Below are 142,603 nucleotides of genomic sequence, written 5' to 3'. Positions count from 1 at the left end.
CCCTCTACAGGACCCTTCCCAGCCTACTTCAGACCCCAAGATCCCACCTTACTGGCAGGAGCAGCCCCTTCGGCCTCCCATGGGGCAGGGAGGGGCCACAGGCCTGGGCTGGTCCCGGCATCAGCCCCTTCCCTGCAGTTCATTCACCTCATATATGAATTGTCATCAGACACATCAGTGCCACCAATAACTCAAGAAACACAGCCCCTTTTGCGAGTCATTGTGTCGGCATTCACAAATAATCCGCCCCTGCTTCTTACTGACAAAACGGAATCGCAGGCATGATAATTAGGGTCACCACACGTTCGTCACATCGTTACGATCCCCCCATTCCAGCCGCGCTTGCTACAGCCCATGATTTATTTTGTTTATGCACAGAAACGTGTTTCTGTGGAGAATTGCGACCTCTGTTTTGAGTAGAACTACACAACATTTTAAACACACATATCAATTACTTATAGAAAATACTGACTTTTTCAAAAGACTCCCCAGGAGAAAAGAAGGGGTGCAGCCAGGGGGAAGCTCAAGGAGAGTCTGCATTATTAGCGTTATTTATCATTATTCTTCTCCTTAGCAAGCCATAAAGTCCTGAAAAGAGGCAGGCAGAGTCTGAGCAGGCCGAATTTTTCCCGGTGCCTGGCCTGCTATGGGGCTGGGTCCTGAACAGGTGAATAAACGGCGCTACTCCATCCAGGTTTGTACCCACGTCCGCCGTGTGGCCAGCGGGGCCTGCTGGCCCCTCAGTTCTAGGTACACCCTATAGATAGGGCCATGAACTGTGCGGGGCCTGAATGACCAGAGGACATCCCAGGAATTACAGTTGCTGGGTGAGAAAGTGGCCGCAGTACCCGGGTGCAAGGCAGGGAAGGGTGCAGACTGACCGGCAGGCCAAGCTGTGAGGGTCCAGCGTGTGGGGTGAGGGCTGAGACAGCTTCCCCTGTGGCCTCTGGGCAGCCAGGACACTTGCCAACCGCCCTGCCCACCTCCTCCCGCCAGACCGGGGTTCACACAGAGAAAGACGCAGCTCCAGGCAGAAGCGGCCCGCAGCCCCCGGCTTCCAGAAAAGCTCATTTGTCTTGATTATCTCCGCTGCTGCCCCCAGCCCAGCCTCATTTCCGGTAGGTTCTGGAGGCCAGAGAAGGGTTTCCAGGAAAATAATCAGCAAGAACAGCTGCTCCCAGCCCAGCCGGGCCTCAGCACCTCAGCCCCACTCAGGGCTCCCCACTCCTGGGAGGGACTGTGTCCACTCCCCCCGCCAGCCCCAGGGGCCTGCTTTGGGGCCACTCCCGGCCCTGGGAGAGGGAGGTGCCTGCTGGGGAGACAGCAGGCCAAGGGACCCCGGCCCCTGAGAGGCCCACAGCAGGAAGCAGCACAGAGGCGGGGGGCGGGGGGCAACAGGCAGGGTGGGTCTGTCGGGGCTGGTCTGGGGTGGATCTGGGCAGAGCTCCTACCTGCGGGGCCCACGTAGACTCCAGTGAAAAGGAAGGTTCCGTGAGTGCGTCCTCAATACAGCTCCAGGCCTGAGACACCCTTGCGCCATCGCCTTCCAGCCCTTCTAGCTCAGGTGCCTTGCACGCTCCATCCATGCTGCACAGGTGGCCGAGGGGCTCCTTGTCCTGCGGACTCCCCTTCCAGCTCAGGCGCCAGCCAGGTGCTGGGTTCACTAAGCGGGATGGAGGAGGCATTCCTCATCTTCCCTTTGGGGTGCAGGGCAGGCCCCAGCTCCAGCTGTGGCAGCTACCCGGGGAAGGGGTTTCTCTGCCCAGAGCCCCCAGTAGAACCACGAGGAGGACAGGAGTGTGGGGGGCAAGGGACCCCCCAGCCCAGGCACAGGAGAGAGGCCGAGAGGGCGGAGCGGAGTGAGAAGGGGCCGCTTCCTTCTCCTAATGAGAAAACTGGCTCAGCCCAGGCACCTGGGGGCAATCAGCAATCAGTGCTCACTCACCCAGGGCTTATCTGGATTACGGTGGTTTCTGTTCCCTTCTGAGATTTTGCATCCCTTTAGATTTCTTTTTTCTCTTTTGCCTACTTGGGTGTATTTTCTGAACTGTTTAAGTAGTTTGCTGATGAACACCACTGCCTTAATTTCAAGCAACAAGCAGAATCCAACCTGCTAACGGACAAGGAGACCACGCAGGGAACCAGTCCTGGATGTGCAGGACAGAAGGGATGCTCTGCCCCAGGGGAGGGACCAGCACCCCTCCTGTCTCTTCCTGCACCTGCATGGGAGGGGCCGCCTCAGAGCTGGGTGCAGGCACTAGCGCCGGCATAGTAGCTCGGCCTCAAGCTCCCCACACCCTCCACTCAGGGCACTCGCTGACTCACAGCCCAGGAGATCTAAAAACTCAGGGAGAAAATGGGGGAAACAGAAGACAGACAAGCATGGAACCTTGCAGGGGAAAGATTTTGCTCAGCTGAGAAACAGCAACAAAAAGGCCGAGGCTAAGATGGAGAAAGGGGAAACCATCAGGCCAGCGTGAGGCGAGAGCCGCACATACGCACCAGGCGCAGGTGAGGCGTGTTACCTCCAGGTGCGCAGCTCCCAGGCTGTCCCAGAAGAGCAGGTGGGGAGCATTCGGTACCGTTCCTAGAAACATTGGAGGCTCTGAATCCCATGTGTGTGGGTGCCCATTAACCCACCGTTTAAAATAATCCAAATCATAAGAATCCTCAAAGGTATTTGTTGCAGTCTCATTCATGAGATAAAAATTCAGAAACAACTTCAATGTCCATCAATAAGGAAACAGGAAAATTACTATATATGCATCTGCTCAATGACATAGGCACAGATGGGATCTCAGAGTGGATAAAAGAGCATGGACACTGCTATTCTCACTATTTACATAGTGTATATGTAAATACAGTTTATTTACAATAAAGTGTAAATTTAAAATGACAATGTCTTTAAAACATGAGCATGTCTCCGTGTGTGTGTGTGTGTGTGTGTGTGTGTGTATGTGTGTGTTTTAAAGCCCATAGAGGAAAAAAAAGACTCATTCAATTGAAAGAGACCAAACTATAGCAGAAGTCATCTTTGGTCAATGAATCTAAAGACAATTTTTTTAATTTTTTTCTAAGTTCAAATATTTTACAAATTATTTTAAATAAGCACACATTACCTTTATAATATGGTAATGTACATATTTTCAATGTAGGCAGACAGAGTTGGGATGATAAGTATTCTGAGATCCAGGATTTTTATTCTTTTGATGCATTTGAAAAGTGCAAGGGAGAAACCTGTTTCCCTTCCTCCTCAGGCAGAGGCCTCCTGGGCTGTGCGAGGCTCTGCAGGAGGGGAGCCCTGCCCCTGTCCCGGATGTGGCCCCTGAAATTTGGTGGCTCCGGGAAACAGGAGCTGAATAAATGAATGCGTTATTGAGTGCCTGCTGGAGCCAGGCCTTGTTAGATTAAGAAATACGATTAACTAGGTGGGTGGATCACTTGAGGTCAGGAGTTTGAGACCAGCCTAACCAACATGGTGAAACCCTGTCTCTACTAAAAGTACAAAATTTGCTGGGCATGGTGGCGCATGCCTGTAATCCCAGCTACTCGGGAGGCTGAGGCAGGAGAATCAGTTGAACCCGGGAGGCAGAGGTTGCAGTGAGCCGATATTGAGTCATTGCACTCCAGCCTGGGCAACAGAGCGAGACTCTGTCTCAAAAAAAAAGAAATACTATTAAGAAGGCAGAGCCCAGACCGGAGCAGCCCCTGGATATCTGCAATCTGGCTTAACAAATCCATCAGGTAAGTCTGCAGGTGCAAGCCTCCCTAGGGTAGATGACAGCAAAAGAATAAATCCAATGGATCACGTATGAAATATTATAAGTTCAAGACAAATCATTTGAACTACCAAAATAAGTCAGAAGTACTCTACAAAAGCAGCTAAAAAGTTCTTAGATGGCGCTGCTGAGCCAGCCTCTCCAGGCCTCTGATGGTTCTGGGGCCACCTAAGTCCACGTTGCCTCAACCATCTGGAGGTGCCTGGACCAAGCCGGGGCCGAGCCTGGCAGAGGAAGCAGCTCCTGTTTTCGTCTCAGAGTCAGAATGTCCTTCTCCATGCGACACTCACACCCTGTCCCGGCTAATTTTTGTATTTTTAGTAGAGACGAGGTTTCTCCATGTTGGTCAGGCTGGTCTCGAACTCCTGACCTCAGGTGATCTGCCCACCTCAGCCTCCCAAAGTGCTGGGATTACAGGCCTGAGCCACTGCGCCCAGCCAACACACTCTTAATTTTATTTTAGCTGATATGTATAACAATAACCAAGGGACTGACTGTTGTGCTTTATTTTTTATTATTTTGCATTTCCTTGTGTATCCAGCAAACCAGCTGCCCCGGAGTTGGGTCCATCTTTAAATTCCACTGGTAGCTTTCACCTTTGGTAGCTGAGCCCAGACCACCTGCAGCTCCATACCAGGGGTGACCATATGGCTACCCAGAAATCAAAGTTCCGCATCCCCCCACCCTTTTATCCTTTCTCTTCCCAAACCCACAAGTTTCTATAAGCCAGGCCCTTCTAGCAAATCCCACTTCTGACACCAATTCTGTAGAAAAAACAAAACTTTTTCCTCTGCTGTCACCCCACCAATACAGAAGACTTCTGTGACCTCTGGAGTCACAGAGGTCAGGGGTGGGTTGTCCCTGCCTACAACCATCAGTCGCCGCTGTAGTGGACAGTAGCTGAGTGTCCCCTAATTCAATACAGTTCTTTTTTTTTTTGAGATGGAGTCTTGCTCTGTCACCCAGGCTGGAGTGCAGGGGTGTGATCTCGGCTCACTGCAAGCTCCACCTCCTGGGTTCACGCCATTCTCCTGCCTCAGCCTCCCAAGTAGCTGGGACTACAGGCGCCCATCACCATGACCGGCTACCTTTTTTGTATTTCTTTTAGTAGAGAAGGGGTTTCACCATGTTACCCAGGATATTCTCGATCTCCTGACCTCGTGATCCACCCGCCTTGGCCTCCCAGAGTGCTGGGATTACAGGCGCAAGCCACCATGCCCAGCCTTCAATTCAGTTCTGATACTGTCTACCTGGAGATAGCATCAGAGCCACAGGTTGAGGGCTCAGTCCCACAAGAGTCTCCCCACTTTCAATGCCAGTTACAAGCCCTGGGTTGTTTTGCTTGCGCTTCTGACTGAAAGGCTATAAATCAGGGTTCTCAAATCCCTTCCTTGGGTTAAGAAAATTAATAAAATTTGCTAGAGGGCTCACAGAACTCAGGGAAACAGTTAGTTACATTTCCTGGTTTATTATAAAGGATATCACAAAGGACACAGATGAAGAGCTGCATAGGGCGAGTTGTGGGGGAAAGGGTGTGGAGCTTCTGTATGCTCCTCGGCCACATCACCTTCCAGGAACCTCCATGTGTTCAGCTGTCCAGAAGCTCCCAGAACCCGTCCTTTTGGGTTTTTATGAAGGCTTCATTATTTAGGCATGATTGGTTAAATCATTGACCATTGGTGATTAGCTCAACTTCAGCCCCTCCCCTTCCCGCAGATTGGAGGTGTGCTGATATTCCCAAACTCTCATCCTGCTTTGGTCTTTCCAGTCACCAGCACCCATCCTGAAGCTACCTAGGGGATGCCAGACATCCGTCAACTCATTAACGTACAAAAACACACTCATCGCTTTGGAGAGTCCACGGATTTTAGGACTTGTATGCCAGGAAACTAGATAGAGATCAAATATATACTTCATGGTGTCACAGCCTGGGATAAGGGAATGTTTTCCTGGAGGAAGCATCAGATAATTTGAACTTGGAGGTACCATGAGGCAAAAATCCCCCTGGTAGCTGCCCATCTAGCCTTCAGTAGGGTCAGCACCACCACCCACAGCCCACTGTCCTTCCCAGGCCCAGGCCCTGAGCCCATGCTTTCCCAGAGGAATAAAGGTGTTCCCCCTAGGACTCAGACCCCAGTCCAAACCTCAATGCTCCCTTTTCTTTTCTAGGATTTGCAAAAAAAAGAAGAGCTTACCCTTACCAGCTGCCACTGAAATAAGAGGTGCCAGGTTGTCCCTAGTGGGAGGAGGGACACCTGTCCCCAGAAGATCCCACATGCCCAGTAAGAATGGCCATCTCAGTAGACATCAGCCCCGGAGCTGTCCTTGCTGCTACCTCCTTCCAAGGGCAGCCAGGAAGGGGCTGGGCTGACCCCACATTTGCACAGTTTTCCAGTCACATGGTACAATTATTCTTTCACTCAGGGAAATTAGTCAGAGGCCTGAAATCAGGCATTGACTAGACCTCAGGAAGCTGCCATTAAGGATAATCAGGTAAAGAACTAAGGTTGTAGACTCTTAGGAAGGAATAGAAGAAACTGAGAGTGATGACATATCGCCAACAACTCACTTTGGACTAAGAACAGGGTCATTTCTCTGGTTACAAACCTATTATTTAAAATGTCATGCCAATTAATTTGAAAATTTACATGCAATGGAAAGTGTCTTATGTCACCAAAACTGACATAAGAAAAAGAAAATGTAAGTAGCCCTATATCTATCTATTAAATATATTGTATCTTATTTAAAACCTTTCCACAAAGAAAACTGTAGCCCCAAGGGACTTCAATGAATTCTGCCAAATATTTAAGGAAGAAAATGCTGATTATATCCAAACTCTTACAGAGAATTTTAGAAGCATGAAAATGCCGCAAGTCATTTTTGAAGCTATCATGTCATTGATACTTAAGTAAGACTAAGAAATTACAAGAAAATTGAAATAAAGACCAGTCTTCCTCATAAACTTGGATGAAAACTCCATAGCAAAATATTAGCAAACCAGACCTACTAATATAGACAAACAGGAATGTATCACAAATACATCTGGGAGTGTGTTCATCTAGGAATGCAAGGATGGGCCGGGCGCGGTGGCTCAAGCCTGTAATCCCAGCACTTTGGGAGGCCGAGACGGGCGGATCACGAGGTCAGGAGATTGAGACCATCCTGGCTAACACGGTGAAACCCCGTCTCTACTAAAAAAATACAAAAAATTAGCCGGGCGAGATGGCGGGCGCCTGTAGTCCCAGCTACTCGGGAGGCTGAGGCGAGAGAATGGCGTAAACCCGGGAGGCGGAGCTTGCAGTGAGCTGAGATCCGGCCACTGCACTCCAGCCTGGGCGACAGAGCGAGACTCCGTCTCAAAAAAAAAAAAAAAAAAAAAGGAATGCAAGGATGGTTTAACATTTAAAAATCGATCCGTGGGATTTGTCACATTAACACCGAGCTGAGGGGTTCACCACGTGAAAAGATTCCTGGAAGGTGAAAACACTCCTTGCCTCCCACTCTGTTGACAGATGTTGATGGCAGTCAACCAGCCAACGACCTGTGGAGAAGCAAGGTGGAAACTGGTGGGCTTGGCTGATTGGGAAAAAAGTGGCCAGAGGAAGAAGAAGGGAGACAAGGAGGAGGCATTCTCTAAATCTCAGGAAAGCTCCCAAATGCTTCCCAAGCCAGGAACCCAAGACCCACACCTCCCACCACGGGCACTGGTCCCCAAGCCCCCCGTCTCCTCAGCAGCAACGTTACCCTTAAAGCCCAAATGTAATCAGGTTACTTCCCAATTGAGTGAAACTTTCATTGCAGAGGATGAACCCAAAATCCTACTGGGCCTCCAAGACCCTTGGCAAAATGGCACTACACTGCCCTCCAGAGTTACCCACATGTCTACCTGTGGACCCTCAGCCCCCTGAACACTCATGTCCTTGGGAACTTTGATCACACACAGCCACCTCTCACACTCCTGCCTCACCTGACACCCACATATTTCTCTTCTGAGCCAAGCCCAATCCTGCCTTCCCTGGGTGCCCCCTGTATGTCCACCCTCCTGTGTTAGGCCCCACTGTGTCCCAGCACCTGTTCTCAGGCAAGCTCTTCCTCCAGTCCTGGCACCACACCTCGGTTTTGCATCCCCAGTGCTGGGCACATATGTGATGTCCTCGTCTGTTTGGGCTGCAGCAGCAAACTACCATAACTTATAAACAGCAGACATTCATTGCTCACAGCTCTGGAGGCTGGGAGTCCAAGAACAGGTGGCTGGCAGGCTCTGTGGGGTGGGGACCCACTTCCTGGCTCATAGATGACATCTCCTTGCTGTGTCTTCCCATGGTGGAAGGGATGAGGCTCCTTGGAGAAATGGTTGATTGCAGGCCTGGGGTACGATACAGACCTGGCACCTTGAACATCTTGTTATAGCAGAGAGAAAAGAAGCCTTCAGTGACAGTTGCATCACATCAAAAGGATTCAAAAGTCAATCTTGTAAAATCTGCTAGTTCAAAATGATAAGAAAGAAACCCCACTGTTCCTAGTTTTTTGAAAACCAGTAAATAAAAAGGAAGAATCAAGCCCTAACCTGACTTTCCCACACAAATGATATCTTGAAGCAGTCAAGTGGTCAAGGAGGAAAAGTGTCTCCTAAGAGAAGAATTGCAGCCCTGCATGGGAAAGGAGCAGTGGAATCATTGCTCATCCCTTTGCAAACTCCAGCAGCAATGGTGGGTCTGGACACTGACCATCAACAGCAGTCATGTGGCCAAGGGCCTGCCGGGCACTGAGTGTACCCTGATGAAGAGCACAGGAACACCGTGGGCCATGCTGCTCCCCAAAAAAGCCATCCTGAAGCCCACCAGGCCCACAATCTGACTGTAACCTCACAGGGAATTCAGGGCAGAAGAATGCATCTGAAATCAGCACCACAGAATGCAACCAGCAAAATCCTCAATGTAGAGAAATCAGCAGGCCCAGCGACGCGGCCTCCTCAACATGTTCCAGAGAAAAAGGAAGGAAGACAGCCATTTCCGCAGAACTCTGAGACACACCCAAGACCTGCCTGCCAAGGCAGCCCCAGGCCAGGCTTGGGCCCCGACCAAACAAACCATCACATGAGATGGGAGACGCCTGGGGAAATGTGGACACTGACCAGATATTTGTTGATAGGAAGAAATTGTGGGCAACTTTTAGAGGTGGGAGTGATACTGCAGTTGCTTTTAAAAAGGAGTTTTTGTCTTTTAGAGATACAAACTGGAATGCCCCATCCATGAAATGCTGAGATCTGATGCTTCCCTGACGTTCCAACAAGAGGAGCTCTGAAATGAGAGCGTCCGAAGGCCCTGCCAGAGGGAGATGGGTATAGCGGGTGATGGTCTAATGCTTTTTCTAAATATGTTCAAATTTTTTTATTTAAAAAGGCTCTTTTTATACAAAGCTCCAGGAGGGGCTCAAACTAGCCCAGCTGGGATGCGGGGCCCTCTTGGCCCACGCTCTGTGGCCGGGCAGAACACAGGTCAGCCCTGCCCGCAGACAGGCCGACCCCACAGCCCTGCCAGGCTGGGCCTGAAGTCAGCACCACGGACAGCTCTGGCCGGGCAGCGGGCAGGAGCCCCTTCGGTGTGGAGGCCACAGCTCCCAGGCCAGCTCCAGCCTTCCCAAGCCAGAGTTTTCTCAAGCTCGGATTCCAAAAGAATTGATGGGGAGACACAGCCCCCTATTCGAATAACATGGTCAGAAGGGCTTTTCCCAGAGAGCGGTTGAGCGGGGCACGGCTCAGAACAGCAACGTGGCAGCCACTGTGGCAAGACCCAGTGGGCTCTAAGCTATGGCTGGGGCCAGAGCTTTGCCTAGGCTGCCCTGAGGGAGGAATTTAGAAAGCTCACTTCCTAACTGCAAACGTCTTTTTGCTGAACTCATTTCTAATCCTCACGGATACCAAGAGCTGCTTCCACTAAACCCCCTCTTCCTCCCCGGGTCACCTGGCACCTCCTCCCAGAGGCCTCGGACACCAGGACAGGGCTTCTGAAACCAGGACGGAGGCAGCTGCCAGCTCCCAGGCTGGGGCTCTGGGTCTGGTCTGCGGCAGGAGGCTGAGGAGGCCGAGGATGTCTGAGTTAAGGACCGGAGCCTCGAGGCAATATTGATTATGCATCTTTATCACACGAAATCAAATTCCCTCCACAGAGAGCTTGAATTGCCGGGAAGAGCAGCAGAGTCAACACGACAATCACACACCCCGTCCTCAGCGCAGAATTGGAGATTGTATATATTTATTTGGAAAAGGCCAGGGCTACTTGTGGCATCCTGCCAAGACAATTGGAAAGGTATCAACAGTTTAAATGACATTTTCACCTTCAGCAAATACATCTCTGCCTGCTCAGAATGCGACGCTATCCTGCCCGGGCAATCTATGATACAGTCACGTCAGAAATAGGTGTCAGCTCTCATTACATTCCCGAGGATAAATCCCACTTATCAGGGCCTGCAGAGTCCCAGGCCTCCCGACATCCCATTTCAGACAGCAGCCTCCCAGCCCCGCCCCTCCTTTCCCTAAGAGATGCCTTCGGAGTTTTCAATCACTGAGCTCCTGCTGGATGGGAGGAGACGGGCAGGCAGCCTGAGATTTTCGGGGCATGGTGGATAGGGTGCCCTGTGTTATCAAAGACACCTTGGGTGATCGAGCCCCCCGGGCCTATCTGCTCCCTTGCTGGAAAGTTTTCTATTGTCAAAGAGAAAGACTCTGTTGCTCAGAGGCATGAGTCTCCAGGTCATAGTCTCAGCTACCCAGAAGGGCATCTTCCCTAATCCCAGGGGCAATGAACTAAGAAGCACAGGGAGCCGTGGAGTTATGGAGCCCCCAGGGAACAAGAGGAGCAGGAGAGCACAGCCGGCAGAATCCTGAGAGTCAGACTTTGCAGGCGGAGGGAAGTTTGAAGGGGTAGAAGAGGGTGTGTGTTTGTAAAGCATCAGACACCTGCTGACTCCACCAACCCTCCCTTCCCCAAGGGCCCTGCACTCTCAGATGCTTCCTCCCTCAGCCACTGACCACACAGCCACACGGATGCTTTCCCTGGTGACTCATCCCAAGGCATAGACCAGCACCCACCACTACCCAGGGGCACTGGAGGAAAGAAATCCCCAAATCCCACCCACAGCCCGTCACCACTAGCTGGGCGCAGAGAAGGAGAGTGCGGAGGGGTCCCCGGGGCCTTCCTCCTCCTGGTGGGTGCTCAGGCCAGACACCCTGGCCAGGTCCTGGAAGCGTCATGCTCCAGTCCACCTGCCCCAAGGGCCTCCCTGGAGGCCACTGTCCTGAATTCGGTGTGAGGCGCATGTGCCTTTCTGCAAGGCTCACTTTGCCGTGGGATGTGGTCTGGTTGGTGAGGCTGGAATCTTGGCTTGTGGAGCCCAGGGCATCCAGGAGGCAGTTGAGGTTGGCACAGCCAGAGCTCCTCAGCACAAGTTCAGCCTGCACCAAGGTAGGGAGGGCTCGGGGCAAGGGGTGCAGGCTGCCAGGATTCAGGCAGGCAACCCTTGGCTTGAGCACCTCAGAGAGGCCTGTCCTCCCTGAGAAAGCCCTAGTCGAAGCCTGGCAGTAGCCCGAATGCAGGAGAAGCCTCTGGAGAGGCCCAGGAGGATGCCAGAGGTGCAGGCAGGGCCAGGGTGGGGCCTAAGCCAGGGCCACACCCAGCACTTGTTTCTGCTGAGACCATCAGGACCAGCCTCACCTGAGGCCGTCAAAGCCTGTCGTGGAGTGAGAGACACCTGCTCCCATGCAGGTGCTGGGCTGGCGTGAGTCTCCGAGGCCTGGACGTGGCGGCTTCCTTCCGGGACAGGCTCTGTCTCTAGCTCCTGAGTGACTGTGAGTGTGGGCAAGTCTCACCTCTCTGAATTTTAGGTTTCTCATCTAGAAAATGGGAACAATAGCTAACGAAGGCTCAAAAGGGTCGTTTCCGAGCAATCAAAAGGCCAGCTCTTAAAGAGGCTGTCACAATGCTATACCTCACACACTTCGTAACAGGACCTCAAACACCTGACACAGGAACTGATCTAATTTCCAGCATAAACAGACGAATCCACGGTTATGGTAGATTTCAACATGCTGTCAACATGCCCTCATGATTACTGAGAGAACAAGTAGACCAAAAAAGTCAGTGAAGATAAAGAACACTTGAACAGCACTATCAAACAATGTAACTGAAATAACAGTTCTAGAACATTCCATAACAAGTGTAGAATTATGTTCTTTCCAGGAACCATGGAACACTCACCCAGGTGGGCTATGTTCCAGGCCATAGAATAAGTCCCAACATGTTTAAAAGGATGCAAATCATTCTAAGTCTCTCCTGTGACCATACTGAAATTAAATTAGAAATCAATAACAGAAAGATATCTGGAAAACCTTCAAGTAAGTGGAAATTGAGTAACACCCACTTTGGAATAACCCATGAATTGAAGAGGAATATTTTTTACTGAATGAAAATGAAAATACAACATATTAAAATGTGTAGGATGCAGCTAAAGCTACTCAGAGAAAAGTTCATAGCACTAAATGTATTCGAAAATATAAAAGTCCTCAAATCAATGGCCTGAGGTTTTACCTTAAGAAACCAGGGGCAGGAGGCTGGCAGTAAACTAACATATGAATTAAAAGTATTCAGTATAAAAGAAAAAGATCAGAGAGAAAATCAATGAGATAGAAAAAAGAAAAAACAATAGAGAAACTCAGTAAAACCAAAAGCAAGGTCTCAGAGATCGATAAAATTTTAAATCTCTATCCAATTAATAATGAGAAAAGAGAGAGGCAACAAATAACCAGCCCTGTGGGAGGCCAAGGTGGGAGAATCGCTTGAGCCCAGGAGTTTGAGACCAGCCTGGGCAACATACTGAGATCCTGTCTCTAAAAAAAAAATAAAAATAAATTCATAAAAATTTTACAGACATTTTTAAGCATTGAAAAGACAATCCACAGCCTGGAAGAAAATATTTGTAAATTACAAATCTGATAAAGGAACAGTAAGAAAAAATAAACACACAAAAGGTTTGAACTCATACGTCACCAGATATACAAACGGCCAACAAGCACATGGAAAGATGCTCAACATTATGAGTCATCAGAGAAATACAAACTATGAGGTATCTCTAGACCACAGCTTTTCGAATGCCCAGAACTCCGACACGGGCTGTATCAAGGGCTGGTGGGAGCTGGGGGCACCAAGGGGCAGATATCCTGCTTGCCACTCCAGCACTTTGGAGAGGAGTTTGGTGGTTTCTGCAGAACTGAGGGGGACGCACCCATAGGACCGGGCCATCCCGTGGCCAGTGATCTCCCGAGAGGAGTAAACGCATGCGTCCAACTGAAGATACACACATGTTCATAGCAGCTCCCCTTGTAATAGCCAAAACCCAGAAACAGCCCAATGTTCCCAATGGGAAAATCATAAACAATATTTACTATAGCCAGGCAGTGGAATACCACTCAGAGATAGAAATTAAAAACTTATGACTGATACACAAGATGACATCGATGAATTTCAAAATGATTAGGCTGAGCGAAAGAAGTCAGATGGAAAAACTAAAACGCTGCAAGGCACACGACCCTATTTGCATAAAGCCCTGAAAAGGCTCCTACATGGCCTGGCACGGTGGCTCACACCTGTCACCCCAGCACTTTGGGAGGCCGAGTCAGGCGGATCACAAGGTCAGAAGTTTGAGACCAGCCTGGCCAACATAGTGAAACCCTGTCTCTACTAAAACTACAAAAAATTACCTGGGCGTGGCGGCCAGTCCTGTAATCCCAGCTACTTGGGAGGCTGAGGCTGGAGAATTGCTTGAACCCGGGAGGCGGAGTTTGCAGTAAGCTGAGATTGCATCACCGCACTCCAGCCTGGGCAACAGTGCAAAACTCTCTCTCCAAAAAAAAAATGGTGGGGGGGGCCCTACACCCTGCACTCAGGGCAGTGCTTGCCTGGGGAGGGGTGTGGGGAGGCGGGTGGGCGAGGAAGGGGGTCTGCAGAGAGGCACAGAGAAGCTTCAGGGGGCAATCTGTTCGTTCTTCTGATGGTGGACATGGTTTCACGTCCAACCTTGTCAAAGTGCACCCTGCTCAGTCCTGAGCAGCTCCTGTGTGTCCGCTACACATGGATAAAGCCAGACTCCACTCCTCACCGGGCACAGGGCACCAGCAGCATCCCAGATGCTTTGGGGATCCATGAAAATGTTTTCATTTCTTTTAAAATGTGGGGGAGTGTGACCCTGGAGACTCCAAGCAAGTGTTTTAAAATGTGGGGGAGTGTGACCTTGGAGATTCAAAGCAAGTGTTTTAGTTTTTTCTCACATTGGAAAACAAAATGAACACTTCAGGGCCCATGAAAATCTGTTGAATTCTGCCTATAATGAGGAAAAAACAAGATGTCAAAAGATTTAGCTATGTCCAAAGTAACTTTTAACGTTGATACTATTCTGAGGCAAGGAGCCCACAGTGGCCAAAGCACCGTGGGTGGTGAAAGTCACGCTGCGGGCCTAGGAAAGGCTGTTCTGTGTTCTGTGTTTTCAGGATTCCAGCACAGAGTGTGTGGTTTCGGGAGCAGGGTCGGCCCCGCAGCAGAGGCCAGTGCACCCCCACGCTGGCAATGAAGGGTGGCCTGTGTCATCGGGGTCCTCAGGCTCCCACCAGCACCCACAGCCTGGCCTCACCTGAAGGTGGCCCCAGACCCCTTGCAGCTCTTGTCCCCAAGGCTTGGAGAGGAGAGGCCAGCACATCTCAGAGCCGGCTGGGGAGGAAGGCCCTTGGAATCCGACGTTTTATTTTCCCAAGTGTTTGGGTAGTCCTCGGTCTCTGCTTGCTTGCTTTTAATTTGTTGTTGTTGTTGTTGTTGTTGTTGTTGTTGTTTAGAGACAGGTTTCGTTCTGTTGCCCAGGCTGCAGTGCAGTGGCTCAGTCATGGCTTCCTGCAGCCTCCAACTCCTGGGCTTAATCGACTCTCCCACCTCAGCCCTGTGAGTAGCTGGGACCACAGGCACACACCACCATGCCTGGCCATCAGCTTTTTGATTTTATCAGAGAACTGATCTGTAAAGGGAAGGAAGCGGTGCCTGTGGTTTATGAGAAGACACCACCACGTAGGTCACCAGATGCCGTCTGCGCCATCTGCCCAGAGGGCCCCCAGCAGAGGGTGGATCCCACTGTGACCCGGTTAAACGGTTGAACGTCCGCATGAAATACATCAGGCCCTGTCAGGCCCTGGCCCTCTCTGCGCTCACAGAGATGGGCCTGAATCCATTGACATTCATGTCTCCTTTACTGAGTCTCCTGGAACAGCCCTCCTTCCTCCTCCCAGAAGTCTCTCACTTCCTCCATCGCTGCTGCTGGTGCTGCAAACCTGGGGCACGCCTGAGTCCACATCCTCGGTACACCTGCTGCTCCAGGGAGGCTCTCTGTGAATGGCAGACACTCTGGGCTCCCTCACTGGGCTTCCAGCACCTTTGGGAAGGAAGATGTGCATCAGCAGCAGCGTCTCAGGACAGAGGAGGGGAGGGGAGTGCCCCAGGGGCGCAGCCGCTGCTTGTGACGCTTCCCACTGCCAAGCCCTGTCCCCAGCTCTTTCTCCCCAGTGCGAGAACAGCCCCAGCACAGAGCCCTTGTTCTGGGCAGGTTCAGAGGAGCATCCGGCCCAGGGAAGAGGAGGCCCAGTCAGGTGGGGCCCGGCAGCCCTGAGTGGCCAGAGCCAGGACGACGACAAGGGCCTAGAACAGAAGAACATGAAGATCCAGGGTCAGGAAGGGAGGGCCAGCGATGCCACCTGAGCAGGCGTGTGACCAGACCAGACACAGGAACAAGGGCTCCAGGCAGGTGCCAGAGTGGGCAGGAGCCACACGCACTTAAATCCACACACTTCACACAGAGACGCATGCATGTATGACACATACCTGTGGTAGTGTATGACACCTGTGTATGACACACACTACACAGACACACACCACACAGGCATGCACACAATATGACACGTCTACACACACACACACACACAAGGAGACACATGCACACAACTTAGGCACACATCACCCACGAGGACATGTGGTACACACGTTCACACCACACAAGACATACAGTCATCCCTCTGTATCCATGGGGACGGGTTCCAGAACCCCCCACAGACACTAACATCCACAGGTGCTCATGTCCTTTATAGAAAACAGTGCAGCATTTGCTTGAAACCCAGGCACATCCTCCTGGATGCTGTCAATCATCTCCGGGCCCCCTGTGATGCCGAGTCCGATGTAAATGTTATGTAAACAGTTGTTATATGGCACAGGTTTTCTAATTTGTTTGTATTTTTTTAATTGTTGTTTTGTTATTTAATTTTTTTGATATTCAGTTAGTTGAATCCACAGACGAAGGGCCCACAGATGTGGAGAGGCCGTCGTATACACACACGTGCGCACATGCACACACAGACACGTGAATACTCACACACACACCCAAACAGCATGATACATGTACACACATGTGTTCACACTCTCACACACACACGCCCTGCAGACCCGGGGACTTGGCTGTGCCCTGGGGTCTGACGCCGCCCGTCCGCCCTCCTACCTAGCCGCGGTCACTGCTTTTGGAAGTGCTGATGAAAACCTTCTGCGCACAAGAAGCAGCCGCCGAGGAACCTGGAGGCCGGCAAGCCCGTCCCTGGAGGCCGAGGCCCATCGCCATAATCCACAGTCCTATTTACATCTTGATTTCATTCTGGGAGCCGCGGCTGCCGGCATTTGCATAACTCACGGCAGGTGGTGTGCGCCCTGCCCCAGGGAACGCAGACCGTCTCCTCCCCATCAGGTCTAGGACCCACCTGATTGGCAATTTGATTAGGAGACAGAAGAATGCCAGGCGATAGAGTATGTAATTTATTTAAATGGAACAAAACGTGACACGCTATCGCTGGAACCCGGGACCGCACCTGTAGGAGCTTATTTGACACAAATTGAGATTTCAGGGTTTACAGGTATTGCAAATGAAAACTCCTCGTAGGGTGTCAATAAGAGTTCAATGGTTCCTTTTATTTGGTTCGAATTAATCATAAAATAGGGAAAAAGTAGGTTCTATTTTTTGAAGGTTTTTTGAATAAAACCATTCTAAGAAGCATACATTTCTTCTGCAGATATAATTAAATTTCCAAATTGTAGTTTCCGGCTCTCACCCTCTGCAGTCAGTGCTGGGAAGGAATCTTGCTAATATTCAGGCACCAGGAAAGTTCTCACTCAGTTCCTAGCCCGGCAGAGCCATTGTGCCCTCTCGGGAGCCGCAGAACACCTATGAGGACAGTGCCTGTGGGCTTCAACCAGAAGCCCAGCCTGCATTTCCCCTCCACTTCCCTTTCTTCTCCTTTCTCTTCCTTTCTTCTTCCTGGCAAACTGCAGAAATACCTTGCTATGAGCTAGGCCTGGACTCCTATCTGTGAAGCCCTCATGGTGGGCGGTTGCATCCGTCAGCCACTGCTGTGTAACAAGCATCCCACGCTCAGTGGTCTGAAGTGATAAACAGGGAGTCCTGCTCACATGTTTGTGGACAGCTGGGCGAGTGTGGTCTCAGCTGGGTCCATCATGTGTCTGAGGTCCGTCCTGGGTCCCAAGGCGTTTCTGCTACCCTTAACTGGGCTCTCTCCCACGTCTGGGGGTCAGCTGGGTGTCAGCTTGCCTAGGATGACCTCGACTGGAACAAATGGGCACTCCTCTCTCCTCTCTCATCCTCCAGCAGACCAGCCCCTGGGTCCAGCAGGGGTCTGAGAGACCAGAGACGTGCAAGTCCCCTTGAGGCCCCAGACGACAGCACATTCTTGTTTCCCCCACAATCTATTGGCCAAAGTAAGCCTCAGGTCCAGCCCAGATTCGAGGCATGATGAAAGAGCCTCCGTGTCTTTTTGGGGGCAAAGCTGCAAGGTGACAGGACAGAGGGTGTGGATCCTGGGAGATCTTTCTGTCCTCCACAGCCGAGTGACTGCAGTGGGCCCCAGAGCTGCGTCCCCTGACCTCAAAAGCAGAACAGCCATTGCTGCCCCACTGCCCATCCTGATGCCTCTTCCCCAGACCACACGTCCAAGTCTGGGGCCGCCGGAGAAGATGGCATCATAGCCCAGCCAGCCTGGCACATGTGACGATGCTCACGGCTGGCTGATCCCGCCTGGCACACGTGACGAGGGTCACGGCTGGCTGATCCCGCAGGAACCGCAGGGAAGTGGCTGATTAAAGACATCTCAAGGCAAATACTTGTAAGTGGCAAAACTGCCTGGGGGAGAACAGTGAGTCCACTCTGGTCCGTCTCTAAATCCTCCACTTGCTCAAAGCCAGGGCCTCATGCTTTGATCTGCTGAACACGTCTCCGCATGAAAACCCATGAGGTCAACAGCAGTCTCAGCTCTATCCACAGTGACGTCCTCCAGAGCCTCCTGACGGCATAAACTGGAAAGGTCTCAGTATTACAGGGAATAAGGAATTCCTTCTCTTCGATGGGCCATCAGTAACCCCACACTTAAAGTTAATTTCCAAACTCATGGGAACAGTAGGCTGCGGGCATCCCTCTTGCCCACATTTCATGAGACAGGAGCATGAGCGTCACCTCTGAACATCGCTGCCACTTAGAGGGGCATGAACTAAATTAACGCACAGAATCCGCGTCAGGCTGAGGGCTCTTCTATGAAATGTCTATAAATAGGTTCGATGTGTGTGTTTAACGTTGCCTGCTTGACCACGAAGGCAAGGAGTAGGCATTGTCACGAGAATGAACATGCTGAGAGGGAAAGAGGCGCCACCTCACAGTCAGGTGTTTCCGAGAAAGAGACACATGAAATGTATGTGGTTTTTCACACTTGGAGAACGTGACGACTCTAAGAAGCTGACTGGATAATAGTGGGGAAAGCTCTGAGCGTAGGTAGCAGGAGTGCGCCCGGCATCTGCCGGTAGCTACACGGGCTCCTGGGAGAATCACCTTGACTAAGCGTCGATGTCACAAAGCTCCCAAGTCCAGGAGGGATTTCCGCCTCTGCCTCCCTTTGCGGCAGTGACTATTCTGGGGAACTGGCCTCAGGTGGCCCCTGCTGCCCGGACCCTCTGCCTGTGGTGCAGCTCCAGGCGTGAGTCCTGCCTGTGCCTGGGGTCCCGCAGGCCCCGGCTCGGTGTGGCTGGGCATGGCTGGGGGATGGGCCCAGGCACAGGCTCCTCTCCTTGGGTGGAGCCCAGCAGCCCCTACCTCCTGGACTGGACCCCTCCGGAGGCCTGCACTTCCCAGCTGAGCAGGTAGGGAGGCTGCCACGCAGACGCTGTGGTTGGAGCAATTCCAAAGCACAGGCTGCCGTGTGAACAGGAGGCGAGGATAAACGCAGAAATAAGAAGTTCTCTCTCATCAAGCTTGGCAGTGACACACAAGGTCCTTCCTGGCAGAGTTTCGCTTTTGTGCAATGAGAATTTCTCTGCGTAGAGGGTGGTGATGACCACACAATGACGGGCCTGCACCTGGTGCCAACTGACTGTATGGAGGCCTAAACATGGGCAAAATGGGGAATTTTATGTATTTTACTAGAATTTGTAAAAGTCATAATGAGCCCAGTCTTTGCAGCAGATGTATGCCAGGTGCCCTGTTTTCTTTTTTTCTTTTTTTTTCTTTTTTTTGAGACGGAGTCTCACTCTGTTGCCCAGGCTGGAGTGGCACAATCTTGGCTCACCGCAACCTCTGCCTCCCGGGTTCAAGTGCTTCTCCTGCCTCAGCCTGCCGAGTAGCTGGCATTACAGGTACATGCCACCACACTTGGCCAATTATTTTGTATTTTTAGAAGAGACAGAGTTTCATCGTGTTGGCCAGGATGGTCTTGATCTCTTGACCTCGTGATCTGCCTGCCTCGGCCTCCCAAAGTGCTGGGATTACAGGCGTGAGCCACCGCGCCCGGCCAAGTGCTCATTTTTTTAAAAGTCCCTCTGATGGTCGCCCACTCACATGAAGACAAGGCACTGAGTGCCCACACCGGGAGTAAAGCCAACGGCCCCAAAGGAAGCAAGCGGGGCTTGTGCGCACCTGAGGCCACATGAGGGAGACCTGCCATCAAGAGGCAGAGTCTATCTATTTCCTCTCTGTGAATCTGGGTGGGTCACGTGCTGGGGCACCAGGTCAGACGTGCTCCCGGGTGGGCTCCCAGCCTGGACTCCAGGGCACCCAGAGCCTATCCTGGGGCACCAGGGCCGTGGTGCAAAGAAGCCCCACTGGACCCCCGGGTGGAGAACTAAGGGCTCAAACCCCCAGCCCTGCCAAAAACAACTGGAGACTCCCAGAAGCAGAGCTGCCTGGCTCACCTACCCAAAGTGCCAGCCCTCGGAGTCCTGAGCACGTGAGGGCTTATTGGTTTTCACTGTAAGTTTTTATTTTGAGCTGGTTTGTTACACAACAAAAGCTAACTGATTAACCAATAAATTTGAAAATGTATTTATTTATTTTTATTTTTTTTTTTTTTGAGGTGGAGTCTCGCTCTGTCACCCGGACTGGAGTGCAGTGGCCGGATCTCAGCTCACTGCCAGCTCCGCCTCCCGAGTTTACGCCATTCTCCTGCCTCAGCCTCCCGAGTAGCTGGGACTACAGGCACCTGCCACCTTGCCCGGCTAGTTTTTTTTTGTATTTTTAGTAGAGACGGGGTTTCACTGTGTTAGCCAGGATGGTCTCGATCTCCTGACCTCGTGATCCGCCCGTCTCGGCCCCCCAAAGTGCTGGGATTACAGGCTTGAGCCACCGCGCCTGGCCAAATTTGAAAATTTAGATGGCAAGAACAAATATAGAGAAAATGTACAAAAGTGATACAAGAGAAACAGAACATCTCAATGATCTTTTGTCTGTTAAAGAAAACGAACCTTCGGTCTAGGCTTGGTGGCACACACCTGTAATCCCAGCACTTTGGGAGGCCAAGGCGGGCAGATCACTTGAGGTCGGGAGTTCGAGACCAGCCTGGTCAACTTGGTGAAACCCTGTCTCTACTAAAAATACAAAAATTAGCCAGGCGTGGTGGCAGCTGCCTGTAGCCCCAGCTACTCAGGAGGCTGAGGCAGGAGAATCGCTTGAAGCCGGGAGGCAGAGGTTGCAGTGAGCTGAGACCATGCCAGCCTGGGTGACAAGAGCGAAACTGCATCTCAAAAAGAAAGAAAAGAAAAGAGAAGAGAAGAGAAGAGAAGAAAAAAGAAAAGAAAAGAGAAACTTCAACCTAAAACTTTCTCACAGAAAGTCTCCAGGCCAGGTGGGTTCCCTGGTGACATTTGTCAAACATTCAAGAAAGAAGTAAACCCAACACACTGAATGATGCCAGCGTAATCTTGGTGCCAAAACCTGACCAAAGGAAAGGTGGCTATGGGGCCAGGCCTCATGAGCAGACGTGCAAATCTAAACAGGTGTCAGCAACTGGGCCCAATGATGTCTTAAAGGATCTTGACCTGCAACCAAATTATTTGTCTTTTCTTCATTAATTTTTCCAATATTGAACAAACACTCTTTCACTGACACTAGTCCTCTATTGAGCCACATATGAGCTTCTAATTTAAATTACTATGTTTTGTTTTTAATATTTTGTCTGGGTGCAGTGACTCATACCTGTAATCCCAATGCTTTGGGAGGCTGGGGCCAGAGGATCATGGAGCCCAGAAGTTCGAGGCCAGCCTGGGCAACACAGTGAGACCCCATCTCTACAAAAAAAAGTGGGGGGGGGCGGGTGTGGGATTACTGGGATTACAGGCTGGGATTACAGGCTCACACCTGTAATCCCAGCACTTTGGGAGGCCAAGGCAGGCAGATCACCAGAGGTTGGGAGTTCGAGACCAACCTGACCAACGTGGCGAAACCCAGTCTCTACTAAAAATACAAAATTAGCCGCGCGTGGTGGCGCATGCCTGTAATGCCAGCTACTCAGGAGGCTGAGGCAGGAGAATCGCTTGAACCCGGATGTGGAGGTTGTGGTGAGCCAAGATCGTGCCACTGCACTCCAGACTGGGCAAGAAGAGTAAAACTCCATCTCAAAAAAAAAAAAGAAAGAAAGAAAAAGAAAAAATTAACCATGTGTGGTGGCATGCATCTGTGGTTCCAGCTGTTCCGGAAGCTGAGGCAGGAGAGTGTCCAGGAGGTGGAGGCTGCAGTGAGCTGTGATCACACCACTGCATTCCAGCCTGGGCAAAAAAGTGAGACCCTGTCTCATAAATAAATAAATAAATAAATAAATAAATAATTTCTACTTTGTTCTTTGTCTAGCCAGTTGTTCTTGTTCCTAATACTCTGTTCTTGTTTTAGGAATGAAATCTTTTTTCATCTCTCTGAAGACTGAATTTTGAACGGACTCACTGTGACGCTCTGACTACTTTGATTACCTCTGGTGTCTCAGCTGTGACTCCTCCTGTCTGTTGAGGCGGCAGCCTCTTTCCAGAGCGGGACTTCTTTGGATGTTCAGTGATCCTGGCTCCTGGGGTTTCTCTCCCGCGCGTGCCCAGCTTGAAGAGGCCTGTGTCTGCAGCACTATCACTGCTCTGTTCTTGCCCTTCAGGTTGGACGTCAGTGCCTTCAGTTACAAACCTGTGTCGGGGGCTCCATCTGTCACCACAGCCAGACACAGTGACACACACCTGTGCTCTCTGATACTCTGATACATGGGGCTGACGCAGGAGGATGGTTCGAGCCCAGGAGTTGGAAGCTATAACGCACAGTGACTGTGTCTGTGAAGAACCACTGCCCTCCAGCCTGGGCAACACAGCAAGACCGTGTCTCTAAAAAAGAAATATATATATACATATATATATACACACACACACACACACACACATATGTGTGTATATATGTATATAAATATAGCCACAGCTGGTAATGCAGTGGGTTGAATAGTTTCCGAGATGTTCATCCAGAACCTCAGACCGTGACTGCATTTGGAAATAGATTCTTGGCAGCTATGCATGATTCAGTTTAGAGGAGGTCACACAGGAGCAGGTCAGGCCCACAGTCCTACGACTCGTGTCCATATAGGAAGCGGAGGGGACACAGAGAGGAAACAGGTGCCCGGGAAGATGGCCGTGTGCAGACAGACACAGAGATCAGAGCGATGCAGCCGCAGACGAGGACACCTGGGGACACGGGGCGGGAAGCCGGAAGAGGCAGGAAGGAGCTTCTCCTGGAAACCGCTGGGAACGCGGCCCTGCCCGCGCCCTGAAGTCAGACTTCTGGCCTCCATAATGGAGGATAACATGTTTCTGCTGTTTTAAACCCTGCAGTATTGGGGTCTTTGTTCCCGCAGCCCTGGGGCACCCTGTGGACACCCTGCCTGAGGGCGCCACTGCCCCCCTAGTTCTGTGCCCGGGCGTTTGTCCCGCCCGTCCTGTCCTGAAGGATCCTGACCGGGTCACTGTGGCTACACAGTCAGTCTCTGTCCCCACAGAGCAGCTTCAGCAACTCGCATGACATCAGGCGCCGCAACCTCGGGACCCCAGTGACCAGGAAAAAAGAGACTTGTGCATCCGCAGAACCAGCACTTTCCAGGGAAACTCCAGAACCAGAAATACATGCAGGGCATTTTGGAGAAGGAGAAACGGGAGTGGAGACCTGTCAGAAACAGCAGGAGTCAGTGGCCTGCACCTGCGCACCGTCGCCCCGCTCTCTCCCTCTCCACGGGAGCCAGGAGCCCGCCCAGGGTCCCCCACCTCGCAGGGGGCGGGGAGGACGGCCCCCCAGTCGCAGCTCCGGGACCCGGGCACGGGTGTCCCTGCTCCAGACAGCCGCAGCCACCGAACCCGGCCCGGCCCGCAGCCTCACACCAGCCCCTCCAGCCGCGGCCACAGACCGCGGAGTCCGGCCTGACGCTCATTCCTGGAGCTCCTGCTCCCTCCTCTGGGCTCCCCGGGAACTGTGCCCGGACTGCACCGGCCAAGCCTCTCCCTGCACCAGGCGCTCCCTGATGTTTGCAGAATGGACCCGTGTGCAGAAGAGACACCCAGGCTGACCCGCCCCTGAGCATCGCCCGGAGCCCGGCCAGGTGGTCCCCACGCCTCCCTGGTCTGTCCCAGTCAAAGGTCCTGAGTTATGGGAGGATTTCGTGGGACTGGAAACTGCCCGGCAGGGGGAGTGTGGGGAGGATCTCACGCCACTGTCAGGTCTGGCTGCTGAGGGCTTTGAAGGCTCCCCTCTCCCTCCTCCCTGGGCCCCACACCGGGCGGGCCTCCCTTTAGTGCCTGTGAAAGATTCGAAGTACAGAAGCCCCACCCCGGCCCCAGCCCCACCCCAACCGCGATCAACCCCAGCCTTGGACCAGCTCCGGGGGGCGGGGGGGGGCTCCTGCGCCCCTGGAAACCTCAGTGGTGTAAGGAGTGGGACGTTCACACCCTCCTGGTGTGCGTGTGACATCTTCAGTCTTGACATCTGAACGAACATTGGGCAGGGGTCTCTCCTGTCCTTGCAGGACGCCACCGGGACGCCCCGTCTCCACCTGAGCAACAGCTTGTGTGCCCCAGACCTGAACCGCGAGTGGAGACGGCGCCTCTGTGCCACCGCAGGGCACCTCCCGCTGCCTCGGCCACCCAGGCCCTCCTGGGAGGGATCCAATCCACTGATCAGAAATAGCTCCTGAAAACCGGAACCCGGGTCCGGGGGTCACACACAGCCGAAGGGACGGTCTGGGTGTGGGAAGGACAGACGCCGCAGAGCCCGGCTGTGAGGGCATCATGTGGGCTCGGAGCTCAGCTGCCATGTCCCCGACCCCCTGCAACTCAGCATGTCAGGCGGGTCGTCTGGTTTTATCCCCAGAGCACCGTCCCGGAGAAAACCAAGGATACAGCTGGGTATGAGGAGCACAGGCTCCTGGTTCAGAATGAGCTTAGACAAAAGAAGGTTTATTGGCTGGGTTTGGCTTTCCGTCTGTTTATTTGCATTTGTTTCTCGTGTAAATGTCATGAGGAAGCTGAAAATTGGGAATTAATTAGGAATGGGCCTAAGTTACTAGTGTCTGAAACCAAGCTGAAGCTGAAGGGGAAGTCCAGGGTGGACCCAGTGCTAAGTGGCTTGGAGTCTTCAGGAATGGCTGGATCCAGGAGCTTATGTGACGTTATCAGATCTCTCTCTCTTTGTCTCTCCTCTCGCCCTGTCTCCCCTTCTGCCCGCCACCATCAGTACCCATGAACCTGCTTCTCTTTGAGTCAGGCCAGGCCCCTGGACCCTCCTGACCCACAGTCACGAGGAAGACGCTCTTCCCCACAGCCAGCTTCATGCAGACTCCCCAGTTGGCCCTGCTGTGGGCAGGAAGATGAGGCACCTTCCCTGGCCAGCCGTGGACCAAGTGGTGGCCCCTGGGGCCAGGAGGCAAGGGGGTCCTGTGATGACGGCGTGGGTGCAGCGCAGCTGCCTTTATGAATAAACAGAAGACTTCAGGCAAAGATCTAAGCAAGAGATTCCAGAGTCTACAGTACCCCAGCGCCTAGGGGAGGGGGGATGCAAGAAACACACAGCGAAGAGTTCGACTAGCAAGAAGGGGCGGCATGGCTCAGAGTGACGGACCCTCACACCCACCACCTGCCTCCCGATGCCCACGACAGCTGGACAGGCTGGGCCAGGGGAGGTCAGCATCTCGGACGCTGGTGCTAGGCCACCTGATTAACCCTCAAGTCCACCACAGTCTGCTGCGTGGAAAGGTTACTCAGCGCTGGGCTTTTGCGAGGATTTCACAAGTTGGTTCCTGATTAGAATCTGGCCCCGACCACAGGCCTGATGAGGCTTTGCCCGGCAGGCCTCAGGGAAGCTGCCCTCCCCGCGCCAGGCTTATGCAGCCAGCGTATCACAGCATCTGCAGGGAGCCGCAGTCCTGGGCCCAGCGGTCACCCCAGCCCCAGCTGGCCAGGCTCCCACTCACGTCCAGAGTCCTAGGCCAGGCACCAATATCCAGAGGCCTCCTTAGCAGGGTGAGGGTGGCAGCTGAGCCACTTTCCTCTCTCACACCCTTTCTGCCCCTGGCCCCAGAATGTGTGTTTTTAGAGGCAGTGTCTTGCTGTGTTGCCCAGGCTGACCTCAAACTCGTGGCCTCCAGCAATCCTCCCACCTGGCTTCTCCAAGTGCTGGGATTACAGACGTGAGCCGCCACTGTGCCTGGCTCTGCCAGGAACCTCTTGCTAGGGGCTCCTCCTCTTGAGGCAACCCCCACATCTGCACTGCACCCGGCCAACCCTCACCCGTCCCCTTTGTGGGAGGAACGGGACACAGGAGCCAGTGCCTCCCTCTGCCTCTGGTCTGTGGCCACAGTGGTGAGTAAAGGCTTGATGGCCGCGGTCGGTCTGGCTGGTCCCCCTCACTGCCCTCCCGGACACCTCGTGGCTCAGCAGTGTGTAACAGCCTCCATAAGCCCCAGCGCAAGACGCACTCTCCAGGTAGCCCTGGTCCCAGGCCTGAGCCAGCCCTCTCACACCAAGCTCAGGCCAGCTCCCAGGAGGCACTGCTGCCCTCCACCCTGGAACAAGAAACCGCAGCCACCGTGAGACTCCAGCTCCCTGCCCGCAGCCCATCAGCCATCAGGTCCCTTCCTTCCAATTTTGTCCAGCATTGCCCCAGCCCGGTCCCCCCGGGCCCTGCTGGTACCCATCCCCGCGGTGCCGAGCGGACACCTGCCCAAAGCCGACCTCAGCCCTCTCACGGTGGCTCCCAGGGCCCGTTTAGAGAGAGAGAGTTCTTTGGAGGAAAAGGAGAAGACGTCTGAGGCAGCCTCTGCAGGGCGAGTGTTCTGCGGGGCAGGTGTGGGGAAGCTGGGAGTGGTCCCAGCCCTCGTGGGAGGCCTGTGGCAGCCCTGGCTCTGGAGTCATCAGCCCTCCCTCCTGGGAACCGACAGCGAGTCTGTGAACTCTGACCTGGCAATTCGGATGTGGCCGTGGGGACCGCGTGTTTGGAATAGGGGTCTCCATCCCTCCGTTAACTGGAGACGCAGTGGGGACAGTCAGTGAGACCCCAGGGGAAGGGACGCCTCACAGGAACCAGAGCAGAGAAAACACAGGCCTGTCTGAATCCACTTCTAGCATCTCAATAATTCCAGAACATCAAGCAGAGCTCAGCCATCAGAGGCAACAACTGAGGTTGGAGGAGGTCCTGCTTCACCCCGAGAGGTTTCCCCGGCCCCGTGAACCATTGTTCTGAAGAAGTCCCCACCTCCTTCCCTGCTCCCCGCAGCCACAGTCGTGAGCAGCTTCCCCCTGGGTGAGAGACACCCCTCCGCCTCCACTCACCCTTTAACGTCGGTTTCCTCTGCACGGGGCACAAAACAGGGGCTGCTCAGCAGCTGTTGATTCGTTTTCTGTTGAATTTGTTGAAGAATCATGTAAAATGGACACTTACAAGGGAAAGTACATTTCAACCTTCAAAAGAAAAGTATACCCCAACCTGGCTGGGGTTGAGGAGGCCCTGCGTTCTCTCCAGTTGTTGGCTGTGTTAGTCCGAGTTCTCCAGAGGAACAGAGCCAGGGGGTCGTGTGCAGAGAGAGGCTGATTATAAGAGATTGGCTCCCATGGTTAGGAAGCTGAGAGCTCACCATCTGCAGCTGGTGAGCCAAACACCCAAGAGAGCCAGACACCCGGGGGAGCCGGACACCTTAGGGAGGTGGACACCTTGGGGAGCCAGACACCCAAAGGAGTCGGACATCCGGGAGAGCCAAACACCCGAGAGAGCCAGACAGCTGAGAGAGCCAGATAGCTGGGAGAGCCGGACACCCAGGAGAGCCGGACACCTTAGGGAGCCGGACAGCCAGGGAAGCCAGACACCCGGGGGAACCAGACACCCAAAGGAGTCAGACACCCGGGAGAGCCAGACACCCGGGAGAGCTGGACACCCAGGAGAGCCGGACACCCAGGAGAGCCGGACACCTTAGGGAGCCGGACAGCCAGGGAAGCCAGACACCCGGGGGAACCAGACACCCAAAGGAGTCGGACACCCGGGAGAGCTGGACACCTGGGAGAGTCGGACACCTGGGAGAGCCGGACACCTTAGGGAGCCGGACAGCCAGGGGAGCCGGACACCCGGAGGAGCCAGAAGCCTGGGAGAGCCAGTGCTGCCAGCTCCAGGCCTGGTCCGAATCTGAAGGCAGGACAAGCCCACGTCCAGGGAGAAGGCTCCACGCCTCCGACAAGTCCCCACACGTCGGGGAGGGACCTCTGCATTACTCACCCATGGACTCAAGTGTCCTCCTCACAGCCCAGCCACGGTGACGCCTCAATTCCGCATCATATCAGCAAGTGCACGGCCTCCAGGTGGCTACGTGCCCTGCGTACTCATCACGCTTGGCCCAGCGGAGCCTGAGTGGCTTCACCTGACCTTGTCTACTGGGCCAACTTACCCGCCAGATCCCCAAAGCCAGGGTCTGTGGCGCCCCTCCCTCCCGTCCTGCTCCAGACAGCGAGGGCTTCTCCACAGTTGAGGGCAGGGAGCGTGGTCTTTGCCAAGCCCACACGCTGCTCCCAGGACAGCAGGCAAAGGCAGACGCAGCCCGGCCCCGGGAGCAGGTATGGGCTCCGGCTACACAAAGGAGATCTCAGAATCGGGAAATACAGCTGCTCTTGGCACCCAACTTCTTTTTGAAATATTGAAATATTGTTCTTTTCACAAAAATGTGTTGTGCTCAAATGCTACAGGTTTACTTTTGTTATATGGAAGTGAATGAATACTGTCTTAACTTCTCGGTTTTAATTTCAATAGTGTAGATATCAGTAGACATAAGCCACATAAACGGAACCTTGCTGGGGTCCTCAGTAATTCTGTTTTTTGAGACAGGGTCCCACTCTGTCGCCCAGCCTGGACTCCAGCGGCACAATCTCAGCTCACTGCAGCCTCAGCCTCCCTGGATTCAAGGGATCCTCCCACCTCAGCCTCCCGAGTCACTGGGACCATGCCTGCCTAATTTTTGTGTTTTTTGTAGAGATGGGGTCTCACTTCATTGCCCAAAATGGTCTTGAGCTCGTGGGCTCAATTGATCCACCAGCCTCGTCCTCCCAAAGTGCTGGGATTACAGGCATGAACCATCACACTAATTTTTTTTTTTTTTTTTTTTTTTTTTTTTTTTTGAGATGGAGTCTTGCTCTGTCGCCCAAGCTGGAGTGCAGTGGCATGATTTCGGCTCACTGCAACCTCCACCTCCCAGGTTCAAGCGATTCTCAGGCCTCTGCCTCCTGAATAACTGAGATGACAGGTGCACACCACCATGCCTGGCTAATTTTTTGTATTTTTAGGAGAGACGCCTGTAATCCCACTGTAATCCCAGCACTTTGGGAGGCCAAGGGGGAAGGATCTCTTGAGCCCAGGAGTTCAAGACCAGCCTGGGCAACACGGCAAGACCCCATCTCCACAAAAAAATTTTAAAATTAGCCAGGCATGGTGGTGCGTGCCTGTCTTCCTACCTACTCAGGAGGCTGAGGTGGGAGGATCACTTGAGCCCAGGAGGTGGAGCTTGCAGTGAGCCGTGATCATACCACTGCACTCCAGCCTGGGCAACAGAGCAAGACTCCATCTCAAATAAATAAATAAATAAACAAACAAACAAATAAATAAAGTGTACCATCTTAGCCACTTTTAAGCGTGTGCTTCTGTGGTGTTAAGTACACCCACATCCCTCTGCGACCATCACCACATTCATCTCAAGCACCTGTCGTCTGCCCAGACTGTGACTCTGTCCCCATTAAACACTGACTTGTAATTTCCCTTCCCCCACCCCCTTCCCCACAAATTCTACTTTCTGTCTGTGTATTTGGTGACTCTAGGCTCCTCACATTGTAGCAGGACGAGCTGCAGACAAAACTCCTCAGACATCGGATTAAAGCAGGAAGTGGTTTTTATTCGGCCGGGAGTGTCGGCAGACTCGCGTCTTAAGAGCCAAGTTTCCAGAAAAAGAAATTCTTGGCCTTTTTAAAGGCTTACAACTCTAAGGGGTCCACGTGAAAGGGTCGTGATAGATCGAGCAAGCGTGAGAAATGTGACTGGGGGCCACCTGCATCAGCTAACAGAACAAAAAGTTTTACAATGCTTTTTCCATACAGTGCCTGAAATTTACAGATAACACAAGTCATTTTAGGTCAGGGGTTGATGTTATTATTGTTACTTTTTTAACCCTAGGGCCGGGTGGTGGTGCCAAGGTTGTCTGGCTATTTATCTTACTTTTGTTTTTTTCCAGGTTTTTGCTTTCTCTCTTTCCTCCTGTCTTGTGAACTAGGCAAGGTGCGGGGAGGAGGGCAGCAGGCGTAGTAGTGGTCTCCTTCCTTAACATGAGCGGAATTACGCAGCATTTCTCTTTCCTGTCCAGTTTGTTTCACTTAGTAAATTTTTAAGGTTCATCTATGTTGTAACATGTATCAGAATTTTCTTCCTTTTTTTTTTTGAGATAAGGGCTCACTCTCTCACCAAGGCTGGGGTGCAGGGGCACAATCACGCCTCACTGCAACCTCCCCGCTGCTCACTCCGGGTTCAACCAATTCTCATACCTCAGCCTCCCAAGTAGCTGGGACTACAGGTGTGCACCACCACGCCCCGCTAATTTTTTGTATTTTTGGTAGAAACAGGATTTCGCCACATTGCCCAAGCCGATTTTCTTCCTTTTCAAGGTTGAATAATATCTCACAGGACGCGTGGACCACATTTTGTGTACCCATTCATGCACTGACGGACGCTTGCACTGACGTTACCCATTCATGTGCTCTTCCACCTTTTAGCTGTTGTGACTAATGCTGCTATGAACATAAATGTATAAATATCTGTTCAAGTCTTGCTTTCAGTTGTTTTGAGTGTATACTTGGAAATGGAATTTCTGGATTACACGGTCATTCGGTCTGATTTTTTGGGAAGCCAGCACACCATTTTTCCATAGCTGCTGCAACGTTTTACACCCCCACCAAGAGTGCACAGAGTTCCAATCTCCCCACTGTCCTCGTCAACACTTGTTATTTTCTCTGGCTTCCATAAGAGCCATCCTAATGGGCATGGGGTGGGGTCTCACCGTGGTTTTCACTCGCATTTCCCTAGTAATTAGTGATGTGGGGCGTCTCTTCATGTGCGTCTTGGACACTTGTGTATCTTGTTTGAAGAAATGGCTACTCAACTTCTTCGCCCATGTTTTTTATTGTGTTGTTTGGTTTTTGTTGTCGTTGAGTTGCAGAAGTTCTTCACACATTCAAGGTATTAATCCCTTATCAGGTATATTATTTGCAAATATTTTCTCCCGTTCCACATGTTGCCTTTTCACCTTTTTGATAGTGTCCTTCAAAGCACAAATGTTTTTAATTTGGGGCCGGGCATGGTGGCTTACGCCTGTAATCCCAACACTTTGGGAGGCTGAGGTGGGCGGATCACCTGAGGTCAGGAGTTTGAGACCAGCCTGACCAACATGGTGAAATCCCATCTCTACTAAAAATACAAAAACTAGCCGGGTGTGGTGGTGGGCGCCTGTAATCCCAGTTACTCAGGAGGCTGAGGCAGGAGAATAGCTTGAATCTGGGAGGCAGAGGTTGCAGTGAGCCAAGATCGCACGAGTACACTCCAGCTTGGGTGACAGAGCAATACTCTGCCAAAAAAAAAGAGAGAGAGAGAAAAAAGAAAGAAAGAAAGAAAGAAAGAAGGAAGGAAGGAAGGAAGGAAGGAAGGAAAAAGGAAAAAGGAAAAAGGAAAAAGGAAGGAAGGAAGAAAGAAAGAAAGAAAGTTAGTTTTTAATTTTGATAAGGTCTGATTTACCTATCTTTTCTTTTGTTGCCTGTGCATTTGTGTCATATTCAAGAAATCCTTGCCAAAATCAGTATCACGGCGCTTTTCCCTTATGTTTTCTTCTGAGAGTTTTAGCTTTTACAGGTAACTCTTTGATAAATTTTGAGTTACTTTTCACATCTGGTGCTAGGTAAAAATTCTATTTTGTTCTTTTACATGGGGATATCTAGTTTTCTCGGCAGCATTTGTTGAATGGACTGTTCTTTCCCCATTGAATGGTCTTGGCACCCTTGTCAAAAATCATTTGACTGTACATATGAAGGCTTATTTCTGGGCTGTATTCTATTCCCTTGGTCTACATGTCTGTGTTTATGCCGGTACCACACTGTTTTGATGACTGTAGCATTGTAGTAAACTTTGAAATTAGAAAGTGTGAGTTCTCTTACTTTGGTCTTTTTTTTTTTTTTTTTTTCCCCAGACAGTTTTGGCTAGTCAGGGTCCCTTGAGATTTCACATGGATTTTAGAATGGGTTTTTCTATTTCTGGAAAAAAAAAAAAAAAAGTCGTTGGAGTTTTGAGAGGAATTGCATTGAATCTGCAAATTGCTTTGGACAAGATGGCTGTCTTCACTATAGTAAGTCTTCTAATTCATAAACACGGGGTGTCTTTCCATTTATTTATGTCTTTTTATTTTTTCAGCAATGTTTAGTACTTTTCAGCATACAAGTCTTTCACTTCCTTAGTTAATTCCTAAATATTGTATTCCTTGGAGAGCTATTATGAATGGAGTTTTTAAATTTCTTTTTTGGGTAGCTCATGGTTAGTGCGCAAATGCAATGGACTTTTGTGCCTCGATTTTGTATCCTGCAACTTTGCTGGACTCACCTATTAGTTCTGTTAGTTCTCACAGGTTTGGGGTGGAATCTTTAGGATTTTCTACATATTCCATCATGTTGTCTGTGAACAGAGGTAATTTTACATCTTCCTGTCCATGCTGGATGCCTTTTGTCTGTTTCTTCCGACTGCTCTGGCTGGAACTTCCAGCGCTGTGTTGAACAGCAGTGAAGAGCGTGGGCGTCTTTGCCTTGTTCCTGGTCGCCGAGGAGAGGCTTTCTGCCTCTCACCATTGAGTACAACGCTCACTGTGGGTTTTTCCTACATGGCCATTGTTATGTCGAGGTCCTCTCATTCTAGCCTGGTTTTTTCCATGTTTTTATCACGAAAGGGTGTTGAGTTTATTCAAAGGCTCTTTCTGCATCGATTAAGGTCACGCGATTTCTTCCCTTCATTTGGTTACCATGGAATACAGCATCGATCGGTTTTCATATGTTGAACCGTTCTTGCATTCGGGAACAAATTCCACCTGGTCCTGGAGTAAAACCCTTTTAACATGCTGCTGAATTGGGTTTCTGCTAGTATTTCGTTGAACTTTCCATTCTATTTCAAAACAAAGCATTTTTATGTTTCATTGATTCATTCTCCTATTCGGAAAATACCGAAAATGCACATGGAATCCCTTTCATATGTGTCTTCGGTATCCCTGTGACCAAGAGCAAGAGGGAGTCACAGAGAGGCAGAGATCCCCGGAGACCCAGGGCTTTGAGCTGGATGCAGGGCTGGCCAGGCCCCTGGGGCGTCCTGTGGTGGTGAGGATGGGGTCCTGTGGGTTCCAGTGTGGGAAAAGTGGTGAAGCCACGACTTGATCATCGGATGATCAGGAGAGTGTGGGTGGCAGGAGCTGGCAGCTGTCACCAAAGCCACTTCCTGTTGTGCTTGGGCGCACAACCAAACTGTTTTCCAGCCTCCCTTGAATTTGAAGATTATCACCGGACTGAGTTCTGGCAAAGGAGTATGGGCATCGGGTGCACCAACCTGGTCTCCAGGACACCCTGGGAAGCTGCCCCCAGGCTCTTTTTCCCTCTGTCTGGAACCAAGGTGATCCCAGGGCCATGTCTGGAACCGTGTGTAGAAGGTGGAGGAACCCTAGGAGAAGGAATCCCGTTCCTGACCGTTAGGAACAGAGCCCGCCAGGAGCAGCATTGAGCTCAAGAGCAAAACACACTTGACTGTGTGCGGCAGCAGAGATTGCTAGGCTTTTCTACTGTCCTCACTGAGGTATTAACCCAGGAAGCCACACCACCATCTCTGGGTGTTGAGCTGCACTGGCCCTTCCTTCTGGAGCACTCTGACCTCTCAGTTCTCTTCCTTCTGAAACACTCTGGCCTCCCTGGTCCCCTTCTTTCTGGAACACTCTGACCTCCCTGTCCCCTCTTGCCCGGCTCTGCTGCCTGCTAGGCTGTGTCCCAAGGCCAGGGCTACACGGGAGAAGCGGAACCTCAGTCTCTCAGGTGGAGAAAAGTTGGGGAACTGACTCACAGCCTCACGCCTCTGGGGCCCCAGTCATTCTCCCACCTCCCCGCTACTGTACCCACCCCACCCTTCGGTTGCACACCTGCCCCACGGGAACACAGTGGAGCCTCTAGAAAAGGGAACACAGTGGAGCCTCTAGAAAAGGGATCACAGCGGAGCCTCTAGAAAAAGTCCAGGTGCTGCTTCCACACAGGGGCCGAACCTGAACAGCAGCACAAAGGAAGGTGTCCAGGAAGGCACTTGCAAGACTCACCCAGAGATAGTAATGCTGCAGTTTCCACAACTGCTCTGTTTTAATATCAACTCCCACAAATTGAGGAGACGTCATTTTCCTTATTTACAAATGAGGAAGGTGAATCCGGGCAGCCCATCCCACGCACCCTCCTGCAGCAACACCCCCAACACCCCTCTACCCACCCTGCTCGGGATACCTGAGCTGCGTCCCCTACGTGATGGCCTCAGAGGTCTCAGCTGAGGACCCAGGGGGACACCTGTGCAGTCCAGTGCATCTGAAGCCACGTCCACACTTGGAGACCCAGGCTCGCTGAGAAAGCTCGGCCTTGGCTAGGCTGCTGGGGCTGCAGGGGAGGCCAGGATGACCCGGAGGGAGGAACCAGCACCAGGTTTCAGGGAGGGGGTGGTCAAGAATAATGGAGAGGAGAGTATGCAGCAAGTCCCAGCTCTGCCATGTGGCCAGGGACACCCCTGCAGCCTGGCAGCCAGTCCCTGCCCTCCAGGGCTTATTCTCCCTCAGGGCACCCAAGAGGAGAAGCCTTCCCCTGCCCTCATACTCTCACTGCAAAGGCTGGGTAGGGCTGAGCCATTTCGGAGGGAGGCCCACTGCCCGCAGAAAGGGTCGGCCTCCTCCGGGGTTCTGAGAAGGGGACAGTGGCAGGAGGCGCCTGGTGAGATCTGGTGAGCACCAGTTCCAGAATGGGGGGGGGGGCGTGGAATGTGGGGCGCTGTCCGAGGTCCTGACCCTCCCTAGAGGACCTGTCTATGTCAGGCTCAGGACTCAGAGGACCTGCGCAGCAGCGAGAACAGAGGGGTCCCAGGAGGCAGAGATGAGGGAGATGGGGCTCACAGTGGCACCTGTCATGCAGACTCGGGGCTCCTGGGCATCTCTGATACTCAGGGGCCATGGGGTCAAGACAGGTTCAGGGATCTGGCCAGGTCTAGGGACTGAGCAGCCTCAGGGCTGCCTCCACCCACCGCACCCACAAGTCCCCACGCGGTGTGAGTCAACCCAACCTGGAGCTCTGGCCAGAAGCAGTGCAGGACTGGACAGAGCCCCCACCAGAGAGGCCAGTGGTGGTGGACACGGAAGGGACATCAGCCTTGGAAGGAGAAAAGGCTTATCTCCTGGAGGAGAGCCAGCCGGCCGGCCGGGGGACGTGACAGCGGCCTGGGGTCCAGAACGGAGGGAAGGGGTACTGGGCTTGGCGGCCCGGCTGCACTTCAGCCTTCTGGGAGACTCAGCCCCCGGGAGTCTGCCCACAAACGGGCCAGGCGTCTGCCTGGAGGAATGGGCTCCCCATCAGCTCTGTGGCTCCCCAAGCTGGCAGATACACCCAAGTCAGAAGACAGAAAAGTGTGGTTTCCACGTGGAGTGGCACCCAGACCTCCTGCCCGGGCCCCACTGGGAGACCTTAGGCCCCTTCCAAGCCACTAGCCCCTCATCCCAAAAGTCAAACGTGCTGATCCCTGAAGCCAGGCCTGACGCCAGGGGCCTGGTTTTCTGCTCTTGACGGGAATAGCTTACAGCTGTGTGTCTATATTGGCAGCCACTTCTACCAAGCCCAGTTATTTATATACCTCCTTCCCAAACGGAAATATAAGGAAATGTGTTAGCAATTTTGACTTTATTTCATAAAACACAGGATGAGGCCAAATGGAAGTCTGTTTCTGAATAAGATTACAGATTACAGATCTGAAAAACCAAGTTCACTTTCAGCTGCAAATATCATTTAGAGAAAATGTCTTGTTTTGTGAAAAGAAGCTGTGTGTTGACAGATTTCTTCCCCTCAAATTCTAGAGGGATTTCAAAGCCCTCAGTGGGGGTTCTACCTGTGGGGGAGGCGGTGCTTGCATCCCAGACACACCCTGACCCTGCAGGCCCAGTGCAGTGGGGTCCCCAGACAGCTCCGTGGCCACAGGCTTGGTGGCAGGGCCAAGGTTGGCTGCCATGGGGGCAGGGGGGACGCCACCTCCACCCTGACCAAAGCCTCAGGTGCACTGGCCCAGCAGTAGGATGTAGAGGTTCCGGTGTCCCCATAGCAGGATAAACATCCTCATCCTCCCTGGGAACCTGGAAACCCAGCCGTGCCATCGAAGGCTTCCGGGGAGGTGCATCTTGCCCACCCCCAGCTTGTCCCCTACTCCCAGCTTGTCCCCCATCCCCGGTTTGTCCCCCACCCCACCTTTCCCTTTAACTCTCGCTCGGCCTCATGTAGAGGTTAAAGGGAACACCCCTGGGCAGGTGACGCCTCCCCACCATCGGGTGACCCACCTGCTGCCTCCCACAGCCCTCCCACGTGCCCCCTCCCCCCGCCGCAGCAATGCCCCTGAGTTCCCTCTGCTCACCCTGCTCGGCAATGCCTGAGCCGCCTCCCCTACATCATGGCCTCAGAGGCCTCAGAGGGAAGTCTGACACCCCCCGTGCCATGCCCACCCTGCCCACACCCTTGACGACGCCAGGTGCCTGCGGGCTCCCTCATTTCTGTCCCCCAGTTCCTCACTTCCTGGTGGTCTCTCCTCGCCCGTCACCTCCCCGAAGGCTTCCTTGGCTTGCCAGGCGCCTCTCAGTCCACACCTTCCTCTTTCCGCCCCAGGTGTCACATCTGCACACCTCAGTCAGCGCATTTGCGCTGGTCTCTCCCTCCCGCTGCTGGTCAACCCTGCCAGGCATCTACCATAGGCCCTACACCCATGACAGGGACTGGCAGAGCCCTGGGGAGGGCACCGAACCTAGGAGGGATTCCTGGAGGTGGGCCAGAGCGGAGCTGGGAGTGGGAGGAGGACCATCACCCCTGGACTGCGCTCCTGCATATGTGAGAGAGGACAGCGTGCCGTTCCCACATATACAGTTAAGAGACTGTATCATTCCCGCATATACAGAGAGGAGAGGGTTCCATTCCTGCATACACAAAGAGGAGAGTGCACCCTTCACGCACATGCGTAACCTCACTGCATGCTGATGAGAAGCCCCTGGTGTGCATGTGCACGGGCAGTGAGTGACACACAGCTCTTTCCAGCGATGCCCCTTCTGTCTTTAAAATTATGGTTAGTAATTAGCACAGAATTTTTTCTTAAAAAAAAAGAGTAAGAAGTCATTTAATGATCTCCAAACTAATTATGAATATGGCCATACTTGGAGAAGCCACTCCCTAAAAGCGATGACTTGGCTCAAGTTGCAGTGAGAACCTGGGCGGAGGCATCCGCCCTGAGAACCTGCCCGGGAGATACCTGCAGTGAGAACCTGCCTCGGAGACACCTGCAGTGAGAACCTACCCGGGAGACACCTGCAGTGAGAACCTGCTCGGAGGCACCCGCAGTGAGAACCTGCGCGGAGTCACCCTCAGTGAGAACCTGCCTTGGAGGCTTCTGCCGTGAGAACCTGCCCGGGAGACACCTGCAGTGAGAACCTGCCTCAGAGGCACCTGCAGTGAGAACCTGCCCGGAGGCACCTGCAGTGAGAACCTGCGCTGAGGCACCTGCAGTGAGAACCTGCCTCGGAGGCACCCGCAGCCATCAGTGCCACTTTTCACCCTGGCCCGAGGCAATGACCCCTTCGCATCCCCACCCCACCTGCCCTGCCTCCTCAGTGGGGTGAACGGATAAAGGACGTTGGTTCTGGTTATCATCTCTGAGCTGCCAGGTTTTTTAATGGCTGCATGGGGATATCATTTGCATATCCTCAAACTCACACACTTAACGTGTCCAATTCAGTGCCTTTTAGTATATTCACAAAGCTGTGCGTCTATCACCACAATTTTAGAACATTTTATCACCTCAAAAAGAAAACAAATCCTGCTTCCCCCAGCCATCACTCTGAGCCTCCCGCTTTCCCCGGCCCCTGTCCATCATGAAGCCACTCTCTGTCTCTGCAGATGTGTCTGTTCAGGACGTTTCACATCAATTCAATCATACACCACGTGGTCCATGGAGACCAGCTTTGTTCACTCGGTGTGATGCTTTCAAGACTCTGTGGGGGTGATCTGGTGCGACATCTGTCACCCCATTGATTACCAGGGTTGATTCCACTGCTGTGGCCAGCTTAGCGCTGTTCCCTTCCCGCCTCACCGTTCCATGTGCCTCCTTCCCAAAATTGTGTGCTCAGCCAAAGAAAATGACCTTCCCAAACAGAGAAGGACCATTCTTCAGTCCGGGGTGTCCGAGCAGCCACACTCCCCTGCTAGAATCTCCAAAGAAGCTCTCGAGGTCCATCCATGGTGCAACTGAAATCAGACCTCTGTTGCCTTTTAGGGTTTAATACAATTCCATCGTACGGATTACATCACATTTTGTGTAACCACTAATCCCTTGGCAGAAATGGGGCTGTTTCCACCTTTTGGCTATCAGTAATCAATGCTGCTGTGAACACGGATGTACAGCTTTGCCCGTGGACACACTTGCCCTTCTCCTGGGTAAATGCCTAGGAGTAGAATTCCCGGGTCCTCTGGTAACTCTACGTTTGACATTGGAGGGAAAACGAGACTGTTTTCCACAGTGACTGCACCATTTGCCACTCCTGCCAGTGACGGATGAGGGATCTGGTTCTCCACATCCTCCCAACACCTGTCATTGTGCCCGTTAGACGACAGCCGTCCCAGCAGGTGTGAAGCACTGCCTCTTTGTGGCTTTGATTTGTCTGTTCCTGAGGGCTGCTGACGCTGAGCCTAAGTCCATGTCCCTATTGGTCATGTGTGGTTTAGCTGTGTGTCCCCACCCAAATCTCATCTTGTAGCTCCCGTAATTCCCACATGTTGTGGACGCGACCCAGTAGGAGATGATTGAATTTTGAGAGTGGGTCTTTCCCGCACTGTTCTCGTGGTAGTGAATAAGTCTCATGAGATTTGATGGTTTGATAAAGGAAAACCCGTTATGCTTAGCACTCATTTTCTCTGGCCACTGCCACATAAGAAGTGCCTTTCACCTCCCACCATGAATCTGAGGCCTCCCCAGCCATGTGGAACTGTAAATCCAATTAAACCTCTTTTTCTTCCCAGTCTTGGGTATGTCTTTATCAGCAGCGTGGAAACAGACTAATACAGTAAATTGGTACCCGTGGCGTGGGGCATTGCTGAAGAGTTACCCGAAAACAGGAAGTGACTTTGGAACTGGGTAACAGGCGGGGTTGGAACAGTTTGGAGGGCTCAGAAGAAGACTGGAAAATGTGGGAAAGTTTCAAACTCCATAGAGACTTGTTGAATGGCTTTGGCAAAAATGTTGATAGTGATACGGACAATGAAATCCAGGCTGAGGTGATCTCAGATGGAGATGAGGAACTTGTTGAGAACTAGGCAATGGTGACTCTTGTTATGTTTTAGCAAAGAGACTGGTGGCATTTTGCCCCTGTCCTAGAGACGTGTGAAACTTTGAACTTGAGAGAGATGATTAGGGTATCTGGCAGAAGAAATTTCTTTCTTTTTTTTTTTTTTGAGACGGAGTCTCGCTCTGTGGTCCGGGCTGGAGTGCAGTGACCGGATCTCAGCTCACTGCAAGCTCCACCTCCCGGGTTCACGCCATTCTCCTGCCTCAGCCTCCCGAGTAGCTGGGACTACAGGCGCCCGCCACCTCGCCCGGCTAGTTTTTTGTATTTTTTTTTTAGTAGAGATGGGGTTTCACCGTGTTAGCCAAGATGGTCTCGATCTCCTGACCTCGTGATCTGCCCACCTCGGCCTCCCAAAGTGCTGGGATTACAGGCTTGAGCCACCTCGCCCGGCCCAGAAGAAATTTCTAAGCAGCAAAACATTCAAGTGGTGACTTGGGTGTGGTTAAAGGCATTCAGTTTTAAAAGGGAAACAGAGCATAAAAGTTTGGAAAATTTGCAGCCTGATGGTGCGATAGAAAAGAAAATCCCATTTTCTGAGGAGAAATTCAAGCTGGCTGCAAAAATTTGCGTAACAAGGAGCCAATGTTCATCCCCAAGACAATGAACAAAATGTCCCCAGGGCATGTCAGAGACCTTCATGGCAGCCTCTCCTTTCACAGGCCTGGAGGTTTAGGAGGCAAAAGTGGTTTCATGGGCTGGGCCCAGGATCCCCGTGTTGTGTGCAACCTAGGGACCTAGTGCCCTGCATCCCAGCCACTCCAGCTGTCACTGAAAGGGGCCAATGTAGAGCTCGGGCTGTGGTTTCAGAGGGTGGAAGCCGCAAGTCTTAGCAGCCTCCACTTGGTGTTGAGCCTGGGAGTGGACAAAAGTCAAGAATTGAGGTTTGGGAACCTCCACCTAGATTTCAGAAGATGTATGGAAACGATTACTGCTGTAATAGTACCGTATACAATTCTTATACATTCTAGATGTAAATGATCAAATATTGGATTTGCAAATATTTTCTCCCATTCACTGGGTTGTCTTTCATTTGCTATCATAGACATAGTGTCCTTTGATGCACAAACGTTTTTAATTTTGATGAAGTTCAACATGTGTTTTTTTCTTTTGTTGCTTGTGACTTTGGTATCATATTTAAGACACCATTACCTAATCCAAAGATTTACACGTGTGTTTCCTTCTGAGAGTCTTATAGTTTTATCTCTTGCAGTTGGATCTTTGATCTGCTTTGACTTAATTTTTTGTATGTGTGAGGTAGGAACTCAAATTTATTATTTTGCATATGGATATACAGCAGTCCCAACAGGGTTAATTGAAAAACTATTCTTTTCCCTCAATAAATGGTCTTAATGTCTTTGTCAAAAACCAACTAAGGGTTTAATTTCTGGGCTCTCTATTCCACTGATCTGTGTGTCCAGCTTGGTAGCATCGTCACACTGTCTCCATTACTGGTGTTTTGTATTCAGTTTTGAAATAAGGAAGTGTGAGTCCCCCAACTTTGTTCTTTGTAAAGTCTTGAGTGTTGAGGTTATACTCAGAGTCTTTTTAGATTCCATACGAATTTTAGGATGGATTTTTTTTCTGTTTCTGCAAACAGGTCAACTTGGGTTTGGATAGGGATTGTACTGATTCTGCAGGTCAACTTGGAGAGTATTACCTTCTATTCAGTATCAATCTTATGGTCCATGAACTTGAAATGTCTTTCATTTATTTAGGTTTAATTTAATTGCTTTCGGCAATGTTTTGATGTTTTCAAAGTTTAGGGTCTCCACTGTCTTGTTAAACATATTCTTAAATGATGTTTCATCTTTTATTTCCGATTTTAGTAAGCCCAGTCTTCTCTCTTTTTTTCTGAATCTAGCTAAAGGTTTGTCAGTGTTGCTGATCTTTTGGAAGAATCAGCTTTTATTTTACTGATTTTCTCTATTTTCCCTTTTCTAATCTATATTTCACTAACTTTTTTTCTATTCTTTTTTATTTCCTTCCTTCTTCCTGCCTGAGGCTTCGTTTGCTCTTCTCTTGTCACCATCTCAAGTTGGGAGGTTAGGTTGTGGATATGGGAGCTTTCTTCTTTTTAAATGTAAGCGTTCTCAGACGTAAACTTCCTCTCTGCCCTGCTTTAGCTGCATCCCATACGTTTTGGTATGTTACATCTCCAATTTCATTCATCTCAAAGTATTTCCTTATTTTCCTTGTAATTTTGTCATTAGTCTGTTTTGTTATTTAGGAATGAATGTGTGTTGCATAGTGTACACATATTTGTGAATTTCTCAAGTTACTTTCTATTTTTTATTTCTAATTTTACTCCATTATACTCAGTGATTGTGTTTTGAATGGTTTCAATTCCTTGAAAGTTAATGAGGCCGATGGATTTACAGCCAAATTCTACCAGAGGTACAAAGAGGAGCTGATACCACTCCTTCTGAAACTATTTCAAACAATAGAAAAAGAGAGACTCCTTCCTAACTCATTTTATGAGGCCAGGATCATCCTGATACCAAAACCTGGCAGAGACACAACAAAGAAAGAAAATTTTAGGCCAGTATCCCTGATGAACATCGATGCAAAAATCCTCAATAAAATACTGGCAAACTGAATTCAGCAGCACATCAAAAAGCTTATCCACCACAATCAAGCCAGCTTCATCCCTGGAATGCAAGGCTGGTTCAACATATGCAAATCAATAAACATAATCCACCACATAAACAGCGCCAATGACAAAAACCACACGATTATCTTGATAGATCCAGGAAAAGGCTTTGATAAAATTCAACATCCCTTCTTGCTGAAAACTCTCAATAAACTAGGTATGGATGGAACATATCTCAAAATAATAAGAGCTATTTATGACAGACTCACAGCCAATATCATACTGAATGGGCAAAAGCTGCAAGCATTCCCTTTGAAAACTGGCACAAAACAAGGATGCCCTCTCCTATTCAACATAGTATTGGAAGTTCTGGCCAGGGCAATCAGGCAATAGAAAGAAATAAAGGTATTTAAATAGGAAGAGAGGACGTCTAATTGTCTCTGTTTGCAGATGACATGATTCTATAGTTAGAAAACTCTATCGTCTCACCCCAAAATCTTTTTAAGCTGATAAGTAACTTCAGCAAAGTCTCAGGATAGAAAATCAATGTGCAAAAATCCCAGGCATTCCTGTACACCAATAATAGACAAGCAGAGAGCCAAATCATGAGTGTAATCCCATTGACAATTGCTACAAAGAGAATAAAATACTTAGGAATACAACTTACAAGGGACATGAAGGATCTCTTCAAGGAAAACTACAAACAACTGCTCAAGGAAATAAGAGAGTACACAAACAAATGGGAAAAAAATTCCATGCTCGTAAATAGGAAAAACCAATATCATGAAAATGGCCATACTGCCCAAAGTAATTTATAGATTCAATGCTATTCTCATCAAGCTACCATTGACTTTCTTTGCATAATTAGAAAAAAAAACTACTTTAAATCTCATATGGAACCAAAAAAGAGCCTGTATAGCCAAGCCAAACCTAAACAAAAACAACGAAGCTGGTGGCATCACACTACCTGACTTCAAACTATACTACAAGGCTGCAGTAACCAAAACAGCATGGTACTGGTACCAAAATAGATATATAGATCAATGGAACAGAACGAAGACCTCAGAAATAATACCACACATCTACAACCATCTGATCTTTGACAAACTTGACAAAAGCAATGGGGAAAGGATTCCCCATTTAATAAATGGTGCTGGGGAGAACTGGCTAGCCACATGCAGAAAACAGAAACTGGACCCCTTCCTTACACTTTATACAAAAATTAACTCAAGATGGATTAAAAACTTAAATGTAAAACCTAAAACCATAAAAACCCTAGGAGAAAACCTAGGCAACACTGTTCAGGACATAGGCATGGGCAAACACTTCCTGACTAAAACACTGAAAGCAATTGCAACAAAAGCCAAAACTGACAAATGGGATCTAATTAAACTAAAGAGTTTCTGCACAGCAAAAGAAACTATCATCAGAGTGACCAGCCAACCTACAGAGTGGGAGAAGATTTTTGCAATCTATCCATCTGACAGAAGTCTAATATCCAGAATCTACAAGGAACTCAAACAAATTTGCAAGAAGAAAACAAACAACCACATCAAAAAGTGGGCAAAGGATATGAACAGACACTTCTCAAAAGAAGACATTTATGCGGCCAATAAACATATGAAAAAATAGCTAATCATCACTGGTCATTAGAGAAATCTCACACCAGTTCAAATGGCAACTATTAAAAAGTCAGGAAACAACAGATGCTGGCAAGGCTGTGGAGAAATAGGGATGCTTTTACACTGTTGGTGGGAGTGTAAATTAGTTCAACCATTGTGGAAGACAGTATGGCAATCCCTCAAGGATCTAGAACCAGAAATACCACTTGAGTCAGCAATCCCATTACTGGGTATATACCCAAAGGATTATAAATCATACTACTATAAAGACACATATGTTTATTGCAGCACTATTTGCAATGGCAAAGACTTGGAACCAATCCAAATGCCCATCAGTGATAGACTGAATAAAGAAAATGTAGCACATATATACCATGGAATACTATGCAGCCATTAAAAAAGAATGAGTTCATGTCCTTTTCAGAGACATGGATGCAGATGGAAGCCATCAATCTCAGCAAACTAACACAGGACAGAAAACCAAACACCACATGTTCTCACTCATAAGTGGTAGTTGAACAATGACAGCACATGAACACAGGGAGGGGGACATCACACACCAGCGCCTGTTGGAGGGTGGGGGGCAATGGGAGGGAGAGCATTAGGACAAATTACCTAACGCATGCGGGCTTAAAACCTAGATGATGGGTTGATAGGTGCAGCAAACTACAATGGCACATGTATACCTATGTAACAAACCTGCACATTCAAGTACATGAATGCCTGCGAGCACATCCAGCACAGATATCTACAAGGACATAGAATGTACTACATCTCCATGAGCACGTCTAGCATAAAGTTAGTCTTTAAAGGAAACTATTATTTCTAACACTTATGATTTATTCTTTAACAAGAAGGGAAACTTTCAAGAGGAAAGGAACTTATTTATTCTTCAAATATTTTAAGATTTTTTAGCTATTGATTTCTAGTTCAATTCCATTGTGGTCTGAGAACATATCTTGTATAGTTTCTGATCTTTTACATTTGTTAAGATATCTGTTGAGGCCTGGAATGTGGTCAGTTTTGGTGAATGTTCTGTGTGTGTCTGGGAAGAATGTGTATTCTGCTGTTGTTAGATGAAATCTTTTATAGCTGTCAATTAAATCCAATTGATTAATGGTGCTGTTCAGTTCAAATATCTTTACAATTTTCTGCTTGCTAAAGCTATCAATTACTGACAGAGTAGTGTGAGCGTCTTTAACTGCAATAGTGGATTTGTCCATTTCTCCTTGAAGTTCTACCAGTTTTTCCTCAGTATCTGGACACTGTTTTAGTGCTAGGCTTACACATATGCTTTTGCCAGAAGCCCAAGGTTGGCAAAGAGAGGACAGTGCACCAGAGAGAGTCAATAACAAAAGCAAAAGCTGAGGAGACTTCATAGGGGGCAAGGTTGGAAAAAGGAGGGGTGGGGTTGAGGCTGGACAGAGAAGGGGTGAGGTTCAGACTGGACAGAGGAGGGGTGAGGTTCAGACTGGACAGAGGAGGGGTGGGGTTCAGGCTGGACAGAGGAGGGGTGGGGTTCAGGTTGGACAGAGGAGGGTTGAGGTTCAGGTTGGACAGAGGAGGGGGTGGGGTTCAGCCTGGATAGAGGAGGGGTGCAGTTCAGCCTGTACAGAGGAGGGTGGGGTTCCAGCTGAAAGAGGAGGGGTTGTGGTTCAGGCTGGAGAGAGGAGGGGTTGGAATTCAGGCTTGTTCTGGGTATCTTGGCCTTTCTTTCTCTTTTTTTGGTAGGGGATGGGTCTCGCTCTGTCACCCAGGCTGGAGTCCAGTGGCGCAATCTCAGCTCACTGCAAGCTCTGCCTCCCAGGTTCACGCTGTTCTCCTGCCTCAGCCTCCCGAGTAGCTGGAACTACAGGCACCTGCCACCATGCCTGGCTTTTTTTTTTTTTTTTTTTTTTTTTGTATTTTTAGTAGAGACGGGATTTCACCGTGTTAGCCAGGATGGTCTTGATCACCTGACCTTGTGATCCACCTGCCTCAGCCTCCCAAAGTGCTGGGATTACAGGTGTGAGCCACCGCGCCCAGCCAACCTTGGCCTTTCTTATTCCCAGCATGCACTTGGAGCCTGTGCCCCTCACCTGAAGGCGCCCCCCAGCTCGAGGGGTTTGTACCCCTGACTGGTCGGTCCCCTCCCCTTGGGTGTTGCTGGGACCTGTTCCTTGCTCCTAAGTCACACTGTAGGATCGAAGCAATGGAGTGTCCACAGCTAAGTGTGTGTGCATGACCACACCACGTACCACTGACCCTGCCTTGCTGGAGCTGCTCTCTCCTTTGCTAAGGGAACACAGCAGCCGTGTTGGGCAACACCGCATGCCTAGGACTTTCAGTGGCCTGTAGCACCAGAGTGCAGCCTCTGGACAAAAGCCAGCAAGAAAATAAAGCCGTCAGTCCTACAGCTGAAAGAACAGACGGGTGCCAGCACCCTGAGTGAGCGTGGAGGTGAACTCTGCCCCAGCTCAGCCTCCAGCCCAGCTGCCACCTGATGGCAGCCTGTGGTCCAAGCAGAGGACACCACTAAGCAGCACCAGACCGCTGGTCACAGAGACTGTGCGATGACAGATGTGTGTCGTCTCGAGCTGCGAGGTTTGTGGTGACCTTGTTACACAAGGACAGACACTGATACAACGGCTTCCCACAGTGGGTCTTCAGGGCTCAGGGAGTTCTCACCACAAGACATCAGGGGGTCTTTTGGCTGAGTGCAGAGGATAATGCAGCTGAAGGTCACGGTCAGACTCCTGGGGACAGATCACCAGCCACTGATACCCTCAGCATCAAGAGCTGCTGCCGAATTGTGGCCAGGCCCGTTTCTTTTCTTTCCTTCCTTTTTTTTTTTTTTTTTTCTTTTTTGAAACAGAGTCTTGCTCTGTCGCCCAGGCTGGAGTGCAATGGTTCGATCTCAGCTCACTGCAACCTCCGCCTACCGGGTTCAAGTGATTCTCACACCTCAGCCTCCCGAGTAGATGGGATTACAGGCACGCATCACCACACCCAGCTAATTTTTGTATTTTTAGTACAGGTGGGTTTTCACCATGTTGGCCAGGCTAATATCGAACTCCTGGCCTCAAGTGATCCGCCTGCCTCGGCCTCCCAAAGTTCTGGGATGACAGGTGTGAGCCACCACACCTGGCCAGCCAAGCCCATTTCTAAGAAAATCCATGGGAAGGAAGGAGGGATGGAGCGAGGGCCAGGACCACCCTAAGAGCAGGGTGAGGCCGGGCGCGGTGGCTCAAGCCTGTAATCCCAGCACTTTGGGAGGCCGAGACGGGCGGATCACAAGGTCAGGAGATCGAGACCATCCTGGCTAACACGGTGAAACCCCGTCTCTACTAAAAATACAAAAACTAGCCGGGCGAGGTGGCGGGTGCCTGTAGTCCCAGCTACTCGGGAGGCTGAGGCAGGAGAATGGCGTAAACCCGGGAGGCGGAGCTTGCAGTGAGCCGAGATCCGGCCACTGCACTCCAGTCCGGGCGACAGAGCGAGACTCCGCCTCAAAAAAAAAAAAAAAAAAAAAAGAGCAGGGTGATGGGTGCGGGTGGGGAGCGGGGCCAGAGGGGGCCCAGGGGCTGTGGTTCGTGGACCCAGGCCCTGGCCAGTCCCCAAACGCTGCAGCTCCTGGCTCTCAAAGCGGTTTCCTAGGGATGATCAGTATAACTGTGACAGCAAACCCATCCGTAATGTGATTTAATTAAGAGATAATGACAGTGGAACCGGGAATTGTGTTGTGCGGGTAATGGGCTCTCATTGCCTCACGAGCCCTGCAATAACTCGGAGCTGGGGATATTAATTCGTCACCGTGTCATTGTTTGGGGAGAATTGCCATATTTTTCAAATGCCTTCAAACTTTTATTTTCCTTCCATGGTCTCTGAGTTTGCTCCAGCCCCTCACTGATTAGTTCCAGCTAAATCTGTCTTTTCTCATTAAAAGAAAACCTCATGCATTTTATTTTCAATTAACTTGCAGGAATCTATCAGGAGAAAGTCCAACTGAACCTCATCATTCACAATGCAATTTCTCACAACCACCAGGGACGGCAGGTGTAGTCCAGGGTGGAGCTGGCCTCCCACCTGCTGGGGCACGTGCACCCCAAGGGCTCTCTCGGGCCAGGGCCACTGGGCTCAGCCTCCTGCACAGACCCACCTGCTGGGGCACGTGCACCCCACTGGAGGTTGGGGTCTTGCCTGTTCTGTAACATGGGGGGCCTCCCTCTGCCACTTCACTGGCCCTTCCTTGGTCCCCCTCCAAGTGCAGTGCCCAGAACCCAGACACCATCCACTCATGGGACCTCCCCATTTCCAGAGAATTCTGGGTCTTGGCCTGGCTGTCCTAACTCCCCTCCCCACAGCTTTTGACTTTCACCTCCACTGGGCTGTCCAGCCCAGCCATGATCCCAACCTCCAGCCCCTTCCTGTGATAGCTGGAGGGTCCTGACTCCCACGTCCACCACAGGGCCCCCAGCCAAGCACAGCTCCAGACTTGTGGGCCCCATGCAGGTGCCACGGTTCATACCTGTAATCCCACCACTTTGGGAGGCTGAGGCAGAAGGATCTCTTGAGCCCAGGAGTGACAGACCAGCCTGGGCAACACAGCAAAACGTTGTCTCTAAGGAAATAAAAGCAAAGATAAAGAACTTCAAGATGGCAGCAGCAGAGCAGATCCTCTTCTACATGCTTGCCCAGTGCATGGCTGGAGTCCTGCCTGCTCTGCCCCTCCTGGCTGTGCCCCTCTCCCTCAGGTGACTGATCAGAGCAGGTCCTCCCACGCATGCTTGCCCAGCATGTGGCTGGAATCCTGCCAGCTCTGCCCCTCTTCCTGCAGGTGATTGATGGGGACCCTGCACAATGCCCCCTCCTCAGAGACGCCTGCCCTGATGTCCACACAGTGACAGCCCCGCCCTCTCCAGCTCCTGCTGTGTCCCTCCACCTTCACCCTACGGTGACTGTGGGCTTCTGTCCGAGTCCCCACACGCAAGCCCGTGATTGAGGGTGTCTGCCTGTTGCTGAAGCCCCAGTCCCCGGTGTGTCCCCCAGGCTATGGTAGGGGTTCCAGAGCATCTGTCGACCACTGTAGTCAGTTCCAGTTTCAGACATCAGTGTCCACAGGGGCTTCGGCGCGGATGCCAGTGCTTTGGGCTGGCCTCTTCTACAACTCACCTCCAGCCATGTCATGGCCTCAGCTTAAATCCCTTCAGATGCACAACTGACCAGGCCAGCACAGCAGCCCGTCCACCTGTCCGGGTGACCCTCCTGCCCTGCTGGCCTTCTCTCGGGGCCAGGCTGCAGGTTAAGGCTACAGTGAGCTATGGCTGCACCACTGCACTCCAGCCTGGGTGACAGAGCAAAACCTTGTCTCAAAAAAAATTATCAAAATCAAAAATGAAGGATGGGATATCACTACAGATCCTACAGAAATAAAAAGGACGATAAGAGAATGCGATGAACAATTGTGTGCCAACAAATTAGATAACAGATTAAATGGACAAATTACTGGAAGAAACGACAAAGGCTTACTCAACAAGTAAACAGATTGAAAGAGTAATTTTTGAAATTGCCACACTGAAAAGCACAAGGACAGATGACTTCACTTGTGAATTCTACCAAACTTTTTTTTAGTTGCTCTCAACAAGTTTATTTTCTTCATCTGGAAAATCCTCATAGAAATTGTCTGGTTTAGCTTTCAGCAGCCTGCTCCTGAGCTCTGAGGAAGCTTGCCTTCTTTTGAACTACCCGGTGTTTCTTCCAAGCAAGGGACATTTTCACTTCTTCTTTTTAACTTCTTTCTTGGGCTTCTTTTCATAGACTGGATTATCTCATATAGCAGCATGAGCTTTCTTTTTTTTTTTTTTTTTTTTTTTCTGAGATGCAGTCTCACTCTGTCACCCAGGCTGGAGTGCTGTGGCGCAGTCTTGGCTCACTGCAAAACCTCCGCCTCCCAGGTTCAAGCAACTCTCCTGCCTCAGCCTCTTGAGATGCTGGGATTACAGGCATGAGCCACCGCACCCGGCCACGGCATGAGCTGTCTTATACATCTCCTCCATCATGTCTGGAGTTACGCTTTTTTTCTTTTTTTTGGTGGAGTCTCACTCTGTCATTCAGGCTGGAGTGCAGAGGCATGATCTCAGCTCACTGCAACCTCCACCTCCCAGGTTCAAGTGATTCTCCTGCCTCAGCCTCCCAAGTAGCTGGGATCACAGGTACCCACCACCACATCCAGCTACTATTTGTATTTTTAGTAGAGATGAGGTTTCACCATGTTGACCAGCTGGTTGCAAACTCCTGACCTCAAGTGATCACCCTGCCTCGACCTCCGAAAATGCTGAGATTACAGGTCTGAGCCACAGTGCCTGGCCTACCCTGTTCTTTATGTATTGAAAGAACTGTTTCTTGTAAGCATCTTCATCTTCCTCCATTATGTAGCACATGTAATCTGAAATATTCTGGCCTATGATGTGCTTCCATTGTACTTCTGCATTCAATTATTTGCTTTCAGAATCATGACCAGGGAATTGTTTGGTACCGTGAAGGATAGACCAGCCTCCATCCACAGCTCCCTTTAGGGCACCAAAAACTTCATTGCCAGTGGTAGTTCTGGCAAGGCCTGCATCCAAAGAGCAGGCAAAGGCATCTGGCTGACCATCTATGCCTTCCACGTTGTATTCATCGCCAGTCACTTCCACTTGGCCTTGTTAGATCTTGTCCAGGCCAAACCTATTGAGAAGCCTGTGAGCCAGCAGCAGGCCAGGACAATATGCTGCAGTGTCATTTGTCAGGCCAACCTTCACACCATATTTCAGCAGTTCGTGGGCATATGCTATGCAGACTATCATATCCCCCTCGATACGGGCATAAGCAATCTGACAAATGATATCTCTGTTTGTTACACAAACTATCGTCCTGTATTTGGGTGTGTTGTATTTACTTTTATCCTGTATCACCAAGCGTGTCTGAGCATAGTGACCAGTTTTACTTCTCCTCATCTTCCAAATTTCACTTGGTATCTCTTAAAGGCGGCCTTATTCTTAACTTTAACAAACTCCACCCTGTGGAACAGACACCCATGTCTGTGGTTCAACAGAGACCTGCAGGCCCAGCAGCGCTGGGCAGGGAAAGGCTCTACCAAACATTTAAATAAGAAGAAATGCTAATCCTTCAAATATTTTTTCAAAATAATGGAGGAGAAGGTAAGACTTCTAGATAGGCTTCGGACATCTTGTCCCTCCAAATCTCATGTTAAAATAAGATCTCCAATGCTGGAGGTTAGGCCTGGTGCGAGGCGTTTGGGTCACAGGGCTGGATCCCTCAAGAATGGCTTGCAGTAATGAGTGAGGAGAATTCACTCATTATTCCTGAGGCCCTCACCAGAAGCAGATGCCAGCATTATGCTTCCTGTGTAGCCTGCAGAACCATAAGCCAAACAAACCTCTTTTCATTATAAATTACCCAGCCTCAAGTCATTCTTTATGGCCATGCAAACTGGACTAACATGTTTCCCAACTAATTCTGAGGCCAGTATTACCCTGAAACCAAAACCAAAGATATCACAAGAAAACTGCAGACCAATATCCCTTCTGAATACAGATACAAACATCCTCAACAAAATACAGAATTCAGCAATGTATAAGAGGATTATATCCTAAAACCAAAAAAGAATGTATCCTAGGAATGCAAGTTTGGCTTAACATCCAGAAACCAATTAATGCAATACACTAATAGAATAAAGGGACAGACCACGTGATCATCTCAAAAGACACAGGAAAAAACAGAAAATTGCAAGTGTTTGTGGAGATATGGGGAAATTGGAACCTCGTAAATTGCTGGTGGGAATGTAAAATGATGCAATTGCTTTGGAAATCAGTCCAGCAGCTCCTTAAAATGTTAAACAGGGCTGGGCACAGTGGCTCACGCCTGTAATCCCAGCACTTTGGGAGGCCAAGACAGGCAGATCACCTGAGGTCAGCAGTTTGAGAACAGCCTGGCCAACATGGTGAAACCCCATCTCTACTATAAACACAAAAATTAGCCTAGTGTGGCAGCACATGCCTATAATCCCAGCTACTCAGGAGGCTGAGGCAGGAGCATCGCTTGAACCCAGAAGATGGAGGTTACAGTGAGCCAAGATAGCGCCACTGCACTCCAGCCTGGGCAGCAAGAGCGAAACTCCATCTCAAAAAAAAAAAATCATCTGTACCCACACACTCTCACATCTGTACACACCCACACACAATTTCGTTCTCCCAGGTGAATGATTCAACAGTCAGCTCCAGACTTCATATGATGTTACCCTCCCATATTTTAGAATATATCTCTAAAATAGAAGGGTTCTAAACAAAGATAACCACAATATCACTAGCAAACCTAGCACGTTTATTAAACAATTGTTCCTGTCATCAGATATCTTGTCAATGGTCAGATTTCCCCAGTTGTCTCATATATTGGATCAAACATTGTCTACACATTCCAGCCAAATCTTTAAGGAGATCCCAATAACTACCCAAATTTTATAAACTCAGTTTCACATTTTAACACAGCTTCTTCAGTTTTATTTTAAAATGTAGATTCTGAATGGCTGGTAGTCTAAGCTCGTCTGGGCCCTGAAGCTCCCCTTGGTTGCAAGCGACCTCAGCCCACACCTTCAGGTTGAATAAGTCTATCTTACAATCTAGTTAAGAAAAAACAGCCAGGCCTTTTAAAACTGTCCTCCAGAATATACAGCTTATTTATAGTGACATTGTTGATGACAAATTCAGATGGGAACTAACCCAAATGGCCATCAGAAAGAGCTTAACTAAACAGACTGGGTGACATTCAACCAGTGGAAAACTATGCCACATTTAAAAACAATGAGGTGGCCAGGCGCAGTGGCTCATGCCTGTAATCCCAGCACATTAGGAGGCTGAGGCAGGCGGATCACTTGACGTCAGGAGTTCGAGACCAGCCTGGCCAACATGGTGAAACCCTGTCTCTATTAAAATGCAATAATTAGCCGGGTGCGGTGGTGGCGCCTGTAATCCCAGCTACTCAGGAGGCTAAGGCAGGGGAATCGCTCGAACCCAGGAGGCAGAGGTTGCAGTGAGCTGAGATTGTGCTGTTGCACTCCAGCCTGGGCGACAGAATAAGACTCTGTCTCAAAATAATAATACTAATTTAATTTAATTTTAAAAATAAAAAATAAAAACAGTGAGGTCACTCTATCTGCGATAACATGAAAGTGCCAAGCTATGCAGGTGAATAAAAAATTAAACCGTGTGGGAAAAGCAAACTTGTACACAAATCTTCACAGCAGCGCTATTCACAATCCCCAAAGTGTAAACAGCCCAAGGGTTCATCTGCTGACGAATGGATAAGCAAACCGTGGAAGCCCCATGCAACGCCATGTTGTTCAGTGATGCTCTGACACCTGATCCAGCCAACGCGCTTTAAACCATTGCACCAGGTGCGGGAAGCCCCGCACGAGAGGACCAGTATGGTGTGATTCCTCCCACAGGAGCCGTCCAGAACGGGCAGCTCCACACACTCAAAGTCGACAGTGTTGCCCAGGGGCCGGGGGAAGAGGAAGGAGGAGGGACTGCTGATGGGACGGGTGTCCTTTGCAGGTGATTGAAAGATTCCAAAATGAACTGTGATGATGGCTACACAGCTCTGAGAATGTACTAAAAACCACTGAGTTGTGTGCCTTAGATGGGTGAAATTTCTCATGCCAATGATCTCTCAGTAAGGCTGGAAGGACGCAGACCTGGTCAGCTAGGAAGAGGGCCTGGTCCTTGCTAAACTGGGAAGAGTCCGTGGAGTCCGTTGGCCCAGCCCCAGCCTCTCTGTGCAGCCCTGGGGTCTGGCTCCTGCTGCTACACCCCACGAGCTGCCACCTCTCCCCAGCTCTGGGCTGAGCATCACCTTTGCCAGAGGAAGGTCAAAGCACCTGGACCCCAGCACCCCAAGGGCCCTCGCAGGCCTCTTCTGGGTCCCACCTCTCAGTGAGCACAGTGGCTGAGCACCCCTGGGCCTGAGGCTGGGCATCCCCCAGGTGTGCCAGGGGCTCTCGGTGCAGGGCTATGAGCAGAGTGAGGGGAACCTGCTGGCGTCCCCACCAGCCCCAGCCTGGGCACCCCACCCAAGGAGCCCGGCTCCCGGAGTCAGGGGCACTGACGACTATTCGCACAGGCAGCAGAGAGCTGCTGACCCCTTCTGAACACGGGGCAGAGAAGAAAGTTGAAGCATCTGCTGTCTATCAAGCCAAATGAATTGACTGTCGCTCTAAGGACGGCCGCTGTACCAGGCCGCAGCCCACAGGGCACACGGTGTGATTCCTGCGCGGGAAGCTGGTGCTCACGCCGGGTGCGGAAGATTTGCAACCCCGAGGGGCCCCGCTGCTCCAGGGAACCCGATGGAAAGTTCACAGGCCGGTGCAGAGCTGCTCACACGGGTGGTGCTCGAGGGAGCCCGCGGAGGAGCCATCAGCCCAGGCAGTGGGTGCAGATGGGCTCCGCCTTCACCAGCTCCGCCCAGCTCCCGGGTCACCCACCACAGCCCCGGCCGAGAGGGGCAGATGCCAAGCCGTACTCGCCCTTAACTCACATCCTCACTACAACGTAGTTGTCGAGTAAATGCTCTCCACGGGTTAAAAATATAAGTAGAGATGGCCGGGCACGGTGGCTCACACCTGTAATCCCAGCACTTTGGGAGGCTGAGGCGGGTGGATCACGAGGTCAGGAGATCGAGACCATCCTGGCTAACTCGGTGAAACTCCGTATCTACTAAAAATACATAAAATTAGCCAGGTGTGGTGGCGGGCGCCTGTAGTCCCAGCTACTTGGGAGGCTGAGGCAGGAGAATGGCGTGAACCCGGGAGGCGGAGCTTGCAGTGAACTGAGACTGTGCCACTGCACTCCAGCCTGGGCAACAGAGTCAGACTCTGTCTCAAATAAAAATATATATATATATATGTAGAGACATGAATGTTGATTCTTTTTTTTTTTTTTTTTTTTGAGGCGGAGTGTCGCTCTGTCGCCCGGACTGGAGTGCAGTGGCCAGATCTCAGCTCACTGCAAGCTCCGCCTCCCGGGTTTACGCCATTCTCCTGCCTCAGCCTCCCGAGTAGCTGGGACTACAGGCGCCCGCCACCTCGCCCGGCTCGTTTTTGTATTTTTAGTAGAGACGGGGTTTCACCGTGTTAGCCAGGATGGTCTCGATCTCCTGACCTCGTGATCCGCCCGTCTCGGCCTCCCAAAGTGCTGGGATTACAGGTGTGAGCCACCGCGCCCGGCCGAATGTTGATTCTTACGACACTTATTTATTCATGAAACCAATGGCTTAGAGGCCAGAAATTCAGTCCCTGGGTTGACACCAAACCCGACTGTTGACTTTTCCTGCTGAATGGAGGAGCTGGGAGAAGCCTGCCTCCAGCTGGCGCCTCAGACCTGTGTCCACCTGGCAGGCCCCCACCCAGGCAGGGACAGGCCACTGGGCAGGAGGCACTGGGGCATTGCTGTGGCTCAGGACACTTGCAGGATGAGTGAAGGAGGAGGAGAGGGAGGAAGGCAGAGAGGACCACCTCGGCCACTCTGACCTCGCGTCCTGGCCATGCCTGGGTTCTTAGAGGCAGGAGTTGGGGGGCCACAGGGCCGGGGGCCACAACCTCTTTCAGCTGCTGCCACCCTCCTTGGCAATGAACTCCAAAGCCCCCCCCCCACCTTGCGGGTGCCACCCACAGGCCTGGTGCAGGTTCCACATTATCTGTGTCCATGTTTCCCACACAGGGCCAAGAATTACCAGGAAGCTGCTATCATGGCCCAGCCGCATCCATCAGCCACCATTCACCTCATTCTGGCCCCAGCTAATCATGTCAGGGTGGGGAGAAGCCCAGGAAGGCAGCTCCCCACGAGCCCCTGACTCAGCCCCACAGCCTGACTGCATCATCTGAGCCCTTGGCCCTGGCCTGCCCTGACCTTCCTATCCCCAGGCCTGTGTCCAACCTCCAGTACCTGAAAACAGAAAAGGACAGCACCCTGCCCAGGGCCTTCCCTCATGACGGCCCCTGTGGGGAGTGAGGCCACCCCAGGGTAGGTGGGCCTGTGCCAGCTGCATCTGAGGCAGGGTTGGGAGGAAATGACCACCCGGCTCAGCCAAGCCAAATGGGAGCAGGATGGGGAGGAGTCCAGGGGGCCCGTGGCCTGCAGCCATCCCCACAGCAGCACACCCAGGGCAGGGTGCATGGGGACCCCAGGCCCTCAGGGAAGAGCTGGACCTGAGTCCATAGTGGGCATGGGAACCAAACCAACCGGACTGCTGGACAGGGGCCTTCCAGCTCCATTGACCAGCCCTGTGGCCAAATGGACGTGAAAGCAAGAGTGCCGCAGGTCCACCAAGAGCCAGAGCGGGAGCTGGCGCAGCCGCCTCAGGCAGGTGTGGGCATGCAGCCCCGACCTCTGCAAGGTCTTGCCTTTCTTTTATTATTATTTTTTTTTAGTCTAATTAAAGGTTGGTCAATTTTGTTTATCTTTTCAAAAAACTAACTTTTTGTTTTGTTGATTCTTTGTCTTGTTTTCTAGTCTCTATTTTGTTTAGTTCTATTCCAATCTTTATGATTTCCTTCCTTCTATTAATTTGGGGTTTGGTTCATTCTTGCTTTTCAATTTCTTCGAGGCACACTGTCAGGTTGTTTACTTGAAGTCTTTCTATCTTTATATATATAAAGTGTATCTCTTTATCTATCTAGACAGATAGATAGATGATAGATAGATACAAAGAGACAGGACTCACTCTGTCACACAAGCTGGAGTGCAGCGGTACAATCATGGCTACCTGCAGCCTCGACCTCCTGGACTCAGGTGCTCCTCCCCACTCAGCCTCCCAAATAGCTAAGACCACAAGCACATGGCACCATGCCCAGCTAATTTTTGTATTTTTAGTAGAGACGGAGTTTCATTATGTTGGCCAGGCTGGTCTTGAACTCCTGACCTCGTGATCCACCCGCCTTGGCCTCCCAAACTGCTGGGATTACAGGCGTGAGCCACCACGCCCGCCCCTGACTGTGTATTTTCCAGTAGCCTGTCTTTGAGCTCATTGATTCTTTCCTCTGCTTTATCCATTCTGCGGTTGAGAGCCTCTATCAATTTTCCAGCTCAGCAGATGTTTTTCTCAGTTCCAGTATTTCTGTTTGATTTTTTAATTTCAATATCTTTGTTAAAATTTTCTGACAAGTCTCTGAATTGATTTTCTGGGTTGTCTTGGAGATCACTGAGTTTCCCCACAACTGCTATTTTGGATTCTTGATCAGAGGCTCACATGTGGCCATCTCATTAGGGACGAGGCGCTTTGTCCCGTTAAGTGGTTCATAGTTCCCCGTTTGCTTGTTTCTTGTGAATGCACATCTATGTCTTTGCATTGAAGGATTAGTTATTTATTCCAGTCTTCTTGGTCTGGCTTGTTTTGGTTTTTACTGGATATGTTTGCTTAGAGATTCTTTGCGATGTACCTGTTGAATTTTTTTTTCTGCTAGGTTGCTGCCTCCTTCTTCAGCACTAGAGGGCAACATAAGCCCAGGTTTTCCTCAGCTCCAACAAAGGCTCAGAGTGAGGCTTCCTGTCCCAAATCGGGGAGGTCCCACAGGGGGATACCCCGGCAGTGTGGGAAGACTGGCCGGAGGTCTGCCCGGGGAACCTACGGACTGTGCCTCCTGCCATGTAGCTCGACAGCCTGACTTGGTGCCTCCTTTGGCTGCATTACAGGGCAGCTTTTAGGGCTGGAGATGCTAGTCCCACCTCTTCCCTTTGTCTCTGGCTGGCCTCAGGGGTATTTCTCCTTTAAGCATTCTGAATGCTTCCCTTGGTTTGAAGCAGAAGAAGTCTCCTGCCAGGGAGCCCAAGATAGCAGGGAAGCTGGTAGTCCACCTTAATCTCATTTTTCCATGCAGAAGCCGTGAGTCAGGGGAGATTTGCCCATGCTTGGTGCAGGTAGACTGGGGAAAACGGACATCATAGATATAGAATTCCAGTTCTCTTACTGCTTGCTCAGAGTTTATTCACTTCTCTGTGGCCCTGGGAACTGTCTGTCTTCGTATCTGAGTTCTGGGATGTTGCTGGAGATAATCTTGGTGCTGAATATTTGTCTTGGATTTTCTGTGGCAGAGAGTGAAGCCAGCTGGCTTCTGTGCTGCCATCTTGGAACTAGCCATCTCCTCAATGTTTTTTTCATTTGCTTTTAATTCTAGGTGATAGTAACAACTGAGCTCCATAAACCAGCAGGCGCCACATGTGGGTGCATTTGCCACCTATTGATCCTCCAAGGTGGGGGTTGGTTAACCCACCCTGGGCTCTACTTCCCACCCGCACCTGGCTCTCCCGTGGGGGTTGCTGAGCCCCAGAACCTGGCTGTCCTCACCTGTACAACAGGAGGGGGTGGGGAGCCAGAGGAGGCAGGGGGGCCCTGGAGGGTCTTGGTGCTTCAGGGTGGGAGTCCCCACAGCCGGGCTGACGTTAAAACTCGGGCGAGGGACCAACAAGAGATGGGTTTCATTTGCAGCAGGAGAAACACTGTAATGAGATAAGGTACAGCTGCATTAAGAGTCGGTGAGCAGAACATTGTAAGTGAATCATAATTTCATGAACTATCCACGCAGGACACTTTGGAATCATCCCAGCCTCTCTGAACAGCCCGCCCTCCCGCTGACAAGGCCCACGACAGCCTCAGAAACAGGAAAAACAGATCGACTTTCTCCAAACTGCTCACGCCCCAAGTTAGGACGAAGCAGCTTAACTTGGAGCCAATTCCAGAAGCAAACAGTGATGGGTTTAGGGAAGGAGGAGCCGGACTCCATGTGAGGGCGTCGGATGCCAACCCTGCACAGTTGGGTGGGGAGCTGTACCCAGGAGGAGCAGGTGCAGGGGACAAGGCCAGCTGGACACACCTGAGCGGGAAGCTGGGATCCCACGCTGGATACGGAGCCCCTTGCCTGCACCAAGACCCCCACCAGCCAGTCATCGTGTAGACTCCAGACCCCCACCAGCCAGTCAACCCAGGGAGGTGAGCATGACTCAGTGGGCACCCCCACAGCGGGTCAGCTTCACTAGGGCACAGCCCAGGAACCCAGGGAAAGTGAATTGCTCTGCACTCTATTTTAAAGGCCTTTTCACATCAGTGTACTAAGTTCCTCCTCCTTCTTTTTAACCTATTGCCAAGGGTTTTTCAGCCAAGGCAGGGCTGAGGGGTGTCAGAACAGGAGGCCACAGTGTGAACTTGGTTCCCAAACATGGCGGCTTCGTGCCCTGAGTGCTCTGGGTCTCAGCTGCCCACCCCGAGGTGCTCCTCTGGGGGCTGGGAAGGTTCAAGGTTCTAGCCAGGTAGGGAGGCTGCGGGGAAGTCAGTGGGGTGCGGGTCGTGTGGGCACCTCCCCAGCCCCAGCCAGCTCCGGTCCTGGTGGTCTTGGGCCAGAATGGATCCGTTCATGAGGTGGGTGCCAGGCCCGTGGGCTCAGGGAGATGTCAAAGCCTCTGGTTTTGGTGGGAAAGGTAGGGGACCTCTTGCTCCCTCCTCCTCCTGAAAAGCCAAGAGGCACCAACTTCCCGAACCTACACGCCCACCCTCCCCACACTGAAGCGGAGTGCACCGCCTGGAGGACTGAGGACCGTGGCCAGGCGCGCCCTGGGAGAGACAACCCTGGATGGAGAGCGCAAGACCGGACGGTGGGCGAGTCCGGGATCTGCATCTGAGCCGCTGCGAACCCCTGAGCCCCGTCCACGGAGTTGAGAAAGGGGTCACCCGACAGGATGAGGGCCGTCTACATAGCGCGCTTCCTCTTCTCTCGTTAGCGCTGCGGAACCAGCCTCTGGTTCTGCACCTCGGCTCTGGGAGCAGCGCCCAGCTTTGATGAGCGCTACCCCGGGACTCCCAGCCTTTGCTCCGCTGGCCCCGCCAGGCCCGGCTCCGCGAAGCCCCCAGTGTCCAGCCCAAGGCCCCGGTTCCGCAAGGACAGGGCCCTGGGGCTGCTTTGGAGCAGGGCGCGGAGGCCAGTCCTCCGAGCATGGGGTCATTGCAGGTTTTGAGAAAAAAAAACAGCGATGCCACCCCATCCAGAACGCGGTACCTTGTTTAGGGAAGTTCCTGGGCCTTCAGGGAGCCCCCCTCCCCCACGGCTCCTCGGCACCCCCCTTCCCCCCCTCCCCGGCACAACCGCCTCCCTGGGAACCTCCCCTCGGGCTGCGCTTTCAGCCAGACACAGAGAGGTCTTCCAGGAGCCTGCCCAGCCCCCACAGCAGCCCAGAGACCCGCACTCCCACCTGTACCTGCCAAGCCCTCAGAGAGGGCGCCTGGACACGCCCCGCATGGGAGGAGCTCCGCCTCAGCACCCCTGCAAGTGGCAGCAACCCAGAAAACCTGTGAGAGGCCTCTGAGCAGCCCAGAAAGTGGCTGGAAGACGCACAGCAGCTCACCCCCCTGTAAGAGCAAGGACCAGAGAACGCATGCTGAGCCCTGCTTTTGCAGAGGGGCGATGCTCCAGGCCAGGCGCGCTCAGCAGGTGCCAATCCTATTTCACACCTTTGTGTTTACATCATCTTATTTTGCATTTTATGTCTAATTAATAATATGCAGCTGGCCAGGTGCAGTGGTTCAAGCCTGTAATCCCAGCACTTTGGGAGGCTGAGGCAGGTGGATCACTTGAGGGCAGGAGTTTGGGGCCAGCCTGGGGAACATAGCAAAACCCCACTGCCAATAAAAATACAAAAATTAGCCAGCCGTGGTGGCGGCATCTGCAGTCCCAGCTACTCTGGAAGCTGAGGCAGGAAAATCACTTGAACCCAGGAGGCGGAGGTGGCAGTGAGCTATCGAGCCATTGCACTCCAGCCTGGGCAGCAGAGAAAGACTGTCTCCAAAAAAAAAAAAAAAAATTGATCTGCAGTTGACCACGTATTATGTGGTCAGCCCAGGCAGTACCGGCCCCCCCCACCCCACCCCCGCCCTCTGTCTCTACAGCTCCAGGCCCTCCCCAGCCCCTCCCCTGGACAAGACATGATGCCCAGAGGGTGAAGATCCACCAAGGTTAAACCAGAAACAAAAAGCTCAAAGCTTCAGCATCTCCCTCCGCTCAGACCCATGCTTAGAAAGCAGATTCCGCTCGACAGCACCCTGAGGCTGTGGGTGGGAAAGAGAAGGGGCACAAACTGCACCCGCCCTTAGCTGGGCCTCTCAGCAGCCCTGAGTGCTCCTGGGCTCCACCTGGCTCCTGCACAAGCTTCCCTTCTGCGTGGGCGGTGGGTGATCCTGGGGGCCACCAGCTGCTGGCGGTGGGGAGGGGCCTGCGGGGCGGGGCTGGCTGTGGGAAGGAGAGCCACGATAGATAGGAAGCACCTGCCGGATGCAGGACAGAAACTATCTAAGGAAGACTTTATTTCCAAGTTTCTATGGAGATGTTACAAACGGTGTAGGCTTTAAAAGCATTTAAAACTTTTATGTAATTAAAACTTTAAAATAAAATATGATCAGGTGAAATAATAAATAGTGCCATCATGACAATTTTTAAGATAAAGGCGCGTCTCCGCCCCTTGCAGTCAGCACCCCACCTGTCCTCAGGGCTCACCAGCCGTCTAGGGCTGTAGGAATAAAATGGCCACACCGTCCAAATCTTGACTTTATTTTTAATATAAAAAATGCAAATTTGGAAACCCACCCTACTTTCCCCAACATAATGCTTTACCTCTTAAAAATAAAAATAAAGTACTAATTCTATATACATCACATGTACCATACAAAAATGTATCCAAAGTTTCTATTGCTACCAAAGTGTTCTAAATTAAAACAAGTTACAGAAAGCCCCTCATTGTAAACAAAAGATTACAAGTTATAAAATCAAAGTACACACAGGCCAGAGTCATTTATACAATGCAATGCATTCTGCTCCCAAGCCGACTTGAATTTTTATGTGCCTGTATAAAAATGCATATCAATATACCTTTGCAAATGTATTTTTCATTATAAAGCAAATGAATACACTTTCTACAATAAATAATCCGCTGGGAGGCACACCTGCGGGTTGAGGCGGGCGGGACGACGGGCGCGGGGACAACCCGCCCGTGGGCAGCGGGGTGTTTTTGGTGATCTGCAAGTGATGTACACAGCACAACTTTATTCTCCCCCTTTCCACAAAGTACCATTCAAAATAATGTCCTTTTCTCTCTTAAAATACACATTTGTCATTGTAAATTTACATCCCGTCTTATTAAATAAGTGGTACTCTGTGTAAAGAGGATGATTTACAAAATTATTAAACATTCAAAAGTCTTTAAGAAAAAGCTACATGTCAAAGAAAGTGACGCCAGCACCACGGCCCGGGGTCGTGTGACAGACGCACTGTGCTGCCCGGACGCGCCCACCCCACTCACAGCGCCCAGACGGAGATGGGTTCCTAGAAAACTTGGAAATAAAACTCCCCCCTCCCTGGGGAAAAAGAATTAAAGAGCTACAACTAAAAATCAGAATAAGTTAAGTTCTGAACAATATACAAACATGTACAGCTTATCAACACTATGGACAAGACCCGCGCTGGCAGCCGGGCCGTCAGTCAATGTCACTGAGGTCGCTGGTCGGCTCCCCGTGGACGCGGCTCAGGTGGTTCATAGCGCGGTCAAAAGCGATCCGCACGGCCTTCCGGATGCTGGAGTTCCTCCCTTCCATCATCTTTAACTTGTCTATAGTTTCGTCAATACCAAGGGGAACCATTTTGGACTTAGGAAGCCACTGCCTTTTTAAAAGGAAAAACAGGGGGAAATCATTGCTTGCACGTGGTGCTTCAACATGCTCCATGTAATCATCTAACACATCCACTGCCCTCTGATAGAGAGGGACCCTGCTCAGCACCACCAAGACAGCTGGGCCCTGTGTAGGGACAGGCCCGAGGCCAGGGGTGCATCCCTCCCTTCCCCTCCCCGGCCTGGGGATATGGGGAGCTAAGGAAGGCATAAAAACCATCACCTCCTCCTCCACCTCCAAAACATTTCCCAGTGCCTGCTGAGTGACAAGACAACACGCACACACGAAGCCCAGAGCCAGGGTGGGCCCTGGAGCAGGGGCCGGTGGCTGGGGAGACCCCATCAAAGGGGCCCTCGGATGGACAAGGTGTGGGCCTCGCTCAGGGCCTGACAAGAAGCAATGGCCATGTGGCCAGAGAGGCAGAGGTCGGGTGATGAGGAGAAAGACGGGAGGGATACTCGTGCTGCCAGCCACGCTCCAGGCACACACACCACACGCAGGTGGCCCCGAGCCTCTGCGCCAGGTCCCCAGAGCAGCCAGCTCCACAGGGAACCAGGAAGCACCTGCCTGGGCCACGTGCGCAGGGCACAGCTGGGGCTACATCTCCTCCCAGAGGCATGTGCTGCTAGCGTGTCCTACACAGAGGGGTCTTGGGGTCTGAACCCTGGCACATCAGAGTCCCAGGCATTGTGCGAAAAAGCAGGCCAGGGCACAGGGGGAGCCTCCTGTGATGGTGTGGACGTCTGAGCAGAGCTGGGTGATGCCGGGACGGAAGGCTCTAAGCACAGGGCCAGAGGCCAGGCCCGGGCGGGGGCCGTGTCCTGCAGCACAGGGGTCCAAGAGCCCAGCAGTGGGACCCCCAACACTACAGTGGGCACGGGTAAGGAATAGAGAAGAGATAGCCCGGGCCAACGGGGCTCAGGCGAGAGGGAAAGGAAGCCATCAGACAGAGACAGACCCTGTGCTCAGTGCCCATCCCACAGTCCCAGTGGGGGTGCTGGGCAGTGCCCTTCTCCACCAGGCAAACAGCAGAGCACCTACCTCTGACTTTAGCTGTGCCAGGGCCCAGCAGGTAAAGAGGCTGCTCACCACAGGGACACTCAGGTCACCAAGCCCACAGCCCCCACACAACCACCCCAGCCGGTCCCCGAAGTCTAAGGCCTCTTGACTCACCAACTTCTCTTATTATCAAAAAAGAGAACGAGGAACAGCTTCTCGTCGGACTTGGTCTGCATGTGCTCCCCAATCTTCAGCACGTCTAGGGGTGGGGCCGGGATGGTGACGCCATTGTGGTGGCCAGGCACACGCGGCATCTTGGGGTCAATGATCTGCACGAGAAGGACCCACTGAGGTCACTGTAAGGCTCACACCCACTGACGACTGCACCTGTCACTGCACCACCCCCACCCCCCGCAGCAGTGTGAGCCTCCTCGGACCACCCCCGCCCCTCAGCTATGAGCCTCCTCGGGACCCGCAGGTGGTGGGGCCCTGGGCACCACGAGAGCCGTCCTCACCAGGGCTGGGTAGGAGGGGTAGCCGCTGCACTTGGCCCACACCACCTTCAGGGGCTCCAGCACTGAGGCGGCAGCATCAGTGGAGATCCACATGCTGTTCTGGCCAACTTCTGCGGAGAGAGGCACGGCGTCAGCAGGACAGAGGGGGCATGCCCTGCCCCCCCCCACAAAAGGTACACAGCAACAGGCTGGGGTCTCCGGAGCACAGCCCAGTTTCTAGGCCTTTCTCACCCACGCCCGGCAGCACCACTGCCTCTCTTGTGGAGTCCAGGCCCCTGCATCCCCCGCTGTCCCTGCAGCCCACCTGGGGGCCCACCAGCCTCCCACAGACCCAGAGAATCTCCTGCCCTCCGAGCTGGAAGGCTCTGACTCCCGGTGCCCAGCACAGTCCCTTCTGAGCCCTCCTTGCCCCAAGGACGGGGCTCCCAGCGTGCTCCTGCCTCCTTTATGCAGCTGACACCCCAAATCCAAAACCAAAGTCCTGGCTCCCCCTCCACCAGACCAGCTCCCTGCTGTCCCTCCCACCGGGGGGGGGGTGTCTCCGTCCTGATGCTCCCTCACAGCTGCCTTCCACAGTGAGGGCCATGCCAACCCCAAACCCCAGGGCCTCCCCCTCTCCCAGGGGCCTGAAGTTGGGGGCACCCACCCTGCAGTCAGTCCCCTCTGCAGCCACAAATGACCACTGAACCTAAACAACCCCAGACAGCCTTGACCGTGCCCGGCAGCCAGGAGCCACACAGAGCTGGACGTTCCACAGGGAAACGAAGGCAGGATGGAGGAGGTACCACCTCCACAGGCACCCCAGCAGGGCTGCAGCCCGGAGCCCCTCGGTGTGTGATGAACCCTCCCCAGGAGGTTGGCCAGGGTGGGGCTCCACACAGGGCACCGTGCTCCCTGAGCCAGAGCCCAGTCCGCAGCCGTCGAGCCCTAAGACGCTAACCGGGAGGTGTGGAGAGCCAGAGAGGCGGGTCCGGGTGACTCACCGGCTGCGATCCTGGCCGCCTTGGCATAGTTCCCGTTCTCGATGCAGGAGATCAGCTCACTGCGGTCCTCCAGCGTGTGCCTTCGCACAAGAGCCGGTTTGCCCCGCCCACATTTGGGCGCACTAAAGCTTCGGGAGGAAGAGCAGAGGGAGTCAGGTGTCCCACCCCTGGCTTCAGCCTCACTCAGGTTTCGTCCCGTGGGCTGCCCGCCACCAAGCTGGCCATGCGTCCTGCCTGACACCCCCGCAGCCAGGCAGGCCTGTGGGTGCACACGTCTGGAGCGAGTGAGCCTGTGGCAGGGGGGACTCAGGAGGCCAATGTGGCCTTCACAGGGCTGTGCTCACTGCCAGATTCTGGGAGGAAAAGATCAAGTATAAACTTAATTGCAGTTTCTAAAATTGTGTTCCTACTTCACGGAGTGTTTTTCCTACTTCTGCTTGAATTCTACAAAGCAGATTAACACGCAGCACGGGAAACCACCCACAAGGGCAGAGCACACATGAATCCCGGGCCAGAATTTTTCAGAGGGCACTAAGATGGGAGCTGGAATGTCCTGGTCTCCAGGACGGCCAGGCAGGGCGGGTGGCGCCGGGGGCTGCGTGGCAGGAAGTGCGGGGCCGCGGGGCCCACCTCGAGTCGCAGAGCGGGCTGTTGCTGGAGGAGATGCTGGACTCGGAGGCGCAGCGTCGTCGGGGTGTGGCTTTCCTCCCCAGGCCGCCGCCTGGCTCCTGCTCACTCCTCGTACCCCCAAAGCCGTTGGTGAGACCTGGAACACAGGCAGGCCAGCCCTGAGCTCAGCGCCACGAGGGCGTGCCCAAGCAAGACTCAACTACGTGACACCTGGAACACATCTCACAAGGAACGTTTCACAGACAGGTAAGACAACACCTTCCTTTTCACTCCCAGAGTCCAGTCCTCACAGTAAGCAGACACCAAAGTTACTCGTTACACGGAATCAATGTAACAAACTGCGGTCAGCTCTGATCACAGCCGTTTGCTGGGCACCGTGAAGATGCTCCTCTTGACAAGGCCAGGTCTTGAAACAGGCTCCGTGAAGGCAGAGAGGGTGCCGCGAGCCTGCCACAGGGGCAGATGCGCAACCTGTGAGTGCAAACACGGGGCTGGCCTGTCCACGTGGGCACACGCCGCATCTGGACGGACCCTTGACCAGGCTGAAGGGGTCACCAAAGACACAAAATCGTATTCACAGGAGCAGAGTTCCAGGGAATAGGAAATCAGGTTTTAAAAAGAAAAAACCTTGGTTCAAACGACAAGTGTTAACATGAAGTCAAAAATGCTGACGAAACACTTTAAAACAGAGAATCTGGGGCCGCCACCGTGTCTGAGTGTGTCCGGCCTCACTCACCATGAAGCCGCGATCACTAGCATTCACGTACTATACACAAAACACAGTTGACAATTCCATCATCTCCACATTTGAAAAATAAGGCAAATCTCAGTATTTCCCCCTAAAAAGGCCTGACTTTATATCAGTCAACAGGAAACAATATCTGCCCTAGGTCCCCCCACGAGGCCCCCACGGGGGTCACAACGGGGATGATGCTCCAGCCAGGGCAGCCTCTGGCTGTGAGAGCTGAAGCAGTGTGTGAATTTTTTTTTTTTTTTTTTGAGACAGAGTCTCGCTGTGTCGCCCAGGCTGGAGTGCAGTGGCCGGATCTCAGCTCACTGCAAGCTCCGCCTCCCGAGTTCACGACACTCTCCTGCCTCAGCCTCCCGAGTAGGTGCGACTACAGGCGCCGCCACCTCACCCGGCTAATTTTTTGTATTTTTAGTAGAGACAAAGTTTCGCCGTGTTGCCCAGGCTGGTCTTGAACTCCTGACCTCAGGTGATCCGCCCGCCTCGGCCTCCCAAAGTGCTGGGATTACAGGCGTGAGCCACCGCACCCAGCTGTGTGAATTTTTTTATCCAAAAAGAACCCCATTTTCTTGCCTACCTCATCCTTAAAAATTTTTAAATCTATTTCCAAAGGAAACTGTGTAAATTTGTAAATAGAGCATTAATGTAGAATTTTTTTTTGCAAACGAAGTCTTGCTCTGTCACCCAGGATGGAGTGCAATGGACTCCACAGCTCACTGCAACCTCGACCTCCTGGGCTCAAGTGATCCTCCTGCCTCAGCCTCCCGAGTGGCTGGGAGACATGTTTCGAAGGGAATGGCTGGACTGCGGGGTTTTCCACTTGCTTCAAACGCTTCCCGTCTGTTCTCAATGAGCACAACTGACTGAAACAGAAGGGGCTAAATCAACCTCGGTGAACAGCTCAGAAGGGAATGCGCAGACTAGGCGGGCGCCCTGCTGCCCTCCACAGACTCAAGTCAGACACTCGCTCTGTGTCTGCTGGACTGGAATGTACCCTGAGCTCCAAATGAAGCTCTGTGTTTCTCATTTTAACCTCGGTCATTTTAAGGCAGGAAATACGGCCAGGTGGGGGTGTCATACTCATTTTTGGCAAGGGAACAAATAAATGCAAGAACCTACAGTAGAAGGCCTTGAGCCACATGCTGAGCTGCCCCAGGGCTCCACATCCTCCCCACACTCATCACAGAGCGGCTCAGACCCTGCACACTCAGGCCCTGAAGGTGTCTCAAGAGGGAGTTAAAAGTCCTGTCCTGGCCCCTGAGGACCCCTCAGGAGCAAGGACTCCATCCCTACTCCCACCTGAGTGGGTGAAGGCAGGGGAAGCCCACCCAGCTTGCATCAGCAGTGGACGGATGGAGCCCAGCACCCCTGCCAGCGTTCAGCCCACAGGCCCAGGGACGGGTCTGCCAACGCGTGTGAGCCGTCTCCAGACAGCAGCCACCAGCCTGGCGACCCACACCCCACAGCCAGGCCCCCAGCGCACTTCAGACCCCAGGTACAGGGTGAACCTGCTCCAGGCTGAGCAGACGCGGCCCAGGGCCTGGGTGGAGAGGCTTTGAGTAGTTACTGCTCGGCCGAGCGATGGCCACCTGGGGGAAGACGAGGACCAGTGCAGCCTTCACAAGACTGCCCAGTGACGCCAGCCTGAGGGCCCCAGCACCGGAGCACCCGCAGCTGTGCCGGCAGCTGCAGCCCCAACACAGCCAGGCCATGCATAGGCCACTCACTAGCCATGAAGGCCCCAGCTCCACGAGCACCACCGCATGGAGTGGGGCCAGGCAGGGGATTAAAACACAAGGCAAGTCCTTAATTCTCAGAAAGAGAATGATAAAACGCCCCTCTTCATTTTCCTAAGCGTTCAGTGAGTGCACATATGACGCAAGTACACACAGAGGTTCTGTGTGTCACCTGTGAAAATGTGACAGCGCCCAGGAAGACGTGGGCAGCACGGACAAACCCAGACCAACCAAGACGCCACCCAGCGAGAGGCCTGGTGGGGGCGCGATGGCCGCAGGGCCTGACAGGCAGTTCGGGCGCTACAGCAGTGCAGGATCACCCCAGAGGCCAGACCAGGCCACAGACACGGCCCGGGAGGCTCTGCGGCCACTGCCTGGAGTCCCCAGAACCTCAGGGGAGCTTCGAGGTGGCCTGTGCTGCCCAGACCCTCACAGCCTCCACCTGGGCCACCAGAAAATCATCTAAGACAGCTATGGTTCTGAGATCTCTCCATCTCAGCCCTGCCAACTCCCGCCCTGTGAGGCTCTTCCGGCCAGCTGGGAGATGTCCACCATGACGCGCACCCTCGGCACCCCTGCAAGGACCTCAGCCCAGAACATTCTGAAGCCCAGGCCAGCCTTGAGGTGGGACCCAACGTGGGGAACCCAGGGCTTGAGGTCTGCAGAGATGGGTGCCTGGTCCATGAGGCATTTGCAAACTGCAGGCACTGACGTCGGGCCCAAGTCTCTAAATCGTGCATACAGCAGGAGGCAACTTTCAGCAACTTTTTCAGCACGAGGTGTTTTTTTAATGCTGAAAGTAAAGCTTTTTTTTTACTTTCAAAATAGTAAATAGATTTTGCACAATAGATTGTGCAAAATACATTAAAAGAGGCGGCGGCTGCCAGGGAAGAGCCACTGTCCCCTCAACACAGGAGTTGCACAAATTCCCACAGTGGCCAGGGTCCGCCCACCCTCAAGGGGCCTTCCCAGTGACTTCCTAGGAGACCAAAGACTGAATACAGAAACGTCCCTCTCTGCCCCCAAAGGAGATGGCACAAAGGGGATGGCGCAAAGGTGTCCCACAGCCCAGTCAAGCGTGGTCCTTGGAAGCCTGCCTGTCACCAGGTATATCCACAGCACACCTGCAACTGTCCCGGGAGGTCCCCAAAGGGTCTTCTGAGAGACTACAGGCCACGGCAGCTGGGACACCGCCCCTCCCCACAGGGAGAGAAGCCCCGGGGTCCACCTGGGGAGGCGGAGGCCTGCAGGCCTGACTGATGGGCCATAGTCTCCTCCAGCCTCAGGTTCTCAGCCCCTAACCCATACGGACACCACGAATCCTCCAGGCCACAGGTGCAAGAACACCAGGCCCCGATCAGTGGCTGCCGAGACGCCTGAGGGCAGGGAGCCATGGGAACACATCCCCGCAGCCCAGGATACAAGCCCGCCCCTGCCACCAGCACCCAAGCTGCCGCCTCGGCTTCTCTGGCTCACAGGAAGCTTGGCCGTATGAAGCAGGTGGGCTGAGCCTGCACCCCGAAGACCAGAGCCCTGAGGGCCCCACGCAGTGGCAAAGGCTCCAGCATCCACGCTGCCCCAGAGGTGGGAGAGCCCATTATCTTCTGTTTTCAGTTTCACTTTTACCGTCGTTAAAAGGAGAGCATTTTTGGTGCATTTTTCAACCTCTCAGTAAAAACACACACAGAAGAAGTGTCCAACAGCACTCTGCTCTTGCTGGGACCCGCTCCGTGATAACACAGCCGGGACGGTCAGAGACAGACCCAAAGCCCAGGCCAGACACCTGCACAAGACTTGCTGGGACCTGCTCCATGACAGTGCAGCTGGGGACAGTCAGAGACAGACCCAAGGCCCATCTCGCCGGGACCCGCTCCGTGACGATGCAGCCGGGATGGTCGAGACAGACCCGAGGCCCAGGCCAGACGCCTGCACAAGATCCCAGGCGTCCAGGGATGCCCCACCCAACGAGCAGGACTTCTCAGTTGGCCGCAGGGACACTCAGTGTGGCGGCCAGCAAGAGACAAACAGCAACACTGCTCAGGAATCCACTGGGAATTGTGGGGAGAAAACAGTGGAAGGGGAAGTAAGGGGAGAAGGAAATCAGGTAGAAAACCCAGAAACAGAGAAGATGCTAGCAAGTGAGTGAGCACGCACTGTCCATGCCACATCCTCAGATGGGCCGAGCCAAGTTCCTCCATACCCCACGGCACCAACACAGCACAACGCGCCTGGGCATGGCCGCCGCATGCGAACCAAAGGTCACTACGGGATGGCTCCACACGCTCAGGACAGCCTCAGAATGCTGTCCACTGTGTCGTCGGCTGCAGCAGGCTCCCAGCCGGTGCCGGGCTCTCCTCTGCGTCCTTTGTGACTATCCAGAGGGAAGGCTGAGGCACCGCGACATCCCACCAGCTCCAGGCGTGCACCGGGCGCCAGCACCATTCCCACTGCCCGGCTGACTTACAGAGGGGGTGGGCTGGGGTGGGGGAGAGTTCCTCCAGGGCTGCTGTTTGTGTTTGTGTTTAGAGGATGTTTGAGCTGATGATTCCAATGGGATCCGCAAGAATTAAGTGAAAGGCAAGATGCAGTGATCTTTGTGTGTTCCAAAACGGCAGCTTAGCAGAACTCCAGTCCAAGTTGAGGTAAGAGAAAATGATTAGGGTCCAAAGACTGAACTACCCAGCACATTAGTGGTTAAAGTGAGAACCTGGAAAACAGTGAAAAAGCCATTTAGTCTGAATGAAAGGGCAGGACAGCTCAGCCTCCTCCCTGAACAGCCGAAGGACACCAAAGACACCTCCGCGCTCTCATGCCCCACCACGTGCACACGGAGACTCGCGGCAGGGGTCTCCGCCACGGCGGCGAGGGGAACACCGCTTCAGGTGACGGTTCACGGCTGGCGAGCGCGCGGCCGGGGAGGAAGGAAGCCGCGAGCCAGGGCCAGCCTCTGGGGCCTGGGCCACCGCGGAAGCACAAGGCCTCTGCACAGCACTGCGGCGGGAGGCCCACGGTGAGTGCTTCGCCTCCGGACCAGCAACCCTGTTCAGCCTGACTCAGAATCGTGCGCGTGCTGGTAAATGCCAGAGCACTCCTTCAAGTTCAGAGCACACAGATGAATGTTTGGAAAACATCAGAGGGTTCTGAGTAATTCCTGTCCTAAGACTGAGAAGAACTGCAGCTCGGAGCAAGAAATCCCCCATGTGCAGAGCACCAGAAGGTTCCGGTGAACCCAAAGCGAGGGCGGATGGTGGGGCTGGCACCATTCAGAGCACGCCCAGCCCTCCCCCAGGCACCTTGGCCGCAGCAGTGGAATGCCTCCTGCTCCCCAGGGCCAGGTCTTCATGCTGCTGAGGCTCCCAGCTGCTCAGGAGAGAGCTCAGGAACTCACCGCGCCTCCACGGAAATCCACTGTCACTCGGGAATGAGAGAGCAGAAATCTCCACTTCAGTCAGGATCAAAGGGCACCATAATTCTCAAAAGCCACCACGGGCCACACTCACTGAAGGTCTGCAGTGAGACTGCTCTACACCACTGTCACCACGGGAATCCTGCAGAACACTCCACTCCAGTGTAGGACCGTGGCCTGGAGGGGACACGTGCTCTTCTACAAGGGACATCTGATGAGCGAGCCTGCGAGGCTGCTGAGCACGTGGCCGCCAGCCGGCAACACTGTCCACGGCGGGCGCGCACAGCCGGGGCAGGGCCAGTCGGGTGGCGCCCCCTGGTGGAAGCCACCACACGCGCACCCTGCCGAGTGTGGAGGCGACGCCGCCCCAAACCCCAGCCCCCGGCCAGCAGGGCCTCCACGCACAGAGCCCCACACCTCCGCCACCGACAGACGTGAAACCCCCAGGAAGCGGAGCGTCAGCCGAATTCCAAGTTCTGCGTGCAGAGGGGACGCCCACGACTGCACCGAACCAACCTCTAGTACCCAGCGCACAGCACCCTGACCCGATTCATCGCAGGACTTCCAGGGCGCTTGGAAAACCAGGTCAAGGAGTCTTTCGCCAAAGGTGGCTAAGAAGGGCCAACGTGGTTAAGAGACATCCCCAAGTCCTGAGTCAAGGGCCATCTATCCTTATCGGTATCTTGTGAAGCATTTCAATAGCCTCATATTACTTAGAAACCAAAAAAACTTTTTCAAATTATTTTAAAATGCCAATTTAGTATCAATCCATCAAAGTAAAAGCACATGGGTAGAAAATTTCTACACAATTCATTTATGTGCAAAATTTTCATACAAATCAAAATGAAATTTACCAGAAATTACTCTGGCAACAAGAGGCATGACCTGCTCGCTGGCAAGGGTGGGAGGTGCGCTTCCTTCCGCACAAAGGCCTCAAGACAGCACCTGGTCTCGCTCCCCTCCCCGACGCTTCAGGCCAGAGACCAGCAGAAGGAGCAGGGTCAAGATGTGAGGGAGTGGCCTGGGCGGGTCTCGCCCACCACAGCCCAGCAAAGCTCCACGACACAGGGCTCACTCGCCGCCCCTCTGGGAAATAAGCAACACCCACCCAGGCCCACTCTCTCTCGCTGCTGAAGTGCACGAGGAACCACCGCACACCAGCACAGCCAGAAGAAAACGCGCTTCCCCTTATCTAGGTATAACAGGCAGACAGGACAGACGGGAACCAAGCCTTGACTCGGGACAAAAACCAGAATGACAAACGTGCTCCAAACACGCTTCCAGAAAGGAGACACTGGCAGCCTGACCTGGCACCTCCGGAAGCGCAGCCGGGACTGAACAAGCAAACCGAAGACAGGGGGCTCCTCTTAAAAGGACACAAACTCCTCAACTTCCTCTGAGGGGCGGGGAGCAGAGGCTGCAGGAACACAGCTGCCCTCCTCAAATGCTCTCGGCACGCACGCACACACACAAACAGGAACACCCTCGCCGAGTCATTCAACAGAGTTCAGTTACGAAAGCGCAGGAAGAGATGAGAAGCACTTTCCGGTGCTATTTCAGCAGGTCCTAATACCTCATCACATATGTGGCTAACAGGGCCACATAAAACAGAGAGGAAACGTTGCTGAAATCAACTGCAAAGTACTGCATTTACCATAAGGGCAGGTCCTCTCAGAGGCCCAGGGAAGGGCCAGGCTCAACCCCGGGGTCCTAGGTCGGTGGGGCTGCAGGAGACCTGACTGAGGGGTGCAGAGTGGAGCTCCCACAAGTGCTGGGAGCGGCCAGTCACCAGTTTACCCAGAGGTGCACAGCAAAGTCAAGATGACCAATTAAAACTACACTTGAATTCATTCTCAGTACTTTTTTAAAGATCAGAAGGGGCCAGGTGCAGTGGCTCAGACACCTAATCCCAACACTTTGGGAGTCAGAGGCCGGGAGTTCAAGACCAGCTAGGAGAACACAGCGAGACCCCATCTCTACCAAAAATTTTCAAATTAGCTGGGAGTGGTGGTATGCACCTGTAGTCCCAGCTACATAGGAGGCTGAGGCAGGAGAATCACTCAAGCCCAGGAGTTGGAGGCTGCAGTGAGCCACTCACTCTAGCCTGGGTGACAGGGCAAGACTGTCTCTCTTAAAAAAAAAAAAAAAAAAATCAGAGAGGAAGTTTGTGGCAGAAGACAGGACCAAGGACCATGGACCCCTGGCCCAGGGCAGCCCAGCAAGGCTGCACAATCTCTGGTGGCAAACAGGCCCCCCATGAGGGCGCCGACCTCAGAACTGCAATTCAAGGCTTTTGAAAGAAAAAACTGCACTGCTGTCTTCTCTGGAAATTAAGAGAATGCTGCAGAAACAGAAGCTCGGCACCCCCCATCACACCACGGACCCTGAAGGACGCTCCCGGCACCGGTGGGCAAGGGCGCCTCAGGGCCGCCCGCGGCATTTACCTGCATCCAGGCGCTTTCCTGGGGACTCCTCCTCCACCTCGGAGTCTCCGCATGTGCTCCGCGACCTTTTCCTTGGCTGCAGAAGAGTCTCCAACCTCGGAAGGACTACAGACAAAAAGGTTTTGGTCCCTAGCTGAGGAGAAGTTGGCTGGGTTTCAGTGTTCTTGGCAGACTTTGGGGGGCTTACACTTTTCGATTTGCAGAAGAGAACAGAAGTGCGTCTGTTTACATCGCTTGCTGGCTCCGCCACCGCGGAGGCCGCCGCCGCCGGCACATCGCCACTACTGGCGCGGGTGGGCTCTGGAGGGCGTCCGCTTACCAGTGCGCTCTGAGTGCAAGCGCTATGTGATTCATTATCAAATGTGACTCTTTTGAAAAGTTTACTCTGCTCTGGGTTGAGTTCTACTGGTTTGAGGGTTGGTGGTTCTGAATTAGTCTCCGAGTTTGAAGGAAGAGGTAATGCATCTGATGGTTCAAGTTTAGGGGGAGAGTTATCTCCTGAAAAAATTATAAATAAAGTGATTTTTGAAAACTGAAGATTATAAAATCTATTATAAAACTTACTATAAATGTGAAGCCCACCAAAATACTAATTCAGTTAAGGAAACAACGCATCGCACGTACTGTCTGCTCGGCAGTGCAGGCCCCGTGGGCTCGGGCCACACTGTGTGGGCTTCCCTAACGCCAAAGGCTGCGGCCCTGGGTGCAGTGCCCGGGCGCACAGTTACTCTCTGAAAAAAACTGTGAAAGATTATTTCACACGCACCAATATTAAACACATCACTCGAGTTCATAACAATTTCTGCAATCAATAATTCACTTACCTTGAGGAAGAAAAGGTATCTCACATAACTAAAGGAGCCTTAAGTGGGCATTCCCACAGAGCTCTACTGGGCCACGAGGTTAGCAAATAAAAGGAAAGAAACATTAAATCTGATCTCTGGTCAAGGTCTTCCAAGTCAAAAATGCAAAAACAGCAAACAAACAAAAAAAGAAAAAAACAGGGAGTGGTGACTGGCTGTGGATGACTCTCAAGAAAGGCAGGAAAAAAAGCCCCGCTCACCCCAGCACAGAAGTCTGTGCCACGCTCCCAAATACTGTGATGGGAGCTTTCAGGAAAAAAAAAAAAATGCTTTTTAAATAAAAAGTCTTTGGAAAAAGACTAACCTCTTTGTAAAGTCTTTCTGACATCATAAAAACCAGAAGTGTGAAATGGTACAGAGCCCGCGGTCACCGGGACGGGCTCTCTGCACTGCCCTGAGTCCAGGGGGCCGGACAGGCTCTGGCACAAGGCTGACGGGGCGAGGCGATGCTCCACCAGGCCAAGCCACTGAGGCTTCTTTCCAAGCAGGACTGGTGCTGGCAACAGGAAGTGTGACCACTTTAATCCTTAGTATATATTTATCACTGGGTACAGCTTTCATTTCATTAAACCTGCAAACTTTTCTAAAACCGTCTGAAGTATGTATGGTTACTATTGTAATTCAAAAAGTCGTTTTGAAAATACAAAACTACACAACAAGACTCAGAGCAATGTTTTGAGATTGACAGAAAAGAGTTCCCCCCAAGGCTGGGCCCCATGACGCCGGGCAGCAGTGCTTTCAGCTGCAAGGTGCCTCTGATTTCAAATGACACTGAGCGCCTTAGAGCGCCTCGCAGCCGATTCAAAAAACAAGGGGGAAAGCCTCACCTCAACAAAAAGTCACCCATGCCAGCCGCTGGGAGCACAGCTGTCACGTGGGAACGCTGCATCCCAAGGCAGCTTCCCCTCCCGTTCAACGTCGCCAACAGGCTTAAGGAAAAGGTGTTTGTGAAACACCTGGGAACGCTGGCCGGAGGGAACTGGGCAATGCGGAGAAACAAGGCTGCTCATGAGCATCTACGGCTGCAGCGTCCCTGGGCCTGTGCAGCAGCCGGAGGGGCTCCAGCACTGAGCCTGCAGCGTCCTGATGCAGCCACTGTCTGGGGCAGAAGACCTGGGGCCTCACTTCACTTCCTGCCTCCTCTTCCACCTCCTGGCCCCCCTCGAGCTCTCGTCCTGATCATGACATTCAACTGCTCACTGCAATCCCAACGGCCTCTGCAGGGCCAAAGCCAGTGGTCAACCCCAGTCTTGGCCTCTGTGGGCGCAAGAGCACCAGGCCAGCAGAGATGGAGCCTGAAGGAGTCTCCTTCCAGCACCTCCAAGAGACCCCCTTCCCCCCACCTCCTCCACAGCTATCTAACAGGCACTGTAAACCCCCATCTCCTGCTTCTGGCGCAACCCTCAGAATCACCACTCCTGTCTGGCAGCAGCCCCGAGATGTGCAGACATCCCTGCCTTGCAGAGGGCCCTCCCCCACCATGGGCCATACCCTCGCCTCCACACCTCCAGCTCTCGGCCCAACAAGGACGCCCATGTGGGACTCATAACCATCTCCATGCTGCAGGGACTCCCCCAACCCCTGGTCTATCCCAAAGTGGGCCCCCGTGGCCCTGCCTCGGCCATGCACGCCCCCCAAATGCACCCCACACGCCCCCGACCTCTCTGCGGCAGCTCCACATGCGGGTCGGGCTCCAGCCGCCAGCACACAGGCTAAGGACGTGCTCCTGCAACACTGACCAGAGGCATGAAGGAGGCCGTGGTCAGGAACAGAGGTCGCTGGTGCCTGGGTGCACAGCCACCTGCCCAGCCGGGACCACACAGGCCCCTCCCCCAGCCAGGACCAAAAAGGCCCCTGGACCACTCAGTGCCTCAGTTCCTCATCCATAAAATCAGAAGAAACAGGACCTGAGCCTCCAGGCTCCACGACACAACGGGCAAGCCCAACCCATCCCTCGAGTGGAAATCTGACTGGAAGTTAACATATGAGGCGGCAAACTCCTCCCAAACCTCGCTGACTGAGGGCCACCTCAGGCCATCACTTAACTGCACATGAGAAAAGCTCAGAACACACTCGATACAACTCGGGCATAAGCCTCTCAGACCCCGTCCATGTATCATCAGTCAGGATCCTAGAATTCCAGTCCCTGGAACTTGTCACATATTCCAAATGGCAAAATGGTTATCTAATCTAAACCAGCTACTCTAAGAAACTAAAAGACCTAGTTAAGTCTGCAAGAACAATTCTGCAATATTTTGCCCACCTGGCCACCCATGATGTCAATCAAAGGCTTCTGTATCAAAGCCACAGGATGCTTTGGAAAATCACAGGCAGACACTTTAGCTCACGAGTGACAACCACACTATCCCTCCAAGAGCCGTGCCTCGAGCCTCCATCCTCTGCAATTCTGAAGGGACAAAGCTGTACACTCCGCACCTTCTACCCTGAGGAACACGCGTCCTTTCTTGAGGGCCACAGTGCTCCACAGGCTTAGTGCCCGTGCACAGGAGAGGACCTCCACGCATGCACATCAAGGGCCCACAGCTGCCCTGGACTAAAGGGGACGCCCCAGAGCCTCTGGCAAAGGCATCACTGTGACTGGAAATCCCAAGGACTCAAAATGCAAGCCCCTTTCACCAGCTCACAGTGCAGACCCTGCTCCTCCTGCCTGCACTGTCCTGCCTCACCATGTCAGCAGACACCAACCTGAGCACACGGTGGAGATGAGCCTTTTGCCAGCTGCACATCCGTCCCACAGGCTCATCAGACAGGATGGAATCCCAACTTTGGCGTGGCCCCCACCCAGCTGACACGCAGCCCCGGGGAAGTCAGCCCTGGCAGGGCCAGCTCACAGCAACAGCCCGAACCTCTGCACTCGGCAGACTGAGTCACAGCTACAGCAGAGCCCGTGGGAGGGCGGGTGCAAGGGAACTGACAGGGACCAACGGCGCAGCCCAGGAGGAGTCTCCTTCCTTCAGATACTAGAGTCTCAGGGGTCTGGCACCCAACAGCTACAGCTTGTTCAGGCTACTTCAAATGGAAGCAATATAAGTATGACGTAGGTACTGTTAAATTACAAGTTAAGTGAGACTGTATATTTGCCATTGAGGAATTACTATATTTTCAGGTGTGAAAATATTGTGGTTATATTTAAGAAAAATGACGGAGAAGCTTTACTGATGAGAACGTTCCTGCTGGATTTTTAAATGTCTGATTCTTGGTTTTCGTCCTATTATAAGTATCATAAGTTCACATTTCTATACCAACTAACAAGCTTGCTTGTGGCTGTCTTCCCTAACACTGTGTGACGTCCCCATTCCAGTCTGGCACTCGCCTCTCCAGAGACCCCCGTCTTCTCTAAGAGGCAGGACTCTGCCTGCCCCACCTCTCCAGAGACCCCCATCTTCTCTGAGGGGCAGGACCCCGCCCACCTCACCTCGGAGTGGACCTTCAGGCCGCTTGCTTCTCCACCCACTTTCCTGTCAGCTCACAGGATATGCCCTTTTCATCCATGGAGTCACCGTGAACATCGGGTGTAACAGGTGATTCGAGGCCACCTGTGTCTCAGTCACACTGTATGTGTTTTCTTTACAATGACCCCAGAAAAAAACTACATAAAATGACTCGGCCGGGCGCGGTGGCTCAAGCCTGTAATCCCAGCACTTTGGGAGGCCGAGACGGGCAGATCACGAGGTCAGGAGATCGAGACCATCCTGGCTAACATGGTGAAACCCCGTCTCTACTAAAAATACAAAAAACTAGCCGGGCGAGGTGGCGGGCACCTGTAGTCCCAGCTACTCGGGAGGCTGAGGCAGGAGAATGGCATAAACCCAGGAGGCGGAGCTTGCAGTGAGCTGAGATCCGGCCACTGCACTCCAGCCCGGGCTACAGAGCCAGACTCCGTCTCAACAAAAATAAAAAAATAAAAATAAAATAAAATGACTCCAGAGCTACAAAGCAACAAGAACGGTCTCCAAGGGCTCCCACTAAGTGTTGGGGGGTATGAGGAGCCACGCTCACCACAGGGGAGGGCCAAGCGGCTCCAACCGTACGAGGTCCTCAGCCCTGCGACCCAATAACCGTGCGGGGTCCTCAGCCCTGCGACCCAATAACCGTGCGGGGTCCTCAGCCCTGCGACCCAATAACCGTGCGGGGTCCTCAGCCCTGCGACCCAATAACCGTGCGGGGTCCTCAGCCCTGCGACCCAATGGCGATGGAGGAAGCCCCTGATTTAAAAAAACTAAAAAGGTAACTTACTGCTCTACAGTGAAAATGATACAACTGTGTAGGAAGAGAAGCGCTGGAAGCTATTTTGAGACTAACCTCCTCACAACTCAGTCCTCAGGGCACAGGAGACAAGCACAGAAGGGCAGCCCACCTAGAGGGAGGCCCGCACGGCCTCGGTGGGATGCCTCAGTGGGCTGCATGAAAGCAAAGACTGCGGGACCAGACACCAACCTGGACTCCTGGGCACAACGAGGCAGCCCAGGGCCCAGACAGCTGTGGCCGCCAGAGGGTCCTCTAGGCAAACGTTTCCCAGAAAAAACACGAGGCCCCCCAAAGCAGAGGAGGGATCAGGTGCTAACAATAACAGCCTTTGAGCGAACAGAAAAGCAAGCGCTCACCTTGAAACAGAAAAGTCTTTATTCTATGGACCTAACGTAATTGACACCAGCCCCAAAAGAGACATTCTAGAGTCTGGGTACTATACTATGGTGAACGAAACAGAAGAATCCCAAAACAGAAAAACAGGCACAGAATGAGGAAAAGGATGCATAAGAAATTCTCAGCTGCATGCACAGGAGTAAGTTTCTAAGAGAAAGAAAAGCTTAACGGCTCTCATTCAAGTCGCCCAATGCAAACAGGATAAAAGGGGCAAAGCTCTGCTGGCAGGAGCCACATGAAGTTCGGGGATGAAAAGGGCCCTGAGACCGTGAAGACCCGCTGACCTGTGTGGCATCACGAAGACACTGCATCACTCAGAGCACAGACGTAAGAGATGAACGTCTTTGTTTCAAAAGAAAATTGTACAACAATTCTGTCTTATTTCAATTGTTTGCTGTTCTGACTTTGATGTGCAGGGGAAGGGCAAGGCGGCCATGAACCAGCTGCTAATGCTGTGGCGAGAGGGTCTGACCCTACTGTCTGCTTCGTGTAACCGGAGCATGTCAAGGTCAACTACAGAGACACAGGGCAAAACACAGCGGCAAGGACTTTCTGCCAGTGTCTCCAAATCCAATTTAGTTTTAAAATTCCCCTTTCACCAACTACGGGACACACCAGCTCTACCTCCTCACCCTGCCAACCTAGATGTACACAAACCATCACTCATCAACGCCCTCCTCACCACCCCAAGCCTACATCTGCCCAGGGTTTTGCTAGTTCTCCTTCTGGATAGATGGATTTCTTCCCCTGCATTTATTTCTTGGTCCTAAATACATCTTTGCTGCCTGGACCTTTCCCCAGACATTCTTTGACAACGATCACAGCAGGCTGCTACCTACCAACTGCTGCAGAGGAGCTGGTCAGGGACCCTCAGGGCGGACGAGGCCTCTGCGGTACCTTCCCTCCCTTCACAACATCAGGGAGGAGCCTTTAAGTGATAATAATCGAAAACAGCCCTTTGAAAATGCCACATTTGATGGCCTAGCGTATAATTAAATGGCTTCCCGTCAATTTACAAAATACAACAACAACATTTCTCACTCTTATCATTCAAGCTACCTTTACTCTTCAACACAGATCTAAACCATTCTTTTCAAGTAGTTTTTCAGGCCCAGGTTAAGAGAAAAATTTTATTCTGTGCCTTAAATTTTATCAACTAATTACGTGGAAAAAACACAGACAGCACAAATTATAAAGTCTCTTTCGAGGGAAACCACCACCCAGTGGGAAAATCAAGTGTTCCGGGCTTGGTGAATTTTATGGAACTGGCGCTAACCCGAGCCGCCATGCACACCAACACTGCTGCCCGTGTCTGGGTCGGTGCCTGTGCCTGAGCCCTGATGGCAAGAAAGAGGGGCAGCCCTCACCATGGCTTACCTTCCTCGCCCGCCTCCAGCCCCAGCGGAGCTCCATCCTCGTCACAGCCTTCCGAGCCTGGCCCCGTGGGCGGGGGCTGGCTGTGCTGCTGGCTCAGCTTGTTTCGGAGAAGGGCAATTTCCTTTTTGAGCAGCTTTGCCCGCTTGCTCCGGGAGCCACTGGACTTCATAGCGCAGGTGAGGTCAAGCATGTCCAGCAACTCTCTCAGCTGCTCCTCCAGGCCCAGGTGGGCTCTGTTGGCGGGGTCCAGCAACCTGTCCACTGAACCAAAGGACACACGCTGTCAGTCATCAGGCCCCATGCACCTTCTGGGAACACATCACCAGTCCCATCTTTCAAATCACCTTCGGCCAAGGCCCTGAGAATGGCTGTTAGCAACGAGGCCCAGGCCCTGCTCACCAGAGGCCCCAAGCGGCCCCTCCCCTGCGCTCTGAACCCACCATGGGGCTGCTGCTACAGGAACACCCTGGGATGCTCCTGATGGAGAATTTCTACTCCCATGACAGTCACCACAGAAGGGGCAGCGTCCAGGTAACATCGCAACCTCTCCTGGACCAGGACCCTCTGAGGCTCCCTGTGCAGAGAGCCCGGCTGGCTGGGTGAGGGCACAGCACACAGACCCCAGAGAGAGGCGCACGCTCCACCAGCCCAGCACAACTCAGATGGGCCTGCACTGGCTCTGCAAGCAGAGGTGGTGACTGGCAAATGTGCTAAGTGAGGGCCACGGTGCATCCTGAGCGGTGTCTCAGCTGAAGGATTCAGACGCTGATCACTGTGTGGCTTTATTAAACGGGCTATAAAATTCACAGATCATTCTGAATTTCAGGCGTATTCACGACAAAGTCCCTGAAAACTTCACTTTCAAAAACACCAAAATTTATAAAGCACAAATTACCTTAAGTAAGAAAGAGGTGGCCAAGAAAAGAAACTGCTCCTCAGAGCTATCTGAAGATAGAACCAGAGCGAGGAGAGAGACAAAAAGCAAAGTAAGACCGCCCGAAACACATGGATGCTCGTCATCTAAACACAGGTGCTTTACTGAAAGCATCTGTCCTTTTAACTGAATAAGTAAAGCAGTAGCAGAGAGAAACAAAATGCTTAAATCATTACTCCTTCAAGACTCGTATCCATAACATCACTTTGAACAAATGTCATAGATAATACTCAAAAATGTTCATACAAAAAAACACATCCTTTGAAACCCCAAGAAGAAAGCCTCGAAACCTCCGTTTCTTTTAAAACAAGAGACCCACGGCCTCCAGGTCTGTGGCTCGGGCTCCAGGCAGTGGGAGGTGTCGGCTGTGCTGAGAAGGGCAGCAGGTGCACCCTCAAGGCACACCGTGGCCACTGGCTCACCTGTGCACTCCGAAATACTGAGAAAGAAGGAAACTGGGACTTCTCATCCTTCATTTTCTCCTCAGCAAAAAAAAACCCGAGTGTAGAAATTCACTTAACAACTTGCATGACCATGATCTGAAAGATGCTGACACTCAGAGACCTCCACACCCGCTCCGTTCCAGGGAGGTGGCGTGGCGCTGGGCGCACGATGTGGGGGAGCACAGGAGCAGGGCCCTAGGGGCAGAGGACGCTCCGGGCTGCTCAGAAGACAGGGAGTCCAAGAGTGATGCGTCTTCCCGCTTTTAAGGGCAGGCGACCAGCATGCGTCCTGAATGGCCAGCACTGGGCACCAGGTGGGCGTCTGAGAGCTGATGGCAGGCAAAGCATCCAAGCTAGAGCGTGAAGGCTGTGGGGGGTAGGGGGGAAGCTTTCCCATGGTCACCAGAGGCTAGAGAAGGGCCTTTCAGGACAAGCACGAGCCCTGGGCTCACTCTGAGGCGGCTCAGCCCCAGCTCCTCTCAGATCCTCAAGGGAACGTTTCGGAAAACGATAGCTGGTCTGATCAGCCTGGAAAGTGCAGCTTCAGGAAGGGGTTAAAGCTCCACCAGGGTTCACCAAGAGTCAGCAGCATTGTTTGGAGCTTGTGTTTATTTTCTAAATTTCTCCAAGAAAAACGCATTACTCTTAAAATCAGAGACAAAGAATAAAAATATAATCCCATTCTGTTTTTATTTCGAGACGGAGTCTCACTCTGTCACCCAGGCTGGAGTGCAATGGCACAATCTAGGCTCACTGAAAGCTCCACCTCCTAGGTTCACACCATTCTCCCACCTCAGCCTCCCGAGTGGCTGGGACTATAGGCGCCCACCACCACGCCTGGCTAAATTTGTTTTTGTATTTTTAGTAGAGATGGGTTTCACTGTGTGAGCCAGGATGGTCTCGATCTCCTGACTTCGTGATCCACCCACCCCGGCCTCCCTCTTTTTTCTTTTTTTTGGAGACAGGGTCTCACTCCATCACCCAGGCTGGAGTGCAATGGCACAATCTCCGCTCACTGCAGCCTCCGCCTTCCACGTTCAAGTTATTCTCCTGCCTCAGCCTCCAAAGTAGCTGGGATTACAACAGGCACGCGCCACCACGCCCGGCTAATTTTTTGTGTTGGTAGTGGAAACGGGGTTTCTCCATGTTGGCCAGGCTGGTCTCGATCTCCCGACCTCAAGTGAATCCACCTCTCGGCCTCCCAAAGTGCTGGGATTACAGGCATGAGCCACAGAGCCTGGCCCTATTCCCATTCTTTAGAAGAGTACAGCCCATCCTCCAACGCTCACAGGTGCCGAGTGCTGCAGGACCCCACGGGAAGCAGGGAGCCCGGCACTGCTGCCATGAGGGGAACGGAGGGCGAAGCAACGATGGCCCAGCTTGGCTGAACCCTGCGATGGCAGGAACATGGAGGAGAGGAAGAGGGCCAGGCCTCACCCCAGAAGAAGAACCTGGCACGGGTCAGTGATTCATCAGGAGAAAGGGTAGGCCAAGAAATCAGGGACATGGGACCTTTTGATAAATGAGCCAAACACACCATGATTTCTGCTCAGTTTGTGGCTCAGAGCTGGAGCTGAGGTGCAGTAGCTCTAGGTGCTCTGATAACCCATGTGGGCAGGACACACCCTTCGGCAGACAATCCCGGAGGGCAATCAGCAAGCATGGGTGCAGGGGACACCCCTGGTTTCCGAGGACCGGTCTAGAGAAGGGTGCAGGTGACTGCACACGGCTGCAGCACGTGCCTGGGTAACCGAGAAGCACAGGCCTTGGCTGGAGTCCAGGTGGGCCGCGAACACGCTCCCAGAGCGCTTTCTACAACATGCGCAAACCACGAAGTTAAAGGGCCAGAGGCAAAGCCAGAGTTCCTCCGGCTTCACGCCACCCTCGGAAGTTATCTGAGGCCCACTCTGGATGCAAACCCCCAACTAAGCTGCTTTCTGGGTCTGCATCGTCGAGACCGGCCGCCCCGTAGGGAGCCACAGCCACATGGGTCCTCTTGGTGGGCACCCAAAATGCAGCCAGTCTGAAGTGACAGGTGCTGAGTGTAAAATACACATCAGATGGCAAAGAAAGCTTATATATCCTCAGTAACGTTTACACTGATCCCATGTTGAAATCAACTCTTCCATATACTGAGTAAAGTAAGATACATTATTAAAATAAATTCCACATGCTTTTTTTCCATTTTCCAGTGAGGCTACTAGAAAATGTAAATGATGTATGCGGTTGCGTGCAAGTCCTCCCGGACCATGCTGATGTGGAGCTGGCAACACAAAGCAGGACAGAGTCTGCTAGAAAGAGCGTCTTCCAGCTCCTCCGGACACAGCGCCAGTTCTTACCGTCTTCCCAGGAGAAAGGCCGCCGCGGCGCCGCAGCGGGCCGCTCAGCCAGGTGCATCCCCGAGGCCTCTTCCAAGCCGATGCTGTCCACCTCGCGTCGGGCCTGCCTCAGAACAACACCTCCCTGATCACGCAGCCTCACCGCGGCTCTATAGAACACGGTGTCTCTGGCATTGTACTTCATGCAGTTATCTATAATGAGATCAAAATCCTCCTCAAACTCATGGAGGTTTTTATACCCTTGAGCTTCTAACCGTTTCCTCATCGTGGCAAAGTCCATGGGCTGTTTAATGTGATCCAAATAATCTGGTACCTAATTTTAGGAAGGAAAAAGAATCATTTACAAACTAAAACAGGATATTAGTTTACTCTGTATTTATTATTCCATAGAACCCACAAGCCCATCCTATCTGAGAGCCACGCGCGCGCGCGCGCACACACACACACACACACCACACACACACACACACACACACACGGTACAGACACAAGACCCAAGTACTGCAGGGACTTTCCCGACCCCAGCTCCTTCAGCTAAAGCGCACTGGAGGGTGCCGGGTGCATGCCACCACAGCTCAGGGTACTGTCTGCACAGGGCCTCTCACCCACTGCACTTTCAATATTTTACAGCGAAATGCGTAACTTTTATCATTTAAAAACAAATATGTTAAATAAAAACAAGAATTAAGAACACAAGGGACGTACTCTAGCCAGTCACACGTTTCCCAGTCAAACGGCAGCACAAATCCACAGTCACATGTGCGGCAGGACAGACGAGCACCGCAAACACCCACCTCCTTCAGACTCACGGGCTGCGCAAATATCCTGGCGGGGTCCTTGTCCTGCAGCTGGTCCAGCACTGAACGCAGCAGCACCGTCAACGGGGTCAGACGCAGCTCCATGGCAACCTGCTCCACCTTCACCTGGGGGGGCCCAGCAGAGCCTCAGCTTTAGGGAGCCCCACACGCATCCCACACGCACCCCCACAGGCTCCTGTGCTTCTGTCAAGGCAGGGGTCAATGCAGCCTCCGCTTAGGGCCCTGTGACCCATGGCAGCCAGGCACCCAGCCTGGGCTGAGCAAGGCACTGCCGTGGGCCAGGACCCACAGGGTGCAGCCCACCCTCTGCAGGAGGTGCCAGCATCCCACCCACACCCCATGGCCAGTGGTGCACTCCATGTGGGATGGGCCCAGCCCCACCTGCTCACGCTTGAGCTTCTCCCGCTTGCGCAGCAGCTCAATCAGCAGGCGGGCGCGCTCCAGGTCATGCCGCAGCCGCTGCCAGTACTTTAGCTTCTCTTTGGCAGCCTTCATCTCCTCATCGTTTTCTCTCTGAGAACAGCGAACACTTCCATCAGTCAAACCCAGAGGCTCCTCCTGCAAAAGGCCTCAGATACTGCACAGGTAAGACCCCAGGAGGTGTCCACGGCAGGGGTCCTGCAGGCCCATCCTGGGGAGGACAACAGACCCACCCTCACTAGAGAGCCCCGGGACAGCACCGGGACAGAGGGGACAGAGGAGATGGAGGGGATGGAGGAGACAGAGGGGACCACCAGGCCAAGGTGAGCAGGGAGCTGGCTCCGGTGCACAGATTCCACCCTCCAGAGAGAACAGAAGTCTCCACAAGCTGGCGGAGAGGGGCCTTCACAGAACCAGAAAAGCCCACAGAGGTGGGACCAGGACAGAATGGGGGGGCCCACGAGGACCCACCTCAAGGACAGCTGGGAATGGAGGGAGCGGCTGAAAAGAAACCAGGTGCATAGAAAACAACACGCTGGGCCCATCCTGGCTTGGACAGAGCGTGATGGGGGCCTGACACCCAGCCGACCTGCCACCCTGCCCTGCACAGCGCCTCCATCCCGACGCACATTTCCCCGCAGCCAGGGTCCCGTCTCCATCGACAGCACCTGCTCCCTTCTCAGTGGGCAGGAGGGTACGCCAGACAGCACAGGCCGCCAGCCTCACCCCAGCCCACATCCATGCCAGGATGATCAGAAGAAAATCAGAGCCCTGCAAAGGCCATGACACAGACGGTCGCAGGACAGAAGGCCACCTGGGTCTGCCCTCAGCCCCCGTCCTCACCATGTCCCCCAGGCCTGGCCATATGAGGCCTCCTCATCACAGTGCCAGGGGCACCCTGACCCTACCTCAAAGGGGAGAGGAAGTCACCCAGTGAGTGGGCCTGCGCGGGCCCCCGATGCCTGTCGTCCTCCACAGCTGCAGGACACACACGCCCTGCCAGCCTCAGGCCAGGTGTGGCCATCGGTTTCTGGCACATGCTCCACAGCTCTGAGACCCTCCTCTCCCCCAACGCCTCTGTCCCCAGATTCCCACCCGCCCACCTCAGGCCGTCACAGCTTTTTGAAGGACTGAGGGTGTGAAGGCAAAGACTGCTGGACTACAAGATGCAAGGACCCCAGACTCCAAACTGCTCAGAAAAGGAGGCTCAAGGAGGGAGACCGAGTCCCGCACCCCCACCCCGGAGGCCAGGCCTCTCCAGGGCAAGGCGGGGCACTGAGGCGCTGGTGTCCCCTGCAGTGAGGATCTCGGGGTTTTCCTCAATGTTGCTGAACACCCTCAGGCAGGAAATCGGGGCTAACGGTAACAAGGTCCACATCAACTCAAGCAAAGACAGGAAAACACGGGCTCCAAACACCAAGCTCCCCAGAGCATCTGAATACTGCCTGTCCCCCAGCTTGCAATCGACACTTCTGAAAACCGTGGCCAAAAGGACGTTTGGCATGGGAATCTGTTACGAAGCGGAAGAAATCTCATCACCTGAAAGTCCTTTATCACACACTGGCTGCTGAGCACACTTACTAGTCTGCTCCCCAATCTGGTTTAACAAAGAAACGCCACTGGCAGCGGCAAGCGCCCCATCGACAGCACCTGGGCCCTGAGGCTGGCCGGCCTCCCGGCTTCGCCATGCAAGGTCCCATGACACACGCAGCCTCATCCACCCAGAAGGACCGAGGTTCCTTACACAGCTCTCAAGTGGCTGGTATTTCCCGTGTAAAAATCAACACTGGGAGGCTCCACAAGAAAGGACAGAAGTGAAGGAGAAGCACTCAGGGGTCCCCACTGCCGGGAAGAAGCACTGAGCGTCTCCACGTCCATTCCAGACACACGGGGGAGACGCAGGGCTGGGGAATGGTCAGGTTAAAATCCCCTCTGCTGGGAGGCACAGGCCAGCTCCTGGAGTGAGGGCCCACAGTGTTACAGAGTGGCCGGTCTCAGCCTCACCGGCCCCAGGCCTCCTGGCAACAGCACCTGGCTCCTGCCACTGGGACGGGCAGAGGCCACACCCGCAGCACAGCAAGGACAATGTGGGCAGCAGCACCCAGCACGCCCCAAGACAGACACTGGGAAAGCTGGAAGATGTGCTCCCAGGACAGGAAGGATGGGCCACGGGAGCAGGAGACACAGTGCAACGCCACCAGCATACGCACACATCGCTGCTCACCCTAAAGCTAAGCCACTGCCCTCGTTCTCCCTGCAGCCTTCAACAGCTGCACGCGCCAGAACACACACCAGGGCCCTGCACGTGCAGCCAGCACAGACCCGCCACTGCCGCAGCATCCTTGGCGCCTGCCGGCCTCTCCGAGACCCCATCCAGTTCATCCCCTGCCCCCACCCCAGGGTCCTCTCCCAGGGTCAGGCTGGGGCAGGAACACAGAGACACAGAAGAATTAAATGCATCAGGTACTTCCAAAGCTTCGAAACCATGAAACCACACCAAGCCGTGGCCGTCCCTGGCCAGGAGGCAGAAGCACAGTCTCTCCCAACAGCTCATCCGCACGAGGCAGGTTTCCAGGCTCTCCACGCCAACTGCTGTGCTGTGGCTCAAGTCTGGGCAGCTCCTTCTGCCCCTTCCCAGGTGTCTTCACAAAGCCTCCCCCTCTGCCAGAAGAGCTGCTCTGGCCAAGCTGTGGGGATGTTCTCTCCTTACAAACATATTCTGCACACAACAGGACGTGAGGCCTAACAGGCAGTGGTGAAGCAGAGGGGGGCCAGCTGGCAGGTTCCAGCTGGTCACCTCTTCTTTGCAACCCTCCCCCTGCCCTTGCCTGGCTCTACCGCACCCCAGGCCACCCCCAGTCACCTGGGTCCCCATGGCCCCTGCCCACTGGCCCACGTGTCCTGCCACAGCAGGGATCCTGGCCCTCGCGTCCCAGTTCCTGAGAGTAGAAATACAGAGTCCCACCGCTGGACGTCCCCTGTCTGGCCACATCCACGCCCACTTTCCATGGAATCCGCCCTTCACAGCTCCTCTGCGGCTTATCTGGAGTCCTGTCCAACCCCAAGATGAGACCCAAGATCTGAATCCTCAGCTTCCTCCCAGCCAAGCCTCTCTTCCAACCCCCAACATTGCGGGGCCAAGACCGATGCCTCCAGCCCCCAGAGCTTCCCACCACTCAGCCACTTCCTGACTCTGTCTCTTCAGAGCTCCCCCAACCGCGCTCTCCTGCCAGGAGCCCTGGAGGCTACGAGGTGAGGACGAGGAGAGATGGAAAGTAAAGTCACATCATGGAACGGAAGATGCAGTTAACTCATTCAGCAGCCAAAAAACATTCACTGAAGCCTCAACTCTGTGGCAATGTGAGGATTCCAGTTGGAGAGGGACTGGCTCACAGACCTGTCCGGGGAGCCCCAAGTTCCCTGGACAGACACACAGTGGGGCAACCCAGGTAGACGGCACAGGAGGCCCAGAACACTCCACAGCCAGGACACACCAAGGCCGTCAGAAGACCTTGGACCCCACCACCAAATCAGATCCACAAATCACCAGCTGCCAGACCAAAGCGCTAGACTCTGTAATTCCCTGGAGCACGAGGCAGCCACAGCAGGTGACTGAACAGGGCTCACGCTGCGGGGGCAGAGCCTGCGAGGCAGACACAGCACCCGCCACCGCACAGGAACCCAACTGTGAACCCTGCAGACCCAAGCTTCCCCTGAGCAAGTCGCCACCTCACAGCAGAGCAGGATGGTTCTGCTTCGTGCCCAGGACAGCAGTGAAAAGCACCATGAGGAAATTCCAAGAGGCACTCAGGCCACGCGATACTGGCCGCAGATAGCTCTTCCAAAAAACCAGCAGCTCCTCACTAGGCAGCGTGGGCAGAGGGTGCTGGCCACAGGTCCTGGGCCATATGCAGAGCCACTTGTGTTTTCAATTTACTTTTGTGCATCTCACAAAAGCTACTTCACTCCGTAAACCCACTTTTTCGGAACTGTTTCACAATATCAGATGAGTCTATAAATTCAAACCCACTACCAAAATGTAAGAGTTTGAGTTGGTTCTTTTTTTTTGAGACGGAGTCTCGCTCAGTCGCCCAGGCTGGAGTGCAGTGGCGCGATCCCGGCTCACTGCAAGCTCCGCCTCCCAGGTTCACGCCATTCTCCTGCCTCAGCCTCCCACGTAGCTGGGACTACAAGTGCTCGCTGCCATGCCCAGCTAATTTTTTTGCATTTTTAGTAGAGACGGGGTTTCACCATGTTAGCCAGGATGGTCTCGATCTCCTGACCTTGTGATCCGCCCGTCTCGGCCTCCCAAAGTGCTGGGATTAAGGCTTGAGCCACCGCGCCCGGCCGAGTTGGTTCTTTTAAAAAGGAAAAGTCCTGCTCCTTCCCTTCCACTCTCTCAGCTCTCTCGAGCCCTCCCCACCCCACCACAGTCCATGCTAAACCAGCCTTCAGAGCAAGGCCCTCGAAACAAAGCACTCCTCACACGTTTCCAACACCCACACTCCAGGCCCAGCACACAGACCCCCACCCACTGGCCCGGGTGCTCACTGGGTCCCACTCCTGCTGTCCTCAGCCTGGACACTCATGCAGCCACAGCGTAACATATCCCTGAGCATCCCCAACCCCCAGAACTAGTCACTGCCCATCAGCATGTGTGCGGGTAGGGCGGGGTGGGGCGGGGGAGCACAACTCACAACCGAAGAAACACCCCCCGAGTGACAGGCATGGATGAGAATCACCCCCAAAGTCGCAGATCCAGAGCCCAGGGCACACCTAACTCCTCCTACAGGTCCAGGGCTGAACAAGACCGGGGCTTCCCAATGGGGAGCCTGGACCCAGGGGCTGCACCACGTCCAGCCTGAACCAGGTGCCCTCTCCCTGGAGGGTGGGGGCGAGACACAGAGAGAGGCTGTGGGGGCCGTGAGCCACATACCTGCTGTGAGCTTCGCTGAGACTGCAGGCTGGACTGGAGCCGCCGCAGCAGAGGGGCACCGTTCCTGGACAGCCGCTTGAGCAGCCAGTAGCTGTGGGCTCGCTCCACAAACTGCTTCTTCCGCTGAATGGCCACCTGATTCGCAATCCTATTTAACCTAAAACATAAACACTCAGTTTATCTTTGAAGCAGTACATCAAGATGTTTCATCACATAAACTAGAAATGACAGTGTTACTGCTAATAAAAGCATGTGTTCATACTTTTTCTCCCTAAGCCATGGCATGTGTAATTTCTACTATCCCTAGTGCTAAAATTCACAATCTCCAACCACTTGAAGATTTCATTCACTTTTTAGGTTGGGTGCAGTGGCTCTACCTGTAATCCCAGCACTTTGGGAAGCCGAGGCAGGCGGATCACTTGAGGCCAGGAGTTTGAGACCAGCCTGGCCAACATGGTAAAACCCCGTCTCTACCAAAAATACAAAAATATTAGCGTAATGTGGTGGTGCATGCCTGTAGTCCTGGCTACTTGGGAGGCTGAGGCAGGAGAATCGCTTAAACCTGGAAGGTGGAGGTTGCAGTGAGCCGAAATCGCACAACTGCACTCTCGGCCTGGGCGACAGAGTGAGACTCTGACTCAAAAAAAAAAAAAAAAAGATTTCATCCACTTCTCATTCACTACAACATTTATCAGATTGAACATCCAAAAGAAAACATGCTGAGCAAAGCCTTCAACAGTTTTCATTCTTTCTGTATGACCCCATCTGCACACAAGCTGACTTCAACCACATCTGCGTCAGCGGGCCCAAAATCCTAGACCCCATCCATCCACTCGGACACCATGGGAGAGGTGGGCAATGGTCCCCACATCACCTCCAAGAGGAGGGAGAGAGCTCCAGGTATGAGCCGCTGACAGGTGCTGTTTCACTGTGCTCACTAAAATGACCTCGGCCATCTTCAAGTTTCCCAAGAAATGCAAAGTGCTGCCCCTGGGGGCACACAGAGCCACCAAGACCCTCGGCGCCTCTCATCCACCAAGGGAACACCCAACACCGCCTCTTCCGGCAGGACCTTGCTCAAGTGTGGAGCCTGCAGGAGAACACCCACCAGACCCAGAACTGAGCGTGAGGTGTCTCCTCACAGGTGACCTGCCGGGGGAACTTTGCCAGAGTGACCCATCACCAAGAGCTCCCGTGCAGATGTGGAACCCCTTTAGGCTAAAACAATCCGCCCATCACTCCAAGGGCAGTCTGCATGCTCAGGACACCGAACGCCTGCCCACAAAGCACACCCCTCCAAGGACAGCCAACGGAACGAAGCCAGAGGCGGGGGAGGGAGTCGGCAGGTGCACTGGGACGCTGGGCTCCGATCACAGCTCCACATGGCTCCTCCTCTGCAGGTTGGGCTGCGCTGGGCTGGAACTGGTCACCTCATGGGCTGTTGTTTTGGGAGCAGTTTGTTTTTACCACTTTGGACTGAGGCAAACCATGTGCAGTAAATAGCACAACCCTTAACTCTTCCAGTTCAGTGAGTCTTTTTTTGTTTGTTTGTTTTGAGACGGAGTCTCACTCTATTGCCCAGGCTGGAGTACCTCCGCCTCCAGGGTTCCAGCGATTCTCCTGCCTCAGCCTCCCAAGTAGCTGGGACTACATGTACCCGCCACCATGCCCAGCTAATTTTTGTATTTTTAGCAGAGACAGGGTTTCACCATGTTGGCCAGGCTGGCCTCAAAACTCCTGACCTCAGGTGATCTGCCTGCCTCAGCCTCCCAAAGTGCTGGGGTGACAGGCGTGAGCCACTTATTGGCCTCAGTGACTCTCAACAGGAATGCAAATGTTTCCACACATGTATACCCTCAGGGTATTTTAATGACCAAATGAGGCAGTATAGATAGAAGTATTTTTTAACAATTTGAAGATCCAAAGAAATGCTACTTGACAATATGCTCATAAAGAAAGCATCCGGGCCAGGCGCGGTGGCTCAAGCCTGTAATCCCAGCACTTTGGGAGGCCGAGACGGGCGGATCACGAGGTCAGGAGATCGAGACCATCCTGGCTAACACGGTGAAACCCCGTCTCTACTAAAAACTACAAAAAACTAGCCGGGCGAGGTGGCGGGCGCCTGTAGTCCCAGCTACTCGAGAGGCTGAGGCAGGAGAATGGCGTAAACCCCGGAGGCGGCGCTTGCAGTGAGCTGAGATCCGGCCACTGTACTCCAGCCTGGGCGACAGAGCGAGACTCCATCTCAAAAAAAAAAAAAAAAAAAAAAAAGAAAGCATCCGGAGGCCAGGCACAGTAGCTCATGCCTGTAATCCCATCACCTTGCGAGGCCAAGGCAGGCGGATCACGAGGTCAGGAGGTCGAGACCATCCTGGCTAACATGGTGAAACCCCGTCTCTACTAAAAATACAAAAAATTAGCCAGGCGAGGTGGCGGGCGCCTGTAGTCCCAGCTACTTGGGAGACTGAGGCAGGAGAATCGCTTGAACCTGGGTGGCAGAGGTTGCAGTGAGCCGAGATCACGCCACTGCACTCCAGCCCGGGCAAGAGAGTGAGACTCCATCAGAAAGAAAGACAGAAAGACAGAAAGAAAGAAGAAAGGAAAAGAAAAAAGAAAAGAAAAGAAAGAAAAGAGGCTGAGCTAGGCACAGTGGGTCCGCCTAAAATCCCAGCACTCTGAGAGGCCGAGGCTGGAGGATCACTTGAGCCCACAAGTTCGAGGCCAGCCTGGGCAAGATGGCAAGACCCCATCTCTATAAACAAATTTTTTTTTTTTAGGCCGGGCGCGGTGCCTCAAGTCTGTAATCCCAGCACTTTGGGAGGCCGAGACGGGCAGATCACGAGGTCAGGAGATCGAGACCATCCTGGCTAACACGGTGAAACCCCGTCTCTACTAAAAATACAAAAACTAGCCGGGCGAGGTGGCGGGCGCCTGTAGTCCCAGCTACTCGGGAGGCTGAGGCAGAATGGCGTAAACCCGGGAGGCGGAGCTTGCAGTGAGCTGAGATCCGGCCACTGCACTCCAGTCCGGGCGACAGAGCGAGACTCCGCCTCAAAAAAAAAAAAAAAAAAATTTTTTTTTTATTAGCCGGGCACAGTGGAGCATGCCGCCTGTAGTCCCAGCTACTCAAAAGGCTAAGGTGGGAGGATCCCTTGAGGATCTCCTGGGTCCCCAGGAATTCAGAGTGGCAGTGAGCCGAGATCATGCCATTGCACTCCAGCCTGGACAAACAGAACAAGGCCCTATTTGTTGTTTGTTTTAGAGATGGAGTCTCACTCTGTCTCCCAGGCTGGAGTGCAGTGGTGTGATCTCGGCTCACTGAAACCTCTGCCTCCTGGGTTTAAGCAATTCTCCTACCTCGGCCTCCTGAGCAGCTGGGATTACAGGCACTGCCACCACACCCCAGCTAATTTTTTTTTTTTTTTTTTTTTGACAGAGTCTCACTCTGTTGCCAGGCTGGAGTGCAGTGGTGCAATCTTGGCTCACTGAAAGCTCTGCCTCCCAGGTTCATGCCATTCTTCTCCTGCCTACAGCTGGGACTATAGGTGCCTGCCACCATGCCCGGCTAATTTTTTGTACTTTTAGTAGAGACGGGGTTTCACTGTGTTAGCCAGGATGGTCTCGATCTCCTCACCTCATCATCTGCCCGCCTCAGCCTCCCAACGTGCTGGGGTTACAGGCATGAGCCACCGCGCCTGGCTCACACCCTGCTAATTTTTATATTTTTAGTAGAAATGGGGTTTCGCTATGTTTGCCAAGCTGGTCTGGAACTCCCGGCCTCAAGTGATCCACCTGCCTGAGCCTCCCAAAGTGCTGGGATTATAGACATGAGGGAAGAACGAGAGAGAGAGAGAAAGAAGAGAAAGAAGAAGGAAGGAAAGAAACAAAAGGAAAGAAAGGAAAGAAAAGAGAAAGAAAGGAAAGAGAAGGAAGGAAGGAAAGAAGGAAAGAAAGAAGGAAGGAAAGAAAGAAGGAAAGAAAGAAGGAAGGAAAGAGAAGGAAGGAAGGAAGGAAGGGAGGGAGGGAGGGAGGGAGGGAAGATTGTTTTTATTTCTTCTGACCCTTAAGATGTGAGAAAAGATTCTAACCTCATAAACAAGCCACCACCTTCTCCAGAGTCAGGGCTTCTGGAAATGTGAACAGCCCATGAGTTGTGAGCAAAAATGGCTTTGATGAAAATGCTTTAAAAACTCAGAGCCAGATGCAGGGGTGTGTGTCTGTGACCCCAGCTACTTGGGAGGCTAAGGGAGCTCATGTGAGCAAGAGGCTGAAAAACCCAAAATTAGAGTGAGGAAGAGCATGGAACAGCAGCTTCCCAGCTGAAATGATGAGCCCCCACCTCAACTCAGACAGAAGAGTTAAGGGGAAACAGACCTCAGATGAGAAAACTAAGCAGAGACATACATATGACAACCACAGAAAGAAGTCCCTGAGGGCTGGCTGGACTGAGATGCCGGCAGAGTGGGCAAGATGAGGGTCTGGGTGCAGCAGCCACGATGCCCACCTCAGGGAGGATTGTAGACAAGTCAGAACCCACACTAGGAAAAAGAACCCTGGAAACGAGGGGAGGTCACCAGAGTTCCAACATCAAGTGTTCCTTGGATTTTTGTTAAGCCAAGTCTACATGCTGACATCTAAACACTTTACCATGGGACCCACTAAATGCACTAGGGAATGTATGACTGGAAGACCAATATTGTTAAGATGTCAATACCACCCAAAGTGATCTATGGATCCAATGCAATTCTTACCAAAATACCAATGATTTCTTTTGCAGAAATAGGAAAATCCACTCTAAAATTCATATGGAAATTCAAGGAACCCCCAACAGCCAAATCACCTTGAAAAAGCTGGAAAAGTCACGCTTCCTGACTTCAGAATTTACCACAAAGCTACGGTCATCAAAACAGTGTGGTGCTGACGAAAGGACAGACATATAGACCATGGGGATAGCAGAGAACCCTGAAGCAAACCCTCCAGTATCCAGCATAGACTATTGACAAGGGTCCCAAGACCATTCAGAGGGGAAAAGACAGTCTTTTCAGCAGATGGCACTGGGACCAGTAGATATGGCTATGCAAAAGAATGTGAAGTTGGACCTTGCCTCATTCCACATATAAAAATTAACTCAAAATCAAAGACCTAGACATAAGACCTAAAACTATAAATCTCTTAAAACAGAAGGGAAAAGCTTCATGACACTGGATTTGGCAATGATCTCTTGAATAAGACACCAAAGGCACAGGAAACAAAAGAAAAATAAACAGGACTTCATGAAAAATGTTAAAATGTGCGCATTAAAAGACACACAGCAGAGTGAACAGGAGGAAACATTTTCAAATCACACATCTGATAAGGGACTAATATCCAGAAATCCCTAAAACTCAACAAAAAATAAACAACCCAATTCAAAACTGGTTAAAATACTCAAATAGACAATTCTTCCAAAGTACAAATGCTCAATAAACACAGAAATGCAAATCCAAACTATGATGTTACCTTCAAACCCATTAGAATGGCTATCAAAAAATACTAACAAAAATTTAAAAAACGTTGGTGAGGATGTGGAAACCCCGAACTCTTGTGCACCACAAGCAGGAAGGTAAAAAGATGCAGCCACTGTGGAAAACAGTGTTGTGGCTCCTCAGAAACTTAAAGACAGAGATGCCGTGTGACCTGGCAATGCCACTTCTGGGTATACACCCAGAAGAACTGAAAACGGGCTCAGATACTTATCACCCGTGTTCCTCACAGCATTACTTACAATGGCTAAAACATGGGAGCAACCCAAGTGCCCATGGAGGAAGGAACGGGTAAGCAAAAGTTTATCTCCACATACAGAGGGTTATTCAGCCTTAAAAGGCAAGGAAGTTTCAATGCATGCAATGACATGGAAAAACCTTGAAAATGTGCTCAGTGCAATAAGCCAGACACAAAAAGACAAATACTGCCTGATTGCACTTACGTGAGGGACTGAACAGGAGTCAAATTCATGGAGACAGGGAGTAGAACGGTGGGTGCCTGCGGCCAGGGAGGGAGGAATGGGAAGTTCCTGTTTAACAGGGACAGAGTTTCAGACTGGGAAGACAAAAAGGCTCTGAAAATAGATGGTGGCGAAGGCTGCACAGCAATATCAAAGTGCTTCATGCCCCTGAACTACACATTTACAATGGTTAAGACGGTAAATTTTATGTTATGTGTACGTGACCACAGTAAAATACTGAAAAAACTTGAAATCAGAGAGTTAAATGGAATGTGTACCTTCCAAATCAGCAGAGGAGGAAAAATGCCCCCCACTCAAAAAAAGCAAAACCATCTGAGTCAATACATCAGAAGAAAAAGGCAGCCGGGCGCAGTGGCTTCCACCTATAATCCCAGCACTTTCGGAAGCTGAGGAGGGCGGATCATGAAGTCAGAAGTTCAAGACCAGCCTGGCCAACATGGTGAAACCCCATCTCTACTAAAAATACAAAAAAATCAGCCGGGCGTAGTGGCGCACGCCTGTAATCCTATTCAGGAGACTGAGGCAGGAGAAATGCTTGAACCTGGGAGGTGGATGCTACAGTGGGCTGAGATCACTCCAGCCTGGGCAATACAGCGAGACTCCATCTCAGAAGAAAAAAAAAGAAAAAGGGAAAAAAAGGATCATGGAAACATATCCAAAATAGATCAGTAATCCAACATAAGTCAACAGTCTAAACTTGCTAATGAAGAGGTTGTCAATCAGGTTAAAAATTTTAAATTCCAGTTTTAGGCCAGGTGCGGTGGCTCACGCCTGTAATCCCAGGACTTTGGGAGGTGAGGCAGGTGGATCATGAGGTCAGGAGTTCAAGACCAGCCTGGCCAAGATGGTGAAACCCCATCTCTACTAAAAATACAAAAATTAGCCAGGCATGGTAGCAGGTGTCTGTAATCCCAGCTCCTTGGGAGGCTTGAGGCAGGAGAATCGCTTGAACCTGGGAGGCGGAGGTTGTAGTGAGCCGAGATTGCACCACTTGCACTCCAGCCTGGGCAATAGAATGAGACTCCGTCTCCAAAAAAAAGAAAACATTTTAATTCCAGTTTTAAAATACCACAGCAAGGCTGAAGCTGGACATAAGGAGAATGTCCAGGTATACACTAAGAAGCAGAAAGTGGGTACTGCTGACCGATCAGCTGAGCTGAGGCCAGAGAAACACCGTGACTGGAGTAAAGACGGCTCGAGGGCTACTGCACCATGGTCGAAGGAAATAACCAAATTCCAAATGCGTACACACCGCCTAACAGGACATCTTGAAAATATCAAATACAAAACCTCCAGGAGCTACAATGAGAACTGTTAAACCTACAAGCCTAATGAAACCAATTCACACAAAATAAATTAAAGACATTAAAAATGTAAGCATGATTTATACATTTGACCCAACAAGCTCATATAGAATATTGCATCAAATAAAGACACATATTCACAAGCACAGATGGACTGTTTACAAAACATGTATAATCTTTTGGGCCATAAAGTCTCAACAAGCATCAAAGAATGAATGTGTACCATGCAGGCCACACCCTTTGCCCACAGCACAAGCAATGGATATTAAGAGTTTAAAAAAGAAGGAAGGAAGGAAGGAAGGAAGGAAGGAAGGAGGGAAGGAGGGAAGGAGGGAAGGAGGGAAGGAGGGAAGGAGGGAAGGAGGGAAGGAGGGAAGGAGGGAAGGAGGGAGGGAGGGAGGGAGGGAGGGAATCCCACATGCTTCTAGATTGCTAACAGGTAAAGGCAGAAATTATCATATAGAGGAATATGGTGGCCAGACGAGGTGGTTCACACCTCAGTCCCAGCACTTTGGGACACCAAGGCGAGAAGATCGCTTGAGCCCAGGAGTTTCAGACCAGCCTGGGCAACACAGTGAGACCCCATCTCTTAAAATATATTTATGTGCATATATAAAGATAAATAAAACCAGACCCAGCATGCACACACCGCATAGGAAAAGGTTGATAAATAGAGGAGTACTGAAATTAACAAACTTCGGTTCATCAGACACTGTAAAATTATAGTTGCTTTTAAGAACCTTTACACACTGACAGGTGCATGAATGGAATTTCATTACCAGGACTTGCTTCAAAACAAAGGAACGGGCGAGGGGAAGCTGGCCAGGTGCGTGTAACTTCTGAAGCTGAGTGAAAGGGGGCTCTCTCTAAAGATTTCCAAATTAAAAAAGAATTTTTTAAGGACATCACTGAAAATGAAAAGATACGCCCACCCACGGGCACAAGCGCACAACATACAGGGCACAGGCAGGGCAACAGTCCCCAGAGCAGGCCCAGAGCCCTGGCATGACACACACGCACACCCCATGCCGGGCGGTGCAACATGGAGGATGCCGTGCCCACATCCATCGCTCAGGAAACACACGAGGCCAGCCAGCCAGAGCCCTGAATCTCACCTCAGGGGACTCCTGCACCAAGGCTGGGGCACCACCAAGCCTGCTGCCCATCGCCAGGGGACACCTGCTGTCTTCACACGCCTGACGTGCGTGGGCAAGGACCACATCTGGGATCCTCTCCAACGGGGCAGGGCGGGCACAAGAGGACGCAGCCCCAGCAACAGGCAACTCTATGTAGAGCACCTGGCTAGTCCCTGCTGTCTTTATTTTTGTGAATATTTTGTAAATTTGAAGTTATTTCCACATAAAAAGGTAAAATCAAGCTCCCCACCAGCCCGAGCCCGGGAGGTGCTCTCAGGAAAGCCACCACTGCCTCCAGCAGCTCTAGAAATGAGCCAGTTCATCCACCGGCGACAGCAGGTGGGAACTCAGAGTACGCCCAAACAGCTACGCTCCACCCGCCGCCCCCGCTGGCCCAGGTAGCACCTAGGCTGGAGCAGAGGCGAGAATGTGCGGCAGGAATCTGCCCCGCTGTCCCCAGTAGTAAAGAAAACGTCACATAAATGTTCAACCCCACTTCTGCCAAAAGTAAGTAAAAACGGTGAAAGTGAACAGAGACAGAAGTCAGCTACACTGTGGTGTCTCCCCTCTGCTGAGAATATCCTCTGCATGCCTGGGGTGCTTCAGGGAAGAGAACCAGGCCCAGCAGAACGGTGCCCCACAAAGCTAGGGGTGGGAATGACATGGTTGGGTACCCAAGTTGCGGGGGGCAGGGTAGAGCTGTCTAAAGGGCCAGGTGACTGTGGTTCATGGCCCATGGCCCTGCTCTGTGAAATGCTAGCTTTAGTTCAGGAAATGCCAGCATCTTTAGGAGAGTCAGAGTGTGAGAGTGCAGAGGAAGGTGTGGGGAGGCCGGTGAGAAATACAGCCCATCCTGTGAGCACTCCGTTCTCCCCAGTACAATTTTTATTTGCTTCAGCTTTTTCAATCAAAACAAATGTAGGCAGGGCACGTGACTCACGCCTGTAATCCCAACACTTTGGGAGGCTAAGGCAGGCGGATCACCTGAGGTCAGTCAAGAGTTCAAGACCAGCCTGGCCAACGTTGATGAAACCCCATCTCCACTAAAAATACAAAAATTAGCCAGGCGTGGTGACATGCGCCTGTAATCCCAGCTACTTGGGAGGCTGAGGCAGGAGAATCGCTTGAGCCTGGGAGGCAGAGGTTGCAGTCAGCTGAGATTGTACCACTGCACTCCAGCTTGGGTGACAGAGTAAGACTCCGTCTCAAAAAAAAAAAAAAAGAAAAGAAAAAAAAAAATCTATTCCCAGATACAGTAACGTCCATTTCAGTAGAGGAGAATCCCTCCTGCGTCAGCCTGCACCGGGAAGGGCTCCATCATGAGCTGCCAGCTACAATCTGCACTAAAACCCAGAAAACCAACGAAGTCACAGGAGGGCAGGAATGAGTCCAGTATTTCAAACGGCATTCAGGTCTGTTCCTCACGCAGAAGAGCAAGTGCTCCCGCAGACTGTGTCAACCCAGGCGCCCTCCTGGGCTCCCAAGCACTGGCTGGCCCTGCCCTGCAGCTCCTCCTTCCAACGTGTCGTCCTGGTGCTTCCTTCCCGAGTGCCCACCACTCTAGACCTGATGTAGGTCAAGCACAGGGAGCTGCCACCTGTGGCCTCAGTGCCCCTACCATGTCTCCCAGTGCCACCCACAGCAGCCAACTCATGCACCCACACTGCCCGAGAGGCACCCACACAGGGCCTCCCAGTGCCACCCGCAGCAACCAACTCATGCACCCACATTGCGTGGGAGGTGCCCACACAGGGCTCCCCCAGGGGGCACTGAGCCAGAACTTTTATAAAACAAAATTAACAGCCAGAAATATGGAGGAAAAAAAGACTTAAAAACACAAGACAAAGGGGGCCGCGCCCAGTGGCTCTAACCTGTAACCCTAGCACTTTGGGAGGCTGAGGATCACTTGGGCCCAGGAGTTCAAGGCTGCAGTGAGCTATGATTGTGCCCCTTCACTCCAGCCTGGGTGACAGAGCAAGACCCCGCCTCAATTAAAAGAACAAAACCAAACCTCTGCAGGTGCCACCAGGTGACAGCTGGGATCCTCACAGGGCCTACCTAGCAGACTCAATGCCCCCAAGACAGAACAGCTTCCCCACCCGGAGGACAGCTGTGCAGCTCAACAGCCTGGGGCTGCAGCAAGAGCCCAAGGGAGACAACGCCTCCCGACAGTGACCCCAGAAAAGGTTCCAGAATAGTGACATCTTTATTCCAGAGTCAACATGACTACCCTCCAGCATTGAACAGACTAGAGACTAAGGCCGGGACGGGGTGAGGTGGCTCACGCCTGTAATCTAAACACTTTGGGAGGCCTAGGCAGGAGGACTGCTTAAGCCCAGGAATTCAAGAGCAGCCTGGACAACACAGTGAGACCCTGTCTCTATAAAATCACAAATAGACTAGGGCCAGGTGGCCTCCAACAGTGTGGTAAGCGAGTCCGGGTAGGAAAAAAGTGCCAGCAGCCTTCCGAATTCCAGGGCCCCGGGTGCCTACCCTGCAGGGAATGGCAGACAGGCACTCTCTGGACTGTGGGGGCCGAGGCCCCCCACCCAAGGCCCTTAGCAGCCGGCATACACCACCTGTGGGTGACCGTGTCTACGCAGGACTTTGCTATCCATCTGCCAGGACCTGAGGGGGGAACTGCTGGGCCCCATTCTTGCCCCTTCTGCCACCATTTCAGACACCCCACAGGGACTCATTTTGGGGGTTCCCACTGACTTTCAGGAAGTCCAAAAGCCGCTCTATGACCCCAGCTTACAGGCAGCCATCTGTCCTTGCCATGCTGACCCTTTTCCCCTGATCTTGCAGTGCCTCAAGCTCCAGGAATGGCTCAGAAGGGGTGCAGAGCCAGTGGTGACAGCACGGTGGGTTGAGGAGTCATCCCTGGAGCGATGTGTCTGGCAGAGGCCTTGGGGAGCTCAAAAGGATGGCGCTGGGGATGCACGACTGTTCATGAAGCCAAAGAGAAATTAAAAGAGGCACCAGAAGGAACTTTCTTCACATGAGATAGTTCAAGTTCAGCCCACCTGCCAACAACATCTATTAGGACACGGGATGGACCAACTAATCTTCATATCAAATCCAAGACAGGAGATCCAGACGAACTCCATAATGTGTGCCAAGTCCAAGCTCAAATGATCAGCTGGGGGACCTATCTGCTGAACGACTGGGTGGTGATGGGCTAGGACCAGCAGGCGGCCCAGGGCCCCCAAACAGCTCTGTTCACCTCCATCCAACCACATCGCTCTGCACACCAGGCACCATCTCTGTAGGCTCACCACTAACAAAGGGACCGGTACCATCTGAGGACTGCCTTTACCAACAAGACTAAGATTTCTTGGAAGAGTATCAATTCCAGGGGTCAGTGTTTCTCTTTCTCTAAACATGCCTCACATAGAGGATCTCCAGATGCAGCTGTGTCAAGGAGAACCAAAACTCAAGAGACTGCTCCGGATAACCATGCAAAATCCTTTAGAGACAGAGTCTCCCTCTGTCGCCCAGGCTGGAATACAAAGGTGCGATCAAAGCTCACTGCAGCCTCGAACTCCTGGGCTCAAGCAGTCCACCCACCTCAGCCTTCCAGTGTTAGGATTACTAGCCCGAGCCACCGCACTCAGTGAACTTTTCTAACAGCTGAAGTCAATCGAACTTAAATGCATGATGAGACGCAGCTAGGTATTTCAAGTTCGCCGCGCCTTCTCACCTGACTGATGCTTCCCTTCCTAAGGCTGACCAAGACCAGTTGATCCTTTTAAACTAAAAATAAAAAGTCCCCAGTGAAGGCAGGAGGAAGAGGAGCACTTCATCCGAGTGAAGGCATGAGGAGCAACTCATCCAAGTGAGGGCGGGAGGAGCACCTCATCCGAGTGAAGGCAGGAGGAGCACCTCATCCGAGTGAAGGCAGGAGGAGCACCTCATCCAAGTGAGGGCGGGAGGAACACTTCATCCGAGTGAAGGCAGGAGGAGCACTTCATCCGAGTGAGGGCGGGAGGAGCACCTCATCCGAGTGAAGGCAGGAGGAGCACCTCATCCAAGGGAGGGCGGGAGGAACACCCTATCAGGGTGAAGGCAGGAGGAGCACTTCATCCGAGTGAGGGCATGAGGAGCACCTCATCCAAGTGAGGGCGGGAGGAACACCCTATCAGGGTGAAGGTGGGAGGAACACCTCATTTGAATGAAGGTAGGAGGAGCACCTATCAGAAAGCCTTGCCTATCTGAGGTTCCTGTCCATGAGGTCAGAAGTTCAGGCTCTCTCAGTAGAGGAGCTCCTCCTAGAAGATCCGAAGCAGTCAAAGGAAACAAACCAACACAGGCTGTCTGCCTGCTCATCACAGTCTCTTTTAAGACACTTTCTATTTTGCATTCTGATGAACCTAGGAGTTTTGTTAAACAGCTTATGCATGTATTTATCCCTCATTTCATGCAATTAACCAAAAAGAGTGACCATGAAACCCTGTTTGTCTTTTCACTCCATGTATGAACTCTCATGTGAGTGAGTCCTGCAGCCATTCGTGTTAAGGGAGCCCTAATTTCAAATTGGTGCAAATGGAAAAGACTTTCTCTTTTCCTTGAATGCTAAAGACAAAATGTCATCCTATACACATGCAGCTCAATCACTGTTAATAAAAACTGATGTATGCTGGAGAGACGCAGTGAAAAGAAAAAATAGGGCTAGGCACAGTGGTTCACACCTGTAATCCCAGCACTTTGGGAGGCCAAGGCAAGCGGATCACCTGAAGTCACTAGTTCGAGACCATCCTGGGCAACATAGTAAAACCCCAACTCTACTAAAAATACAAAAATCAGCCAGGCACCGTGGCTCACACCTGTAGTCCCAGCTACTCGGGAGGCTGAGGCACAAGGATCGCTTGAACCTGGGAGGTGGAGGCTGCAGTGAGCCGAGATCATGCCATTGCACTCCAGCCTGGGCAAGAGAGTGAGACTCCATCTCAAAAAAAAAGAGAGATGAACAGAAAAGAAAAAATAACAATAAATCAATGTAAGGTCTGGCATGGTGGCTCACGCCTGTAATCCCAGCATTTTGGGAGGCCAAGGTAGGCAGATCACTTGAGCCCAGAAGTTCGAGACCAACCTAAACCCCATCTCACCAAAAAACAAAAACATTAGCAGGACATGGTGGCACACGCCTGTGGTCCCAGCTACTCAGGACGCTGAGGTGAAGGAGTCGCTTGAGCCCAGGAGGTTGAGGCTGTAGTAAGCCATGATCATGCCACTGTACCCCAGTCTGAGCAAAAGAGCAGGATTCTGTTCAAGAGATTCTCCTGCTTCAGCCTCCTGAACAGCTGGGATTACAGGCGTGCGCCACCACGCCTGGCTAATTTTTATATTTTTAGTACAGATGGGGTTTCACCATGTTAGCCAGGCTGGTCTCAAACTCCTGACCTTGTGATCTGCCCACCTCAGAACCCCCCAAAGTGCTGGGATTACAGGCATGAATCATGTACCCAGCCCTGCCTGTTTTTCAAAGTGTTTATTTACTGCTGTCTTTTTAAAAAACTATCTTTTTTAGCCTGGTGCAGTGGCTCACGCCTGTAATCCCAGCACTTTGGGAGGCCAAGGCGGGTGGATCACCTGAGGTCAGCAGTTCGAGACCATCCTGGCCAATACGGTGAAACCATGTCTCTACTAAAAATACAAAAATGGGCCGGGTGTGGTGGCACGTGCCTGTAACCCTAGCTACTAGGGAGGCGGAGGCAGAGGTTGAACCCTTGAACCCAGGAAGCAGAGGTTGCAGTGAGCCAAGATCACGGATGGCACTGCACTCTAGCCTGGGCAACAAAGTGAGACTCTGTCTCCAAAAAAAAAAAAAAAAAAGTAAAAAAAAAATAAAAGCAGTCAGTCCCTAAAGGCAGATTCTGTTCTGTCCACAGGGAATAAGCAAGAGCCCCTTTCTCTAAAATCTCCAAAACACTGCTTAGATGGAGCCACATCCTCCTCCAGTGTGCCTGGCTGGCCTGAAGCTCTAGACGGGTCCTACCCCAGAGCCATGGGTTAGTGCACACCCTAACCAACTAGACTCAGCATCCCTGCCAACAACTGCACATCGAGAAGCTTCACCATGGGCGAGGCACAGTGGCTCGTGCCTGTAGTCCCAGCTGAGGATGGGAGGAGGCTGAGGCGGGAAGATCGCTTGAGTCTAAGAGTTTGAGACTACAGTGAGCCATGATCACGCCACTGCACTCCAACATGGGCAACAGAATAAGACCCTGTCTCTAAATACAAAATAACAAGTAAGAAGCTTCACCCTCATCTACACAAAATTCAAATGCACAGCTGAGGCTTCCTACATGCACCCAGGGTACTGCCCAGGGCCTAAGAACAGGGCTGCCAGATCAGCTGCCTCTCAGGCCACAGCAAGGCTGTAAACCTGGTTTCAGGCAGCAGTCAGTACTGTGTTGAGAGGCTGCCCCTCACAACCACCCCAGAGATGGGTCCAGCACCATGGTGCCAACAGGCCAGGCGCACTGGGAGCTCCTCCACTGGTGGCAAGGTGGCCTGAAGCATCAGCATCTCCTGGAGACTGGGAAACCCAAACTGCAGAGACTGCGGCCAAGAACACTTGTCCAGGTTTGTTTCTCTCTACTCGAAGCTAAAATAATAGTTTATTCCTAAGTTAGGAAAAGAACAGAACCACATAGTATGTGGTCTAGCTCCAACACCTGCTTTCAAATATTTAGGTCCAAAGCACGAGTTTTCTTCTCAATCAGCCCTGGCCACTTCAGGCCCCCGCGTCTCTGCGTGCAAACGCTGCCTCCTGCGAACAGTCCTGCTTACCCAACACCAGGAGCCAAAGAATAGGGCGTGGGGCCCGGCCAGGCCCTGCCTCTCCCAGAGCAGGTCATCATCTGGTACTGGCCAGGGAAGGGAGCACTTCAGACTTTTGGCTTTTCATTTTGTTAGATCACATTTTGTTTATTTTGCTTCAATTTCAGTAAAGCTGAAATTTTTAGACCTCTTATACAGAAGCTCTTAATAAAAACCCTAGACTTTTTGACTCATAGGTAGAAATCCAAGCAAAACCATCTCTTCAAAGTCAGATTAATTTACAAAGACAAACACCTTGGTTTTGACAGGGGTTTTCTCTGGATGGGAAGGATTATGAGCATTTTTTGTTCATTCTGTCTGAATTGACTAATTCTCTGAATATTTACAGCTCTGTGAAAAGAAACTGGACTTCTCTTTGGCAAAGTAGAGTAATATTAACAAAAATCACTTAAAACTTTTTTTTTTTTTTTTTGAGACAGAGTTTCACTCTGTCACCCAGGCTGGAGTGCAGCAGCACAATCTTGGCTCACTGCAACCTCCCAGCCTCACCATCCAGTGCAGCTCAGTCTGCATGCGCCCCACCTGTGCTGCCCTCCCCTCACATGTGGAACAGGTCCGACACCTCAGAGGGTCCTGCTCGCTGACCCCCGGCAGTCCTGGAAGGTCTGTGTGGTACTGGGGCTCAGGCATCTCCCCCAGCCAAGCTGCAAGCTCAGCACCAGGCTGGCTCTCCCTGCCCTGTTGACCGGTAGGCCCCGTCTGTGCTCACAGCTTCTCCCCGTTTGGCCACCCTGTCCTCAGGGCATCTGCAGCAAGTGGGGGGCACAGCACGGGAAACGGGGCCAATGCCACAGCAGTGGATGTCCCGATGCCGAAGCCACTGGGAAGCCCAGGCCAGAGCCCCTCGGGTTGAGAGTCATACAGAGTTTCTGCGTGGGCTTCATTCCTTCTTAAAGTTTAGTCACTGAAATTCTTAAAAATCTTCACCCTTAGCTGGGCATGATGGCTCACGTCTATAGTCCTAGCACTTTGGGATGCAGAGGTGGGCAGACTGCCTGAGCTCAGGAGTTGCAGACCACACTGGGCAACATGGTGAAACACCACCTCTACTAAAAATACAAAGATTAGCTGGGCATGGGAGCATACGCCTATAGTCCCAGCTATTCGGGAGGCTGAGGCAAAAGAATTGCTGGAAGCTGGCAGCAGAGGTTGCAGTGAGCTGAGATCGTGCTACTACACTCCAGCCTGGGCAACAGAGAAAAACCCCATTGAAAATGGAAAAAAAAAAAAAAAGCTGAGCAAGTGCTATAATTCCAGCACTTTGGGAAGCCAAGGTGGGCAGATCACTTGAGGTCAGGCGTTTGAGACCAGCCTAGCCAACATGGTGAAACCCTGTCTCTATTTTAAAAATACAAAAATTTGCCGAGTGCAGTGGCTCACGCCTGTAATCCCAGCACTTTGGGAGGCCGAGGCGGGAGGATCACAAGGTCAGGAGATCGAGACCATCCTGGCTAACATGGTGAAACCCCGTCTCTACCAAAAATACAAAAAATTAGCTGGGCGTGGTGGCGGGTGCCTGTAGTCCCAGCTACTTGGGAGGCTGAGGCAGGAGAATGGCGTGAACCCAGGACACGGAGCTTGCAGTGAGCCGAGATCGCACCACTGCACTTCAGCCTGGGCAGCAGAGCAAGACTCCATCTCAAAAAAAAAAAAAAAATTGTCAGGCATGGTGGTGACGGGCGCCTGCAGTCCCAGCTATTCAGGAGGCTGAGGCAGGAGAACTGCTTGAACCCGGAGGCGGGGGTTGCAGAGAGCCGAGATTGCACCACTGCACTCCAGCCTGGGCGACAAAGCGAAACTCCATCTCAAAAAAAAAACTAGAAAACTATAGATCATTCCAAGCCTACAGACTAAAATCTTTTACAACATCTATTCCCCGAAAAGACGTGGTAAACAAGCAGAACCACACTTCAGGGGAGTATCAGGAAGCTGCGCCAACAGGAAGCGCAACGACCACCCAGCACCGGCCCCGCAGGCTGTGCCCGCGTCCTCCCAGGGTCCTGCACTGCAGGCTCCTTGTGGACCCAATGCTTGGACACGCTTACCTCTGCGGGGGTATATAAGGAGCGCACACGGTTGGCAGGACCGCACAGGGCTCAGCCAGAGCCTTCTTAGCCTTTTTTGCCTTCTTCCTGACCTTGGACGTGGACCTGACAGTTTTGACCGAGCTGTCTTTTCGACAGACGCCATTTTTCATTTCGACATCCCCGTAAATATTCAGAGGCCTCCGGGTGCAGCCTGGAGGTGTGTGGACATCACAGTAAGCGGTCTTTCTGACGGAGAAGGTGGTGCCACCACCAGTCAGTTCCTTCACGGGCTCCATTTTCATGTACAGGCCAGCCTTCTGGGCACACGTCACATGGAATGCTGTGTAGCAGTTTGCTTTGTGGCACTGGATGCAGGCACCCACGCCCTTCTGCTTACAGAGGTAGCATGTCAGTTTCCACCGGGCTGGGGGAATGTTCCTCACCCCGTCAATGGGCTCGATGAACACCGTATTGGCAAAGCCGACCTCTGGGATCCACAGGGCACACACCACGTGACCCCAGCGGTCGTCATCTGTCTTTTTGAAGGCACCACCCTTGTTGGGACACAGCACACAGTCGGCAGGCCGGGCCCGGGACTGCAGGCAGTGGCGGCAGAGCCACTGGCCCTCGGGGATGTAGGGCACCCCGTAGCACTCCTGGTGCACGGCCAGGTTGCACATGTCGCAGAAGAGGATCACATTGCTGTTCTGGCACTCCCCGTCCATGCAGATGCAGCACACGGCATCCTCATCGATCAGAGACTGCTGCTCGCCCTGCTTCTGGTTCTCGCAGTGCGACTCCTTCTCGAAGCGGTCCATCAGGAACTCAAACATGCTCTGCGACACGGCAGGGACGCAGTCGCCCTTGCGCTTCTCGTTGACGATCTCCAGCCAGGCGTAGTCCTCCTCGTCCATGTCGTACTCCACCTCGTTGTCCAGTTCCTCGGCCGACTTCTCGATGAACTTGTAGTACACCGGAGGCCTCCTGGGGGCGGATGGAGGGCTGTACTCCACGATGCGCACCTTGGGCTCTGGGAGGGCGCTGGCCGAGGCCGGCGCGCCGTGGGCGCTGGGGAGGGCTTCATTTTTCTTTTTGACTCTGTTGTTTTTGTGACGCTTAGTTCTTAAGCAGACAGGGGGCCGCTCGCTGTTTTCCTTATTGCTGTTGCATTCACTCATCTCTTGAGCCGTGAGGTCATCTTCTAATATGATCTCCAGGGGATCAAAAATACTGATCCTGTGCAAGCGCCCTTCAATTTCTATCTCTACCATCCTTTGAGCTTGAGCGTAGGTCAGCGTTTCTCGCGTGGGGGAGTGTTTAACACTGCACGGGGAGGAAGGATGCCTCGCTGCAGAGCCTCGATGACATCGTCCTTTCCTCCTCATTTGGTAATGATTACCTAAAATAAAGGCAAAGGTAAAGTTAATTCTATGCAGTGTGATCAAAGACTCGAGAAAGCTGCAAAAGTACACTTGTGCAGATCTAGCTCACCAGCTCCAAGCCCAATCAAAGCAAAACTCACAACTAACTTCTTTCCGAGGTGTCAAAAACCACGCATCCAGGCCTTAGCAACTCCCCAGGACCAGGGAGAGAACAGCAGTAACAGGCAGAGAGGCAGCCTGAGGAGCCCTCCTGAGCACCTGCGTCCCTATCACCACGCACCAGTCCCCTCTCAGACCACACCAACAGGCTGCGGAGACCACAGAAATGCTCCCCAAGAAGGAGGGGTCTGGCCCAGAGCCCACAGCTGCAGGACTTTCCTGGCATGCAGGCGATCCCCCAGAAAGTCCACATACAGGGCTGCACCCCACCAGACACAGAGGCTATGCCCACCAGAGAGGCATGCTCAGTGGCTACCTGGTCCTATCCAGTACTCGCCCTAAACCACTCTTCCCCTCCCCACTGCTCCCAGGAGAGCACCCCCATGAGCCCAAAGTCACCACAGTCCTTGCAGCATTCCTGCTGGGCTAGGGGTAGGAGACACACCACAGCCTGTCCACGCTCTATAGACAGGCCCTCCACACGCACACCACAGCACAGGGGAGCCCTGTACTGGTCTGAGGGGACAGTCTTCGCCCCCGGGAGGCCCCAACCCTGTTTCTGCAGAGCCTTGGCAATGACCACCATGGAAACACCCACAGGCCGAGTCAACCTGCCCCTTCCCCTCAGGGGCACTCCTCAAGCCCCAGTGAGACAATGGCCCTTCCTCCTTCTTTCTGAGCGAATCCAGATACGTGCAATACACTAAAGGGCCTCTCTCTGTTCTCCCCGGCACACGTGAAGGTAGACGCTCTGCTCAGGCTACACAGCGAGGGGCGGCCCCCAGGACCCCCTCGCAGCTTGCAGAGACCCTCACCAGGAGGGTCGCCAGCGCTGGCTCAGGCTCAGGTGCCTGAAGACTTGGCCACAGAGATTTAGGAGAATGTGCCTTTCCAGAGGTGGGCAAAACCAGTGAGCTGCCACCCATACCTCCAGCTCCTTGTGGCAGAGGCCTCTGCTGTTCGAACACCACGGACTGTGTCTATTCCCAGCTGTCCCCGGGGTGCCTCGTGCGTGGGTACCTCCAGTGAAGACCACCACCCGCTGGGCAGTGCCTCCCTCCAAAGCGCTACACCTCACTGACAGGAAGCAAAATGATTTTTCAGTGACTGACTCGTAAAACAAATATTCTCAGCTGAAGCCCAAGGCCCGCTCTGCATCAAGCCCTGCAAGGTCAGGGACGCCTGGCCCCGGGGCCCCGAGGGCCCCCGCAGCAGCCTGGCTTCAGAGCCTCACCCTGATCTACTGGGCCGCAGAAAAAGCCCTCAGGGAGCAGGCTTCCCTCCTGAGTCCCGAAAGGAAATCCCAGCCGACTTCAAGGGCACTTCCTAAGACAGACCCTGCAGCCACTGTGTATCCTTCTCTGTATCAGACAGAAATCCTCATTGTAGGTTGAAACTAGATAGCAATTACCTACAGAGAGCACAGGAGAGAAAATGTGGTCAGCCAAACCTCAGACCCCTTGCGTCTCCAGCGCCTCCAGGTACCCCCTCAAGCCTGGATTCCTGGAGAGCTGTCAGTACAGCCACCCCCCAGCCGGCCCTGTGAGCCCTGCAGAGGTGACACCACCGCCTGCAGAGAGCCACCCTGGTGCACCCGGGACGGCGACACGCGTCATGACTGAGGTGGGGCAGAAGCAACAGTTGGTTACTCACCAGATCAGCAACGAACCTGTCATTTTCCCCTCGACAGCAAAGTCCTGAGTCGCCCTAGCGACAAGCAGCCCCCGGAAACCCACTCTCTCCCAGGGAGCCGCGAAGCTCTTCATCTCAACACTTTCTCCAAGCGGAGAACCGAACCGAAGGCTTCACGGCCACAGCAGCTCTCCACACGCAACCGGGACCCGGGGAAAGGGGACCCGCCGCAGCGCGGGGCGACCCACGCCCTTCTCTGTTCACCGCTTCCCCCCGGGCCGGTTCTGTCCGCGCTGGGACAAGCCTTGCCACCGGGAGGGATCCGCGGGGGCACACACGTCGCTTCTGCAGGAATAATTCCCTTAAGGACCTCCCGGAGAGCTCTGCGGGCCAAAAGCAGGGGAGGCTGCCCACGAGACGGCCGCTTCCCTCTTCCCACCGCCCGCCCGGGGAGAAGCCGAGCCCGCGCCGGGCCTCTCCGCCAAGGCCACGGCGGCCGCGGCCGCTGAGTTGTGCGAAGTTGTGTGCAGCACTCGGGACGGCGCTGGGCCAAACACAAACATCCGCCGATGCCACGAACTGCACAACCGCCTGGCGACCGGCCTCCAACACAGCCCCGGACGGCCGCGCGTTCTGGGGGACGGGGCCGCACCCCCGGGGCAGGGGCTCCCGCTGCTAAGGATTCTCAGAACTCCCGCGTCCGCTCGCCAGAGCCGCGCTTCCCGCGAACTGCGCTTCAATCGTGTCACTCGTTTAAAAGGCCCGGGGAAGCCTCGCGTTCGTCGCGGGGCGTCTCCCTGCAAACGCCCGGGGAGGCTGCGGTGCCGGTTCTCAAGCCCGCCCGCCGCAGGCCGCGCGGCTCCTGGGCGATGTCGGGGCGCGTCCCTGCTCCCAGGGAGTTCCCGTCTGGGCAGAGCTCGGCGGGCCTGTTACATAAGGGGCGGCCCGGCCGGCTCGGCGGCTACCCGAGGCCCGGACCCGACTCGGAGCGCGGACTCCGGGCGGGCGCCGCGGCCCGACTCGGCCTCCCTCGACTCCCCGGCCTGACCTCCCCGGTCTCCCCGCCCGACCTCCCAGTCTCCCGGCCTATCTCCCCGGCCGCCCGGCCCGACCTCCCCGGTCTCCCCGCCCGGCCTCCCCGGCATCCCGGGCTCCCGGTCCGCGGACAATGCGGAGCCGCCGCCGCCAAACATGGCGTCGGCACCACAACCCCGAGAGGCCGGGCCGAGGCGGCGGCGGCCCGGGCGGCCCGCGAGGCGGCGGGGAGGCCTCCACGGCCAGGCCTCCGCCCACTCACCTTCGGGGCGCCGCGGCCGCGGGAGCCCGGCAAGCGGGCGGGCGCGGGGACCGGCGCGGCCGAGGCGGCGCTAATGGCGCCCGCGGCTCCTCCGCCAACGGCCGCGCAGGCCGGGCCCCGCCGCCGCTCCTGGGCGCGGGCTCCTCTCGGCCGCGGCGGCTCCGGGCCCGGCAGCGGCGGCCGCGGACTCTCGGGCGGCGGCTCGCGCGGCGCGGGCTCGGGGCCCGGCTGGAGGCCCGGCTCAGGGGGCCCGGCCGGCGGGCGCGGGCGGCGGGCGGCGGGCGCGGGACGCGGGGCTGGCTCGGACGCCAGGGCCGGGTCGCTCGCTCGCTCCCCAGCGAAGCAAACAATGCGGCGAGCGCTCCGCCCGGCGCGCTGCGTGCGAGACGCGCCCCGCCCGCCGCCGCCATGACGCGCGGACTCCGCCGCCTCAGCGGCGCGCGGGGGAGGGGGCGTCGCGAGGAGCGGGGGCCAAGTGGGGACCCTGAGGCGGCAGGGGCCGGGCTGGGAGTGGGGGGTCGGGAGGATGGAGAGTGGGGGCCCTTGAGTTAGGGAGGACCGGGCCAGAGGGTCCCTGAGGCGGTCAGGAGAATGGAGAATGAGGGGCCCTGAGGCAGGGGGACAGGCCTAGGAGTGGGGGACCCCGAGGCAGTTGGGGAGCAGCCGGGAGTCGGGGACCCTGAGGCAGGGGGTTACCGGCTGGGAGTGGGGGTCCATGAGGCAGAAGGGCATTGGCCCGGGGGTGGGGTCGCTGAGGCAGGGGGGACGGCCCGGGAGTGGGGGACCCAGAGGTGGGGGGACCGGCCGGGAGTGGGGGTCCCTGAGGCAGAAGGGCATTGGCCCTGGAGTGGGGGTCCCCCGAGGCAGGAGGGGGGAGCAGCCGGGAGTCGGGGGCCATGACGGACGGGCCAGGAGTGGGGGGCCCTGAGGCCGGGGTCCGTGGGGGGGACCGGCTGGGAGTGGGAGTCCCTGAGGCAGAAGGGCATTGGCCCAGGAATGGGGGGCCCTGAGGCAGGGGGCGATTGGCCCCAGAGTGGAGGGCCCTAAGTGGGCAGAGGGGGCCCTGCGAGCCCACTGGGTGGAAGTGGAAGGGGCACTGGCTGGGGCACCCGACTAAGTAGGGGAGGGTGGTGCAGCCGGGCTGGGAAGCCTCCCCTAGTGAGTGTCAGGCCAGGTGTGCAAGTAGCCCTGCCAGTGTGAGGGCCCTGCCAAGTCCGGCGTGAAGCAGATGCCCTTTAAGGTTGCAAGAAAAGGCCCCTGGGGGTGCGAGTTGAGAGGTGTGAGTCTCTACCTTCATGTTGCCCTTTTGAGTAAACTCTAAAATTCAGTGGGGTCATAACAATTTTCACTCCAAGATTAAGTCCCAAAATGTTTTAAGGTGAGGCAGGAGCTCCTTGGTTTCCTTTAGAATCTGTGATCAGGACGATGGTGCTGTGGAATCCGGTGCTGTGGAATCCCTGGGTTCCAGCAGCCCAGCCTGTGGCATCTAGGCAGGCCCCTCGGGCCGAGCAGCTGTCCACCCTGGGACAGACCTTCCCCATGGAGCAGCGGAGCGGCCCCACTGCTCAGGGCACTGCATCAAACACCTTATTGGGAGTGGGGTGGCTTTGTTCACCCAGGTGTCCCTGATAGGGACAAAGCCCCACAGGCCTTTTCCTGGCCAGCCCTCATGCCCATGGCACCGTGCGTGGGTTGTGATGTGAGGACTTGAGGGCAGGTAGGACCCCAGCCAAGGTCCCTAGTGGTCAGTCCTGATCTAGGACTCCCTGCAGACACACCCTTGAGTCGAGGGGGTGCAGGCCACTGGGGCCCTGACCTCTTCTGCACCAGACCCAGGAGCTTCGTGTCACCTCCATTCTACTGATGTCTGTTTACCTGTGGCCAAACAAGCAAGCTGAGCCGGAACCCTTCTCTCCTCCACCTCAGGGAAGCCAGATGGAAACAAGCTGGAGGTTCTTCACAACACAGAGTGAAAGTAAGACACAGTCTCATGAAAGAGAAGATGAAAAGACACGAAACCCTTCACAGAACAGGAGAGAGACAGGGACAGTGACTTCTCAGACAATGGAGGTGATGCTCAGAGGAGAGAAGAACAAAGCCTCGAATGTAGGCGTGTCAGAGGGAGACTCAGGAAGGCCTTCGGAGAGAAAGGATCTTTTTTAGAGTTCAGACTGATCCTACAGAGGAGGGGTTGCCAAAATACTAAGAGAATTGAACCGTAACTCATACACAGTGAAACTAGCGTTCCAGTGAGACAGCAAAATAAAGGTGTCTTCACGGCTTGTAAACATCCACGTTTACCACACACGCAGTCTCTAAAAGTACTAGAAGAAATACCTTAACAAAGTGAAAAGTGGACTCAAGAGTAAGACATGGATGCTAGCAAGTAAATCAGTCTGGCCTGTTAAAATCAACCTGAGAGAAATCCCAGATGAACTCAACATGACACATGGCAAGGCCGGGCGCAGAAGGAAGTGAAAGTGCACGGAAGCTCTTGTATTGTTTGGTTTGAGGATTTTAGAATCAATAGAAAAAAAGGTTAAAAATTTTAACTGGGCATGGTGGGTCACACCTGTAATCCCAGCACTTTGGGAGGCCAAAGCAGACGAATCACCTGAGGTCGGGAGTTCAAGACCAGCCTGATCAACATGGAGAAACCCCATCTCTACTAAAAATACAAAAAAAAAAAAAATTAGCTGGGTGTGGCGGCACATGCCTGTAATCCCAGGTACCTGGGAGGCTGAGGCAGGAGAATTGGTGGAAACCGGGAGGTGGAGGTTACGGTGAGCTGAGATGGTGCCATTGCACTCCAGCCTGGCCAACAAGAGCAAAACTCTGTCTCAAAAAAAAAATTAAACCATCAGAAAGTTTCCACAAGAATGGTGAGAAAAGAATTTACCACTTTCAAAACAGCTGAGGAAAAAGTGAAATGAAAAATAACAGCACTAAAACAAAAAAAAAAAACAGGAATGAGTAAAAGATAAAACCATGATAAATATGCAACATCATATGAGTTGGCAGGACTAAGTTCAAACATTTGAGTAATCAGAGGAATGTGATAGGATTAAATTCATCTATTAAAAGACAGCCTCTCTGAATGGAATATGAATATGGTTAAATAATGCTGCAAGAAATTCACCTGAAAATAACAGATGAAAACTAAAACAATGGGGCCGGGCACAGTGGCTCACACCTGTAATCCCAACACTTTGGGAGACCGAGGCAGGCGCATCAGCTGAGGTCAGGAGTTCACGACCTGATGAACATAGTGAAACCCCATCTCTACTAAAAATAGAAAAATTAGCCAGGCATGGAGGCACATGCCTGTAGTCCCAGCTACTTGGGAGGCTGAGATTGCAGTGAGGCAAGATTGCCCCACTGCACTCCAGCCTGGGTAACAGAGCAAGACTCCGTTTCGTAAATAAAAGGATGGAAATTATCATATGTTTGTTCCTCAAAAGGCACCGTAAAGAGACTGAAGAATGAAAAACTAAAAGATATGTACACTTTGCAAATGATTAGTATTTAGAATATAGAGAGCACCGCTTCAGAACCATTAGAAAGAGAGAAACAAGGCCGGGCGCGGTGGCTCAAGCCTGTAATGCCAGCACTTTAGGAGGCCGAGACGGGCAGATCACGAGGTCAGGAGATCGAGACCATCCTGGCTAACACGGTGGAACCCCGTCTCTACTAAAAAATACAAAAAACTAGCCGGGCGAGGTGGCGGGCGCCTGTAGACCCAGCTACTCGGGAGGCTGAGGCAGGAGAATGGTATAAACCTGGGAGGCGGAGCTTTCAGTGAGCTGAGATCGCGCCACTGCACTCCAGCCTGGGCGACAGAGAGAGACTCTGTCTCAAAAACCCAAATCAGCAAAGAAACCCGTGTCATAATCAGGCTTCTTGCAGAGAACATGGAAAGGCCTATCATCTTACTAGTAAATTTGGAAATGCAAACTAAAACCACACCAAATAGGCACCAGCGTTCATATGTGGCATTACTCAGCGATGGCAAGATGGTAGAGCAATATCCTGCTGGTCAGAATGTCAAATGGGACAATTATTTGGTAAATATCATGGCCGTATGGCATTACCCAGTGAAAACGGACATGTTTATCAGTTTCCTGTTGCTGCAAAACAAACCACGCCCAAAACTTTGTAGCCCAAGACAACAGTCATTCCTTTTGTTCACACATCTGCTATTTGGGCAGGATTCAGCAGGCACAGCTAGACTACTTCCTGCATCCTCATTGGGGCACCTTCACTAGGGGCTGGAGGAGCCACTTCCAAGATGGTGCACTCACGTGGCTGGGACCTTGATCCAGGCTCTGGGCTGAGGGCTTTGGGAACATCCTCATGGAACGGTAGCCATGCTCCAGGAGCAAGGGTTTCAAGAGAAGCAGGTGGGACCTGTATCACTTTTCACATCCTAGCTTCTGAAGTCACATAGCATCACTTCTGCCGTAGCGACAGGCCTGTCCAGATTCAAGAGTTAGGGAGATGCGTCATCATCACATTTTAAGAGAAGCATCCTGTGTGGGAGAAGTTGGTGTGGCCACTTTGAGAAGGTGCAAGCTCCCATTCCCGGCTGTAGGGTTAAGTCTGTTTGTATTCCTAGGTGCATTCCATACCTGGGTGTGTGCCTGAGAAACTTGTTCATCAGGAGGCATGTGGCATGTGCATGAATGTTCAGAGCAACACTGTTTTTGGTTTTTTTGTTTATTTTTCTTTTTATTTTGTTTTATTTTAACATTGTTTTTAATAGCAAATACTGGGGGAAATCTTAAATATCGAAGAACAGGCCGGGCGCGGTGGCTCAAGCCTGTAATCCCAGCACTTTGGGAGGCCGAGACAGGCGGATCACGAGGTCAGGAGATCGAGACCATCCTGGCTAACACAGTGAAACCCCGTCTCTACTAAAAATACAAAAAAACTAGCCGGGCGAGGTGGCGGGCGCCTGTAGTCCCAGCTACTCGGGAGGCTGAGGCAGGAGAATGGCGTAAACCTGGGAGACGGAGCTTGCAGTGAGCTGAGATCCGGCCACTGCACTCCAGTCCGGGCAACAGAGCGAGACTCCGCCTCAAAAAAAAAAAAAAAATCGAAGAACAGTAAAATGGACAAAGTGAGGTATCTCCACACAATGGAATAGCACACAGCAACAGAAATGAATGAATTCCACCACCAACATGGCCAAATCTCAAACACATAATTCTAAATGGAAGAAAGAAATCTGAAAAGATTATAGAATATGATTCCATTTACACTCGGCAGACAGAGCTAGGAAATATGTAAGTATGTACACATACACACACACACACACACACCTTTTCTGATACCTCTTAGCAAACCTTGAGTTCATGCTGATACCTGTACCTCCAGTTACAATCTGGCATGGAGCTGATTCTACTCTTCCATCTTTCTACATAACTATCGATGCCTTCACTTAGTAGCTCAGTACCCCCCTACATAACCATCTCTGGGCTGTACAGAACAGAAAATTGGCCCCAGACACAACCACTGCCCCCACTTATGCACCAGCCAAAAACACGGTTCTGGGGTCATCACTGCTCCCCAGAATGGTTACATCTGTAGGCTGAAAGCACAGCCCAAGAAAAGGCAAGGAGGAGGATGGTCATGTTGTTTCTGATATTCTGTTTCTGGTAGGAATAAGACAAAACCCTTTTTCTTTGATCTATCTCACCTTTAATTTATTTAATTTTTATTTTTACCCACTGTCTACAACAATCACCTTTAATCCTTTCACAAACAAATGAAACGTTCTTTAAATGTTGTTTTTCTCACTTCAGAATTTAGGAAAAATAGTTTTACTGACATTTACTTTTAATAAAAATGTAGTAATTTGCATTGTTGCAGTACAAATCTGTCCTCCTTGTCACTAGGATATAATCAGACAAATTGATAGTGGAGCCCAGGCCTTACATGGGTGTCATATTTGAAAATAATGTTCCTGTGCTTCCACAACATGCCCACCATTAAGGAACAAGGGTTGTGGCATGTCTGCTGAACCAATGCCCACAGAACCCTCAGACCCATACTGGCCACGCACCTGTATTCTGGCACACAAGGCCTCAGCCTCACAAGTAGTGAGAAGGACACTTCCTGGCAGGCCAAGAGCCGTGGCAAACACCAGAACCCTCTGGAAGATAGAAACTTGCACACGCACAGGTCCTGCAGGCACACCTGAGGAAGGTCAATTTGGTTCTGCTTCCTGGCCTAGGAAGAGAAGAGCAAATAAGATTAAAAAAAAAAAAAAATCTTGGATGTAATGTAGGCTCAGTCTTACATTCCTTCTGATGACACCTCCCAACAGAAGTTGATTTTCTGGCTTGGTCGTTGCATAACGCCATCTGGTTTAGATGTGTCATGTAACAAGGACACTCGTGCGTGTTAATTGCCACTTCTTGCAGCGCCTGTGTAGATGAATTAGGTCAGAACGCAAGACTAGCTTGTTGTGGTTGAGAATAACCTTCAGAGATTATCATCCCAAGAGGGAGCTAATAAAAATGTCCCAAATTGAGGATTAGACACCCCAAAATGAGTGTGTCTATTCAGTGGCAGGTTGTGTTCCTGAGCAAGCCTGTCAGGCAGATTTTCAGATCCTCTGGAGTGTGCACCTGTTTAACTTGCTATTTACTATTGATTATGATATTTTACAACTCAGCAAGGGTAGACTTTAATTTGTTGAAGACAGATGGCCAAGTAAAATTATTCCTGTCTGAAAGCAACGCAAATAAATTTTGCCCGGCAGTGAGTGATAGAAATTATTTCTCTCCAGTAGAAAAGATTACAGTTAGAAAAGGTTGCAGTTTGGCCGGGCACAATGGCTCACGCCTGTAATCCCAGCACTTTGGGAGGCCAAGGTGGACGGATCACCTGCAGTCAGGAGTTCGAGACTAGCCTGGCCAACCTGGTAAACCCTCGTGTCTACTAAAAATACAAAAATTAGTGGGGCGTGGTGGTGGGCGCCTGTAATCCCAGCTACTCAAGAGACTGAGGCAGGAGAATTGCTTGAACCTGGGAGGTGGAGGTTGCAGTGAGCCAAGATCACGCCATTGCACTCCAGCCTGGGTGACAGAGCAAGACTCCGTCTTAAAAAAAAGAAAAGAAAAAAAGAAAAGGTTGTGGTTTATGACTTGTAGAACATTAACCAGTTTTTTAAAAAATCTAAATAAGCAGAATTACTCAAACTTTTTTTAGGTCACTATAAATATTTCCCTCTCTCCAACATTTTGAACCAGCCTCACCATCGTGCCTCATTAATGACTTAAATAAATCTTTGACATGTCTTCACTTTAAAGTTGTATGAATCATGTTTTTAACTTTTTTTTTTTTTTTTGAGACGGAGTCGTGCTCTGTCACCCAGGCTGGAGTGCAGTGGCGCGATCTCGGCTCACTGCAAACCCTGCCTTCCAGGTTCACACCATTATCCTGCCTCAGCCTCCCAAGTGGCTGGGACTATGGGACTACAGGCGCCTGCGACCACGCCCGGCGAATTTGTGTGTGTGTGTGTGTGTGTGTGTGTGTGTATTTTTATTTATTTATCTTTTTTTTGAGACGGAGTCTTGCTCAGTCACCCAGGCTGGAGTGCCGTGGCGCGATCTCGGCTCATTGCAAGCTCCGCCTCCCGGGTTCACGCCGTTCTCCTGCCTCAGCCTCCCGAGTAGCTGGGACTACAGGCGCCCGCCACTACGCCCGGCTAGTTTTTGTTTGTTTGTTTGTTTTAGTACAGACGGGGTTTCACCGTGTTAGCCAGGATGGTCTCCATCTCCTGACCTCGTGATCCGCCTGTCTCGGCCTCCCTAAGTGCTGGGATTACAGGCGTGAGCCACAGCGTCCGGCCGTGTGTGTGTATTTTTAGTAGAGACGGGGTTTCACCATGTTAGTGTATTTTTAGTAGAGAGGGGGTTTCACCATGTTAGCCAGGATGGTCTCCATCTCCTGACCTCGTGATCCGCCTGTCTCGGCCTCCCTAAGTGCTGGGATTACAGGCGTGAGCCACAGCGTCCGGCCGTGTGTGTGTATTTTTAGTAGAGACGGGGTTTCACCATGTTAGCCAGGATGGTCTCGATCTCCTGACTGCATGATCCGCCCGCCTCGACCTCCCAAAATGCTAGGATTACAGGCGTGAGCCACTGCGCCGGCCCTGTTTTTAACTTTTTAAGAAGTATGCTTTGACAGCTCCAACATCTAGCTGCCTTCTCAGCCTCTCCTCCAGGATGTCCAGTAGGCATCTCGAACTCAACGTGTCTGGCACTCAGCTTTTGACATTCATCCCCAAACTTCTCTGCTGTCTCCTTCCTCTGTTAGGGGTTGAATGGTGTACCCCTCCTAAAGGTATCGTGAAGTCCTAAGCCACCGTGCCTGTGAACATGACCTAATTTGGAAATGGGGTCTTTGCAGATATAATTAAATTAGGATGAAGCCAGGCACAGTGGCTCACACCTGTAATCCCAGCACTTTGGGAGGCCAAGGTGGGCGGATCACCTGAGGTCAGGAGTTCAAGACCAGCCTAACCAATGTGGTGAAACCCCGTCTCTACTAAAAATACAAAAATTAGCTGGGCATGGTGGTGCGTGCCTGTAGTCCCAGCTACTCACAAGGCTGAGGCAGGAGGATCGCTTGAACCTGGGAAGCAGAGGTTGCAGTGAGCAGAGATTGTGCCACTGCACTCTAGCCTGGGCAATAGAGTAAGACTGCATCTCAATAAATAAATAAATAAGAATAAATAATAGGCTGGGCGCAGTGGCTCACGCCCGTAATCCCAGCACTTTGGGAGGCCAAGGCAGGCAGATCACGAGATCAGGAGATGGAGACCATCCTGGCTAACATGGTGAAAACCTGTCTCTACTAAAAATACAAAAGTATAGCCAGGTGTGGTGGCGGGCACCTGTAGTCCCAGCTACTCGGGAGGCTGAGGCAGGAGAATGGCATGAACCCAGGAGGCGGAGCTTGCAGTGAGCCGAGATTGCGCCACAGCACTCCAGCCTGGGTGACAGAGAGAGACTCCATCTCAAAAAAAAAAAAAAAAAAGACATAAGAAAAAAAGAATAAATAATAATAATAATAATAATAAAGTTAGGATGAGGTCATTGAGTTGGGCCCTAATCCAATGACTGGTATCCTTTTTTTTTTTTTTTTTTTGAGGCGGAGTCTCGCTCTGTCGTCCGGACTGGAGTGCAGTGGCCGGATCTCAGCTCACTGCAAGCTCCGTCTCCCAGGTTTACGCCATTCTCCTGCCTCAGCCTCCTGAGTAGCTGGGACTACAGGCGCCCGCCACCTCGCCCGGCTAGTTTTTGTATTTTTAGTAGAGACGGGGTTTCACCGTGTTAGCCAGGATGGTCTCGATCTCCTGACCTCGTGATCCGCCCGTCTCGGCCTCCCAAAGTGCTGGGATTACAGGCTTGAGCCACCGCGCCCGGCCTGGTATCCTTTTCTAAATTACAATCTGCTAACCTTCTCTGTATCATTCCAATTTTAGTATATGTGCTGCTAAAGCAGGCACATGGTATTCTTATAAGAAGAGAAATTGGGACACAGACACACAAGCAAAGACAGCTGTGTGACAATGGAGACAGAGAGTGGAGTGATGTGGCCACAAGCCAAGGAATGCAAAGTACTGATGGCCACCAGAAGCTGAAAGAGGCAGGAAAGACCCCTCTTTCTGGGCTTCAGAGGGAACACAGTCCTGTTGGTGCCTGGACTTCAGGCTTCCGACCTCCAGAACTGTGGGAGAGTGAGATGCTGCCATTCTCAGCGCCCCCAGGCTGTGGCACTTTGTCGTAGCAGCTACAGGACATGAATCCACTTTCTCAGCTAAGGCAACTCCAGGCTTCCTAGGTGAGAGGCAGTCCCTCCCTTCTCATGTCTGACCCGCTAGCAAAACCTGTCAGCTCCCCTTTCAAAATAAGTCCAGAACCAGCCCTGTGTCACCACCTCCTCTGTTCCCTCCCAGGGACAGTGGCCAACACCTCTCACCTGGATTATCCCAGGAGCCTGACCCACCTCTGTGCTTCACCCTTGTATCCTTCTGCTTCTTCCTCTCTACAGCAGCCCAAGTGACAGCGTCTCCTGTGTTTAACGCCTTCTGCTGGCTTCCCATCTCCCTCGGAAGAAAAGCCACAGTCCTCAACTCCACAACAAAAAACACAGAAGCTGATTTTTTTTTTTTTTTCTTCTGAGACAGAGTCTTGCTCTGTCGCCCAGGCTGGAGTACAGTGGTGCAATCTTGGCTCACTGCAACCTCTGCCTCCTGGCTTCAAGTGATTCTCCTGCCTCAGCCTCCCAAGTAGCTGGGATGACAGGCACACACCATCATGCCTGGTTAATTTCTGTAGTTTTAGTAGAGATGGGGTTTCACCATGTTGGCCAGGCTGGTCTCGAACCTCTGACCTCAGGTGATCCACCTGCCTCAGCCTCCCAAAGTGCTAGTATTACAGGTGTGAGCCACCACGCTCAGCTAGAACCTAATTTTAAAATGGACAAAGGACTTGAACAGACAACTACAAATAGCCAATAAGCAGATCGAAAATGATCATCATTAGCTCTCAGGGAACTGCCAATCAAAACCACAATGACATCCTACTGTGCACCCACCCGGAAAGCTATACCCAAAAAGTCAGGTAGTGAGTTTTGACAAGGATGTGGAGATGCCGGAACTCTCTCATGCTGCTGGTGGGACTGTCAAACGGTGCACCTGCTTTAGAAAATGGTCGCGCAGTTCCTCAAAATGCTGAACACAGAGCAGCCATAGGTCCCAGCAAGTCCACTCCGAGTCGTATCCCCAAGAAATGAAAATATGTGTCCACATAGAAACTTGTATGTGAAGGTTCGTCGCAGTGGTATTTTTCATAATAGCTGAAAAGTGAAAACAGGTCGTGAATGGATAAATCTGGCATATACATAAATGGTATATAATTTGGCAGTAGAAACCAAGCATTGACACATGCTGCATCATGAAGAACCCTTGAAAACATGATGCAGACACAAAAGATCACATATCGTATTGATTCCATTTACATGAGAAGCCCAGAATCGGCAAATAGGCCGCCAGGGGTCTCGGGGAGGGGAAATAGGGAGTGAGTGCTAACAGGTATGAGGTTCCTTTGGGGGATGATGAAAATGTTCTAAAATTGACTATGGTTAGGATTGCACAGCCCTGTGAATATACTAAAAACATCTCACTGAACTTGTTTTCCAGACAGGGACTCGCTCTGTTACCCAGGCTGGAGTAAATCACAGCTGGTGCAATCACAGCTCACTGCAAGCTTGAAATCCTGGGCTCGAGGGACCCTCCCATATCAGCCTCCTGAGTAGCTGGGACTAAAGATGCGCACACCACACCCGGCTAAATTAAAAAAAAAAAATTGTGTAGAGCCAGGGTCTCGCTATGCTGCCCAGGCTGGTCTCAAACTCCTGGACTCAAGCACTTCTGTCTCCTCAGCCTCCCAAAGTGCTGAGATTATAGGATCGGGCCACTGCACCTGGCCTGTCCGTTTTAAATACACAGTAAACCACATGGTATGTCTGTGACTTATGTATCAGTGAAGCTATTTTAAAATCCATAGAATAAATAATTACATAAATAGACCAGGCACAGTGGCTCCCGCCTGTAATCCCAGTACTTTGGGAGGCTGAGGCGGGCGGATCACGAGGTCAGGAGATCGAGACCATCCTGGCTAACACGGTGGAACCCCGTCTCTACTAAAAAATACAAAAACTAGCCGGGCGAGGTGGCGGCGCCTGTAGTCCCAGCTACTCGGGAGGCTGAGGCAGGAGAATGGCGGGAACCCGGGAGGCGGAGCTTGCAGTGAGCTGAGATCCGGCCACTGCACTCCAGCCTGGGTGACAGAGCGAGGCCCTGTCTCAAAAAAAAAAAAAGAAAGAAAAGAAAAGAAAAGAAGAGGAGATGGAAGGGACTCATCTCTCCGTGCTCCTCCATCTACGTACACCTTTCAGCACTGGGAGCCAGTACAGCAGACAATTGCAGGCCTCGAAGTGGTGGGAAGCGGGGAGTCGGCCGGTGGGGACCGCGGACTGGAAAAAGCGCGGCCGCCTGGAGCCTCCCATCCCCGCCCGGCAGTGGAAGGCAGTCCAGGCCCAGAATCTCCTGACCCAAAGTGGCGTAAGGGGGTCCAGGCCTAGGGCCTCCTCACCTCCCACTACGCCTCCCCAGCAGCTGGGGGAAGCCCCACAGCCCTCCCATGGGGGAATCAGCAGAGGCGGAGCCGGAACCTGCTGGCACCAGGTCTGCCCACTCCCCGCCTAACAGCTCGGTGAAGCCTGCAGAGGCGCCTCTGTCCCCACCGGCAGCACCAGCCTAATTACGTAGACACCTAAATAGCAGATCTAGTAGATAAACTAAATTATGGTAGGAACCACAACCCACAAAAGTAGGCCAGGACGCGCTGCACCTCCACAGGATGACTGCTAAAATAGCAGGTTTAAGTAGGATTCAGAGTCTGCTAATACGCAAACTGTCCAGATTACAATTCAACAATTACGCATCACACCAAGAGCCAGGAAACTCATAACTTGACTAAGAAAAGACAAACAACAGATGCCAACACTGAGATCAATCAGATATCGGATTATCCGAAAATGATTGTAAAGCAGCCATCACAAAAATGCTTCAACAAGCAATTACAAACTATCCTGAAACTGAAAAAATAGAGAAAAAAAGTTTCTGTTTTTGTTTTTTTAATAAAATCGGGGTGTGGGGAATGGGGGGCGGTAGGCAGCTGAGGCAAGAGGATCACTTGAGCCTGGGAGGCTGACGCTGCAGTGAGTCATGACCGCACCACTGCACTCCAGCCTGGGTGACAGCGAGAGACTCCCTCCCAAAAAATAATAATAATAATAAATAAATAAAAGAAAAGAAAAAAGAACCAGATGGAAATTATAGAGTTGAAAAGCGCAATAAGCCACAATAAAAAGTCACTGACTGGGCTCGATAGCAGCATGAATACCACGGGGAAAGAATCCGTGAACTGGAAGACAGAGCAGTAGAAGTGACCCAATCTGAATAAAAGATGGAAAATAGACTGAAAAAAACTGATGGAACACAGCCTCAGGGACCTGCGGGACTATGTTTAAAAATCTAGGCCAGGCGCGGTGGCTCACACCTGTAATCCCAGCACTTTGGGAAGCTGAGGCGGGTGGATCACCTGAGGTCAGGAGTTTGAGACCAGCCTGGCCAACATGGTGAAACTCTGTCTCTACTAAAAACACAAAAAATAGCCAGGCGCTACTAAAAATACAAAAATTAGCCGGGCGCGGTGGTGCATGCTTGTAATTCCAGCACTTTGGGAGGCCGAGATGGGCAGATCACCTAAGGTCAGGAGTTCGAAACCAGCCTGATCAACATGGCAAAACTCCATTTCTACTAAAAATACAAAAATTAGCCGGGCATGGTGGCAGGCACCTGTAATCCCAGCTACTCAGGAGGCTGAGGCAGGAGAATCTCTTTTTTTTTTTTTTTGAGACGGAGTCTCTGTCACCCAGGCTGGAGTGCAGTGGCGCAATCTCGGCTCACTGCAAGCTCCACCTCCTGGGTTCACATCATTCTCCTGCCTCAGCCTCCCGAGTAGCTGGGACTACAGGCACCTGCCACCATGCCTAGCTAATTTTTTGTATTTTTACTAGAGATGAGGTTTCACCACGTTAGCCAGGATGGTCTCCATCTTCTGGCCTCGTGATCTGCCCGCCTCAGCCTCCCAAAGTACTGGGATTACAGGCGTGAGCCACCGCGCCCGGCCAGGAGAATCTCTTGAACCTGGGAGGCGAAGGTTGCAGTGAGCCAAGATCGCGCCATTGCACTCCAGCCTGGGTGATAGAGTGAGACTCTGTCTCAAAAAAAAAACAGGTAAAGGAAGTTCTCCGGGCCGGGCGCGGTGGCTCAAGCCTGTAATCCCAGCACTTTGGGAGGCCGAGACGGGCGGATCACGAGGTCAGGAGATCGAGACCATCCTGGCTAACACGGTGAAACCCCGTCTCTACTAAAATATACAAAAAATTAGCCGGGCGAGATGGCGGGCGCCTGTAGTCCCAGCTACTCGGGAGGCTGAGGCGAGAGAATGGCGTAAACCCGGGAGGCGGAGCTTGCAGTGAGCTGAGATCCGGCCACTGCACTCCAGCCTGGGCACAGAGCGAGACTCCGTCTCAAAAAAAAAAAAAAAAAAAAAGGAAGTTCTCCGAACAGAAAAAAATGACAACTGGCCAGACGCGGTGGCTCACACCTGTAATCTCAGCACTTTGGGAGGCCGAGGCGGGTGGATCACCTGAGGTCAGGAGTTCAAGACCAGCCTGGGCAACACGGCGAAACTTTGTCTCTACTAAAATACAAAAATTTAGCCAGGCATGGTGGTGTGCGTGTGCTTGTAATCCCAGCTACTTGGGAGGCTGAGGCAGGGAGAATTGTTTGAATCTGGGAGGCAGAGGTTGCAGTGATCTGAGATCACACCATTGTACTCCACGGAGTGAGATTCCATCTCAAAATAAATAAATAAATAAAATAATAAAAATAAAAATAAATAAAAAATAACAAATTATTTTCTATGTATACTTAGTGCCACATCAGACAGTATTATAATTTTGCTTCAACCGTCCAATATGATTTTAAAAACTTATAATGAGAAGGCCAACCTAGTGTCTTTACTCAGGCTTACTCATTCTACCGTTTTCTTTTCTCCCTGAACATTCATTTGTTGTCATTTCTTGTTTTTTGGAGACAGAGTCTCGCTCTGTCGCCCAGGCTGCAGTGCAATGGCTTGATCTCAGCTCACCGTAACCTCCGCCTCCTGGGTTCAAGTGATTCTCCTGCCTCAGCCTCCTGAGTAGCTGAGATTACAGGCATGCACTACCATACCCAGCTAATTTTGTATTTTTGGTAGAGACAGGGTTTCACCATGTTGTTAAGGCTGGTGTCGAACTCCTGACCTCATGATCTGCCCGCCTCAGCCTCCCAAAGTGCTGGGATTACAGGCATGCGCCACCGTGCCTGGCCGACAATTCTTTTTAATGGGTAAAGTAAAGGAAGCTAAATGAAAGTAAGGTTTCTATACTTCCCTCAAAGTGCTCAGATGTTGACATAAATGGACTAATAACTTAGATATGTATATTGTGATATCCAGAGACCCACTAAGAAAAGTATACAAAGTGTTATAGGCAAAAACACTATTAAAAAATCAAGGCCGGGCGCGGTGGCTCAAGCCTGTAATCCCAGCACTTTGGGGGGCCAAGACGGGCGGATCACGAGGTCAGGAGATCGAGACCATCCTGGCTAACACGGTGGAACCCCGTCTCTACCAAAAAATACAAAAAACTAGCCGGGCGAGGTGGCGGGCGCCTGTAGTCCCAGCTACTCGGGAGGCTGAGGCAGGAGAATGGCGTAAACCCGGGAGGCGGAGCTTGCAGTGAGCTGAGATCCGGCCACTGCACTCCAGCCCGGGCGACAGAGCGAGACTCCGTCTCAAAAATAAATAAATAAAATAAAAAAATAAATAAATAATCAAAATAGGTCTGGCATGGTGGCCCACGCATGTAGTTCCAGCTATTTGGAAGGCTGAAGTAAGAGCATCAGTTGAGCCCAGGAGTTCAAGGTCAACCTGGGCAACGTAGCAAGACTGTTTCAAAAAAAAAAAAAAAAACGCTGGGTCTCATGACTCATGCTTGTCATTCCAACACTTTGTGAAGCTGAAGCAGGAGGATTGCTTGAGTTCAGGAGTTTGAGACCAGCCTGGACAACATGGCAAAACCCTGTGTCTACAAAAAATACAAAAAACGAGCCAGGTGTTGTGGTGGGTGCCTGTGGTTCCAGCTACAGAGGAGGCTGAGGTGGAAATCGCTTAAAACCAGGAGGGCTTAAGAAATTTCAGTGAGCCGAGATTGTGCCACTACACTCCAGGCTAGGTGGCAAAGTGAGACCTTGTCTCAAGGAAAAAAAAAAATATATATATATATATATATAATATATATATTAATTAAAATTAAAATACAACACACTGGAGTTCGAGATCAGCCTGGCCAATATGGTGAAATCCTGTCTCGACTAAAAATACAAAAAAATTAGCCAGGTGTGGTGGTGCATGCCTGTAATCCCAGCTACTCAGGAGGCTGAGGCAGAACTGCTTGAACCCGGGAAGCAGAGGTTACAGTGACCTGAGATCGCGCCACTGCACTCCAGTCTGGGTGACAGAGAGAGATTCCATCTCAAAAAAAAAAAAAACACCAAAAATTACAGGACACAGCAAAAGCAGTACTAAGAGAGAAATCTATGGCACAAATTGTATATCTTAGAATAAGAGGAAAAGTCTTAAATCAATAGTCTAAGGTCCCACCTGAAGAACCTAGAAAAACAGGAGCAAAATAAATTCAAAGCAGAAGGAAGGAAAAATATGAGAGCAGATTTTAGTGAAATTGGAAATAGAAAAACAGTAGAGAAAATCAATGAAACAAAGAGCTGGTTCTTCAAATAGATCAATAAAATTGACAAACCTCAGGCAAGACTAACAAAGGAAAAAAAACAAGAAGACAAATTACCAATATCAGGAATGAAATAGGAGAGATCACTCCAGACCCTAAAATATCAAAAGGCTAGTAAGGGAATCGCGATGGTTAATTAAAGTGTCCGCTGGGCTGGGTCACAGTACCCAGATGTTTGCTCAAGTATTACTGTGGATGTTCGTTACTCTGGACATTCCTGTGAAGGTGTTTTTGGATGAGACATTCAAGTCGTTAGACTTTGAGGAAAGCTGATTGCTCTCCATAATGTGGACGGGCCTCTTCTAATCAGTTAAAGGCCTGAATAGAACAAAGGCTGGCATCCTCTGAGCAAGACAGAATTCTCCGGCAGATGGACCACCTTCTGATTTCTTCTGCAACATGAGCTCTTGCTGGTTCTACTGCCTTTGGACTACAACTTCCACTCTTTCCTGAGTCTCCAGCCTCCCCCATCAGATTTTGGAGCAGCCGAACCACGTAGGCCAATTTCTTTTCTTTTTTCGAGACAGGGTCTCACTCTGTTGCCCAGGTTGGAGTGCAGTGGCACAATCTTGGGTCACTACAGCCTTGATCTCCAAGACTTGAGCGATCCTCCCACCTCAGTCTCCCAAGGAGCTGGGACTACAGGCACATGCCACCGCCTTTGGCTAATTTGTCATTTTTTTTAGAGATGGCATTTTGCCATGTTGCCCAGGGTGGTCTCAAACTGCTGAGCTCCAGTGATCTGCCCGCCTGGGCCTCCCAAAGTGCTGGGATTACCAGGGCGTGAGCTACCCCAAATTCTGCAAAATAAATCTCTTTCTCTCTCTGTCCCTATGAGTCACTCAATAGATAGATAGATGAGACAGAGAGAGAGAGAGAGGTAAACACACAATAGAGAGAGCGAGCCAATAGGGTGTGATATATATGTATGTGTGTGTGTATATATATGTGTGTGTGTGTGTGTGTGTGTGTGTTCTGTTTACCTGAAGAATCCTGACTAATACAAAGGAAAAGAGTCAGAGAAGACAAAAATTATCAATATCAGGAAAGAAACAGGGGATATGACTACAGACCTTACAGACATCAACAGGATAATAAGGGAACAGTATTAAAAACTCTCCATGTAAATTTGACAACTTAGATTAAATGAATCCCAGCCTGGGCAACAAGGCAAAACCCCCGTCTATACTAAAAACAAAAACAAAAGAATTAGGGATGGTGGTACATCTGTAGTCCTAGCTACTTAGGAGGCTGAGGTGGGAGGATCACCTGAGCTTGGGAGGTTGAGGCGGCAGCTCGCCAAGATCGTGCCACTGCACAGCCTGGGCAACAGAGTGAGACCCTGTCTCAAAAAAAAAAAAAAAGAGAGAGAGAGAAATGAACCAATGCTTCAAAAAGCATACCACAATTCACTCAAAACAAAATAGATTACTTAGAGAGCCATAAACTATTGAATTCATAATTTTAAAACTCAAAAAAGGCCAGGTGCAGTGACTCACGCCTGTAATCCCAGCACTTTGGGAGGCTGAGGCAGGTGGATCTCTTGAGCCCAGGAGTTCAAGACCAGCCTGGACAACATGGTGAAACTCTGTCTCTACCAAAGATACAAAAATTAGAACCAGTTGTGGTGGCAAGTGCCTATTGTTCCAGCTACTGGCTGGAGCAGGGCGGGAGCCTGAGGCAGGAGAGTCACCTGAGCCTTGGGAGGTTGAGGCTGCAGTGAGCCATGATCATGCCACCGAACTCCAGTCTGGGAGAGTGAGACCCTGTCTCAAAATATAAAAATAAAAAATAGAATAATAAATAAAACCCAAAGAAGGCCGGGGGTGGTGGCTCACGCCTGTAATCCGAGCACTTTGAGAGGCCGAGGTGGACAGATCACTTGAGGTCAGGAGTTTGAGACCAGCCTGGCCAACATGGTGAAACCCCATCTCTACTAAAATATGAAAATTAGTTGGGCATGGTGGCAGGTGCCTGTAATCACAGCTACTAGGGAGGCTGAGACAGGAGAATCACTTGAACCTGGGTGGCGGAGATTGCAGTGGGCGGAGATGGCAGTGAGCCGAGATCGCGCCATTGCACCAAGCCAGCCTGGGTGACAGAGTAAGACTCTGTCTCAAAAAAATAGATAAATAAATACTTAAAGAAAAGAAAGAAGGCCGGGTGTGGTGGCTCACGCCTGTAATCCCAGCACTTTGGCAGGCCGAGGCGGGCTGATCATGAGGCCAGGAGATTGAGACCATCCTGGCTAACGCGGTAAAACTCTGTCTCTTCTAAAAATACAAAAAATTAGCCGGGCATGGTGGCAGGCGCCTGTGGTCCCAGCTACTCCTGTGAACCCGGGAGGCGGAGCTTGCAGTGAGCCAAGATGGTACCACTACACTCCAGCCTGGGCGACAGAGCGACACTCTGTCTCAAAAAAAAAAAAAAGAAAAGAAAAAGAAAAGAAAAATAGTAAGGCCTGCACGGTTTCACTAGACACTTTCTTCAAATGTTTCCAAATTGTTGTTCCAAAACAATTTTTCAAATGTTTATCTAAGAATTAGCACCAATTCTAATTGGTCGGGTGCAGTGGCTTATGCCTGTAATCCCAGCACTTTGGGAGGCCAAGGTGTGTGGATCACTTGAGATCAGGAGTTCAAGACCAACCTGGCCAACATGGTGAAACCCCCGTCTCTACTAAAAATACAAAAATGAGCCAGGCGTGGTGGCAGGCGCCTGTAATCTCAGCTATTCAGGAGGCTGAGGCAGGAGAATCCCTTGATCCCAGGAGGCAGAGGTTGAGTGAGCCAAGATCATGCCACTGCACTCCAGCCTGGGCGATGGAAGACGACTCTGTCTAAAAAAAAAAAATCACCCAAAATTGACCATAGATCTAAACGTGAAACTATCAAACTTTTAGGAAAAACATAGGAGAAAATCACTGGGATCTTGGGCTAGGCAAAAAGTTCTTAGATTTGATACCAAAAGCATGAGCCATAAAAGAAAATATTGATAAATGGGACCTCATTAAAACTAAAAACTTTTGCTCTGTGAAAGACCCTGTTCAGAGGATGAAAAGACAAGCTACAGCCTGAGATAAAGCATTTGCACACCCCCGTCTGACAAAGAACTGGCGTGTATAATGTAGAAAAGCTCTCAAAACTCAACAGTAAAAAATAAAAATAAAAAAGCAATCCAATAGAAAAGTCAGCAAAAGATATGAAGAGACATTTCCATGAAGGGGATATACAGAATAAACACGCACAAAGATGTCCATCATCCTTAGCCATCATGGAGGTGCAAACTAAAAGTGCAGCGAGACATCACACCTATGAAAATGACTCATATGAAGAGCAGTACCACCACCAAACGCTGGCAAAGACCTGGAGAAGCTGGGCCACTCATGCCTTGCTGGTGGGAATGTAACATGGTACAGCCATTCTGGAAAAGAGCTTGGCAGTTTCTTCAAAAACTAACCATCCAACTACCACGGGACCCAGCAGTTGTGCTCCCGGGCATTCATCCCCGAGAAATAAAGACTTTTTTTTTTTGAGACGGAGTTTCACTCTTGTTGCCCAGGCTGGAGTGCAGTGGCGCCATCTCAGCTTACTGCAACCTCTGCCTCCCGGGTTCAAGCATTCTCCTGGCTTAGCCTCCGGAGTAGCTGGGATTACAGGCACCCACCACCACACCTGGCTAATTTTTCTGTATTTTTAGTAGAGGTGGGGTTTCACCATGTTGGCCAGGCTGGTCTCAAACTCCTGACCTCATGATCTGCTCACCTCAGCCTTCCAAAGTGCTGGGATTACAGACGTGAACCACCGTGCCCAAGAAATAAAGACTTTTGTTCACACCAAAACTTGTACACAAATGTTCATAGCAGCTATATTTGTAACAGACCAAAACTGGAATCAGCCCAGATGTCCTCCAGCAGATGAATGGCTAAACACACCGTAGTGCTCCCAGTCCACGTGGTTCTACTCAGCATGGAAAAGGAACGGGCCGTTGACACCTGCAACTGGGATGAAGCATTGCCAAGGAATTATACTGAGCAAAAATACCCAAAAATGTTACTTACTATGTGATTTTTTTTTTTTTTTTGAGACAGAGTTTTGCTCTTGTTGCCCAGGGTGGAGGGCAGTGGCGCAGTGTCGGCTCATTGCAGCCTCCACCTCCCGGGTTCAAGTGATTCTCCTGCCTCAACCTCCCAAGTAGCTGGGATTACAGGCACCCACCACCACGCCTGGCTAATTTTTTGTATTTTTAGTAGAGATGGGGTTTCACCATGTTGGCCAGGCTGGTCACAAACTCCTGACCTCAGGTGATCCACCTGCCTCAGCCTCCCAAAGTGCTGGGATTACAGGCGTGAGCCACCGCACCCAGCCTACTACGTGAGTTTTAAATGACACAGTTTTAGAAAAGAACAGATTTGTGTTTGCCAGAGATTCGTGTCAGGCTGGGGACAGGAGGGAGGTGGGTGTGACTATAAATGGACGACATGAGTAATCCCGTGGTTCTGGAGCCCGTCAGCATCGTGACTGTGGATGCACAAGCCTTGCCTGCTGATAAAATCATGCAGAATTTAATATACACATAGAAATGAGTAAATGTAGAACTGAGGGACTCTGAATAAGATCCGTGGGTCGTGTTGACATCCATACCCTGGTTGTGACGTTCCACTCTAGTTTTGTAAAACGGTACCCTTGGGAAACACTGAACAAACCATGCAAGAGATCTCTCTATGCTCTTATTTCTTTTTTTTTTTTTTTTTTTTTTTTTTTTTTGAGACGGAGTCTCGCTCTGTCGCCCGGACTGGAGTGCAGTGGCCAGATCTCAGCTCACTGCAAGCTCTGCCTCCTGGGTTTACGCCATTCTCCTGCCTCAGCCTCCCGAGTAGCTGGGACTACAGGCGCCAGCCACCTCGCCCGGCTAGTTTTTGTATTTTTAGTAGAGACGGGGTTTCAGCGTATTAGCCAGGATGGTCTCGATCTCCTGACCTCGTGATCCGCCCGTCTCGGCCTCCCAAAGTGCTGGGATTACAGGCTTGAGCCACCGCGCCTGGCCTATGCTCTTATTTCTTACGACTTCGTGTGGATCTACAATTATCTCAATACAATTTTGCACTGCAGCCAAGCACTGCAGCTCACACTCACAATCCCAGCCATTTGGAAGGCCAAGGAGAGAGGATCACTTGAGCCCAGGAATTCAAAGCTGCAGTGAGCTAGGATGGTGCCACTGCACTCCAGCCTGGGGGACAGGGCAAAACCCTATCTCAAAAAAACATAAAGATTTTAAAATAAATGTTTAATGTTTCCCTGCCAGGAACGTTTTCTTTTCTTTCTTTTTTTTTTTTTTTTGAGATGGAGTCTTGCTCTGTCCCCCAGGCCGGAGTGCAGTGGCGCCATCTCAGCTCACTGCCAGCTCCGCCTCCCGGGTTCACACCATTCTCCTGCCTCAGCCTCCCGAGTAGCTGGGACTACAGGCGCCCGCCACCACATCCAGCTAATTTTTTATATTTTTAGTAGAGATGGGTTTCACTGTATTAGCCAGGATGGTCTCCATCTCCTGACCTCGTGATCCACCCACTTCGGCCTCCCAGAGTGCTGGGATTACAGGCATGAGCCACAGCGCCCGGCCACCAGGAACGTTTTCTAAGAAAATACCCAGAGGATCCACAAAGGAACAAAAATGATCATGGTCCTCTAGGAACTGTTTTTGATAGAGGAAGGGACACACTTCAGATCCTTGCTGAAAGGAAAAAAACTTTTTTCCTCTCCTCTCCCACATAGAACACCCTCCCCCACATAGAACACCTCCCCCACACAGAACACCTCCCCCACACAGAACACCCTCCCCCACACAGAACACCCTCCCCCACACAGAACACCCTCCCCCCACAGAACACCCTCCCCCACACAGAACACCCTCCCCCACACAGAACACCTCCCCCACACAGAACACCCTCCCCCACACAGAACACCCTCCCCCACATAGAACACTGCTTCCAACGCCAAACGGGGGCAGAGCGTTCCCACATCAGCAACTTCTATTCCCTGGACACCAACTGCAAGCCCAACAATTCACTCTGATGCTCTCCACCTGCAGTTCAAGGCAGATCCCACAGGTTAGGGGCTCCGTCCCACAGCCTGCTCCCACTTCAGGTGCCAGTGGAAGGTCTGTGTCGCTGGTACTTCTGATCAGGCAAGTGCGATTTAGGGGTTCCTACAACCCCTTCTTTGGGTTGGGATACTTTGCTATGAATAGAATGGTTCATGGAACTCAGAGAAACATGGTTATTATAAAAGATATGATAAAGGATAGGGATGAGGAGTCAGATGAAGGGTCCATAAGGCGAAGTCCAGAAGGGTTCTCAGCGCAGGAGCTGCCAGCCCCAGGGAGCTGGGGTGCCCCACTCCCCCCACAAAGAGATGTGTTCACCAACCTGGGAGCTCTCCAAACCCCCACTGTTGAGGGACTTTTATGGAGACGTCATCGCAAAGTCATGACGCATTAGAAATGGCGCCTCTAGCTAGCCCCTCTCCCCTGTCAGAGGCGGGGGTGGGGCTGAAGCTCCAGGTTTCTCATCGTGGTTTGGTCTCGCTGGTGACCAGCCCCCATCCAGGAGCCCACCAAGAGTCACCCCATTAGAATAGAAGAAGCTCCTATTATCCAGGAAATTTCATTGGTTTTAGGAGCTCTGTGTCAGGAACCAGGGGCAAAGACGAAATATCGATTTCTTATTACGTCACAATCCCACAGGACTGTGTGCATGAATGCGCTGTGCAGTGTCAGGCAGCCATTCAAAATGACCCCACACCGCCATCACCAGTGGCAGACGAGGCTCTTTGCTAAGCAAAATCAGCAGTTTAGAGAACAGGACACGGCGCAAAGCCCAGAGGTGCCACATGGCTTTCTGCAGGGTGGCCATGAGTGCACTGGCTCAGCAAACGAAGCCCCCGAAATTCCAGACGAGGTCAGAGATTAGTTTCGGGGTGTCCACAGCTTTGCCATGGATAGGAACTGGATCCTCAGTTCAGGATTCTTTGCTGTGGGAGTTTGGCTGACCACGAATTTGAGTGACATCCCTTGGCCTCATGGCACCTTAGGCACAGACGTAGCCAAGTAGACAAGTGGAATCTCATGCTGTACCTGAACCTTCCAGAAACACAGCCTACAACCTGTGATCATGAGATGTGCCACCAGACAAGATGGCAGCTGAAGTCGGACTCTGCCGGCCCCTTCTTCCCTGCCTGGCTTCCTTGGGTTCCTTGAGTGCACTCAGAACTCCACGCCCTGGTCAGCAGTCAGGCCTCAGCCATGGTGCTGCCTCTGCTCTGTAAAATTCTGTAAGCAGTTCCTAAGTTTCTGCAGGGTGTGATTTTTGCTGTTGTCCTGAAGAATAGCAATGGCATTTTAACAAGTGTTTGAAATACAGATGACACACATTTAGGCCAGGCACAGTGGCTCGCGCCTATAATCCCAGCTACTCCAGAGGCCAAGGTGGGAGGACCCCTTGAGCCTAGGAGATTCAGGATGTAGTGAGCCCACATTGAGCCACTGCACTCCAGCCTGGGGGACAGAGCAAGACTCTGTCTCTAAATATATATATATATATAATATGTACTCTATTCTTTTGCCCAGGCTGGAGTGCAGTGGCACGATCTTGGCTCACTACAGTCGACATGGACACTGCAGCCTCAAACTTCTGGGTTCAAGTGATCTTCCCATCTCAGTCTGCCAGTGTTGGAAGTACAGGTGTGAGCCACCATGTTGGCCTTCTTTTTTAAATCTATGGTCATATATAAAACCTAGGCGGCCGGGCGTGGTGGCTCAAGCCTGTAATCCCAGCACTTTGGGAGGCCGAGACGGATGGATCACGAGGTCAGGAGATCGAGACCATCCTGGCTAATATGGTGAAACCCCGTTTCTACTAAAAAATACAAAAAACTAGCCGGGCGAGGTGGCGGGTGCCTATAGTCCCAGCTACTCCGGAGGCTGAGGCAGGAGAATGGCATAAACCCGGGAGGCAGAGCTTGCAGTGAGCTGAGATCCGGCCACTGCACTCCAGCCTGGGCAACAGAGCGAGACTCTGTCTCAAAAAAAAAAAAAAAAAAAAACCTAGGCAATGCTGGCCGGTGCGGTGGCTCACGCCTGTCATCCCAGCACTTTGGGAGGCCGAGGCGGGCGGATCACGAGGTCAGGCGATCGAGACCATCCTGGTTCACACGGTGAAACCCTGTTTCTACTAAAAATACAAAAAATTAGCCGGGCATGGTGGCGGCGCCTGTAGTCCCAGCTACTCAGGAGGCTGAGGTAGGAATCTGGTGTGAACCTGGGAGCTTGCAGGGAGCTGAGATAGCACCACTGCACTCCAGCCTGGACGACAGAGCAAGACTCTGTCAGAAAACAAAACAAAACAAAACAAAACAAAACAAAACAAAACAAAACACCTAGGCGGCCGGGCGCAGTGGCTCACGCCTGTAATCCCAGCACTTTGGGAGGCCGAGGTGAGTGGATCATGAGATCAGGAGTTCGAGACTAGCCTGGCCAATATGGTGAAGCCCCATCTCTACTAAAAATACAAAAATTAGCCGGGTGTAGTGGCGGGCGCCTGTAGTCCCAGCTACTCGGGAGGCTGAGAAAGGAGAATGGCGTGAACCCGGGAGGCGGAGCTTGCAGTGAGCAGAGATAGCGCCATTGTACTCCAGGCTGGGCAACAAAACAAGACTCTGTCTCAAAACAAACAAACAAACAAAAACGACTAGGCAATGCCAGGTGCAGTGTCTCATGCCTGTAATCTCAGCACTTTGGGATCCCAAGGCAGGCAGGCTGTTTGAGCCCAGAAGTTCAAGACCAGCCTGGGCAACATGGTGAAACCCTGTCTCTACTAAAAATACAAAAATTAGCCAGGTGCCTGTACTCCCAGCTACTCAGGAGGCTGAGGTGGGAGGACTGCTTGAGCCAGGGAAGTGGAGGCTGCAGTGAGCTATGATCACACCACTGCATTCCAGCGTGGACAACAGAGCAATACCCTGACTCAAGACAACAAACAAAAAACACAAACCCTGGGCAATATACACCTAATTGTTCTTAAAGTTATTCTTCTAGGGATGTGGTCATAAATAGTTTTTTCACCTTTTTAAATACTTTTGCTGTTGACTGGACTATGTACAGAGAACAACATTCCTGTTATGATTAGGGTTGCCAGATAAAATATGGTACAATCAGGTACATTTTAATTCCAGATAATATTTTTTACTATAGTATGTGCTGTGCAATTTTTTTTTTTTTTTTTTTTTTTTTTTGAGACGGAGTCCCACTCTGTTGCCCAGGCTGGAGTGCGGTGGCCCGATCTCAGCTCACTACAAGCTCCGCCTCCCCAGTTAACCCCATTCTCCTGCCTCAGCCTCCTGAGTAGCTGGGACTACAGGCACCCGCCACCTCGCCTGGCTAGTTTTTTGTATTTTTTAGTAGAGACGGAGTTTCACCGGCTTAGCCAGTATGGTCTCAATCTCCTGACCTTGTGACCCGCCCGTCTCGGCCTATCAAAGTGCTGGGATGACAGGCTTGAGCCACCGCGCCCAGTCTGTTTTTTTTTTTTTTTAGACAAAGATTCGCTTTCATTACCCAGCCTGGATGGCTCAATCTTGACTCACTGCAACCTCCGCCTCCCAGGTTCAAGCGATTCTCCTGCCTCAGCCTCCCGAGTAGCTGGGATTACAGGCTCCCACCACCACGCCCCGCTAATTCTGTATTTTTAGTAGAGATGGGGTTTCACCATGTTGGTTAGGCTGGTCTCGAACTCCCGACCTCAAGTGATCCGCCCACCTCGGCCTCCCAAAGTGCTGGAATTACAGGCGTGAGCCACCGCGCCCGTCCCATCCCATGCCATTTTGTATTTTTATCCACTAAATCTGGCAGTCCCAGCTATGATCACAAGCTCCAAATCCCTTTCCACCCGTGGACGCCCAGACAGAACCAAGGCCACCGCAACCTGGAGCCGCTGCCGCCCCACCCTCCCAGCGCGTTCCCTTAGCCCCCTCATGTCCCGGCTCCCCCGGCTCCAGCACCGTAAGGCCTGACCTGAGCACCGGCGGGCTCCTGGAGCTCCCTGTCCAGCGCCCGACGCACCTGGCCCCGCCGCGCAGCCCCTTCCCCCCGGTCTGAGTTTCCCTCCCGGCGCGCACTGCCCTAGTGACCCTTTCCCTCCCCGGCCACAGATGCAGATCTCGGCCAGAAGCTCCACTTCCCCGAGGCCGTCGCCCCTGCCAGGAAACTCCCCTGCGGCGTCGCCCACCCAGAGTTCTCCCCCTGGACGCTCCGTCGGTGTCCCCCCAGCAGCCCCGCCGGTCTTCTCCCCACCTTCAGCCCCTCCCCGACCCCGCAGGAAGGGGCCAGACTCCAGCCCAGCGCTTCCTGGTCCTTCCCCTCCGGGCGCCCTCCCGACCGTCCCCTTTAGGGAAGTTGGCCCGCGGCGCGCTCCCACCCCCGGGCCTCCGCCTGGACGGAGGCGCGAAATCCGGAGGGCGCAGGCTCCGGCAGGGAGAAGGGGGTGCCGCCGGCGTTCCGATTTCTCAAGAACGGGGAAACAGAGGCACGGTGGGGGCTAGGCCTGAGGCTGGGCGCTGACCTAGGACCCCGCCCGGCCCCGCCTGGCGCCGCGCCCCTCCCAGGCCGGGCTTGCCGGGGCGGCTCCACGCGGGCCCGGGGCTAGTCCACCCGACAGGAGCGGGGGCTGCAGCCCACGAGCCCACGAGCCCGCAGTGACGCATCCGGAGTGTAACCGCGCAGAGTCACGGAGACACTTTCCCGGTGTGGGCGCCTCGCCGCGCTTCTTCCCCGCGGTCTGCGGCCCCCCGGGGCAGGACAGAGCCGAGATGCCCGGGCGGGAGCGATGCCGACGTGGGGGCGATGCCTGGGGGGAGGGTGAGAGGGTGGAACCTGGTGGGGAACAATGGGGGTGGGTAGGCGATTCCTGCGGGAGGTGCCCGGTGGGGGTGTTTCTGATTCGCCCGGGGTCAGTGCGCGTCCCCCAGCCCACTGCGCCCGCCCTGCCCGTCCCACCGAGGTCCCCCGGGAGCGTCTGGGTCCACGGCTTCGCGGGGGTTTCTTCGAGCCCTGGGCGTTGTTCTGGGGGAGCAGGGACCCGGACCACCAAGGTTCGCGCGGGCCATGAGGTGTCCCGCGCCCGGGCTCGGGGATCCCAGCTCCCCGCTTCCCTCACGGGCGCCGCGTCCGGGACTGCAGGTGGAGACAGGGACGGGCCCCGCGGGGTCGCGGACAGGTGCGGGGCGGGATAGGGCGGGAGGCGGCGGGGCGCAGAGTCCTCGGGCCGCAGGCGCGATCCGGGCCCCTTCCTGGAGGCGGCGGGAGCGCGGTCGCGGCGCCTCCGGGGTGGGGTCCAGGTTGGAGGCTCCGGGGCGCACCGCCCTAGCCCCACCCCGGCCGGGTCCCCGCGCTACCTCTGCGGAGAGGGTGGAAGGAAGGAAGGAAGGAAGGAAGGAAGGAAGGAAGGAAGGGGACGGTCGGCAGGCGTGGGGTCCGCGGCATCAGGGCTCCTTCCTCCCGTCTGCTCCATCCTGCAACCTGTAGCCCGAGCGGGGTCTAGCTGCCCCCTCCCCGATCGCAGCCGCCCTTGCGCCCGGCTCCTTTCCTCCCTCCCCAACCCGGAGCGCCTCCCCACCCTACTGCGGGAGTCCACGGAGGTCGGGAAGCCTCTTCCCCTCCCCACCAAGGCTGCCCAACGCCCCTTCCACTCTCCGACCCCCCGCAACCATCCCTCAAATGCGCCAGCGGCCAGGAGGGCTGGGGTGGGCCCAGGAGAGCCAGGGGTCCTGCCAGCATGCAGGGGTTTGGGGTCGGTGTGGCCCAATGAACGCGCGGGTTCAGAGAAGCCTGTGGTGTCCCCGCTTTCCATCTCCTCCCGACCCGGCCCCAGAGGACAGTCTGAGAGGCTGGGGGCCTCGGATCCTGGACGCGCCTCCCTCCTGCCTGTGGTTTCCCTTTATTCCCGCAGCGCCTTGAGTCCACCTTTCACTTACTGGAGCCACATCCAGAACCTTCTCCTGGGGCCACAGCGTGGGCTTCCAAGACCTGTGTGACCTCAGCTCTGCCCCTTCCGGGCTGCATGGTGGAGCCCTCAGGACACTCCGCGTGGGTTGGTCGGGTGAGGTGGATGAGGGACAACGTGGTGAGGTCCCCATCATGGTGGAGAGTGACCAGTAGGTGCCCAGGACCCGACCCTCCTCTGCACCCAAGAGCAGCCATCCCCTCTGCAGCAGCCCCCGCCTGGTCACTCTGGAGTCCTCCCCAGTGGGGCACACAGCATTCTTGCTGCCCTGAAAGGCAGGCGGGAGGCACAGGAAGGCAGAGGGGGGCCAGGTCTGAGATTCCAGACAGAAGGGACCATGGGGCTCCACCCCACAACCACTGTAGGCAGGGGACTGGCAGGTGTACACCCTCACTCCTGCGGGGCCCAGGGACACAGCTACCCTCCTTTGAGGCCCTGGCCCTCAGGACCCTGCCACAGCGAGGTCTGTGCCTCCCCAGTGACCAATGGTCACCGGGCTCGGGGTCACCCAGCTGCTTCCACATGTGACACCATCAGCACCATGCCTTACCCCCAAGCTGGGCTAATAACCTCAATTCACAGCTAAGAAACTCAACCAAGGTCACATCACATGAGGGCGAACCCCCCAAGGCCACAGTGCTCCAAGTAAGGAGGGCTCCCTGCCTTCGGAAGATGCTGTGGGTCCACCTGCAGCCTCAGTGGACAGAGGACCAGGGCACCAGCTGCTCTTCTGCCTCAGTGCTGAGCACCCCTGACTCGCACTGCCCTGTACAGGTAGGGCTCAGAGTCTGTGCACGGAACTCAGATAAAACACCTGGTCCTGGGATGTCACACTTTGGTTCAGATGAATCAAAAAATAAGATACTGACACTCTGGATGACTGAGAATCGACTTATGTCTTTCTCGTGATGGGAAACTGTCCCATGAAAAGCCACTTACATGTTTGGATGGTCCTGTAGAAAATAATTTTTTTTCTCCTTATCTCTCTATAAGATGCCTAAGAATGCAATTTAAGACAAACAGCAAATAAATACCATCTGTGCATGTACCAAGCACTTGCAGACTAAAAAAAAAGAAAAAATAAGATCCTGTATCTTGGGCACACAGAAAGTGCCCATCAAAGATTAAATAAATGGACTGCAGCTGGTGGGGGCATGGGATCCTGGCTCGCTGGAACAGTCCCAGTTGACGCTGGGTCCTGGCCCCATGATGTGTAGCGCGCCCTTCTGTGCTCCAGGGTGTCTCAGGTGGACACTTAGTCCAAGGACCACCCAACATACAAAACAGTATCTTCCTGTGAGGGGCCAGAGAATAGACCACACCTGGCTGCCCTGCACAAATTGGAAGGCACTAGGAGGGACCTGTCAACCTGCACTCAGTCACTCACTGGCAGGTCCCTCTGGGAAGAGCTGTTGCTCTTTGGCCCCAGGAATCTTCTATTTCTGCACCTGAGTGCCAGGCAACTGTGGGGCCCCATTAACCTACTCCACAAAGCGTAGGAGGGCTTGCTCTCTGCACTGGCCAGGCTCCCTCAGCACATACAACAAAGAAGTCCCCCCTTCCCGCTGATTCTAGCAGGAGGCTGTCAGGGGCAGTCATGACACAGGCATATATAGTGTGTCAGAGCCCGGAGAGGGGATGAGGACAGCAAAGTGTTACTTCCGAGAGCACGGC

The 142,603-nt window shown here is 52.4% G+C and overlaps 1 protein-coding gene and 1 long non-coding RNA gene across 13 annotated transcripts; both read right to left on the bottom strand.

The window, feature by feature from the left end:
- Window positions 1-61,206: 61,206 nt before the first annotated feature.
- Window positions 61,207-112,733, bottom strand: BRD1 (bromodomain containing 1). 12 transcript variants are annotated; one of them, XM_033233529.1, is made up of 13 exons: window positions 112,381-112,733; window positions 107,929-109,309; window positions 90,594-90,750; window positions 85,619-85,750; window positions 85,214-85,342; window positions 84,420-84,732; window positions 80,704-80,964; window positions 73,799-74,296; window positions 65,465-65,600; window positions 64,835-64,962; window positions 63,852-63,961; window positions 63,511-63,665; window positions 61,207-62,329 (listed from the first exon to the last, which is right to left on the bottom strand). In XM_033233529.1, exons 2-13 carry the CDS (start codon window positions 109,293-109,295, stop codon window positions 62,146-62,148), a joined length of 3,570 nt encoding a protein of 1,189 aa, XP_033089420.1. In that variant the 5' UTR covers window positions 109,296-109,309; window positions 112,381-112,733; the 3' UTR covers window positions 61,207-62,145. The 12 variants fall into 12 exon arrangements, 10 of the variants coding, with proteins under 10 accessions (XP_033089420.1, XP_033089421.1, XP_033089418.1 ...); XM_033233530.1 differs by lacking the exon at window positions 112,381-112,733 and adding an exon at window positions 110,686-111,066; XR_004442436.1 differs by lacking the exon at window positions 112,381-112,733 and having other exon boundaries at window positions 61,210-62,329; window positions 73,799-73,903; window positions 73,986-74,296.
- A 3,799-nt stretch (window positions 112,734-116,532) lies between these two features.
- Window positions 116,533-118,603, bottom strand: LOC117096714. Its single transcript, XR_004442605.1, has 2 exons — window positions 118,445-118,603; window positions 116,533-116,852 (listed from the first exon to the last, which is right to left on the bottom strand). It is a non-coding gene; the product is annotated as an uncharacterized LOC117096714 (long non-coding RNA).
- Between the last annotated feature and the right edge of the window lie 24,000 nt (window positions 118,604-142,603).

The sequence above is a fragment of the Trachypithecus francoisi genome, unplaced genomic scaffold (assembly GCF_009764315.1).
Source record: "Trachypithecus francoisi isolate TF-2019V2 unplaced genomic scaffold, Tfra_2.0 Lachesis_group14, whole genome shotgun sequence".
NCBI classification, from domain to species: domain Eukaryota; kingdom Metazoa; phylum Chordata; class Mammalia; order Primates; family Cercopithecidae; genus Trachypithecus; species Trachypithecus francoisi.
Note: the sequence above shows the minus strand (reverse complement) of the source record. Positions and strands in the feature narration are given on the sequence as shown.

Excerpts from the sequence above, each read along its gene's own strand:
- BRD1 (XM_033233529.1), bottom strand. The coding sequence starts at position 109,295 with ATGAGGAGGAAAGGACGATGTCATCGAGGCTCTGCAGCGAGGCATCCT. Across the intron at positions 84,733-85,213 it reads AGCCCGTGAGTCTGAAGGAG|GTACCAGATTATTTGGATCA; the intron begins GTGGGTGTTTGC and ends TCCTAAAATTAG. Across the intron at positions 74,297-80,703 it reads GCTGGAGGCGGGCGAGGAAG|GAGATAACTCTCCCCCTAAA; the intron begins GTAAGCCATGGT and ends TAATTTTTTCAG.